Consider the following 136,347-nt stretch of genomic DNA (forward strand, 5'->3'; position numbering starts at 1 on the left):
GAGACGATCCTGGAAAGGAATTCAGGCTCACTTGTTAGAACATTGGCACCCCTTCTTGCCAGAAGAATTTATCACTCTATCTTGGTCTGCAGCTAAATGATGGGTTAGTGCTCATCTGAAAAAGTCTATTATGCAGGAGCTGACCTAATTAGGATAATACTGCCCACAGGCCTGCCCTGATCTCTTCCTGAGTCAAAGCAAACATTATACAAGGAATTATCACTCATAAAATTGAGTTATTCTTGAATTTTTATATTAGCCTTAGAGGACAATCTAGCACTGCTCCTGCTAATTGGACTAATTAACCTTGGTACTTAGAATTTGCACTTACACTGTATCTTGAACTGGTATTGATCCACACCTCAGATCATGCTGCTGAATATTTCTTTCTTACTGACAGATTGAAGTATTCTCTGCTCTAAAATTTCTCATTTTATGATCAGGTCACTGCCTCTTCTTTTATTGGCTCAGGGAATGCTGAGTTTTATTCTCTCACCAAAAAAATCACAACTGGCAAGAGCCTAAATGATAAGCTGCAAAAATCAAAAAGCCGGGCTAGTTCTTGGGAGCAAGGCCAAGGGAGATTACTATGGATCAATCAGACCTTTGGAAATTTTGCCTAAGGGGCACCATCATAACCAGCATTTCATATAAGCTGTCACGGGTGTATCATTACCTGTTGCTGTTTCAAAACTATTCTTGGTGGAAATTCCTCCCTATTTTCTGAACATTTAATACCAGTCCCTGCAGGAGATGCAAATCCCAGCAAAATCTCTTCCAGTGTAATCCTCTTCCTTTCCCACCCATAAGCAGTCTTGCATTACTGCACTTGTCCTCTACACCTGACTGTCATGAAATCTCTTTATGTTCCTTGTAAAAGAACCTTGGGAAGCAGCAAATCCTCTTGTTTATGAGAGACTCAGCTGTGTTCATCATCCATCCTGTGGGATCTACAATCAGCTTGATTTCCCCTACTTTTCTAAAGGTGGGGAAAATTCCATAAAGAAAACCATTTCCCTCTTCAGGAATTTGGGATAATGGATGCAAACACATCCACAAGTTGGGCAAGGACTGCAAATCCACACCATTAACAAGTTCAAATGGGTGGGTGTTGGCAAGGGGAAAACTACAGCAACTTTCAGTTGCCCCATCACCCTTAACTGTATGAACATCACCCTGACATTTTTGCAATTCCAGTTGCTCCATTGCTGATGATGTTCCTCCCTGATTTGGAAAAAGCTACTTATTCCAGGTTGGAGGCACCTCTTTGTCCGATCATATTCCACTTAACTGGACAATCTTCAAAGCCTTATGAACCTCTGACATCTTCAGGAACAATGTCCTCTTCTTCCTGCCATGAGCAGGGACACCTCCCACTATCTCAGGTTCCTCCAAGCACAGTCCAACCCAGCCTTGGACACTTCCAGGGATCCAGGGACAGCCACAGCTTCCCCTGGCAACCTGTACTGGGGCCTCACCACCCTCACAGGGAAGAATTCCTTCCCACTACCCCACCTAAACTTCTTTCAGTTTGAAGCCATTCCCCCTTGTTCTGTCACTCTATGCCCTTGCCAAGTCTCTTTCATGATCTGATCCTTCCCTTCTGATTCTTTGAGATGTCCTCCTCCCCTTCTGGTGTCTGAGTGCCACCCTGTGGCTATTCCAAAATGTTTAGGTTCCATTTTTAAGGCCAAAAGGTTTCCACTAGATGGCAAAGTTTGGGCTGGTGTTCTTCCAAGGTCGTGTAATTCAGTGTATTTCCTCAGCCTGGAAAACTCTCTGGAGAACTCTTCTCGAGCCTGGATAACTTCCAGGAAACTCAGCACATTCATACCTGGTTATGTTGAGTCAGGTCCCCTTTCACTCTTACTCTTCAGGATTGTGAATTTGCTCATCTGTGTTATTTTTCCTGGTTATCCAGGCATTCGGTTTATTGTATGGTGAATGTTCCCTCTTTATTGTAGCAGGGAAAACACAGGAGAAGCACATTCTGGAGAAAGAGGTTTATGACAGTTCTCTCTCTGTAGTTGTGGACAGCCATTTGTTCCACCTTTTACAGAGTGAAGACTCTTGCACAGATGTATTTTACTCTGATGACAGCACAAATTGGTAAGATAAGGAATTTTATTAATAGACTTTCCTCCATCCACAGTTGCAATATGAGGGAAAGAAATGGAGCAGGAAAAAACCAAGGTAAAACAATAACTAAGGCCCACTTTCTCTATGGTCTTAATCAACAAGTATTTGATTGCATGATGTATTGTTATTATATAACAATATCTTATTATAACAATAACAATATTATATATATTATACAGGTATGACAGTATTATTATTCCCATTACAATTCTATCCTGTGCTTAACAACACTCTTGGCCTGAGAAGATCTATTTCTTCCATTCTGTCAACACCTCATCCTCCTTTTGGATGTTGATTGGGAAAAAAATTCCTCAACATCAACCCATCCCTCCTGGATTCTAATCCACCAGTCCCTGGTGGACCAGGGTGATGGAGCATCCTCCTCAGTGATGTGGCAGGTGCTACATCCTGGCTTGGCATCTGTAACGTTGGGGCAGTAAACTAAAAGGCCCCAGGAAAGGCAGTAAGGTATTCAGTAAATCCCACAGGATTGGGATGTGTTTGGAAGGCACATCATCCAAGAGAGGGAGACCAGCAATGTTTTGGCTGAGGAGTGCCTGTGGATATGCAGCTGAATGGAAAGTTAAACACTTTTAAACAGCAATCTGACCCCCACCACCTTTCTAACTTAGATTTGTCTGCTGCTCAGGCAGGAATGCCTCACTTTCCATGGGCCAGGAGGCAGGAGTTCTCTCCTTTTAAAAAATCACCCAGAGGTCCAAAAAAGCCCAAAGCTTCAGGCACAAATCAAGAGTGATTATGATCACCCTTCACACAGAATCATTGTAGAATGATTTGGGTTGGAAGGGACCTTAAACCTCAGCTCATTCCACCCCTTGCCATGGTTTATTGTATTCCACTGAACTAGGCTGCTCCAAGCCTTGTCCAGCCTGATCTGGAATGCTTTCACTTCCTCTGTCACTCCTGTAGGGATCCTGGGTGTGGACAGGACAGATTTCTCTCTCTTCTGACTCAGTAATGGCTTCACAACACTCCAAAGTCTGGCACGGAGGAAACCCCTTGCAGATCCTCCTGGAATGTCACCAGTGGCCAAATAACCCAGAGGCTTCCAGAGATGTGGAGGGCAGCATTACCACAGAATACAGCCCATGGAAAAACCTCCACTTTCCTGTTTCCCTACCTCAATTAGAGCTCTAACTAGATCCTGTTCCTAGAGAGCTGTTGCCTGCACCTCCCCACCCACATATGTACAAATTGGTCTGGGAGCTCCCTATTACAAACAGGGATTTGAAAATACTGAACCTACACAATTCCTTAGAGCTTCCACATTTCCCTAATTCCCACATTCCTTGATTTCACACTGTCCCAACTTTCTTACTACACTCACAGTGAGAGCCACCCCAAAAAGCCTATGTTAGATAAGAAGCTTCCTTCCTATATACTCAATAAATGAAGGATCAGCAGATGGAAAGGAATCTGTTCCCAGTCCCAAAGCTGCACTCAGCTTGGTGGGACACAACCTCCTCCATCCAGCTTCTCCCCAGCACTCAGCACCAGAGAAGAGGAATGAAAGAAGCACAAGAAAAAAGTTAAGAGCACATATTACAAAAAAAAACAACAAAAAAAGAAAACCAACCAAAAAAAGGAAAAATCATATTAATTACATTCATCCATGGAATTAAGCAGCACCACCTCCCCAAATCTGGGTTAGCCAGCTCTCCTCAGTGCAGGATCTTCAGGGTGACCACCACAGGAGGCAGCAAGGCTGGGGAATTCCTCTGCAGGGACCCACTGCTGCTTACTTATGTAGATAAGCATCGAGCCAGAGCTCTCCTGAATCTTTCAAAGAGCTGCCAAGACAGAAACAAGGGAATGAACCCACGTTCCAACCAGAGTCTCATGGGGAGAAGTCTACAGGCGAAGCAAAGGAGATCATGAAGTGATTTGGGTCAGAAGGGACCTGTAGAGCTGCCCCTCCCTGTCTGTTCCCTCCCCTTTTTCCTCCACAGCCCCTGCCTTGGGAGCACGGCGGGTCAATACTCACTGCACGATGTCTGCGAAGGCTGTGAGCAGAGGCTTGCACTGGTACTCAATGCCATGCTTGGCACACAGGGACTTCACCAGAGGGGCCACCTTCCAGTAGTTGTGCCGTGGCATTGTAGGGAAAAGGCTGTGGGAAAAGGAGGTGCTGATTCAATGGCATCCCTCACCACCACATGGAATCCTGGCCCTGCTGCTGGGTTTAATTCTGGAAGTGCCCCAGCTCCCCTTGTGCCAAAGCCATGGGTGCTCTGCAATGTCCCTCTCGTGTCCCTTCAGTGCCTGTGCTGGGAATTCTCCCCCCTGTGCCATGCAGCTTAGATCTGAAGTGGTGCTCTGCCCCCACACAAAGAGCACAAAATGAACCCACATTATCTTTTGTTCCTGTCTCAGCTGATAGAGGGACCTTGAAGGCTCTTCAGCCCTGGTGTATCTAGCACTCCATGGAACTATTCCCAAGCCCTGTTTCCACTCACTGGTGCTCGATCTGGAAGTTCAGGTGGCCACTGAACCAGTCATTGAAGAAGGACTGATGAACATTGCAGGTTGCCTGGAGCTGAAAGAAAAAAACAGAAGTCCTGTTTTAAGTATTATTTTAGCAATGCCCTGTCTCAAACACAGGTTTTTCATCCCCCCAGGAATTCTGGCTGGACACAACAGCTTCAGGAGTTATTTCCAGCCAACACAAGCTGGCCAGGTTGAGATAGATGGATTTTACACACCCAGAACTGTCATATATCTCCATAAATAAGGTCTCACCTGGGTAGAGAACCAGTCCACATTCTTATCATAATCAATGTGCATGGGGATGTGATTCATTTGTGTGACCCAGACAAACCAGTTGCTTTCTATAAACCTGTCAAAAACAAAAAACCATCTCGGATCACACACCCATGATGTGACAAGTCAGTACAAAACACTTGTGCACACACCAGCTGGTTGTTGCCTGACAAAATAAATACCAGAAACACAAACAGATCAGACCTACACACACCTTCCACCTCCTGCAGCCTGACAAGAAATCACCCCTGTCCCACCGAAAGGATCAGGACAGAGAAGAACAGGGAGTGATGAGAAAAATAACCAGGGGGCTGGAGAGAAGCTGACACGAAGGATTGATACAAACTAGGCAGAGAAAACGTTGGAATTGTCAGTTGGATGATACCTGACTAGCAGGTGGAGCCCCAGGGTACCCTTCACACCCAGGAAGGGCAAGTAGGTGAGGTAGAATCGGATGTAGAAGGACAGCATCCAGGCCAGGTCCTGCAGTACAGGGGACAGGCAAAACTTCATTAGAAGGAAGAATTTCTGACTTCTGAATTTACCATCATTCCCTTTAAAATCTCCCATAACATCTTCTACTGATCAATTTTTCCTCCCCAGACTCATCACAAAGTAACCTGACACCATTCCCTGTGCTCAGGAATTATCCTGGTTCCATGAGCCCAGCAGAGGGCCAACACCAGACAGAACATGCTCTAAAGCACCACATTTTCCCCTGGATCTAAAGAGGAACTAAGCAGTGAGAAACCCTAAACCCAGAACACCAGAGAACATCTTTTATTCCCCAGAGGATCTTTCACAAAGAAAGGCTGTGGAAGATCCCCCTTTGGCAAACACCATTCCCAAATCTATACCCACATCCTTTGCTGCACACACACACACACCTCCCAGTAAATCTGGCACTGGAATTAATCCCTAAACCCAGGAGAAGCCCCCCTGGCCCCCGTGGAGCTGACTCACCACCCACTGCTTCCGCTGCACGGCGAAGTAGAAGATGTACCACTGGAAATAAAGGGGCACCAGCGCTGGGGGACCGACTGCAGGGACAAACAGAGCCATGAATTATCCCAGCAGGATGGGATGGAATGAGAAAACAAGGGGCAGAGTGACTGCTGGCCATGGAACTGCACAGGGGGAGGTTACTCACTGATGAAGAAGTACTTGTGCTGGTGGTTGTAAGGCATGAATTTCTTCTTTTGCACACCAAGCTGTTAAAATACACAAATTACTCAGGCCATGAAGACACCTGTGCACACACTCCTAAACTTCCAGGAGATGTTCTATCCAACCAAGCCAGCATCCACCATCCCCTGGAAGAGTTTTTACCCTGCAGAAGGGGCTGGGCAGTGCCTTGTACGCACACAGCGACCTGCACAGGAAGCTCTGCCCCTACAGAGGGCACAAGCTGCCTAAAAATGCTGAAATAGAAACCCACACAAACAGTTTGCTGACAAAGCAGAGCTTCAGAACTAAAGAACCCCAGGCTATGGTACTGTTATGATACTGTTAATGAGGATGGCAGTGCGTGGAACTCCCATCTCCTTGCAATTACTCTGGAAAACAGAGAAGTGAGCATCTAAGCATGAAACTGTGTCCACAAGAATGAGGATGAACAGATTATCTTCCCTCTGAGGCTGCTAATTTTTCAATGTTTGCTGTACAAACATAACAGATCAAGTCACTGGCTTCCTTAAGGAATGCCATATCACTGTACATGCTCAAATTAATTCCCAATAGCTCATCCCTTAATTTCAATACAAATCAGAGCATTTAAAAGTGACACTATGAATTTACATATCTTTTTTTTAAAGGACAGCAAATGCTAAAGCCACTCATTTAACTGCAGAGCTGTACCAGAAACAGAACTGGACTCCGGATGGCAACCACTGTGACACCCACTGCCAGGCTGAGACCATTGAAATAGCTTCTTTGATCAGGAATTGTAAAAGTTCCAGACAGCCCTGGCTTGTCATCTGCTGCTTCCCATCTGATCCCCAGATCACTACAATTAGTCACACTGATCTTGGCAAAAGAGAAAAACTTGTAGTTCTGATCTTCATAAAACTGAAATTCTTTCATCAAGGGCAATAGGAACTTGTAATTGTGGCAAATATTTCATTCTTATCTTCCAACACTGCAAAAATAACTTTGAGTGAAGCTTTAAGAATACAAAGGTCTCAGAATTACTGGAATATTACTGAGGAATATTAGGGAGTAGTGGAAGGCAAAGTAGCACCCCATATAAAATCATACTAATTAGTGTCCAAGTTCTCTGTAGCTTCCCAAATTTGAATCCCATTGCTGTCACTTCCCAGCTTCTCTCCGGTCTCACCTCCACAGAGAGGGTTTTCCCCAGAGCAAAAAACAAGGGGTGCATGTTGACATCGGGATCCTTCCGGAAGCAGTTGGGCTTGGCGTGGTGCTGGAAGTGGAGGTGATTCCACCAGCTGGCCGGGGCTCCCTGTGGGAATGGATGAGGAGAAAGTGCCCTACAGAAGGTGGATCTTCTGCCCTCGGTTCCCTCCTTACCCTGGGATTGGTTCTGGTGGCAGAGCAGGGCTCTGGCAGCCCCTGCCCACAGCCAGTGCTCACCTTGAGGTGGCCGATGACGAACTTGTGCACCCAGTGGTTCCACCTGGACTTGCTGAACACTGACAGGTGTCCAAAATCATGCTGCAGCCAGCCAGCCTGGGCCTGGAATGAAGAATACAACAGTGCTGCTGGGGAAAACGAGCTGCCAGGAGGGTCTGTGTATGAAAAGGGCTTTCTTCTCCCTCTCCCACGCTCCTCACAGCATATCCCTGGATAGCAAAAGCACTTCCACTGCCAGGGCCCAATCCCAGCTCTCCTTTTTCACTACACACCAGTGCACTCCAGACTCTGCCTAATGACTTTTAGTCCTGGACAGTTGTTTCCATGAGGAAGGGAAAAAAAGTCACGGGAAAAAAAAAACAGCCACAGAGCTGAGAACCAGCATTTATTCCCTCACAAAACTGCTCTGAAATCGGCAACAAAGTCTCCTTTAAGGAGCAGCTTGCTGCTGCCTCCTCCAAGTACTTGTAATTCCAAGGGGATCACTGGCCAGGCAGGAATAGCTGGGGCTTTGAGAGCTGCTCTGCCCTCTCCTCTAACTCCCTGCAAGTTCCCATGGGAACACAGTGGCTTGGCCCCTGCACACTGCCTCGGAGTTCTGGCACCGTGGAGCTCAGGAGCGGGGCACGGCTTTCATCGTGTGGGCAAGGCTGGAATAAGGAAGGCTTTGATGGAATACGGGGAGGAAAAAGCGAGGCAAACCCTGCTCTGCCACAGCAGCATGTGTAGTTTTGCCTTTTAGTGGAATCCAGAGAGAAGCAGGATTTGAGGAAGTCCATGATGATAAGATCTGTCCCCTCCTGATGGCAACAAGCCTCCAAGTCCCAAATTTGGCATTTTGGGGCTTATTTTGTGTAGTTGCTCACCTGGACAGTGCCCAGAAGCACAGCAGAGAAGAGGAAAGGCACCAAGGATGCTCCAAAATACCAGATGATGAGCCAGGCTGCAACATCCAGCATCAAGATGTGGCAGAGATAGAGGATGAAAAAGATGTGGTTGGGCTGGAGAAGCCCCATCCTCTCCACGGTGGCACGGAGCTCACGGAAATCCTCCACCAGCTTTTTCTGTGGGGAGACACAAAAGCATGCACTGGTCAGAAAACACCTCAGGAACATCAATAGCAGCATAGTTTTCCCTCTCAGGGATGAAAAGGGGGAAAGCTGAGGGTCACCTGGAGACAAATCTTTGCTAAAACTACAAATAATGATGTGAAATGAACCTTCAACAGTGATTCCAGGAGATCCTGTGATCTTATGTACAAGGAGTTCTGCCTGCCAGTCAGAAAAGTTAAACAGCACAATTTCAACCCCAAAAGCAAGTTTTTATGACACTCACGTTCTTGCTCGGCTCAAAGCTGGGCTGATCTGGTGCCAGTTCCCCAATCAGGAGAGGGTTCATGTACTTCCTTACCAGTGCCTTGTCAAGATGGAAAGCAATGAAAGGATCCTGAAATGCAGACAGAGGAACAGGAAGAAGAAAAACCATCATTCAGGTGGCAGCAAAACAAATCTATTCCATGATATGCTGGAGTATTCAAAAGATTCCTGTTGGGGAAACCAGTTACTTTTATTATTTAAATGTGGTGTCAATTTCCATGGCAACCAGGTGAAAAAAAACACTAGTGGCTTTTATCACTACAGATTCTGTCCCTATATTTAAATTACAAATCCTGTAGGCACACATGGCCCTTTGGCATCTAATTCCTGATCTCCTATTCACCTCCTTTTTGACATTTCCCTCCTGATGCCCAAATTAGCATATTTTTACAATCTCCCTAAACCTAAGGATGTGGGTTTTTTTAATTTTCTGGGACAATATTTGCTTGCTGGGCATCACTTTGTAAGATTCCTGCATCATTCATTGTTTATCACTATAATTACTAGGCCATCATTGTGGGCTTTAAAAAAAAAAAGTGCTTTTAAAAGATCTCTGGTCAGGAAAGGGGTTAAAAATCAGGCTTGTATTGCCAGCTCTGGGTCAGCTGTAGCATCCTCCCTGCTCACGGTCACTGAATAAAGAAGGGAAAAAGAGAGGGGAACCAACATTTGCATTTTCTCATTAGAAAAGGGGGAAAAATGGGGAGGAGTATGTGGGCAGAGCAGGGGAGGATGGTACCACACATTTAGACCAATCCTTTCCATCGAGGCTGTAAAACCTGGAGTGCAATCCCAGCTGGGGGTTAGGGGACGGCTGACTGCACCTTCTAGAAATCAGAGGAGTTCTTCCTTTACTTCCCATTTTTTCCTGGTTTTGTGGAGTCTTGTTCTTTTGATCCCCAGGGACAAAACCACGGGGAAATAAAACTTGGCAGGGGTTTCTGAGCGGTCAGCAGTTCAGCTGCAGCCGGCGGTGGCACTGATATCATCACCATCACCTAAAGAATGCAGCTGGCTGCAATCCCACCGTGCAGCCCTGCTCACTCCATGGGCTCACCCTTTTCTGCTCACAGAAACTCAGAATGTTCGGGTGAGAAAGGCCCCTCAAAACTCATCTCATTCGTCCCATCCACGGACACCGTGCAGGTTGCTCCAAGCTCCACCCAGCCAGGCCTGGAACGCTTCCAGGGATGGGGCTGCACCACTTGTCTGGGCAACCTGTGCCAGTGGCAGGGCTTTGAAAGCGCACATGTGCACTCTGCCCTCGCAAATGTTGCAAATTCAATTGTTATTTTTGGCTCTAAATGATATTCCTACCATGGGATCTTCACGTGGAGACCTCAAGTTCCAGCCTGGCCGAAACACAGTCCATCAACACCATCCTAGAGGTGGATTCCCACCCCATATCCACCCTTGGGTCCAAACACGCGCATTTGGAGAGATTCATGGAAAAGGAACAGGCAGACAAAGGAAGGAAACACCACTGGCAAAGCCACCCTACTCCAGCAGCATTTACTCCACTCTGCAACAGCCGCTGGCACTCAGACACGAGTGATTCATTCCTTTTTCGTGACTGAAATACGACTTTCAGTGATATTCTGCTCTAGTGCCATCTCTCGGGTTCGGGAAGTTGAGGAGGGCGAAGGCAAACAACAACTCTGTCACCGCGTGCGCCACACGGGTGGCAGCACCCGATACTGCTCGGCGTGCAAAAATTACCGAGGGGATTGGGTTATTTTTTATTCCCGGCTGCGGCTTTTCAGTCATTCCTCCAGCAGCGCTTCCTCGTAACAACAATCCCAAACAATTCCCGGCGGAGCGTGCGCTGTGTGTCCCCTTGCACACCGCTCCCCGCGTACCGTGTGTGCCACAGCCGAGGGTCCGGCCGTGCGACACGGGCTCCGTGCCTGCTCCCAGTCCCCGGGACCCTGCTCACAGCTCCAGGGATCCCGCTCCCAGCCCGAGGGACCCTGCTCCCAGCTCCCAGCCCCAGGGACCCTGCTCGGCGCTCATCCCTCCCGCAGCCCTCCCTGCCGGGGCCGCAGCCGGCCGCTCACCGTGGCGTCCTGCCCGGCGTAGTGGCTGATGACCCGGGAGCCGCCCGGGTGTCTCCGGCAGAAGTGGCTGATGTCGTACACCTTCCTGTCGATCACCAGCCAGCGCTCCTGCGGCGCCGGCCCCCGCCCGTTCCGCTGCCCGATCTCCTCCCAGGTGAAGCGCCGCATCTCCCCCCGCACGGGCTCCGAGCCCTCCATAGCCGGGATCGGCTCGCCCGGGCTCGGCTCGGCTCGGCTCGGCTCGGCCCGGCCCGGCCCCGCCTCCGCGGAGCCCCCACGCCCAGGCCGGTCCCCCCCGCCCACTGGGCTGCGCCCGCCGTGCGCCCGCCCCCGGGGCCGAGAGGGGCGGCCGGGATGCCGGGGCCCTCGGGGGTGGCGCAGGGACGGAAGGGAGCCCGCGCTGTCAGGGCTGGGATGGCTCCGGGAGCCATTTCGGAGAGCAGCGAGTCCCCCAGCACTGCCCAGCCCATCAGTCACTGAACCACGGCAGCGTTCGGGTTGGAAGGGAGCTCTGGGGATCATTCAGTTCAACCTGACCCTGCCAAGGATGGCAGGGCACTGGGACAGGCTGCGCAGGGACCGCAGGAAGGATGTGGAGTCCCTCTCTCTGGAGTCTCTAAACCCACCTGGATCCTGTGTCACCTGTCCAGAGGACCCTGCCATCCTCAATGTCAAGAATTTTCACGTTGAGGTGAAACTCCTGGAGTTTCAGTTTATAGCCTTTGCTCCTCGTCCTGTTGCTGGGCACCATGGAAACACGTTTCCAAATGCCACATATATGCGGTTTTTAAATCCCCCCAGCTGATTACACCACTGCCCCAACTGTCTGTTCCAGGGCTTGTCAACCCTTCACAGCAATTCTCCTTCATATCCAACTTAAACCTCCCCTGGCACACCTTGAGGCTGTTTCCTCTTGTGCTGTCACTTGTTACCTGGGGGAGACACCGACCCCCACCTGTCCCCACTGCCCTTCCAGGTGATGCCTAGAGAGGCTACCTGGAACAGAGGGCAGACAGAGTTAAAGGAATAAAGCAGGTATTTATTAAAAGGCCTCCAAAGGATACACCCTGGGCACAACAAGAACCTGGCCATGTCTCTACCCAAGATGCACCTAAGATGAAGGGATCATGAGTTTTCACACTTTTATAAGTTTTGGTCTATTTACATATTGGGGTTAATTGTCCAATTACAGCTTCAGGTTATGAAGTCCCATCCTCCCAGTTTGCTCTCCTCAATCCACTGTTTACACTGGGCTCAAAGCTGCAATGGTGTCCTTGGTTCTGGGGCTGGAAAAGGATTGTTTTGTCTAACTAAACTGTGAAGACAACTTGCTAACACTTTATGTGAAGTTCAGAGTTATATACTAATGCAGTGCAGAATCTGGAACATATGAAAGCTAAAACTCAATGCATCACAGGGAGTTTCCCTTCCTTACACTCAAGTTCCTTCTTTTGAACCACTTTTACAACCTGTTCCTCCTTATTTCTATGCTGATTGCGACAGATCTTCCCTACCCTTGATTTTACTTCCCCTTTCCAGAAGATCCTTCCCTCTCTTCCATCTGTTCTCCCTTCCAGCTGCCTCAGCCTTTCCTGTCCTGAGGCTCCTTTTGGCTGCTCATGCCTGGATATGCAGCCAGAGGGAGGGAAGGTGTTGCCACAGGTAAATCACATCAAAACCTTGCAGATGATTCTTCAGACAGCAGAATAATGCTGGAAGAGTGAATGATGCTAAAACAGACCAATCCCTCTGTGTGGGACCTCATCCATATGAGTTACAAATTAAAATTCCTCTCCCCACACTCATCTCCCTTTCCACAGCAGCAGCCTTCTCCCTGAACTCTCGTTATTGATCCCAGATTTCTTTGTTTCCATTCACACCTTCCAATCTGACCTAGTTACAGCAATTCCAGTTGAAGGTAACCATAGAAACAAAGAGCCACCAGGCTGCATCACCTGATGGCTACATCACATCTTGGAATTCTGTGCCTGCAAAACACTGGATGGACTGTTTTTATTTCCATCCCTTCAGCAATTCATGTTAATAAAGATTAATGGATGTTTAGTATCTTTTAAAACATAATTATATTCAGAACTGTGCAGTAATTATTTCAAATTATCTTTTTTTCCCATGATCAATTGCACAACAGAATATTTATCTTAAATGTAGTTGGTATTTATGATCTTTTATCATGAATACAGGGGGCATGCAGAGATCATTTTCTTTTTCCTATATTTGTTAAAAGCAAATAAATTCCATCTTCCTACACGAGTTAAACCTTTGGATACTTGCTTTGAGGGATCTTAACAGGCAAAAAGCACCACTAAACTTGATAAAATCCACTCTTGTTCCCTTCATGTGCTTCCTCTGGTTTCAGCAGCTATAAGGGCTGTTAATGCCTTATTAACACAAATTATACCGCAGCCCTTGGAATTTTCTTCCAAGCTCCTTCTGACATGAAATCCCTGGCTGTGATTGCTTTCCCCTCGGCAGATGATTCAAGACAAGCCATGGAGGCTCCTGGAATCACCAGCCCTAAGCAGGGAAGGTTTCTGTGTCCTGCCAGTTGCCAGCAGTGTTTGTTTGCCCTGCCCTTGCCCCACTCAGGATCTCAATGGGTGTCTCAGAGACAAGAACGGGACCTTTGTCATGAAAACTGCCAGGGAAAAAACAGCTGCTGTCATAGACTCACCAGCACTCTGCATCCAGCTGGGATTCCTGGCATCAATCCCTGCTGGAACACAATTCACCAGGTAAAATGAGTCCTTCTGTGCCCTGACTCCTTATTTTACCTTCACTGCTTCCACCTCTGTACCTGCTGTCAGCATCATGCTGTGACCCAGCTCCTCAGACTGCCAAAACCAACACCATGAACCAAACCCACTACCATGAACCACCAGAAATCCAAAGGGAGGGAAGAGATGCTCTTTGGTTCACTCCTCTGATCAGCCTGCAAATCTGGTGACTGAGAATTGCCAGAATTTGGAGAAAATATATTAAAATTCCTTATTTCACTACCATGACTTGACTGGAACATGCTTTAAAAATACCCAAGCGACCTGGGTGGTGAGGGATCACTAAAGATTCACTAAATATTTGGGCATCTGGTGACCAAAGCAGTAATCAGGGAAAGAGAGAGATGAGTTGAAAGGATTGCAGTCTGTCTTCTCTCCTTTTAGAGAAAATTAGTTACAATGATGGATGGTGAGGTCTGAAACCACAGGGAAAAAAAAAATAAAAGGAAAACAACAAATGCCGAAAAACAGTTTAAAAGGGCAGAGCCTAAAAGAAGACTCAGTTCTTGGCTTTGATTCAGGCTAAGAAAAGCTGAAGATTCCAGGCACAGGGGAATTGTGGTGGCATGATTTACAAGCTTCTGTCATCAGTGCAATTAAAACAGCCACGTTGATGAAGCAAATGCAGCCGGAAACCACTAATTTAGTCACCGTGTTACTACCAGGGAAGAGCTTGACAGCTCCCTGTAACACCATTCCTACACCAGGCTTGGGATCCACTGCAAGCATCTGTGTAACACCAGCAGAAGAGGAGAACTGGAAATATTGCCTTTATTCTTGCTGTACTATTGGGAATGAGCTGGAATACTGGAATAGGTTGGCCTAAATGAGTTAGTGGTGTACCCAGAACTCTTTGTTAGGGTTGCAAACACTTAATACCCACAATAAAGTCTTGATTTTCCATACCAACAGTATAACTTCATGGAATATTTGCTCAGTGCTCTGCTCTAATAACTCAACTGACTGATAAATGCAAAAGTGACTGTTTAGATGCAAAAAAGACTGAGATTGTGAGAAAGGAGAAGCACCCAGGAATTATTCTGTGTAAGGGAGGAGATAAAAATAAGCTTATTTTTTGTCCTTCAGGAGTCATAAATTCAGATTAGCAACTGAGGGAGTGAGGTGGTGATTGTTTAGAGTTCTACACTTTTGAAAGCAAAACCTGAGTAAGGAAAAAAAGGAAAGGATCTGATGATAATATGGGAATACCAGCAGGACTTTCACTAGAAATCATTACAAAACAGCATCAGAACAGAGCATTCATCTGCTTATTCCTGGCCTGGTGGAATTCCAGTGTCTGTTGCTGTCTGAGTGTGATTCCCTCCCCTGCTCCCCTGGCAGTTTGTGCCCTGACCCTGATAAACCCACGGGCAGCCCGAGATCCACTGCAGAATGTGGAATCCCTGCCAGCCATGGATCCCACACAATGGGGATTTCTGTTCCTTTGTTGGTTGTTTCCCTCTCAAAGTTCCTCAGCTCTCAGCCACTCTCCCAGGACTAGAGAAAAAGTGGAATATGTCAGAGTAAAAAAATATCAAGGAAATCTTTGGTAGCAGTTTGTTTTAAATGCATGGACTGCTACAGCATTCCCACCTAATCATTGGGTTCCCTCACCTCAGGCTCCAGCCCCCCATTCCCTGTCCAGCTGTTTCCCACTGTGTTAGAATTTATTATTCAATTTATTATTTATTTTTATGTTCAGAGCTTCTCAGCCTTTCCCCCTTGTGAAAGACAAAGAAAACCTGGGGTCCTTTCTCTCCTCACATGTATTTTTTTGGCAGAAAGGAAAAAGGTATCAAAAAGACTATTAAAGTATCAAAAAGTTTAAAGGTGCAGCTAAATCTGATTTTCACTGTGTTTTCCTCCCCAAACCCTCAGTTCCTGCCTTCTACCCCTTCAGAAAGCTCCTTTGTATCTTTCCCCTGTTCACTGCTCTTTCCTGCTGCCTCCTTCTCCCACCAAGCCAAGATGCCTTGGAGCCATCTGGCCTTACCAAGTGGTAGGCCTCATACTATAAACTGGTGGAAAAGGAGGATTTTCCGGCATCCATGAGGATTGCAGCACAGCTACAGGGCATTTCCATGTGTTGGTGCCAGTCTGCGTGCTGCTGTCAAAGTCTAGTCCTTTCTGAAAACCAAATTAAAATAAACTTATCAGACCTTGGCAAAAATAAACTTATCAGACCTTGCCTCCCACATAAAACTCCACAATGGGATGAGACAACAAACACAGAAAATGTTGTGGTTTTGCTACATTATTAAAGCGCTTTCCTCAGGGAAAAGGAATTTTCTTAACATTAAACCAATGCATGAGACAGTGTAAAGATACCTGAGCTACCAATTTTCCCTGCTTTTTCACCATTCCAGTCTACTCCAGTAAGAAATCCCTCACTGACTCATTAGCTGAAGAGCAGACATGCCACTTCTGCAAAAACTCTCCCACTTTTACATCCCCCCTTCCCAAACTTTGCTCCCTTTCACAATCCTCACCTTTTCTGCCCACATCTCGTGACTCTTTGGTTAAACTCAGGGCTTTTATGTCCCTCACACAAGCTCTTTGTGCTGCTAAAGCTACACCGGGCAGCGACCGCAGCCTTTCACCCACTTGGCCATAGAGCAGAGCCTGTTCTCCTCTCTGTGCTGGGGCTGGTTTGAGTCCCAGGAGCCAAAGAAAACTCGGAACAAGCCCTGCCTGAAGCCTGACAGCCTGGCTGGCTGTGCTGCAGGAGGCTGAGAGCAGCAGGGATTATTTCAGAAGCATCTTTCAATGGCTTGTCATTAAGTTATGGTGCAATTTTCCATGGGAAATATCCAGGTGGGGAGTTCTGGGAGCTGATTTTGATTCTTTGTCCATCTACAGGTAAATTCCAAAATGGAGCAACCTCCTTTTCAGCTTATTTCATAGAATCAACACAGAATCCAGGAATGGTTTGGGAGGGACCTTAAAGCTCATCCTATTCCTACCCCCTGCCGGGTTGGATGGGGCTTGAAGCACTTTCCACTGTCCCAGGTTGCTCCAAACCCCTCCAACCTGGCCTTGGAGACTTTCAGGGATAGGGCAGACACAGCTTCCCTGGGAAATCTGTGCCAGGGCCTCAGCACCCTTGCAGGGAAGGATTTCTTCCTGGGTTGTACATATGCAAGCGCATCTACAGGACTAAAATCCCCAAATTCAAAGAACTCAGTGAACTTTTCCCTCACCACAAGCAACAAGTTTCAGGTCCACCTTAATGTGGTGTCTGGCTGTAATTTAGTCTGATCCTTGTCACAGGGCTATTTTGAACCAAACTAAATAAAACTTGCATGTCTTAGCAAAACATTCCTGTCATTTCTGACTTTCCTCACCCCACACCACAGGCAAAGATTGTCTAACAGGCTGAAGCCATCCTGCAGCATTAACACCAGGCAGAAACAGAGGAAAGCTCTGACACGCCTTGGCACAAAGCTAAAGAGGAGAGATTTGGATAGGAAGAAATCCTTCCCTGTGGGGGTGGTGAGGCCCTGGCACAGATTTCCCAGAGAAGCTGTGGCTGCCCCATCCCTGGAAGTGTTCCAGGCCAGGTTGGATGGAGCTTGAAGAAACCTGGGATAGTGGAAGATTTCCCTGTCCGAGGGATTGGAACTGGATGAGCTTTAAGGTCCTTTCCCACTCAAATCCTTCTGTGATTCTATGGTTAACCCTGTGGGTTCCTTCCCCTGCTCTGCCACTACAGAAAGGATTAATAATCCTCCCACTTATTCATGCAAAATAATGACTGGAAAAGATTCCTATCACCAGGAAACTGGGGATCATACCTGCCCTGGAAAGTGGCCACAGGTCCTCTCAGAGGTAAGCAAAGCCTCAGGGAAAGAGGTCTGTGTTGTTTTTTTCCTTGCCACACCACACCTTGCATAACCTAACGCAGGAATTGTGTACAATAAGGTGCCCCACGGCAAGGAAAAGATGGCAAAGATGCCATTATCCCACCTGTCAATAAAAGCATGGCCTGGGGCAGCAGAGCTCAACCAGCTCTGCCTGTGCCACAGCAAAGCTGTGAAACCTGGCAGCCACCAGCGGCAGCCTGGCAAAAACAGAGCAAAACAATGAAGATTTCAGGCAGAACAGCAATAGCTCCTTTCTGAGCTCAGCAGGGAAGAGTGGGGTGAGAAGTCTGGGGGAGGGTAGGCAGAAAGAGGAGGAAAAAGCAGGGAAAAAAGGTATGAAAAAGAAGGGGGAAGGAAAAGGGTAAAAAAAGAGTAAAAATAGAAAAAATGTTTAAAAAGAGTAAAAATGGTAAAATAGTAAAAGGAGAGGGGAAGGAGGAGAAAAGCGTGGAAAGAGGGGAAGCAGGAAGAGGGGTGAAGGGAAAAAAGAGGGAAAAGGAGTGGAAAGGGAAAAGGCAGGAAGGGGAGAAGGAGAGGAGAAGGGAAGAAAAAGGGGGCAAGAGGAAGAAAAGGGGAAAGAGATGACGAAAGGGGGAAAGAGGGAAGAAAGGGAAACAGAATAAAGGGGGAAAGGTAGGAAAAGTAGGAAAGAGAAGAAGAAGGAAAAGGGGGATAAAGGGAGGGAAAAGAGACGAAAGGAGGGAAGTGGGAAAGGTGGGGAAGGGGAGGGAGAGAAAATGAAGGAAGGAAGAGAGGGCAGAAAAGGAAATGAAGAAAAAAAAAGAAAAGGAAAAAAACCGGCGGGTACAGCTCTTTACATCAGGAGCCAAAAAATCTCGAGGACACGAAGCTGGGAGCGGGAGGAGGAGGAGGAGGCGAGGGGCTGCCGTCCCCCGGCGGTCCCGGCCCGCAGCCGCTTCGAAAGATCGGTCCGGGCCAATGGGCGGGAGCGGGAGGGCGGCGGGACAGCCGGGATTGGCGCTGGGGCTCGGCTGATCCCGCCGGGAGAGCCCCGGCACCGGCGGGGGGGCGGCGGCCAGAGGGGCGGCGGGCCCGGCAGGGGAGGAGGAGCAGGAGGCTGAGTTTGGGGAGGGGGGCGATGCCGGGAGGGAGGAGAGTGTCTGGGAGAAAGGATGATGCCGGGAGAGGGAGGAGAATGCCCGGGGAGGGATGCCCGAGAGGGGGGTGCGAGGGGGCGTGTGGGTGGAAGGGGCCGAGCTTCCCTCCAAACACAGGGCTATGTGCGAGGATAAAGTGCATCAGTGCGGGGACAGCCAGCCTAGGGGGCACTTCCGAGCAGGCGGAGAGAAGCAGAAACAAAGAGAAGGGAGGACATGAGCGAAGGCGAGGGGAGGGAGCAGGGGATCAGCTGAGTCCAATCCCGCCAGGAAAGCTCTTCCCCTCCGGCACAGCCCCGAGAGGCGCAGGGACGGCTTCTCCCCCCTGCTCTCCCGCTCTGGTCAAGAAGACACAAAGAATCGAGCGGCCCCATGGGGAAAGGGGGTGAGCAAGGGGGGGACTCGGGGGAGCCGGCGGCGCAGATCCGCTTCTACACCTGGGAGGAGATCCAGAAGCACAACCTGAGGACGGACAAGTGGCTGGTGATAGAGCGAAAGGTTTATAATGTCACCAAGTGGGCAAAGAGGCACCCGGGGGGCCAGCGAGTCATCAGCCACTGCGCCGGCGAAGATGCCACGGTAAGGAGCGACCCCCGCGGCTCTCCCGGCTCCAGCATCATCCTCTGACAGCTCCTTCCCTCCCCGAGGGCAGCCAGCTGCTGCTGTCCCCTGTCCCCATCTCCCCAACACCTGCTGGACACCCGGCTCAGCCCTCCCGCTGCTCCCAGCTCGGTTCAAGCCGATGCAGGTCCCCCCACGATGGGTCGGTAGGGATTGCTCTGCTTAAATCCTGCTGGTTTGCCTTTGTCTCCTGCTTGTGTCGTGCCTGGAGCCCTGAATTCAGGAGCAAAGTGTCCCAAATGTCCCCTTTTCCAGGGGGAGCTTGTGACATGCAGAGTCACGCAGCCAAGCACAGGGAGGGTTAAACAGAGGCCAGGCTGTGTCTCAAAGTTGCTTCTGTGAGGAGGCTTTAAAACAAGGAGCTTTTTAGCATTTTTCCCCAGGAGCAAATTCTCTGGAGAATTTGGTTACAGGTTGCTACAGAAAAGAGGAAAAAAAAAAACAAACCAGCAAACCATTTGCTGCTGCTCCAGCTGCTCCTTCGCTGGGTTCAGCCACCTCTCAGGTTTCAGTCAAAGATAAGAAACCAAACAACAACAAAAAAAACCCCCAACCTTGAAACAGGAACAAATTAGAAATAAATTGTTTGTTGTCTGGGGTTTCCCTCAAAACCACCTTCCTCAGAAGTGCATCCAGAGAGCATGTTCTCCCTTCAGGGCGTGTTAATGAAATCCAAGCAGCCTCAGAGCTTGGAGAGCCCAAGCAGGAACAGGAACTGCTGGTCTCCCACGGCTCCCGACACCTTGGCAAGGAGGAGGCTCCATGTGCGACAAAATTTTTTGGCAGAACCTTCTCTTTCCATCAGCCCCCATTTCCCTGCGTCCAGTGGGTATTCTCCATTCTTTTCCTTTGAAGCACTGAGCTGCATTTTGGCCCTTCTGTCCCTTTGCAGTAAATCCTCTGAATGAGGATTTCTCCCTCAGAAAGATGGGCCACGTTTTGTTTTCAACTGCTTAAACCCAGAGCTGCTGAAACAGGAGGAGTTTGACTCCTATCCCCAAGAATTTAACTCCAGTATCTCCATTAGCAACCAAAAAACATCTGTTACTGCATAATCCTTGAAAGGAGGCTGAAACACAGGTTGATGGTTCCAGGATTGCTGGTTCTCCTCCCAGCAATACAGGTTACACTGCATCCCACTCTCCATGAAGGCATAGCCTTAAAAATGCTCTGAAATTGTTAAATCACCACTCTGAGCACTACATCGGGATTGGCATCAGTTTTGCAGCTTCCCTCTGGTGAACAACCATTTGCAGCCAGAAAACCCTCTCTCATTCAGGGGGAGAACCCTCTGTGGGTTTAGATTGGATTTTAGGAGGAAATCCTTCCCTGTGAGGATGCTGAGGCCCTGGCACAGGTTGTCCAAAGAAGCTGTGAATGCCTGCAAGTGTCCAAGTGTCCAAGGCCAGGCTGGGTGGGGTTTGGAGCAACCTGGTCCATGGAAGGTGTCCTTGCCCATGGCAGGGGAGTGGAATGGGATGATTTTTGAAGTCCCTTTCAGCACAAACTATTCCATGAGTCTCTGATTTTTTTAAACACAACATCTGAGTCTGGGCCAATCTGTTCTGGTGTCACCTCATGCACAGAACACAAAGGCAGGGACACTTTGCAGTGTCTCTGTCCCAGAAGTGTTCAGGGGTGTAAAAGAAAATCCTTGTCCTGACTCTGTAAACACTCCCAATGCTCAAGTACAGCTCATATCTCAATTACACAAAGCTTTTTTCTCACGAAAAGCAGCTGGAATAACTCCCATATCCCATAAAACACTTCGGCTTATTTGGTCAGTAGATCACAAAGTTGGGAGGTCAAGTGCCAACATCACACAGCATTTCCTAGGGATTATCTTTTCCCTTAAGCTTTTTATCTCCTGCAGTACAGAACTGAGAACAATTCCAAAATTCAGGAACTCTCTTATATTTGGGACCTATTAGTACAGGAGCTTAATAAGATAAACATAACAAAAATCCAATCCTTCCATCATTTGCAGGATCTCCAGGCAGTAAGCACCCAATCAGACCTCCAGACTTTTTTATTCCCAGCAGTTAAGAAGCATTAAAAAATATTGATTCAGTATTATTTTTTGTGTCACCCTCTCTCTTCCGCTTTTTTTTGTTTTCACCCAAAACTGCAGAGCCTTGCAGTAGATACAGTCTACTTCCCCCCTCATTCTGCTTTTCCTTCCTTTTTTACATCTTCTACAAATTGTTTCAGAGAGAGAAACAGGGAACCAGAGTCAACATTTCAGTGATCCATTTCTGGGTCAACTTCCCAGGTGACAAATTTCAATTGATTTTGGAGGACTTTGGGCCCGAGGTTGTTGTCTGGTATTTTTGAACTCCAGATGGAGGGCAGCTCCCAGAAGGGTCAGCTGGACACAGGGAGCACTTTCCAGCCTGCCCTTTGTCTTTAGAGCCAGGAGGGAAATATAAGTTGGTCACTACAACTGTTAGGCAATGGGACAAAGGTGGAAAGGCTGGAGCACAGTTCCCCTCACTCCTGTTTTTAATGATTTTTTTCCATACTCTCTTAGCACTTCATGGAACCAATCTTTCCTGTTCTCCCAGGTGAATTCCAAGAGCTGACTCCAGTTCTGTGCAGTGAGGAAAGGGCAAGGACAGAGTGAGGGTTTCTGATCTGGGTCAGCTTTCTGTCCCTGCTGCTGTCCTCGGGGTTAAAATTCCGGCTGTGCCATGTGAAAGGATCTGGCCAAGATCCCACTACGAGCTTCAGGCACCTGTGGGGTACAGGTGGACAGAAATATGTGGAAAGGGGAAGGAACAGAGAAAAAGAAGAGCCAGATAAACTCATGAATGCCAGGATCAAAAGGACTCCACAAATAAGGCATTATTCTTCTGAAAAGTCACCAGTTTTTCCTCAGCTGTTTTACAGCTGGAATCTCCAGGCCTGGCCAAAACACTCAGGAATATTTTTCATGTTTGCAGTCACATCCAGCTTCAGTGACCAGTCAGCCCCTCTCCTGACTTGCCTCCAGGAGCAGACTTTCCAAGGGTATTTATATCCTAGGAGGGATTTGCACAAATTCCCCTCTGCCTACCTTCTAAGGGAATTAACAGGATTTAAGTATTTAGTTGCTTAGAAAGAATTTCTCGAGGTGCCTTTCACCATATGGCTGGATGCCATCCCAGGTCTCACCATTCCCAGCACAGCAAATTCATCAGTGGAATTAATGTCCCAAAAAGTGAACCCAGAGCTGGAGGTCACCTGGCCCCCTTTTCCACAACTGCTGGGGGTGGGTGGGAATGACACAGTGAATAGGAAGCACATCTTACTCCTGGATCTCACTGAGTTCCTCCTGTTTCCACTCCAGGATGCATTCCAGGCCTTCCACATCAATCCCACCTTGGTGCAGAAGTTTCTCAAGCCCCTGCTTATTGGAGAACTCGCTCCAGGGGAGCCCAGCCAGGACCGAGACAAAAATGTGAGTATTAATTCCTCAGCTGGGGCTCAGGCTGCCTATTTCCACCATTCTTTCCCTCTTGGGAGGCTCTCCAGAGAGGGAGAGGAGTTCTCAGTGACTGAACATCTCCATGTAGAGTATTTTCATCCTATCATGGATTCAAATATGTGTGGAAAGAGGGGTGACACTTTTGGCTGTACAAATATTTTCTTTCCCACAGAGCCACCAAATGCCAATTTCTGGCAGCCCATTCCAGGCACCCAGGCTGGACTGAGCCCATCCTGAAGGGAAATGGGAACTGAGACAGGTGGAATGGGAAATGAGCACCAGCCCTGGTAACTGTGGTCCCTTCTTGCTGCTCCTTTGCTGGTGACCAAGCTGCAAAACACAAGTCCCCAGATGTCCCATTTTGGTGGCCTTGCTAAGGAGCAGCAGCCTCTGCCCATCCTCAGGGCAGCTCTGTATCCCTGCTCATCCATTATTCAGGCCCAGAGCGTGGCACAACTGGCTCTGCCCAGGAAACTCAATCCTGCCCCGTTGTTTGTGGCTGGCCATGATTGTGCTATATCTGTGTCACTCACAATACAGGGGACAATGCTGGCCCCCAGTGACCCAGGAATGCCCCTCATGGATGGTTGCACAGGAGCTGGCCCATGGATTGAATGGATGACGGGTGATAGTGGGTGCTCATTATCAGAGCTCTGGAATTAGGCACAATAGCACTGAATTCCCTCTTGCTCCAGCTTCTCCTTAGTGCTTAGGAAGCTCATTCAGACAAGAGCCATCAGGTGATGTGACACTCAACAGAGCTTGGATTACTCACTCTCCTGGCTCCAAGTCCAAAAGGTCAGGATGTGGGCTTAGACCAGCCAGGATGTTCATTCATAGGGATACAGGGCAAAAAGCTGGAATATAGAGCCAGGGAACTTGGCATGGAGCTCATCCTTCCTCCATCCACCCCACAACTCAGCCAGGCTCACTCCCCAGCCTCACCCTGCTCTTGCCTGTCCTGTTGCAGTCCCAGCTGGTGGAAGATTTCCGGACCCTGAGGAAGACAGCAGAGGACATGAACCTGTTCCAAGCCAGCCCCTTGTTCTTCTCCTGTTACCTGGGACACATCATTGTCATGGAAGTTTTGGCTTGGCTCATGATTTCCTACTTTGGGACCGGCTGGATCACAACCCTCATCCTTGCCTGCATCCTTACAACTTCCCAGGTGACAAAGAGAGATCTTCCTCACACTGACAATGTGCCCTCCATCTGCATTTCTTTCCTGCTTAGCTCTGATTCTCAATAGCTTCTTAACTATTTGATTTCTCCCTGTCCCAGGCCCAGGCAGGGTGGCTGCAACATGATTTTGGACACCTCTCTGTCTTCAAGAAGTCTTCCTGGAACCACATCGTCCACAAGTTTGTCATTGGACACCTGAAGGTAAAGGGAATTATGGAGCCAGGGAATTCTGGGGATGCATCACTTTGTCTGGGGCAGAGTAGGAAAGGGAGGCTCTCAACCTTCCCAGAGTGAGCAGAGGCACAAAATAAGTTGGTGACCATTGCCCATGGAGCGACCTGGGCTAGAGGAAGGTGTCCCTGCTCATGGCAGGGGGTTGGGACTGGATGAGCTTTAAAGTCCCTTCCAACTCAAAGCATTTCAGGATTTTCTGGGAAGACACAGTGACCTGTAACTCGCTCAGAGTGTGTTTATTCTGTGTTCTTTCAATATGGATGATCCTTAGGGATCCCTCTGCAAGCAGCAGTCTCATAGCAACCAACAACTCCACCACTCCCTGCTTGCTGCTCTTTCCAAAGCAAATCCCACAACTTGACTCTCACCACTTTAGTCCCTATAAATGATTGGGTACTCCCACCTTGGGAGCAGCTCTCCATGGATGAAAACTCCTCGTTCTCCTTGCCCAGGGTGCCTCTGCAAACTGGTGGAACCACCGTCACTTCCAGCACCACGCCAAGCCCAACATCTTCCAGAAGGACCCAGATGTGAACATGCTGCACATTTTTGTCCTGGGAGACACACAGCCTGTTGAGGTAAGGAAAAGTGGGGAAAACATGGAAAACTACTGTCCGAGAGGGCCCTGAGAGTGGTTGCGCAAATCCAGGAGTTGGCTCCCACTGTTAGACATGACTTACACAGGCAGGACTTCCAGGAATGCTAGAAAGGAAATGCTTAATCCAGGGATTTCGTCTGGCTACGTGGTCTGACAGCAGTTTGGAGCCAACCCTTGGGCTGAGGAGCAGCACTGACTACTAATTCCCAATCCATTTCCTGTGCTGAGAAAGTGTCTTGGGTTACCTCGGGAAAAATGATGCAAATGGGGCTGGAGAGAAAGCAAAAAGCCACTAAAGGCCACTTCATGCTGCTGGCTTGAGGTACCAACATGAGGGTGAATACAGTGTTCCTCAGTATTCCAGCAGGAGCATTTCAAAACTGACCTTCCATTTCCATAGCAAATATCTTCCAGCATCAAGTGATTTTAATTTTAGTTCTATCTACCCCTCCAGAGCCAAAACATTTACTGCCTGTTTATAAAAACCTACCCAAAACACTTAAATCATGGTGTTTTTAACAGTGGAACAAGGATTTCTAGTTTTAAAAACAAAACCCCAAGAACAGGGGCAAGCAGCAAAGACAACACAGGGAAATACAACATTAAAAATAGTTTCTCCGACAGATTTTGTATTATTGAGAAAGCAGACCATGGTTCTATTACTTAAAGGAAAACCTAAACATTTATGATAACAAGGAAAAACTGGATTTCCACCTCAAAATATCTGATATTAGGACAGAAACAGTCTATCCCAATATTCTCACATTGGTACAAAAATAATTTTCCAAATTATGCCAAGCACACAGCCTTGCAGAGCTCAGCCCAGAGAGAATAATGTGCCTGATTTATTGGTGTTACAAGCCTTTCCTTCCAAAAAATCAGACTTTATGCCTATCACATTCATATTAGTAAAGATGGAGGTGCTGGCAGCTCTTCTCAGAGACACAGGGATGGCAGAAGGTGAAGTGCATCAAAAATCCATCAAGTAAATAGAAACCATCTTTAAAAATTGAGTTTACACCTAACAGTGACAAAGTTAGGACATTTAATCACTCTGAATCTCTTCTTACCCACTTGTGGGAATTCAGTCAAAACTCCCTGGTCAATAAATTAAGAATTATTGCAGAGAATCTGCTTTTACCTGGGAATGTCCCAATCCCAGGCTGAGCTGTCTCTTTGTGTCCTGCAGTATGGCAAGAAGAAGCTGAAGTACCTGCCTTACAACCACCAGCACGAGTACTTCTTCCTCAGTGAGTATCCACCCTCCTCCCTTCCCTTTTCCTGGAATGCCACTTGTCCTTTCCAGCCCTCACTGTGTGAGCAGAGCAACTCCTCAAATCCCAACTCATCCCACCCTTCCTCAGGACCCTGTGCAGGTCCCAGAATCAGCTCAGGGATATCCAAGCACCTGGAACATTGCCTCATACAGCAAGGGAATGTAAAACAGCTGAGGCTGGGAATAACCTCCATGTGAGAGGCTCCATGGAAAAGCTGCATGTTCCCAGTTCCATGGAAGCAGTCCCTCATGTCACACACCTCCCCACCCCTCTGATGGCCAAACCATTTCCCTTTGCCTTGCAGTCTTCCCACCTCTGCTCATCCCTGTGTATTTCCAAATCCAAATCATCTCGACCATGATCAAGCGCAGGTTCTGGGCGGTGAGTGAAACATTCCCTCCATCCTTACGGGGTCTGGCTGGAAACTGGAGCAGAGAGGGAGGCCGGGGGCAGGCAGGAATTACTCAGTGTTCCAAACATCACCAGCAAGGACACATTATCCAAGATGGGCAAAGTGATGCCTGGTGGTTTCTCTGTCCCCCAGGACCTGGCCTGGGCCATCAGCTACTACCTGCGCTACTTCATCACCTACATCCCGTTCTACGGCGTCCTGGGATCCCTGTGTCTCCTCACGTTTGTCAGGTAGGGCATCCAGAGCATCCCTGCTGCTCTCCCATCCCCCCAGTGCTGTTTGAGCCTGGCCTCAGCTCTGCTGTGTCCCACTGCTTCACTTCCCTGTCAGCATCTCCGAGTTCCAGCTCCTCTGGCACTCTCCCTGCACCTTCCCCTGCCACGTGATGGTCCTGCCAGGATTCCCCTGCCTTTCCTCATTCCCTGTTCCCACACACTGCTGACCCCACTTTGGTCATGGCTGGACCCTCCCAGAGTGCCTCATCCCACCTTCTTTCCAGCAGATTGTAGAGGTAATTCTGTGCATGCTCCAAGTCCGAAATCAAGCTGAAAAACTTATCAGAACCAGCCCATTATTCCCAAAATATTTGAAGAAACTCAAAGTGCAAGAGAAAAAAAAAGCAAAACTGCAAAATTCTGCAAAAAACAGAATCATCTGCTTCTGCAGAAAACAAGCCTGGAACAAAGATGATTCCAGGCAATTCCTTGTCAACATCCATCCAAGTCTCTGCTGCTCCCTGCAAACCCCACTTTAATTACCTGATGTCCCCGTGTCTGATAGAAGTTCTCACGATTTTTCCTGGTTTTGCAGGTTTCTAGAGAGTCACTGGTTCGTGTGGGTCACCCAGATGAATCACATTCCAATGGAAATTGATTCTGAGAAGCACAGAGACTGGCTGAGCTCCCAGGTAACTGGGAGGGGAAAAAATCACCCCTGACTCACCCAAAATGGGATTTACTCAAAGAGTATGAGAGTTACCACCACCCCTTACTAGAATAGAGTTGTCCTGTCCATTACTTTTCCCATAAAGATGTTCATCCCAGAGCCAGCAGTGCTGGGGAAAGACATGGAATTCCAAAGGTCTGCAATTACTTTGACAATCAAAAGGTTACCTGCTCCTGTGGTGAGTGAAGCTGGATGTGACTGCAAATCCAAAAAACATTCCTGCATATTTTGGCCAGGCCTGTAGATCCCAGTAACAAAACAGCCGAGGAAAATATGTTGACTCTTCATTTCGGAGCCTGCCTTTGTCCTTTTGTTCTGGAAGATGAGTGATTGAGTTCTCTCTTTCCTCTTCTTTATTCTAGAACCATATTCTTGATATTTTAGAAGTTCTATCTCCCTGCAAATCCAAGTAAAATGTGTGAGGGAGGAACCCTATTAAAAATTTGGTTGAATTTTAAGAATATTAAGAAAAATATCTAATTTTAATGATCATTAATGGCAAGAATACCTAAGAAATAGTCTCAGAATATCACACTTAAGGCAAACTGAGCAATAACTACATGATGATGGGGAAGCTTTGTGTCCATGTTCCTCCTGTTTTCCACATTGGTACTGCTGTCAATCCTCTGAATTCCAATGGGAGAGGCTGAGATTTAGGAATCTGGGCTTGGGCTGCTACATCACCAGTTAGAGTTTGATTACCTGAGGCCCTGAGGAAAGATTAAAACTCCCCTTGCTACACCCAGCCACGGCAGGCTCTGCACTCCCAGAGCTCAGGGAAGAGGAATTTCACCCTGATTTTGGGATGAGCCACCCCTAACCCTCACAGCTCCCTCTCTCCCTGGCAGATGGCAGCAACCTGCAACATTGAGCAGTCCTTTTTCAACGACTGGTTCACCGGGCACCTGAACTTCCAGATTGAGCACCAGTGAGTACAGGGCTGGGATGGCACTGCCAGCTTGTCCCAGCCCAGGGGAGGGAATGATGGGCTGGAGAAGGATTGCATGCCCAGGAAATAGAGTTCCAGACTACACAGGCATGGAAGATGTGGCTGCCCCATCCCTGGAAGTGCTCAAGCCCAGGCTGGATGAGGCTTGGAGCAACCTGCATTAGTGGGTGACCCTGCCATGGTAGGGTAGGAACTGAATGAGTTTAAAGATGCCTTCCCACACAAACCATTCCATGATAGTGTGCTTCTCTTACAGCCATGACATTTTTCTCTCTTGCTTCAAAGCTTTCACTCTCACAGCCTTAATTTAGGGTTTAATTAGGAGTTGTTGTTATGCATCTACCAGTTGCAAAGGCTGTGGGCTCAAATCCCAAGCATCCACCTCAGAAAACTCCCCTCCCCCAAAGTATTCCAGTGTTTTATAGAGTGTGGGACTATGTAGGATGCTGGGTACCAGATTCCAGAAAAAATATGGAAAACAGGGCCATATGGACAGTCTGTTGCCAATGGCAACAGCAAATGTAAAAGAAATGGCTTTTAGGGTGAGGCTGGCTGGTTTGGGAGCCAGCTTAGGAAATCTCCATGGAAGAGCATAGGGCAAGGTGCCCCCACAATCCTTCTTTACCTGCTTCCACAGGTGAAAAAGCAGTTCACTGGGAATTCAGTTCAGCAAGAAACAATTATTGCCAGAGGAATGGTCGGCCATCTCTGAGGCTGTTCCCTCACTCCCACTGCCCTCTCATTGCAGTCATGTCCCTTCTTGCACAAACTGGCTTTCAGTGTGTCCTGAGCATGGCTTTGCTTTGAGGCAGGGCAGGAAATCAGTTTTCACCATCTCCTTGAGACAGAGGAGTGTAAAGCAGGGGTGTCTCTGTGCCTCCTTCCCTTGTTTGTGCAGCTTGAGGAGGAGGCACCAACGATGAGCCCCTGAGGATGCGGATCCTAATGCCCAGCCCTTGTCACTTGTCTCAAGAGTTTTCTCAGCTTTGTTTTCTCTCTCGTCTCCAGCCTGTTCCCAACAATGCCACGGCACAACTTCTGGAAGGTGAAGCCTTTGGTGAAGTCTTTATGTGCCAAGTATGGAGTCCACTATGAGGAGAAGCCTCTCGGGAAAGCGTTCGTAGACATTGTTGGGTAAGGCCCTCCTGAGCCCACTGCAGCTCATTTTTCAGGGACACATGATATTTTCTAGCACAGAGGATCCAGCACACAGCAGACCTTTCAGAAATTTGTGTTGTTGCTGTCAAAGTACCAAACACTTGACCTTTAGACAGGTACAAACCTGATTGTGGCATTTGGGGACATGGTGGCTCAGCAGTGCTGAGGTTGATTTTAGAGGGCTTTTCCAACCCTAATGATTCTGATTTTTATATAACCCTGCTCTGACAGCTGGTGGCTCCTGCTGTTGGGAGTTGCTAGCAGATCTCCTGCTGCAAAGTGAGATGAATCAAAGGGAAACTGGTCAGGTTACAGCCCCTGCTGTGTCCCCTGAGAGTTCTGCCAGCAGCAACAGGCAATTCCCTACAGGCAGGGCTGGAGAGGATCTAACAGTCCTTGTCAGCAGCCTCGGTGTTGATGTTGCTGTCTCAGTTCCTCTTAGGGGAATAATTCATGGCAGGGAACATGAGAAAGCTCTGCAGTTCAGGCACCTCCTGCACAAAGCAGGATTGAAGTGGGGTGCCCACAGTGGGCAGGAGAGCTGGCTCCAAACCTGCTTTTGTCCCCAAATCTGGTTAGGACAGGGCCACACGGCACCAAGGCACAGTGGAGTGAAGCCTGGAGGCTCCCAGGAGAACTTACAGCCCCTTCCAGTGCCTAAAAGGGCTCCAAAGGAGCTGGAGAGGGACTTTGGACATAGATCTGAAGTGACAGGAGCAGGGGAAATAGCTTCACACTGACAGAGGGTGGGTTCTGTGAGTGTGATCCTGTGATTGATATTAAATTCAGTAACAGCCTTCATTGCAGGAAAAACACAACAGAACCAAGATTCCCAAACTTCTCCTTTTCTTCCCACAGGTCCCTCAAGAAATCTGGAGATCTCTGGCTGGATGCTTATCTCCATAAGTGATCATGAATCTTTCTGGGGAGGTGTGAGTGACCGGGAGGGATAGGGGGGACGTGGGGGGGGATTCACACTTGTGTCTTTTACTCTCAGATCTCAGTCTAAATCCAGGGTTGGAGGGGAGTTCCTGTCTTGCCAGCTGCTTCTGGTGCAGGCCCTGTTCAATCCACACAGATTTAAAATGTGCTCCAGAGGGTGGAAAGCAAGGCCAGCAGTGCAAATGTTTAAAAAAGGGGCATTAACATCCGACCTTGACCTTCTTTTCACAAGATTTGCTCTCATTCTGCCTAAACCACACAAACCCTGATTCACACCTGGGAGTTTTTGGCCTCAGTGAATGTTTGTGATCCAAGGACACCCCAGTCAGCTCATGCCTCTTTCCCATGTTTGTGTGGAAGAGGAATCACATCCCACAGCACTGGCAGCTGCTCCCAGCCCTGTCCAGAGCCCAGCTCCCTCCTTTCCCTGCCTCCCCCCCTTCTCTAACTGTAGCATCCCTTTAGTGCAAGCTGTGACTTGGCCCTGCCCAGCTAACCCCTAACCACAGCAGGGTTAACACAGCCGTGTTTTTAGGGTCAGCCCCTCTTCCCAGGGGTCTGTAGAAGATTTCTGGGTTTAAACAGCAAAAGGTCTCCTTTAGGAGAGGGTCTGTTTTCTCTTTAATGAGCAGCAGGTCTGGCACAGCGTCAGTAAATCACACAAAAGACCAAAACAATCAAACCAGCAAAACGTGCTAATTGCTCCTCAGTGCTCCAGGGGAACCACAAACGGCCTTTTCACCATCCTGCCCTGCAGAAACCCAGAGTTCTGCCTGTCTGCACATGCCTGGCATGGCACCCAGCCTCTTCCTGCCTGCCCGAGGCCAGGAGCCATGGCACTGTTCACCCTTCCCTTGGGAACAATCGCAGGAGAAAAGGAGTTCTCCCTGCAAAAGGAGGAGCTGCTCAAATCCCAGCTGGAATCAGCCCTGCCCAGGCTGTGCTGCTGATCAGAGACCTTTGGAGAACCCTCTTACAACCTGTCTAAAACTCCATTTTCTGCCCACCACCTAATTACCAAAATTCACTAATGGCTTATCAGGAGATATGGTTGGACAGTTTCCAGGTGCTTCTGGAACAGGTGACCTGACCCCAAATAAATCCAGGGGTTCAGGTTCAGCTGCAACACAACAGAAGAGATATCTGGTTTAGGACAAAGGGCCATGGTTCCAAAAGCAGCCTCCAGCTCCAGCATCTGCCTCAGTGCTCCCTGGAAACACCAGGAGGGAGACTCTGGTAACTTTGCACGGCTCATTACTTCCCTCAGCTCTGAAACTGGATCCTCTCTGTCAAATCCTTGAATCCTAGCAGCATCCCACAGAATCAGCAAGGTGCTTCATCATGAATAGAGACAACTCTGGGACTGCGGCCAGCATTGCAAAAAAAAAAAATAAATGTATTCCCTCCACACCCTCTTTGGAGAATAAAATGAGATTTTATCTTTGCTTACCGTGGGGAATTCAGCATCTTGCAACTTCAGCAAGTAATGTTTAAGTTTGTAAAGGGCTTGTTCTGGGGGTCTTGCTCACCCAAGTGCTAGCAGGAATGTTTAGGGTGAAAAGCTACATAAGCAACATCCTTCTGGATGCTGTGATTTCCCAGGCAGGTAGTAAGGAGCTCTCCTTTGGCTAACCTCATCAGGACTGCCTTAATTTGTGCATCCCTTCCTTGAATGTACCTCACTGTGCTCCAGCAAGGATGACCACGAGCACAGTGGCATCAGCAGTGCAAGCTTTTAGATATCCAGCTGCTGCTTCTGACAGCCCTTGGGGCTTTTTGTCTTATTTCCAGAGCAGATGTTTTCCTCCTTAGCCCTGCCACCTTCATCTCTTCTCACTTTTCTTGGGAAGCTGTTTGGGTTGATCTTGGGGAAGTATCAGCTAATAGGCAAATGGGCATTTTTTCCCTAAAAAACTTATTATTTTTTCAGGCAAAGCCTCTCTGGCTCATATAGCTTTTTCCTCTCCTTCCAAAAAAATCCCAGTTTTCTCTCTTGGAATTTGAGCTGTTTTCTATGTGCCTTGATTCCTTGTTGACACTCCGTCCCTGCAAGTGTTTCAGCCCAGGCTGGATGAGGTTTAGAGCAGCCTGGTCTAGGGAAGGTGTCCCTGTCCATGGCAGGAGGGTGGAATTGGATGATCTTTATTGCCCCTTCCAACCCAAACCATTCCAGGATTCTACAAGCTCTCCCCTCTTTAACTGGAGCAGGTCAAAGAGCCCTGGAAGTCTGGATCAATCTGCTTTGTTATCATTGTTCTCCAAGTGAAATTAGGCTTATCTGGAGATATTCCAGAAGTTTCAGTAAGACTGGAAATGTAGATGGATATAAACTTCCCATGAGCTTTGTCTCCAACAAGGCAGCAATGAGTGAGACATGAGCAGATTAAAATCTGCCATCAAAATGACTGAAACACAGAATTTTCAGCACAGCTTTGCCCAGCTTTCTGAGGACTCTTAACTAACCAGTTTCTCTGAAAATAATGAGGTGAAATCTTGTTCACTGTCTCACTTGATAAAGGTCATTCATTTGCACTGTAATGAGACACAAACATGGAAAAAAAAAAAACAACCCCTAAGCCAGTATGAGGTGCTGGGAGCCTGCCAGGGTTTATTGAACCCAGCTACACACACGGGAGCTGGAAACACAGAGCTGGTTTCAGGGCAGAGAATCAAACAACAGCCAGGGAAGGACTGGATTTGTTTTCCTCACTCAATGTGGGGGACTGGAGTAGGAGCTGGAGGACCAGGATGATTGAGGATGCCAGAGAAAAGCACAAACTGCAGCAAAGAGAAGCCTCTGGGTGTGTTTTGGGAAGAGAATGAGAGATGGGAGAAGTTTGGGAAGGTCAGGGGTTGGGGAGGGATGCATGAGAGTTGGAGAAAAATTACTGAGGGATGAAGGTGGAGAAATTTGGAATCAGGTGTCCCATGATCTCCCAGCACGGCTGGAATCTGCCTGGAGGGCTGTGCTGGACACAGGGCAGGACAGGGCAGAGCTGGGGCTCAGAGGGGCTGGCAGGGACAGGTGACATCCACAGGCACCTCGGAGTGAGCTGGGTCTGACACTGAGCCCCCCTCCCACAGCCCTGGGAGCAGGGACTCACTGCCCCCAGCTCCCAGGCAGAGGCACAGTGGGAATTAGGGGACTTTCCTTGGAGTTTTCCCTCCAAGCACAGATTTGAGGAGTCTAGCTCCCAGTTGCTCACTGAAATAGGGCTTGGGAGGCTTGTCAGGACCCGTGTCCTGTCACCATCATTCCCTGCTGCAGGGGCTGAGCTCTCTGGCTGGATTTGAGGTCTTCATTAGGGCAAAGACATCCTTTTCCTCAGTAGATGCCTTCCCAAGAAAGCCTTCCTAACAAAGCCCTAACATTTCCAATGTTAAAACAACAAACCCACATTCCTATAGGGCAGCTCCTGGTTATTCTTAATTCTTTGAAAAAAAAAATCCAGTAACTCAAAAAGAGCATTTTTTTTCCTTGTGTATTCTACCACTCAATAAAATCATAACTATTTGTTGACCATACAGATGTTTTATGTTTTTTTTCCAGAGCTACTGGTGCTCAAGGAATGTGTTCCCTCTTGGAGTTCTTTCTGCCATACAAACCCACAAGCAGGTGGCATGGAGATGCCAACTGAGCAAGTCAGGACACTTCTAGGGTGGGAATGTCACCATCCAGGTTTTGCTCTGAGATTAAAAACATGTTCAAATTCATAATTGTAAAGAGTCGGGTAGGATTTGACATAAAGGGTGATGACATAAAGGGTGATTCAAGCTCCGGTTTCAGATTTAGCCTTGTAACTGTTTTTTTTTTAGCAGTTCAAAATCAGATCCCAAGCCAAGAACGCTGTGGAAGCAAACTAAAAAAGGAGCTGGGATCAGACTTGCTTATTATGGCTTCCCTTGGTTTTCCTGGGGATTTTTATGGAGGAGCTGTTAGCCAGCTAAAAAATCCTTTTTCCACTTCACACGGTGAAATTAGTGTTATTACTTTGATACCCTTGACTTTAATAGCACAGATGGATTTCTTTATTAGCCTCCACAATCTCAGGATCAATACTGCTGCTTCCCCTCATCCTGGGAACAAACACCAAAGGAAAGGAGATTTTCCTATCAAAGATTTGCCTGGCCAAACTCGGCCTTCAGACTGTCTGAGGAAACAGCTGAGAACAAAGTTGTTGTGAAAACTTCACAGAAGCATATTACAATTTTCTTAAAGTCCATTTTGTGCCCATTCATGGCTCATCTTGGGGTGAGCCACCTTGCAGGAGCTTTTCCAACCCACAGCTCCATCCAATGCTCTGGTGGGTTTTGGGTCGACACCAGCGGAGGATTTTAGATCAAAACTGTCTTGAGGTCAGCCCAGAGGCTTTGACAGAGCTGGTTCTGGCAGATGAACCCATTGAAACCTGTCCCATCAGGTGAAGGGGCAGACAGAGGGAACTCACAGGCTCTCCAGGGTCAGGAGACAGAGTGATGGCCAGATTATCCTTATCTGCCCCCTAAAACCAACACTGGAGCTTGCCAGAGTCCAAAGGAATTGCTCCATAGGCAAACTCATCCTGCCCAAAATCAGGTGCCACGAGGTGTCACAGAACTCCAAGCAGAAAATGACCCCATTTTTAGGGCTTTTATTTCATCCCAGAATAAACAGGCTCCCCGAATGCAAACACAGGTGGCTCTTACACAAAAATTAACTGTTACAAATCGATACTGTTTTGAACAATATTGCCTTTAAAAAAAATCATGTTTTACTTACTCTGCAGGGGCACAGTTCTAGAGGTTTCAGGAAGCTTCTTCACAACATAATTTGTGTGTGGCATCAGCATGGGGAGAAACAACTTCATGGTGTTCAGATGTACAGTTTTTATCCCCTCCAAGCTGGCCTTGAACACTTCCAGGGATGGGACAGCCACATTTATGAGCTTCCTTCTTGCAACAGGTTTTTAAAACTGTTAAAAAAACCCCCCAAAAATTAAAATAACAACAAAAAAACAACAACAAGCTCAGCCTCTGAAAAAAACCCTCTATTTTTTTTCCAGTGTTTGTGCTGGGTTATATCATGTTATCATATATATATTTTATTGAAAAATTAGCCTAAATTCCTCAACCATCACATAGAAACACTTCCATACTGAGTCCTCCCAACATCATCCCTCTGTCCTCGATTTCTACAGGACAGGGCATTGCTGGAGCTGCTGTAAGGTGAATATGCTGTTCATATTTCCAGCCACACACATATCCATTTGGAAACTACAATGTAAAGAGTATGAAGGGAATAATCCAGAATTCCAGAGTGAGCCAGGAGGTGAATAATTACCCCACAGCAGAACATAAAATACAATAATTATAAGTCATATAAATAAATAATTATATAAAATAAAAATAAAGATGTTATCTACCCTCCACAGAGGTTGGAGAGTACAAATGTAAGTTTCACTGGGGTGAATGATGGTGTGTTCTAAAATACCCTGTGTCAGAACTTTTCCACCTTCTGCCAACTTCTGAGGTTTGAAGGTCAAGCCCAGGCTGCTCAGGTCAAGGGAGGCTCAGCAGAAATTCAAGAAAGGAGTGGGAAAATGCCAAGCAGAAGGATCCTCACCTGGAAGCACCACCTTTGCCTGCAGCATCCTCCCTAGCAAAGTTAGGTAACTCCCCAGCTCCTTGGCCAGGTGCTGGCTGTGGGGATCACAATGAGAGGATTAATCACAGTAATTGCCTGTGATGGCACCCATCCTCCTCAGAATGGGTGTGGCTGGTTCACTTGGCTGATTAATTTAATTGGCCTCAATTAGCCTGGCCTTCATTTAGCAGCAGATACTTTTTCTATAAAATATAGAAGCCATATTATACTTTCTCTGTGTGTTTTGTTCCCTTATTGCTGATAGAAGCCTAATAAAACCTGAAAGTTTGGGTTCTGAGCTGAAGATGTTGCTGGTTTCTCAGCTGGGGCCAGTTCCTGGTCCAGCATCTCCAGGTAAATTACTCAGAGCTGAAATTATCACCCTTTGCAAGTCCACAAACCTTTAGGGCACGCTTACAACCCCAAATGGAGCAAAGCAGCACAGCCTGTGCTTCACCATCACCCCGGGGAGGGGGAAATAAAGTGTGACCAGAAATCAAAGCACTGCTGCCAATTCCAATTCCATGCCTTGCTCATTCTTGTCTCCCCATCATGCTGGAGCTCACTGAGTCTAAAACTGAACACCTGATTTGGTGAAGGCATGCGAGTGAAACGGAATCCAACAGCACTAGAGGGCAAGGAATGGTGAAGGCACAGTGTTCCAGCAGCATTCCAGCACCATGACTCCTCCACATCCCTGCAGAAAATCAACAGCTCCACAGTAACAGGATGTCTGGGCTTGAATGGTGCAGCAGGAGCTTCTGGGCAAGTCAGGAGCTGGATGATCTTTAGAGATCCCTTCAAGCCCAAACCATTCCCCAGGAATGGTTTTGTCTGCATAAAATAAAGAATTAAAACCAAAAAGACATTGAGCCTGCTCTGTCCTGTGATGCACAAATGAATCAAACACAAAACAGCAGACAGAGATTAAGAAGTAATTTCCTTTCTGCAATGTCTCTCTATTAAAGGTCTCTATTGAAATATTTAATAAATGGTTTCAGAGAAGCTCTCCTGGATGTGGTGGTGTTGGCACAGGGATGAGTCCCACAGGCTACAGTAAGAGAGGGTTTAACTCATTTGTGTATTTAGAACGTGTAAAGCCAGGCTTTTAAAACCAGCACAGTGAGGAGAAAGTAGCAATGCCCAACTGCTGACAACAGAAAAATGGTTTTTTGGGTTTTCCCAGTTCAGTTGGTTCAGGCACTACTCAAATACAGTCCATGAGGTCTTCTCCACATACACATCATTCCAGTGTGAAATTAATCATTTTGGAATCCAATTTCCCTCTTCTATTGAGGACTAACATCTGCCAGAGCTGCCAAGATTTTGGGGTGGTTGCAAAACTTTCCTTGTCCAAAAGCCCCATGGGACCATCAGACACTGCTCCAGCTCTCCTGAGACGTTATTTATCACTGCCCTCAGTTTGATGGAAAGTTGGATTGTTGCTTCCCTCCTTCCTCCTGGTTCTGCCAGACGGCTCAGGTGGCCTAACAAAGGTGAAGGTCACCAAAGGCAAAGGACAAGTCACCTCTGTCCAGGTGCTGATGCAAAAAGAGCAAAGGTGTCACTGAGCTGTGACCCGCTTAAGTGTCCTTTGGCATGAAGCACCTTAAATTGACTCTAAGGTGATTAACAGAGCAGAATTAGCACAGTGAGCCAGGGGAATTAAGGGCAGGGAGCTGTCCTTGAGCCAATCCCACGGCTACATCTGCCAGAGGGAAGCCTGCAGCCCCAGAACCAGAGAGGGAGCAGAAACCAGGAGCATTAGCATAGTTAAAGGCTCAGGATGTTCTGTGTGCCCACACAGATATCCCTGGAAGCTCTGTGAGCAGCACAGGACTGAGAACTGAGATTTCCACTGCAGAACTTCCTGGGGAACACCTCCACCTTCAGCTTCCTTCTCCCAGTTCCCCTCTCAGTCCCAAGGGGAGCTGTTTTGGGATTCTACTCCTGCACAAATGGCTTTTCAATCACTGGAGTCACTTTTAAATAACTATGTTTGTATCAGTGACTCAGCTTTTCCTGTGCAGCTGTTTTCTGCTACAAGGGGAATAATTTCAAGATTAAGTTAACAAAACTAAAGGAGTGCCTCTTCTTTCCTAAACCTTCCTTGCTGTCCCTCTGCTCCATCACTCCAGCCAGTGCTATCTCATCTCCTGAGCCAGGACACCACTGGCAGCTCAGATTTATCACAGAATCCCAGAATGGTTTGGGTTGGGAGGGATCTCAAAGCCATCATTCCAAACCCCTGCCATGGGCAGGGACACCTTCCACTGTCCCAGGTTGCTCCAAGCCCCATCCAACCTGGCTTTGGACACCTCCAGGCATCCAGGGGCAGCCACAACTTCTCTGGACAACCTGTACCAGGGGTTCCTCACCCTTGCAGGGATTTCTCCCTATATCTCACCCAAATCTACCCTCCTTCATCTTAAGGCCATTCCAAAGCCATTTTCCCTTCTTCCCCTCACATCCAGCCCACAACCAGACATTTTCTCTATGTTCCCTTTCCATCCTAATCCACTCCCAAAGGAGGTGAAACATTCTCTGGAAGTTATATAAACCAGCACAAAGTCCAGCTGCCTTCTCAGTCTGGCTGAAGTCAACTTTCCAGCTCAGCCCAGTGAGCCTTGCACAAACATGGGAATATTGACATGACAAACAGCAAATCTGACCCCTTGGCTCCCAGCACCAGTGGCACCAGAGGGATTTGCTCCTATTAGGAACAGGTTGCCTTGGCAGAGCTGGCCAGCCCCAGCCACGGGTGCCACGTGCACACTGAGAGTTGTGCCAGGACATCTGACTCTCCTGGCAGGGCCACACTCCCTGAATGTCCAACATGACTGGAATTTCCCCGTGGCTGGCCCAGTGCTGCCTGTTCTGCAGGGAATCCTCTCTGCTTTGATGGACTCATCCTACAGGAAGCTCAGGAAAGCATGGAAAGTCCTGACTTTTCCGAGGCCAGCTGCTTATCTTCTCTCTTGTCTTTGATTGCACCTGGAGCAAATAATAATAAAAAAAAATTGAAATCTTTCATTTGTTGGTTCCTGGGAACAGGAACCATCCATCTCTGTGTGTGGGGACAGCCTGACCAGCTGCACAAAGACAGCCTGATTTACAGCCCTCAGCAAAGCTGGAGTAATTCCACAGGCAGGGAAAGGAAACAGCCAGCAGACACAGGGAACTGCCAGGAGCAACCAAATCTCTCTGGTCTAAATCCCAGTTTCTCAAATCCACAAATGCTTAGAAGCACCTCATTGTGCATAGCACTCACCTCCACCATCATCCAAATATCCCTTTTCTCTCCCAAACTTGAGGGAAACGGATGGAAACAAAATCAAGCAAGTCAAACACATCTGTAAAAGCAGATTTTTGAACTCCCATCCCTTTGAAGCTCTTTATTTCAGCCCAGGACACTCTGGCAGACCCTTTGTGGGGGAAAATAGGTGCAAGGAAGATTGCAGGAGGTACTAGAGCACTCAGAGACTCTGTTCAAACCCTGGTTTATTCATGAGGGAAAAAAGCAGGAAAGTTTTGGTGGAAAAGGCTGGGAATAGGGGACATGATGAATTCTCATACCTTAGAAGCTTAGGAGCTAATGTCACAGGGAAGTTTCTGACACAATCCCTGCTGACATTGCACCCAAAGACCCAGACACAGGAAAGCATTCCCAGTGTCTCGCCTGACCATCCCTTACAGAAATCCAAATCCTTCCTTTCCTTTTTACTCTCCAGCTGCCCAATTCCCTTTCCCAGCAGCGCAGGGCAGCTGCAGGAATGTTTTCCTGTCAAGAGGCTGCAGGGAGGGTCAGGAGGGGGTGGGACCTGGAGATGCTCCATTCTCCCAGGGAGGGAATGAGGGAGGGCAGTCCCTGCCTGGGCTGCCTGTGCCCTCTCGTGGCTGCCTGACTGTGCTGCACAACCAGATCCTTGCATGGCTTTTTAATTGAAAATGAAATTAAATCCCTTTCTGCACACAGCTCTCCCACTGTCACCTCCCAGAGGGGATGAGATCTTCCATGTTAACATGCAGAGCCGAGCAGGGAGGAGAGCAAAAGGTTTTAGTGAAACCAGAGCAACCCAAAAGCTCTGCCTGCTGAGAGGAGAAGGGGGAGACTGATGAGGAAAGAGGAAGGAAGAAGATCCCCCAATTACCCAGCACCCATGCAGTGCTTCCAGCCAGCAAATTAAAGGAGACACAACTGAGCAGGAGATGCCTCAGCTTCCCTCAGGAAGAACAGGAACCTGTTCTGATGAATAAAAGCACCCCAAACTCCATCCTGTATTATTTTCTCTTGAACCCCAAGCACCCCAATCCTCCAACTCCAATCAGGCTTGTAGAGGTTAATAGCAAATGTTTATTTTCCTTTATGAAAGAGCAGGGTGCAACCATCCCACTGCTAACGGAGTGACTTCATTTTCCTTCACAAATTGTTCTCTCCTTTGTTTGAAATGCAAGACAACCTCAGACAAGGCATTGCTCCAGTTCCTTTGGTCTCAAAGTGCTTTTCAACGTGACACCAAGGGGGAAAAAATATCCCACAAACCAAAACATCTCCTAGCCAGAGAGATCATCTCATTCCCAGCGCTGCAATGTTCGTGCAGTGTAGCAGCTCACGGCACAGGAAGACATAGAGAGATAGAAAGGATGGGGGAAGAGATTCAGGGAGAAATTCCAGGGGTGGAATTCACCTGAGCTGAAATCCACAGCTGGGGAAACCAGAGCTGTGTTATTTCTCTCTCCCCTAGACAAAATCCAGCAGCTCAGTGGAAGAAAATCGAGTTCCTCCTGTAATGTCCTTCAGGAGCTGAGGATGGGCACCAGCTTGCTGAGGGTGGCAGAGGGACAGGGTGACAACCCTGTCAGAAGTGGAAACCCCAGAGTGGGTGATGGCTGAGCTGATTCCAGAGTCACTGAAAAAAGGGCTAAATTAGCTACAAAATACTGTCATGGCTTTAATAAACCTGGGTTTGGGCTCAGGACGTGTCAGGCCTGTGCATTCCTACAGCTCCAGTGACATCCCTCCCTCCCAGCACATTTTGGGGCAGGCAGGAACCTCAGCCACATTCCTCATGGGCACACAAAGAGGTCTCAGATTCCCTCACCAGGGATGGCAGCCAAGAAAGTGTCATGATTCCCAGTGGACAGGCATCTTCAGCTCTGATATAACACGGGGAAGGAATCTCTGGGCTTTGGGAATGCCCAGCCTGGGCACATCCCTTCTGGAGACACAAAGAACCCAACCTGGGGCAGGGGTTCTGCCTGAAGAGTGGGAACAGGACTGCCCAAAGCTCCCTCAAGAGCAGGAACAGCTCCAAGACTTGGACTTGTTTGTGGGTGATGTTTGTGTTTAGGAGCACCATGGGGGACTTCACATCAGGGACTGCCACAGGGTGCTGCCTTGGACAACTCCAGCAGATTCCCTAGTCCAGGGGAAAAAATCCTGCAGCCTGCTGGGAGTTAGGAATTTTCCCTGCTCCCTTTCTTCTGCTGGAGGCCCCAGGTGCACAGCTCCAGCCATTCCCCAGCCTGCATAACCCAGTGCCAAACATCCAGCTAAAAACAGGAACAAATCCCTCTTTGTGACTCTGCTGGCAACAAGCTTCTCTTGCAGGCTCCTTGAAAAGGAACAAGGAAGTACTTGGAAACAAACTGTTCAAGATTATTGTGCTCTGCTGGCATTTTCAGGGCTGCTGTGGTCAGCAGGACCTCAGGGACAGCACCTCCTCCATCCCAAAAAAACAAGTGGAACAGACAGCCAGCATCTGTCCTGACAGAGTGGCTCACAAGAAAGGTCCAGAATTCCCACCCTGCACAGGCCTGGCCTCAGGTTATGCCAAAGCAGGCTGCATATAAAAACAAAAGGTTTAAAAAATGGATGTACACTGCATATAGGAGACTCCAGAGTCCATGGATGGCCATCCTGGAGCAGCCAGGGCCAGCCCAGCTCCAGGGGCAGCGTGGCAGCTGCATTCCAGTCACACTTGGAGGAGTGGGACAGCTGAAGGTGGAACTCATGCCTCTTGCTCCTTGCTCCAGGCAGAGGGAAGGTGGGAGGGAGCTGGACAGGCACTGCACTCCAAGCCCTTCCTCCAGGAGCAGTTTCCTCCAGGCTCAGGGCTCTGCTCACATCTCGCTGGGATAAAATCCAAGTTTGGCCAGAGACATCTCCCTGCGGAGCCGCATGATCTCCCAGTACATCAGCTCCACTGCAAAGCACAACAGGGGCAGAGAAGGGGGAAAAACCACCAAAAAGTCAGTAAGGAGGGCAGAACTGCCACCAGCTCCTACTCTGCTGTGCTCCCAGCATTCCCAGAGGGGAAGGAAGCAGGACAGGCCCATCAGGTCACCCCTTACCAGCTCCACCCTAAGCAAAGCTCCCAGGAAGCTGATAAGGAAGAAAGAGATGCTCCCCTCATGCCTCTCTTTTGTAATTTATCTGCTTCTCCAAGACACCCCCAGCCAACCCCACTCCTGTCACTCCAAACAGCTCCTCCCAATTCCTCCCAGTTGCCTCCACAGAGAGCATCCCCCTGGAGCCAGCTCTTACCATCCTGCCTCACCAGGCCTTGCTGGATATAGCGGATGTAGGTGAAGAAGTTGCACACTGCTGTGATCTGGGTGACAGAGAGAAAGAGGGGAAAAAATAAAGAAACAAAGATTTGAGACATTACTTTGGTGTAAGTGATGAAAATGAGTCAAACTCATGCACAGAAAACAAATTTTGTGATATCAGCTCAGGAAAGAATTAACTTGTAAAATCCTCCTCTGAACAAGAGCCCCAACAGCAACATTAACAAATGATCCACCTTCTCCCTCCACAGAAAGGACAGTTTGTTCCCATAGCCAGGCACAGATCTGGACTGGAACAGTAACAGCCTCCAAAGAGCAGAAAATCATTGTGTTTTACAAAGGGGAATTAAATAATAACAATAGAGCCAAACAATCAAAGCTCTGTACTGAATGAAATCATGCCAAGTGAACACACTGAAGGTTATCTGTAAGCAGAAGGAAGAGCTGGATCTGCCCCCTAACCACCAACTAAGAGCTACCTCAACCTCAGGAACAACCTCAATCCCACAGTTTTTCCTCAATTCCAGAGCTGACCCTCAGGAACTCACCCACTGCAGGGCATGGAATGATGTTGGAAGGTCAAGGCACCCTAAGAAGGACTCACCCTGGCCCTGCAGGAAGGGGAAATGTAGTAGTAATTCCCAGAATCCCCCAGCATGATCCGGTGCTTGCAGGTCCTGGGGAGGCCGCTCAGAGCACATTTCCTGCAGGTAAAGGGAACAGCATTTCAGCAATCCAGTGGCACAGCACAGATCCAGCAATTCAGCCACCTGGAGAGATGGAAGTGAGAGATCAGAAGCCACCCCTGTGTCAGGCAGTGCGAAGAAGGAAAAAAAATCCCCTTTGGCTGATATTCTTCTGCTCCTGGAAATATTCCATAAATGGCAAGTTTAGGAGATTTTAGATGAAAGCACCTTTTCCCTGACACAGAGCCCCAGAGGAAACCACAGGAAATATTAAAGAAGTGAGGCTGGAGCAGAGCCTCAATGTCCCCTGGTCTCTGCACATGTCCCCCACATTCCAGGGCAGGCTCAGGTGTATCAGCTTTCCTGGTGAGATGTAAACAGGCTGGCTGGACACCAGAGCTGCCCTCAAAACAGGTAAATCCAGCATTTGAGCAGGATTTGCACATACTCAAAGAACTCAAAACAAGCCAACCCCTCCTTGGGCTGACAGGAAAGGAGCTTGGCTTCCCAATTTTGAGATTTCAGAGAGTGAAAACAGCCTTTTCCATACAATAATCTGCAAGGGGTGCAGCATTCCTTTATTTTCTTCCCTTTTCTCCTGCTACTTGCAAGGCAGATGATTCCCATCATCACTTAAAGCCATAAAGGAGAATTTACAAGTGCACAGTTATCACCCTGTTCCTCAGGGACTCAGTAGGAAGAGGAACATCACTCCCAAACTGCAAAAAACCTTCTCTAGGGAGCCACAGGGGGTGACAGCAGAGGGGAGCAGATGTTTCAGAGAGCTCCTGAGCTTGTCCCTAGACTTGTTTTCCACTGCTCTCAAGGCAAACATTAGCCAAGAGTGGAAGCACGGGTTCCAAGTGTCCAGATGCAAGGAGAAGTAATCATTTACCAAATATTAACACAACCTAAGGAGACTGAATTCCCAAAAGGTGCAGGGTGACCAAAAACTTTGTAAACAAGATACCTGTAAGGAGCCACATATTTGAGTATTGCAACATTCTGGAAAAGAGTGACTCTTGCTTGATTGGTACCACTTGGTGTAAAACCACAGCTATCACAATCAAACAAACGAAAATAGCCATAAAAATCAGTGTTTTGCATCTGGGGAAAAAGGGAACAAATTCCTTTTGGGTCTTTTATTGCCAATGGGCTCCTTCCCTTCCTGCCTGGGTGGAACTGAGACAGAGTTAAAGAGTTAGGTCAGCTCAGCAAAAACCTCCAAGTTGTCACATGGTGCTGAGTTAGTGACTTGTTAATGCTCCAGAGACCTTTGATCACTGGCTGAACAATAAATATTTCACTTACGTTACGATTTGTGACCGGAAGCCACTGTGAAGACAAAAAATAAATTTAAAAAATCAAAAGGAAACTGGTAAACACAGGATGGGTTGTTTGGGGAATAATTTGCAGGAAAAGTGGTAGGAAACCTGCATGTCCCTTCTGTCACAGGGACATCTCAGAAGGTAAGAAAGGACTTCAATTTAATATCTGAATAAAATCCCTCCTCTGTTTGGAGTATCACATCACTCCCGCTAGTGGGAGGTGGCCCCAAGCTGCCTGTCACATCACTCCGTGACAGGGGACAAACCAGCAGCAAGGAGGGGACAAGGCAGGGAGACATGGTCCTTACTTGGGGCCACCACACTCTTCTGCTGCCACCTTCCCCACAGGGACAGCCTGGAAAGCCACGGGCTCGATGGTGAGGGTGTTCTGCTCCACTGCCACTCGCACCAGCTCCGACAGCTGCAGCAGAACAAGGGAGAGCAGGAATGAATTCCAGGAAGGGAACACTCCAGAGCTGCCAGCTGCTCCTGCTTCTCCAGCACTCACCTCCTGCTTGGTGAAGTCCAGACAAGGTCCTACATCTTCTCGGTAAATTCTGTCCAGGAAGGAGCAGGATTTGTCCAAAGTTGGAGATTCCTTCCAGGCCTGGAACTCGGCAAATAAAATGGAGTCGACCTGCAGCAAGTGTCCAAGAGGAGCAGGAAGAGGGAGGAATACCGTGTCATAAAGCACCTGATACTATGCAGGAAACCCATGAAACATCTGCTCTGCAGCTGGAGAGGCTCAGACATCATGGAAGTATCTGAGGGGAGCTGCCTGGCTCCAAGGATCTCTTGTGTCCCACACAGCAGCAGTTCTGTGCCACAGTGACACGGCCACCCTGGGCTGTGTGTGCCAGAAGCCTGCAGGCATCTCTCTATCCCATTTTCCTCCAGGTGGCTTTTCCTCCTTCCAGTGGCTGCAAGAAAGCCACCACACAACCACCGAATAGACAAAGTGCACATTCAACTCGTGGCAGGAATGATGAGGGGCAAGAGGAGACTCTGTGGGATCTGTCATTTAAATCCCAGATGGATCACTGGGCAAAGCACCAACCTGACTGACAAAGCAGCTCCTACAAGCCCAACAAAAGTTTCTGAAAGGAAAAAATAAAACTAAGCTGAGCAACACAAAGAACATGAGTGAATGCAGCTGGAAAAGTCCAGATTCCAGCACATCCCCTCGTGCCATGGAGACTGCTCAGCTGGGACCAGCAACAGCTTCAGAGCCACAGGATGGAAAAAAAAATGGAGAAAGAGCAAAATGAAAGGAAAAAAAATGGAGATTAGCATAAAAGGAAGCTGGAACTGAAAGGCTGGAAGCGTGAGAGGCAGGTGGGTCCCACCCATTCCCAAAGGTTGGTTACCTGCCGTGAGGAAGAGAAGGAGGAAGCATCTGCTCCCAAGGCCTGCCAGCCTGGCTCATAGGTGATGTGGATAGCCTTCCCAGGGAGGATGCAAAGGAGCAGGGAGAGGAGAGCAGGGAAACCAGACTTGGAGGGCAGAGGGAAAGACAGACAGTGAAGGAAGAGGTTTAGAGAGACAGGCAAAGAGGGAGGTAAAAACATGAGATACAGAGAAAGGCTCAAGTCCTGCCCTGCAGGAACTGAGCATGGTCCTCATGGCACCACAGGGCCACAGGCCACATCTTTAGACTTCAGCTTGAGGTGCAGAAAGGGAACAGAAATTACCATTTTTAGGCCCAATTTAAGATCTTTCCCATAGAGCACCAACTCTCTGAATGCCAGGTTCCCTTTTATCACTTCTCCCATAAGGATTCTGAAGGACAAAAAACCATCCCATCCTTGATATAGAACATTGGCAACTCTGGAGGCTGAGCCCTGAGATTTGAAACCACAGGAGATCTGCACCCTATGGAAGTGGCTTCCATGAAGAAATGACAGATCCAAATCTTTAACAAGCCTTTGTGTTCCCTCAACAATTCTTCACAACACAGGTCCGTAGTTCCCAAAAAATCACCTATGAGACATATTCCTGCAGCACATTTTTCTTCAGTTTCATTTTTCCTGACCAAGTGCTTCCTATTTGCTTCCCAGGACAGCTGTGTCCACATCTGGCTAGTGGAACTGCCTTCTACTCAGCAACTCTCCACATCTGCTCACAGCACTGGCACCCCCTAGATCTGCCCCTCAGTGACGCCTCAACTGCTTCCTGTCCCGACAAAGAGGAAACCCCCACAAAAGGAAGCCCTCCAGTGCCTACCTCAGCACAAATTTAGGGAACAGGGCACAAACAGCTGCTCAGTGAGACAACAGAGCTCTGTGAGAAGCCCAGAGCTCCCAGAGCGGCAGCTCCGAGGCCAACGCAGGTGATGTCCCTGACCCACCTTTCTGCATTCTGGGCTGACAGGCTCTGGAGCCACATTCTGGCTGGCAGATGTCACCATGGCACTGCTGGTGCTCTTGTTCCACCTGTGGCCCTTCCTGAAGCCAGCTTTGGATGCTCAGGATGTCCCTGACCCACCTCTCTGCACTCCTGCTGGATGTCCCACACCCACCTCTGCCCTCCTGGCTGGATGTCCCACACCCACCTCTCTGCACTCCTGCTGGATGTCCCACACCCACCTCTCTGCACTCCTGGCTGGATGTCCCACACCACCTCTCTGCCCTCCTGGCTGGATGTCCCATACCCACCTCTGCCCTCCTGGCTGGATGTCCCACACCCACCTCTCTGCACTCACGGCTGACAGGCTCTGGAGCCACGTTCTGGCTGGCAGCTGACACCATGGCACTGCTGGTGCTCTTGTTCCTCCCGTGGCCCTTCCTGAAGCCACCTTTGGAAGGGCTCTGCAGCTGAGGGTGCAGCTCCCGGTTCGGGGAGGACGGTGTGGATGTGATCACCAGCGTCTTCAGGGCTGTCACCTCTGCCTGCAGCATGTCAATCTGGGGACACAAGCAAGAGTCACCCTTGGCACCTGCTGGGCTCCAGTTTGCTGCATCCCATCAAACATTGAAGCCACAGGGAAGCAGCTAAAAGCCCAGCCATGAAGCCGCTTCCCATCCTCCCAGTGCCACCATCATCCAGAACTTTAAACAGCAGCTGTTTGGGAATCTACCCCTTCTGTCGCAGGCTCTTCTCAGAACTAATGATTCCAAAGAAATTTCTCTCTCCTCAAGATGGAGCCATTTGAGCAGCCCTGTGGTGCAGCCATGTCAGGAAATTCCAACTCCCCAGGTTCCTGCTCTATCCTTCCATCCCAGGGCTGCAACAATTGAACTCATTATTTCTCTGTGGATCCATTTCCCTAGAGAGAGCAGGATCAGCAGGAGACTGCAATGCAAGGATATCTGTGAGGCCTTTTCCCACTCACTCAAGTGTCTGCCAGAAAGGGACCACAGCATCTCACAGAGATGAAGCTGCACTTCACTCTGCTCAGCCAACAAACAGCCCCGTGGCCAGGCTGGGCAGAGATATCACCACACCAACCCCAAAAATGAAGTCACAGAGAGTCACTCACCTTGCCCCGAGCCTCCCTGAGCTGTTTCTCTGCTGCAGCCTGTTTGGTGTTGGCTTCTCTCACCATCTTGTGGGCTTCCTGCACCAGAGAGAGTTTTAATCCACCTGCCGCACCCCAGCTCACACAGCCAACAAGGCAGGCCCCAGGTTTGCCACATCACATGTTCCAGGCAAGGGGACAGACATCCCTGCCACATCCAGAGGGTTTGTTCCTTCAGCTGTGCAGAGCCTGCCCTCAGAATTTCCCAGAGAATGCTCCCAGTGCCAGAGCCTGGAGTGCATCCCCTTTCCAGGAGTGTAGCTGGCTAAGTTAAGGAGTTTAGCTGGCCAAGGTCATCTCTCACTGATAGGGGCTGCTGAGAAGAATGCCAGAAGCAAGGACCTGCCTTTCTTTGCCCTTGGGAATTGCTTTGACATTAGAACCCCCTGTTCCACACCACAGCTGTGCCTGCCCCTGTCCCAAGAGCTGTGACTCCAGCCTCACCTCAGCCTGGTTCCTGCAGTCACTGCAGCCTTGCTGGGTGATCCCTGCACTGGCGCCTGACCCTGACTGCTGCCTGTGGCTCTGATCCTGATCCACACTCATTGCTCAGTGTTGGTGAGGGCACTGCTCCTGCCTGCCTTGTTACTGCACTTTGCTCCTGCTCCCCTTTTGGAGCAGCTGGTCCCACTGCCCCAGGCATGGCTGTCACCCAGCAGGAGCTGGAACTCACGTGAGGGCCAAATGGTGCAAACTGGCTTAGAAGCTTTGCCCACAGGAAGAGGGGAGCAGGATGCAGCCCAGCTGGGGCCTCCCTGCAGTCTGGAAACAGCATCTGGCCATGGCCACCAAAGGAAGGGGACATCCCTTGGCTACATGATCTCCAAGATCACCCTGTGCTCAGGCAGCCAAAATTTTGGGAGGGAGTGCTTCCTTGGCTCTCACAGCCCTGCATTTCAAAGGTACAGATGGGCTCTGGCTTTCCTCATTATCGAGACAGATCCAGACATTAGAGCTGCTGGTGAACAGGATTTTGCCAGGATACAGCTTGGCAAGAATCCCATTACAACAAAAAACCACCAAAACAAAACCAAAAACCAGCAAGCCTTCTGGACCCTCATTGGAGCAGAGTGGATGAGGACATCCAGCATGTTCCCACCCCCAGCAAGGGCTGGGATGAGCCAGGGAATCATCTCTATTACAGAGGAGCTGCTCAGACTGCAGAGCAGCCATGGAGAGGGACAGGGAGCTATGCTTGGCTCCAGCTCCAGGCATTCCCACGTTTTGGAACCATAACTACTTTGCTCTTTATGCTACCCCACAGCTCCTAGAAGGAGAAGGAAATCCAGGTAAAGGCTCCACCTGCACCACTGACCAGCTCTGCTTCTCCAAATGGGAAAGAACAACAAGGGAGAGGAGGAAATTGTGAGAGGAGAGCTGGAAGTCCAGGGAAAGCCTGTCTTAAAGGAGCTGGATGCAAGCTTAGCTTAAGAAATGATGGGAAAGGAAGAGGGTGGTACCTCAAACAGGCTGGCTGTTAATTCCTCCAGCTCCTGCTCCAGCTGTTCCCTGACTTTTGACAATCTCTCACATTCTTTGTCCTTGAGCTTCAGCTCCTGTTGAGGAAATGGAAAGGGATAGGAACGCTGATGTCCTTCCCCAGCCTGTCAATCACAGCCCTTCCTCCCCACCCCAGCACCTGATCCATGACCCAAGATTCCTGCCACCACCTCCAGGAAAGTCCCCTCTGCTCCAACCTGTGCCACCCTCCCCAGGAGGTCCCCAAAACCCTGGGGCTCACCTTCTGTGCTTTGTGCAGCTCATCCCTCAGGAACTCTGAGCCCTTTTCCCGGATCTCCACCGAGGAGCTGCGCAGCCGGGACACGTTGAGCTGCTCCGTGGACTGGGCTTCATGCACACCTCCAGCATCCTGGCATCCACCCTCTGGCTCCTCCTTGTCACCTTTGGATGGCATCAGGGGCTTCCAGTGTCCCACAGCGGGTGGATTCTGGCTCTCTTCCTCCAAACTGACCTGGCTGGGGGTAACAGCACAGGGAAAATGAGCATGGGGGTGATCCAGAACCTTCCTCCAACACTCACAACACATCCAGTCCTGGGCACAGGCAGTGGGAATGAGGCAGGGAGGGTGATGGGGAAGAATTTGGGCAGCAACAGCTGCGCCTGTTCCTCTGCCCTGCAACCCTATGGAAGCGCTTTACCCTTCTGGCAGGGTGTCTTTATTAACTCAGGATAATAACCAGGAGAATGAAGGATAGCTCCTCCAGAGATCCCATTCTCACCTGCTGTCCAAGAAAAACATCCTTCAGATAGATTTTTAGGATTCCAGATAACACCCAGCAGACCTAAGGTCAGACTTCCCTACTGAAGTAGGGAAGCAAAAAAAAAAAAAAAAAAAAAAAAAGGGCAAAAAAAGGCAATACAGCTTTCCCATTCTTAATACAAAGAGCCCAATTCCCTCTGCTGCCAACCCAGCCTTCCTCTACCCCCTGCATCTGCTTCAGAAGGAAAATATCTATTTTAACCAATTTTTAACCTATTTTCCCACCAATTTCCCACCAAAATGCCCCACAGAGCTGTCTAAACCAGTGTATTTTCCACAAGCTGAGTCGAAGCCCTATTTTTTAGTTTCAGTAGCCAGCAAGCAGAAACACCCTAGAAAGAAGAAACCAAAAGAGTGACCCAGGACATTGCACCCCAGTGCTCAGCAGGGCTCTGTCAACTCCCAAATTAACACAGAGTCTGGAGAAGTTTTAGGAATGGAAAACATCACTGGAGTGCCTGCATGCAGGGCACTGCTGTCACTGTGGTGTTTGCATTTTGCCTCTTCCTCACTGAACTCTCCCCATGGAATCTCCCTCCGTTTGAAGGCAGGGGCAGTGTGTCCAAGCCCTCCCCACATGGAAGCTTTCTGCCCTGCCCAGACACAGACACTGCCCTGCTGATTAACCTGCTGCTGCTTATCTCTGGCTCACAAGCTCTGGCTGAGCTCTGGTGCCCTTCTCTTCGTGCACCTCCTCCCACACTTCTGGACACTGCTCCTCACCCACCACCTCCTCCTGCAGAGCAGCCATCACCTCTTTTTGCTCAGGCTCACTTTTTCCTCTTCCCTTTGCCCCATCTCTGTGTTCTCCTCTCCTGCATTCCTGCCAGGCCATGCTCTTTCCCCTTGCTCTGACTCCATACAGGCTCAGCTAATCTCCTCAGTCCAGAGTGTTCTATCACCTTTTCCACTCTAATTTCTCCCTTTCTGTGCCCCCCAAGCTGTCCAAGACCAACAGCTTGCCACAGCCACCTTCCAAAGAGGGAACAAAGCTGCAGGTTCCAGCTGAATCAGCTCAGGTGTCATAGGAAAGCATGTGGAAAAGCACACGTGGAGAACTCTCAGAACACTGGGAAGAATTCACACCAGAAAGGAGCAAGAAAACCAGAGCACGGAGGATAAAAATAATAAATAAAAGAAGCAGCAAGGAAAAGGGACATTTCACCAGCCTACTGATATAAATACACTTAATCTAACCCACAGGAAGGAAAAATAATGTTGTTCCTTTATGACTCTCTAATTCTCAGCTGAAAGTTGCCTCAGGAGACAGATATTTCAGCGTATTTCCACACGCTACAGAAGAAAACTGGAGGATATGGAGGAATTAAACAGTCCCACCCACACTCTGTAATGCCAAAAACATATCCTGGAAACTCATCTACAACAGAATAGCTCATTCTTTCTCCACACCATGCAAACAGAATCCCTATGGAAGCTTTGGCTATGCTGGTTCTGCTCAGTGTCCAGGCGGGGCTCTGAAATCCTATCCCAGAGACCAAAGGACCACCAGAAACACTTCCTCTCTTGCTGACTGGTAGCTGTCTTTCCAGGAAAAATGGATCATATCCTAAGAGTCACGCACTGACACAAGAAATGCAAATCTACACACACACAAAAAAAAATTTCCCAACACCCCATAACCTTCTAAAGTTGGTTTCTGTAGAAAAAGCAAAAAAATGTGCAGGATCTGCACATTTTCCAGCGGGCCCCACATGTTTCCTGCAGCGCTGATCCGACGGGGTTGTTTCCTGTGCAAGCAGCCTCCAGCTCTCTCCAGGTTAAACTCTTACCCCAGGTTTGGGAGCAGGGCCTGACTTTTCCATCCCCAGTGGGGATGGATGCCTGACCTGCATCGCCATGGACCGGCATCAGTCCAGAGTGGCTCATCATCCCAAGTGTGCTCAGCATCATCCCTCAAATGTTTGGCAGAGCATCTGGCAGTGGTTTATTCTATTTTTATGTTATTATATTATAGCAGAACACACGTTGGTGTTTCTTGTCTTCTCCTTAGCAATGAAACGTCAAGTTCTGTATCTGGGGATGCTGCTGCCTCCGTATTCTATCTCCTTACTTGGCTTCCACACAACTTCTTCCCTGTGAGAGTGATGGAACAGATTTCCCAGAGAAGCCGTGGCTGCCCCATCCCTGGAAGTGTCCACGCCACGTTGGACAAGCTTGGAGCAACCTGGTCTAATGGAAGGTGTCCCTGCCCGCGGCAGGAGAAGATAAACTTCAAGACCCCCTTCCAACACAAACCATTCCCGGACTCTACGGAGGCACACAGCCCCGGCACACGGACGCCACTCCTTCCCCGTGCAGACCCGCACCTACCCCCGCAACATCGCTGGGTCCCGCTGCTGCCGATGCTGCTCACGGCGGAGGCGCGCCCGCCACAGCCCCCATGGCCGGGGCAGCCGCACCGGGAGCTGTGTCTGGAGGAGAAGCCGGAGCCAGAAGCGGAGACGCGCCCGGAGAAGCCGCAGCCGGACCGGGAGTCGTGCCCGAAGGGACCCGACCCGGACCCGCCACCGGATCCGTGCCCGGAGGAGCCGAGTCAGGAGGGATCAGGACCCGAGGCTCCGGGGGATCGGTGCCCGGAGGAGCCGCAGCCGAGCCAGGAGGGATCAGACCCGGAGGCTCCGGCGGATCCGTGACCGGAGGAGCCGCAGCCGAGCCAGGAGGGATCAGACCCGGAGGCTCTGGCGGATCCGTGCCCGGAGGACCCAGAACGGGACCGGTTCCCGGAGGCTCCGGAGCCGATCCCGGGCAGCCGCGGCCCCGCCGCCCACGTGATGCGGCGCGGCTGCGCCCTGAGCGCCGCCGGCCCGGGGGGTCCCTGCGGGCGCGGGCGGGACGGGCTGAGCCGGCAGCCAGCGGCGTTTGTCACCCATGGACTCACCGCGGGACAGGGAGGACGTGCAAGGAAATGTCCGACCAATGTCCCTCCGCTCCGCTCTTCGTGCCCGGCTCGGAATCGCTGGCTGGCTTCCTCCGCCTCCTTCCCGACAGCGGGCTGGGGAATGGGGGCTGCTGTCTGTGCTGCTCCTTCTTCCTCAAGAGGAGGATGCCTCACACTCCGCCCCTGCTCCAGCGTGGGGTTCCTCCCACGTGAGAAGTCCTCCTTCTTCAAGGAGCTCTTCATGCACTGCCCTAGCGTGGGTCCCTTCCACAGGGTCAGGAATAGGCAGCTCCAGCGCGGGCTCCTCTCTCTCCACATGTCCTGCCAGGACCCTGCTCCAGCACAGGCTCCCTGTGGGGCCACAGCCTCCGCTCCAGCGTGGGCTCCTCCATGGGCTGCCGGTGAACCTCTGCTTCCCTACAGCCCCCCGCTACCAAAACGGTGCCATACAAAGCCAATACAGAGGGGAAACATAGGATGTAAACGCAGGAAGGTGGAAGGATGGGGGAAATCTGGCTGGGGGGAAATCGGCTGCTGGTCCAGGGTTTTTATACTTCAAGTGGAGCACTGGGCTCAGAACCCAACGGCCAAACCACTTCTGCTGTCACCCTTGTTCCACAGTGGATCCCATTGCCACCTGTGGATTGACAGCACTGGAATTTTGAACCAAAACCTGCTGCTGCTCTCAGAGGACATTTCCCATCATATCCTACCTTGCCATTGCCCTGGGCTTCCCTCCAGGCAGCTGTACTCCTTTGGAGCCTTCACACACAGCGACAGCTCCCTCCCTGCTCTCAGCTTGTCCATCCTCTGCCTCTGGGACAGACCCAACACCGGAGGCAGGAGAGTCAGACATGGTGATCCTGGTGTCCACTGCAGGATTTTGCTGTGGATACCGCACAGGGAGCAATCCTCTGTCCCAGCATCTCCTGGGTGTCTGTGTCACCTTCAGCCCTGCCCTGCCTCATGGCCGGGATCCGTGGGGACAGCACAGGCCAAGCCCATGCTCTGAAGTCTGGGAACGGAGTGTCCGGGATGTTTGTGTCTCTGGCTGCAACCTTTGCTATCTTCAGAGAACTTTTGGGAGGAGGGGAAAGATCTTCAGCTCTGCAAAGCACACCAGATGTAATTAGTCTTTGTAATTATTAACTCCCAAGGCTTGGCCAGCAGCAACAGAGGGTCCTCAGATTAGAAAGGTAGAAGTGCTTCCAGGAACCAACAAAGGCAGGAAGGATGAGAGCTGACAGTGCTGACAGGAAGCTTTGAGAGGGATGTGCTGAATCCCAACCACTTGAAAAAGTAACTTGTCATAAGGGGGAGAGTAGCATGTGCTCCCTTCTTCTTCCCAGAAGAGAAGCAGGCAAGGAAAAAGGGGAAAGTGGAAATAAAAGGAAGGGAAATGACAGGGAAGGAAAGGGGAAGAAAAAGAAAAAGCCAGACAGATGCTGGGAAGGGAAGGAAGAACAGGCATTATCTTTGAGTTTGGAAAGCAAAATCTGACTTGCTGACACCCCTTACCCAGCAAACTCAAACCAGATGGTATTGCCATGGAAAGGAGAACAAATGGCCTGAAACTCCAGGCTCCATCCAGCCCCTCCTGGCTGGCTCCTTAGCTGTGCCACATGTTTGCTCAGCTGGCTGCAAGGGCTGCAGCAAGGCTCCTCTGGGGTCTCTGATTTCCAGCACCAGCACGTTTGATCCTCCCTTTGGCACCTAATCCCCACCACAATTCCTAAGGCAAGAGACAAGGGACCTCATTTTCCTGCTATATGCACTGAACTGTGCAACATCAGAGGCAAAGTGAGAGATTTGTCACCATGCAAGCCCCTAAAAGCAAAATGCAAAGGGTCAGATGGAACTTGGCACAGGCACCCTCAGCTCTCAGGGCAGCAAGAATTAGTGAGGAATTCTGCAGCATGAGGGGAACAAGCCTGGGGGTCCTCACAAAAGCACTGCAGGGTCACTGCATCCTCTTCAAACATTTCTGGCCAGTCAAACCTCTGACTAAATCCTGTCCATGAAAAACAGTATCTCCCTAGACACTTTCCAGTTCATTTAAAAAAAAAATTACATCACATTTCAAGGAAGAATGTAGTTTGCAGAGACACCTCTGATGCCAGCTGCCTCTGTGTCTATCCCAGCCCTGAAATTGGAGAAGGAAAAGGGATTTCACCAAGCTTTGGGACCCGCTGTCCCTAAAAGCACTTACTGTTCTCTGGGAGAGAGCAAGGAGGGCACTGTGCCTTTCCCAGCCAGCTGCTGCAAACTCAGCACTGAGAGAGGCCCTTTGGCATTCCCAAAGCAGGGATTCAACTCCCAGCACAGCAATTCAATCTCTACATCTTCAGCATGGAGAAAACAAGGATGATTCCAGGGCTCTGAGGCTGAGGATGGATGTCAGCACCTCTTTGCCTCCTGCTCTGCTGAGCAGGGCAGGCTTTCAGACCATGCTCCTCCTCAGGTTCTGAGGCCACGGGAGATGTGGAAAGAGATCCAAGCAGCTCTGCCACGCTGGTAGCCCCTCAGTTATTTACTTTAATATTAAATTCCACACATTTTTCCTACTGTCCCTGGGGCAGCTGTGGAGCACACGAGCTGCCAGCAGAGTTGCTCTCAGAGGAGGGCAGCAGAGGCCCCCAGATGCCAGCACATCCCTCCACAAACAGCAGGACACTCAGGGGGTTGTTTTTCCACATCCCCAGGAGCAGCCAAACTGCTCCCAACAGCTGCAGCAAATGTCTCACCTGCTGAAGTATTTTGGTCTCCCTGCTGTGTGTGGGGATGAGGGTTCAGGCACTAAGACCCTCGAGATCTATCTCAGCCTGCCTGTTCAGCAATTCCAGCCCTGGAGGTGGATGGACTACAATGCCTCCAGAGAAGGTCCCTTGCTCTCATGTCCCTTCACAGAGCACTGATCCCACGTTTTAAACCATGCTCTCTTTGCCACTGGCAGCAATTCCCAGACTGCACCAGAAATCCCACATCAGGCAGATGCCAGGCAGCACCTGCTCCAGAGGAGCAGTGAGGTAACCCACTCCGCTGGTCAAGGACCAGTCACAGAAGGGAGAAAACTACAGCTGGGACAAAATGATCCCAACTACTGATGTTAAATGTCAAAGACAAAGCACAGGAGAAAGTTGGTTATTACAGGAGCCTGGGTCTCCAGCTGCTCTTACCTGCAAGGATCAGAGCTGTGCTCCCTCTCCAGTGTCCCACAGCTGCCTAAACGATGGAAGACCAGTTAATTAAGAAAAGATTTTGATTCAGAGTCTTATGGAAGGGGAATGTCCTTAAGACCTGAGCAGAAGCACTGAGGAGGTGGTAGAAGGGAAGGACAGTCACAATTGGGAAGGAGCAGAAAAGGGACTAAGAACCCTGGGAAGAAAGAGGGAAGGAGTTCCCTGGCTTGGTGGAAGTTTGAGGGCAAGGCAAGGACCAATGTTTCCCAGGATGTCATGCAAGGAAGCACAGTGACAGCTCTCAAGCACTGCTGGAAAAGAGCAAAAGAAAGCAAACACATGGAAAGAGTCTCAGAAAACCAGTAGCAGAGTGGAAATCCCCATCATCCAAACCACAACCAGAGAGGTGGCAAACTCATCCAGGACAGTGAGGGATGAGGGGAAACAGCCTGTGAGAGCCAGGCAGAGCATGGACCAGGTGTTTCACTGACCTAGGGAAGAGAGGGCAGCCCCCAAGAGCACCATGGTGGAAAATTCCAGCCCTGCATAATCTCCTGGGGTTCCTGTAAGATTGTGACACGGAGAGAGGGACCAAACAGGAAAGAATTAGAGGAAAAATGCCTCTCTTCTGGCAGCCACCATGGCTGTGCCAGGAGTTAGCAGCAGCGGAGCAGCCAGCCCTGCCTCCCCCTCCTCCGGCCGCCTCTATAAACACGCAGGGCTTACTCAGAAGATTAGGAGGGAACAGGGCAAAAGACAACAGAGTCTCTTTTGTAATGAGGAGGGATTACGGCATCAAGTGACCGGCTGCAGCTCCCAAGTGGGTCTCAGGCTCCTTAGCACACCGTGTTGGTCAGGTCCAATCCCCCTATGAGCCAAGGGGGCACGAGGATGCAGGCGGTGGCCTCGGCCACAAAGGACCCAGCGGGGACACGTGCAGGACCAAAGCTCCCCAGCCTCCAGCACAGCTCAGGAGCCCATGACTGTGAGTATCTGGTCCTCCTAACAACAGCAGGAGGATCACTCTTTCCTGCAGAGATCCATCTTCCTGCTTATCCATGACCTCCTCTGGCTCCATCCCTCTGCTCTGTCTGCTTGTTGTCCGTCTCTGCAATACCTGCTAGGATCTGTTTGTGGTGGGTGATGCACCTGATGTCCCAGAATCTTGCTTGCTGTGGGCTCCCACAACTGAATTCCAGGTCAGTCGACTTCCAGGTGTGTTGGTTAGTCCAGAGAGATGAGCAGGGGATGCAGGCAGTGGCAGGCAACAGCTCCCTGGGTGGGCTCTTCCAGCCCATCCTGACTCCGGTGTGCCAGTGAGCCACCTCCCATGGACCTCAGCCACTAACGGAATGTGCCAGCTGCCCAGTGACATCCCAGGCAGCCCAGCACAGGCTCGCAGGTGGGCAGGGAGGTGCCTTACCCATCCAAGGCTGGAGGGAAAAGCCCTGGGAAAAGCCCCATAAACCACACAGGAGCAGAACAGAGTAGAGGTGGGTGACATCCATTATTTACATGGCAAAGAGCTGGAGTTTTCCTTCTTTGGTAAAAAAGGGAATCTGAATTTGAATTACGCAACAAAGAATCTCCCTGAGTGCTTTCGAGCCCTAAAGCCCAGAGAAGAGATGCAGCTTTGTGTAAGGGGCCCCAAAAATACATGGGGTTTTGGGCATGCTTTTCTCTTCTGGGCAGCCTGTGGGTTCAACTTCTGGGGCAGTTATAGCCTACTGTTCCAAGTCCTATACCCAGAAATCCATATGGAATGGACACGAGGATTTACTGAAAAGGGCATTTGTGCAGCTGGGGACAAGGACAGCTCTGCTCCTCTGTATCACCCTTAAGAGAGGACTCAGGGACCTAAGTTACGACAGGGAAACCCAAAGGAGGAGTAGCACCAAAAAGCCAAACCCAGGAAAAAGATGTTGCTTGGCTGAAATAGCCAAAAATCCAGACTTTGCTGGTTTTCTTCACAGCAGCAGCTCACTGGGACCTGAGTTGTCCCCACCTAAATGTAAATCTTTCACTGGGATGCTTAAATGAGAAACAAATGAGGAACGTGGGCCCAAACTTACCTGCCTACAGCTGCTTCAGGGTGTGACCTGTCCTTTGAAGTGCTTCTTCATCCCCATCATTCAGGGAAGAGCCCAAGGCCCCATAATCATTAACATTATTACCTCTGTTAAATAGCAATGCCTGGTGACATGTTAGGACTCAGAAATACCAATAGTTCACACTGGATAATTATTTCTAACCCAAGAAATCATTCACCAATCTGCCTGGCATGGATATCACTGGTGTCTTGTTGTTTGTTGGGGTGTTTTTAAAGTAAATTCAGGTTTATGCAACTATGAGCCTGACTATCACTTGATTATAAAGAATTATTTATGCAAGTTCGACTAGAAATGAAATGGGGATGCTGCATGTCTGGGGAGCACTTCAGGAGCCTGAATGCCTATTTTTCAGCCACTGTGATTTATTATGCAACATATGGTTGAAGGAGAGGGGAGGTGGAGCTGCTGGAATTTGGGCCCTATGAGCCTGGCTGAACTCCATCCCACAGATCTCCAACAGGGAAGGCTGCTCTGCCTACATGACTAGGACCAGCAGAGCACAGATAGCTCTCCTTGCTGGGATACCTTCATCTGGATCAGTCCCAAGAAATTTTTCTGGGGTTTTTCCTTTCCTTTGGGTTGGGTTTTTTTTTTTTTTCCCAGCAGTATTTCAGGAAGATGCTTCCCAGCAAGTAGGTTTACAGAAACATATTTGGAATAAAAACTATATTAAGAAAATTACTGGGCTAAGCATAAACTTTGCAGTTTGTGACCCTGAGATTAATCTTACCACAAGTGTTCTGTGGAAGGGGCTGGCTCATGAGGTTTGGCCTCTTCAGCCAACCAGCCCCACTTGAATGCTGACAAAAATCAAACACTAAAAACAAAGGGATCCACCAGAAAATACATCCTTGGTCACTATAACCAGCTCAAGGACAGAGAAAAGATGGCAAACCCATCAAATTAATTGCCTGCTGTCAATTTCCTCCTGGTTTTCTGTGCTGCTGCCTACATCTTACCCAGCTTTTGCTCTCAGCTCATTCTGTTTTCTCCTCCCTTTCCATCTTGCTTGGTGGGAAATGTGGGATGTCCCCGTGTCTCCTCCTGCTCAAGCTCCAAGCCCTGCTTGTCGTGTGCCTGCACAGGAGCTGTGATGACAGTGACCTACACCAACCGCGTGGCTGATGCCCGCCTGGGCACCTTCTCCCAGCTCCTGCTCCAATGGAAGGGCAGCATCTACAAACTGCTCTACTCAGAGTTCCTCATCTTCATCTCGCTCTACTTCACCATCAGCCTTGTCTACAGGTGAGCAACTTCACGCCCACAGCCTGGCCTGGGGCAGGACATGGGAGAAACACAGGCTTGGGGCAGGGATCCTGCTGGGCAGGCACTTGCCAGACTCTGCTCACAGGAGGGAAGGGGAGGGGGGAAAGGAGAGGGAGAGCGGCTTCTGTTTGTCCCTTTTAGGCTGATCCTGAGCGAGAGCCAAAGGCTGATGTTCGAGAAGCTGGCGCTGTACTGCAACAGCTACGCCGAGCTAATCCCCGTGTCCTTCGTGCTGGGTAAGGAGCTGACTGGAGTCCAGCAGGGAGGGGAATGGGACAGCATTTCTTCTCCTTGGTTCGGCAGAGCAGGCCTTTGTAAAACTCCTCAAGTGGGAGGAGTGTCCCATATCTGTGAGTGTTCCCCAGCACAGGAGGACAAGCTCCAAGTGGCACCAGATATGCCCAGGGAATCTGTGGCTGCCTCACCCCTGGAAGTTTTCAAGGCCACACTGGGTGGAGCTCTGAGCAACCTGGTCTGGTGGAAGATGTCCCTGTCCAGAGTAGGGGGTTGGAATGAGATCTTTAAGGTTGCTTCATAGAATCAGAACAGTTTAGGTTGGAAGGGAAATATGAAATCCAGCCTCCTTTGAGCATGGAGGACTGAATTCCCCTCTAGACATTGCTGCACCCCTCCCTGTGGGAGCAAAAGAAGAGATCAGACAGAGTGGGAGGAAGAAGCCCTTTTCAGATGCCTCACTCTCTCAGCTCCTCTCTAGGTTTCTATGTGGCCCTGGTGGTGTCCCGCTGGTGGGCCCAGTATGAGAGCATCCCATGGCCAGACCGGATCATGAACCTGGTGTCCTGCAATGTGGATGGGGAGGACGAGTACGGGAGGCTCCTGCGCCGCACCCTGATGCGCTACAGCAACCTGGTCAGCGTGCTGATCCTGCGCTCCGTCAGCACTGCTGTCTACAAGCGCTTCCCCAGCATGGAGCACGTCGTGAGGGCAGGTCAGCACTGCTCCTTGCTGCTCCTCCAGGGGCAGGGGGCCCTGGGAAAGCTTCTGTGGAAATGGGGTGGTGCTGTTCCCTCAGGGCAGGTGGGAATTTGAGCCCCAAGTCTCCAAGCTTAACTGCAGGGCACACTGCATCTTCTTGGGAAATGCTCCTCGAGGTGCAGCAGAGTTCCCAGTCCAGCCACATTGTCTGGGTGCCCTTGGCAATCCACAGAGATGTGATATAGTTAAGCCTCCTAAAAAGAAAAGGCACTTCAGGGACACAAATTATCCCATTCTCAACAAGTATCTATGGACACCAGGCAGCTGCACCTCCAGCAGTGCTTTATCTCCCTGATGGGCTCTTATCTGATGTGCTGCAGACATCAAAAGTGAAATCCCATTATCTCACCTCCATGACTCAATGTTTTAACAGGGAGACTTGTCCTTCTGCATGTCTCCCCAGATTCTGAGTTTTTACTGGGATTTTTAGGGAGAGCCAAGGCATCCCACCTGAGATTCAGATGTTTTCATTCCAGACCAGATCAGTTCCTTCTGCCCTCTATGTCCATCCCTCTCCCAGCTGCTCTTTCCCATTCAGGTCTCATGACACCAGAAGAGCACAAGAAGTTTGAGAGCTTGAATTCCCCCCACAACAAGTTCTGGATTCCGTGCGTGTGGTTCTCCAACCTGGCTGTGAAGGCAAGGAATGATGGGAGGATCAGGGACAGCGTGCTGCTTCAAGGCATCCTGAATGTGAGTGACAGAGGGGACAGGCAGGGCTTTGAGATATTGGAGAACAGGGGGCACCTGTGAAACAAGTCCTTGACACATTCCAGAACAACCAATGCCAGTGGAGGATCCAGATGGAAAGCCACAAGGAAGAATATATCTGAAGTCTAGGGGAAGTCAAAAACATCCTCAACAACCGAGGTCCCGTAGAAAACATTGCTATTAAAAACTCTTAGATAGTTTTGGGCAACAGGCCATGCTCCATGGGCAAGACCTGGCAACAATCCCTGCCCAGCTGCACAGAAAAAGGCTCTGGAGCAGCTCATCCTTCTTGGTATTCATGTGCAGAGAAAGTCATGTGGTTTCTGCTGCCTGGAGCAGGATTCATCTCCCCAGAGAGAGAGAAACTTCCCTCTGGGATATTTATCTATAGACAGGAGAGAGAAATGGATGCTTCCTGAGGGCATTCTTGGCCTCACCTGTTGGCTGCTCATTTTGGGAGGAGAAACTCTGCTGTGAAGTGAGCTAGGAGGGATCTTGGGCGTAGGGGGAGACACCCAGGCAGCAGGGAATTCCTCCAAGGATGAGACTGAGTCCCCCTTCCGGAGAAGGTATAAGGAGAAAGGAAAGGGCTGGAGCAATGGAGGACAGGGGTGCTGGAGAGGCTCTGCAAGGAGATGGGAAGTTATCCTGACGTGCCATTCCCTTTTCCCTGCTGCAGGAGCTCAACACCTTGCGCAGCCAGTGTGGGAAACTCTATGGATACGACTGGATCAGCATCCCCCTGGTCTACACCCAGGTGAGAAGGGAATCCCCACACCCACTACTCCACCACTGCCCATGCACATACGCACTTACACCCACACCTGGAATGGTTTGGGTTGGAAGGGACCATAAAGCTCATCCAGGGACACCTTCCACTATCCCAGGTTGCTCCAAGCCCTGTCCAACCTGGCCTTGGGTCCTTCCAGGGCTGGGGCAGCCACAGCTTCTCTGGAAAACCTATGCCAGGGACTCACACCTTCTTAGTAAAGAATTCCTTCCTCTTATCTAATCTAAACCTGCCCTCTATCAGTTTAAAACCATTGTTCCTTGTGCTGTCACTATCTGCCTGTGTAAAAAGTCCCTCTCCTTCCTTTCCATAAGCTCCTTTAAGGTACTGGAAGGCCACAGCCTCCCCAGAACCTCATCTGCAGGCTGCACAGCCCCAGCTCTCTCAGCCTATCTTTGTAGAAGTGCTTCATAACTGACCCACCATGAAAAATGCAGGTTACTCTTGAATCCCTCACCCCACCTGCAGACATCATCTCTCCTCCATTGGTCCCTCAGCACACACCCAGCCCAGCCTAACTCAGACACATCCACCTCTCCAGAAATAACCTCTATCCATGGCTAACAAATCCCCACAGATCCACAGAAAACAGAAACAGTCCCTGCAGCACCTTGCAGGGATCACATCCCGGGCAAGATCCCAGGAGGTTGTGCCAGGCGTGTACTCAGCTGTTTATCAGCCCAGGCAGACACTTTGGCACCACCTTGCTCCTTTGTCTCCTACAATCCAACTGCTCAGATAACAGGGATGCCCTTCACCATGAAACAGGAGCTGTTGCTGCTGCTCTGACACTGCCAGAAGTTAATGGGGAACATGTAAAGTGTATTCCTGTTTTGAACCCACCATTTATTTCAAGGGACCACGTGAGAGTCTTGGTTACTTTTAACTTGAAAAGGGGAAGTTTCCAGTCCTGTGGTGACATGGAAAGCACAAAGCTCAGCATTGCCTGAAATCTAGGCAGGCAAATATTAATAAAAGCTCAGCATGAGGAGAAGGAAGGAAGGAGCAAATAGCAATGCCAGGGTTCCCTTCCTGGACTGGGAAGCAGCCTGCCAGCACGGACTGAGCCATGAGACAGCTTCCAGCCCACTCAGGATGTCACGTGCTTGTTGCTGCCACTGGCCTGTGACACCTGCACAGATACCAGTCCAGGGACAGCACACAGTGTAGGTAAAAGCTGCAGGGAAAAGGGAATGTCTGTAGCTTTCTGTAGGGAAATGAATCCTCCTCCAAAAAGCCTGTCAGAACTGAATCCAAGGATTCCCAGAGGCTACAGAGCTTGGCCTTGGAGCTGTGTGGGGTGGAACTGAAGGGAGATGCTGGGAACTCATGCTGCCCTGGTGTGTCCCTTGGCATCCTTCCCAGGTGGTGACCGTGGCTGTTTACAGCTTCTTCCTGGCCTGTCTGATTGGGAGGCAGTTCCTGGATCCAGAGAAAGCATACCCTGGCCATGAGCTGGATCTCTTTGTGCCCGTCTTTACATTTTTGCAATTCTTCTTCTATGCTGGCTGGTTAAAGGTAAGTCCCAGAAAGCACGGCTGGAGCTGGAATCTGACCCAGCCAAGGGTTTTTCCCAGTGTGAGCTCACCAGGAACCCTGCTGTGTTCTTTGATCTATGGGCAATAACAGGAAGCCAAGAGGGGCTGAGAAGTGCCAGGACTTTCTAATTTTCTAACTGTCTCATTCTGGACACCAGCTGCACTTTTCCTAGGCTTTGGTCCTGACTAGAGGGAAAAAAGGTGCTCCTTAAGTTGCAGGAGGGTTGTGTGAGCAGGGGGGAGTTATTACAAATTCTAATGTCTCTCAGCCTCTGGAATGCTTCCACTTTTAAGCCACTCCCTTTTGGGAAGAAAAACATGGCTTAGAATTCAAGGGACATCACACCTGACTTGTCCCTGCAGGGAAAGGGGCAGGGATGACAATGGTGACCTTTGCTGTGTGCTCTCCACATGCAGGTGGCTGAGCAGCTCATCAACCCTTTTGGGGAGGACGACGATGACTTTGAAGCCAACTGGCTCATTGACAGGAACCTGCAGGTAAAGGGAAAATTTGCCAGTTGAGCCTTGCCTGAAGAGGAACATCAAGGCAGGACAGTGACCAAGTTCTCCTGCAACACCTCTGCCTCCAATGGGAGAGATCCTCCCAATCTACAGCAGGGAATTTGGGGCTTCTGGCATGTCTTTGTACACAGAGGCTGCCTGCAGCTTCAGTCCATGCTCTGGCACATGAGATAGATTAAAGCTGCTTGTTTCAGGCCTCAGCTGCCTTTGAATGACACATCATTCCTGCCCCTCCTTGCTTTCCTACCCTGAGTCCATCTGAAACTGCCTCCTCTGCTTTCTGCCATGCAATAACTATGTACCTCCCCACCCTTCTGTCCTAGTGAGTCTGTTGCTTTCTTGTTTCCTTCAGCACCATTCTCCTTCCAATTAATCAAATCTCAGTGTGACAAACAACCAAAATGACAGGAAACCACAGCAACCCCAGCCACTTGCCTGGTTTCCGTGCTGCACCGCTTCCTCCAGCTCCGTGCTCCTTCGTCCCTTGGTAACAGGCACACAAAATGCTCCTCACTCACCCTGTGTGACATTCCTGCTGTCCCCCGCAGGTCTCCCTCATGGCAGTGGATGAGATGCACCAGGATTTACCCATTCTGGAGAAGGATCTGTACTGGAACGAGCCTGACCCCCAGCCACCCTACACTGCTGCCACCGCTGAGTACAAGCGCCCGTCCTTCCTGGGCTCCACTTTTGACATCAGGTGAGTGCAGGAACAAAGCGTCACAACACCTGGATCAAGTCTGTAGGACATTACACTTGAGGAGCTTTTAGGCTCATCCACAACAGCAAACATTCTCTGTGGAAAAGGATAAATCTAACCTCTTTTCCTCACTCACCTGTATGATGAGCATCCCTGTTTTGACGGGGCTAGTGGCAATACAGAGAGAGGCTTGCCACTGGCAGCTGCATTCTCAGTGCTCCAGCCTCTCCAGGAGATGCCCCCCTCCCCTCTGTGGCTCCTTAACAGTCCACTTTGCTTTCCCAGCATGCAGAAGGAAGAGATGGAGTTCCAGCCCCTGGAGCAGATTAAAGAGAACGAGGAGGCCAACCACTCCACTCCCTTGTTGGGACACCTGGGCCGCCTCCTGGGTGTCCAGTCCCCAAACTTCTCCAGGTCCTCTTCTCGGATGAACCTGCTGCGCCGGCGAGGAGATCCCACATCGCCCTTCTCCCATTATACCTACCAGGACATGGGGAAGGCTGGAAGCCCTTGTGGCATCAATCAGCCAAGGGGAGACTCCCAGGAGCAGTGGGACAGTGAAGAGGGAAAGCTAAGGGAGTTTGATGCTTTCATGTCTACCCCCTTTTACGAGAGGCCTGGGTTCTACAGCGCTCCACAGACACCCATCAGCTCCATCCCCATGATTTTCCCTTCCCGGCGCCCAGGGCGCAAGAAGCCACCGGCACTCTCCAGCATTGCCGCGTGCTCCACTTCCCTTCGGGATGTCATTGTCAACGCCTCCCCTTCCAGGGCCAGTGATGTAGACAAGAGTCAGAGCTCCCTGGGCTCTGCTGCAAAGGAAACCTTTGTTTGGCCAACAGAGCGGAGTAAGGGCCCTGACTCCGTGGCCGTGACAGTAGAAGAAGGAAAGAGCAGCTCCAGGGAAGCTGCCACCACGGGAAGTCCAGGAGCGCAGTCCACAGCATCCAACAGCCCCAAATTCCCCTTCCTGCCAGAGCCCCCCGAGCATGAGAAGCACAGCAGCTTCAAAAGCCTGAAGAGCTCCAAAGCCTCACGCCCACCCTGGCTAAACCTGGAGAGCACAGCCTCAGCCACTCCCAATTCAGAGCATTCCAGTGCCTTTCACACCCCCAGCAACAAAACCCCTGGAGGCAGCGCCTCCCTCTGCTTCTCCTTCACTCCCGTCACCTCTCCAGCGCTGGAAAGGTCCCACAAGGGCAACCTGGGCCCTGAGGCTCACAGCCTGAGTTTGGAAGATGCAGCCAGTGCTCCAGAGCAGCACCCAGAGGTTTCCAGGAACATGAGAGACACTGGGAATGGAAACACCAACCCTCCAGCACCCAAAGAGCCCAGGAGAGCAGAGAGTCCGTCCCCCAACGACTCTGGAATCTCCCTAGCTGAGGGTGACTATGTGGGGCTGATGGAGGTGATCCTGGAGGCCAGTGAAAGCCCAGGGGAGGAGCAGATGGACCAGTACAGCTAAAGGGGAATCCATGGATCCATGGGATACCTGCCTTATCCTGGCACTCACCCAACACAGAGGTGCTGGACATGCTGCTGGAGCTCAGCCTGGGCCGAAACCAGCACTAAGGACACACTGCTCCTGGCCTCAGCTACAGCAGCAGGCACAACTCGTGTTGCAAGAACAAAAGCACCAAAAAACCCAACCTGTAGCAAAAGAACAAGACTAAGTATCGTGCTAAATAGTGCAGGTGCCAGCCTGACCAGCCAGCTGTACCCCAGAACAGGAGCACAGTTAATGTGGCTACTTCTCTCCTCACAGCAAGAATGAGAGCTTGAGTCCTTTCTCAGGCAGGACTTGCACTCCTAACAAGATAGTCCAGGGAAAAGTAAGGGACTGAATAAAGTCCCATCACTTGTGATGCAGACCCACAGTGCTTCTTCCAGTCCTGTCTGGCAAGTACTTTCCAGTACTGGGATAAGGCAAGGTAAGGCCTTGCCAGCACAGGCAGCAGCACCATCTGCCCAGCACATTGCTTCCTTCTGAAGTTCCACATCTCCCACCAGGAATTTGACAGTGCTCAGAGAAAGCTGGATGGCAGCAGACAACACTCAGCTGATATTTACTGCCCACTCTCAGAAAATAAAAAGTGAGGCTCAAGCCCAGGACCTTGGTTTCGTTTCCTCATTTTAGTTCCCTGCAAGGAATTAAAAGAAACCACAGAGATTTTCCCACTTCTGCCTTCGGCAGCAGCTGCAAAGCCCCCATGTCACACAACAAATTTACCTCCCACTGCTTTCACTACAGCTGCCTACTCTCCCTCCAAACTAAACAGGAAAAGCCAGCTGGAACCAAGTCACTTTATTGGCTGGAGGGCAGTACATAAAACACGAACAGAACAGGGGATATTTGGTACAGAGTATGGAACTGTTTAGCTAAGTAACTGAAGCTGCATGCATGGCTGGACAGTAAGTAGGAGTCCCACTGAAACCCAGAGCATGGCTCCTGGCAGGGCTTCAGCTGTGGCACTCCCCGAGGGTGTGCTTGTCGAAGAGATACTCTGCCATGCCGTATTTGGGGGCCCCCATCTTCCGCAGGTTGGTCACGTGGTCACCCAGCTCCTTGATGGCTTTCACCTGCTCATCCAGGTAATGGGTCTCAATGAAGTCACACAACTGAAAGGGAGACCAGAGGTTTAAATTCAGGCCTGAAACCCTACTGAGGCTCTTGAAGGGGAGGATGCAGAATTTTCAAGCTGAGAGGAAGCAGCCTCTAGTTTTGTTGCAGAACAAGATCAAAGTGAGCCAGGCTTAGGTAGGCTCATTTGCTCCAGAACCCTGCAGAGCCAGGCAGCTCAGGAAGCCTCTCCTCTTCCTCATGGCAGGAAGCATGAGCCAAGCTCCTGAACAGATCTGAGACACCCCCACTGCACAGCAAACCCACAGCAGTGAGGATTTACTAATCCTCAGTCCCTCTAACTTAGGCAGGACACTGCCAAGAGTGCCTGGATTCTCACATGTATTAATCTCTTCCTGCTATTAAGCAACTGCAATACAGCCTTGCAAAAAACTTCCATCTGAGAAGAATTCCGTGTTTTCAGACACTGTTCTGAAACACTAGGGCTTTTAATATTCCAAAGCAACTCTGGAATTTTGTGGCAAGAAAGCCCTTGTGACAAAAAGCCTTAAAAAGATGGAGCTCAACTCCCTCAGAAATGGTCTCCATAGAGACTGTTCACAGACACTCCAGAGGGAATAAAGCAGGTCCCTGCCACTTTAAAAATGCTGCTGGAAGGACAGCAGCAACCCCACCAAAGGGTTCTGGAAAGGCTGCACCCCTGGTTCACACCTGTTTTCACCTTTAACAACACCAGGGACACACAGCTCAGCCCCAAAGCCACACAAATAACAGGCACATCCTTGGACAGCCCCACTGATCCTCAGCATGTACTCACGTGGGGGTCGTTCTTCTCGGTGGCCAGTTTGTGCAGCTCCAGCAGTGATTGGTTCACATTCTTCTCCAGGTGCAGGGCACACTCCATGGCAGTCAGGCCATTCTCCCAGTCATCACGGTCTGGCTTCTGAAAGGGGAAAGCACAGCACATGTTTGCTGTAAGAACCTACAGACCAGCAGGGTGGAGAGCCTTTAGGTCATTCTCTGTTTAGACCAAGTTTAGGCATTTATGCAAAGTCAAAAGTTTGAAGTGCACCCTCAGAACAGAACTGAGCAAACCATTAAAATCCCACTTCTCAAAACAGTGCACAGGGCACATCTGCTCTGTGTTAAGTTTAATGATGGTGATGAACCAGTTGCCTTCTGGCTCTGCTCTCACCATACAGCAAACAACCTGGGGCTCAGCACCCTCTCCACACACAACAAGTACTTCTTAATTAGTCAATCAGCACAAATAATCAAATTGCTCCACATCTCAAATTACTGTGCCTCTCCAGCATCAGCTGCTGCTCCTTCTGGGGAGGACCCAGAGAGGAGCCCCAGAAGGAGTGCCCAGCTCACCTTGACGTCCTGCAGGAAGATGCGCCCGCCCCTCTGGTTCTGCAGCTTCATCAGCTTCTCAGCGTGCTCCCGCTCCTCGTGGGACTGATGCAGGAAGTACTTGGCAAAGTTTTTCAGGGCCACATCATCCCGGTCAAAATAGTAGGACTGAAAAATAAGAGTTCACAGACTCTAAACCTCTGCTTCAGGATGGCTGCATTCCAAGCCCAGGCCAGAAAGGCAGTGTGGAACAATTCCCCCCTTAGTATCATTTGATTTTTTTCCAACTAGGATTAAATTTTAACCTGTACTCCTACCAAGGACACAAATAAAGAGTGTTTGTGTCCTTGGCTCAGTTCCAAAAACACGAAAACAAAAAAATCTGAAACCCCGGAGATATCTGTTCTGAGCACCATTAAACTGCAGCCTTGAAAAGTCTTTTTCACGGAGAAATCGTCCCTTTGTTTGCCTGAGCTTGTTTACAATGACCACATTGCAGGTCAGGGTCATGACTTGCAACATCAGGTACGGGTGAGCCAAGAACTTATACGTACTCCTGCAATAAAGTTCTCTTGCTTCACTAGGCTTTCCAGGGATTAGACTAAGGAATACACTTTCTACTTTTTTGTGGGGGAAAAAAGGTGACATTTAAAATACAAGAGAAATTGAACTACAGTATGAATTTAACAGCAACTAAATTATGAATTAAGCTATTTTTCTGAAAGTAAAAAAAAAAAAAAAACTAACAGCAATTACAAGCCGTGACATAGCTTGTTTATTCCGTGGTCATTACCAGGATTTAAGTTCTGTATGAACTGCCAATTATTTACCAACCTACTACAAAACTCTCTGCTCTAAGACCAGCGGCCTGGAGGTTCAAGGCAAAGCACCGGCGCTTGTGTACCACTATCGCCCACCAACAGAAGCTCTAAACAGGGCTCAGAACCACATTAACACAGACAAAAAAGCTACAAAATACGTAGCACAACACGGCACAGTGTCGTCCCTAATAAGTCTCAATGTCCCAGCACGCCCACAGCAGCAGGATTGCTGCACAGAGGTCAGGGAACAGCTATAATGGGCGCCGCGGGCCGAAGGAGACATGGAAACACAAGGCCCGAGGAAACCATGGATTCCTACCGATTCCTGGAGGAAAACCCGAGCCTGGGAGGCGAGCACGCCTGCGGGAAGGGTGCCAGGAGCCTCCTTAGGCACCTCCCGCTACCCGGCCCGGCCCCAAGGGCAGAGGCGCTGAGCGCGACTGATAACAGAGCCGCCAAGGGCAACGGCGGCGGGGCCGCGGAGCAGGCGAGATAAAAGCGCCTCACCTACACCCAAGGGGCGGCCCAGACGGGCCCGAACGCAGCAGGGGGGAGGAGGAGGTGGAGAAGAGGAGGAGGAGGAGCTGTGCGCGCAGGCACCGCCCGGCACCCGGGAACCCCCCGCAGAGCAGAGCCCTCGCGTTGCCTCTTTATCCCTCGCAGAACCCTTCCCTCAGCCCGCCGCGCCCTTACCATGCTGAGGTACACGTAGGACGCGTAGAGCTCCAGGTTGATCTGGCGGTTGACGGCGGCCTCGCAGTCCTGATGGTAGTTCTGGCGCACCTGAGAGGGGGGCGCTGCCATGGCTGCTACGGTGGGTGTTGCTGTGACTGTGTAGACGGCGGTGTAAGGGGGGTGGCGGCGGGCCCGAGCGCGGCCGGTTCCGTCCAAGCACTGTTGACGCAGGAACCCGCTTCGCTCCGCCGCCGACGCGCTGTGAGGGGAGCCCGCCCGCCGGCGCGGTTTTTATACCGCCGCGCTCCAGGCCACGCCCCCACGAAGGCGCGGGGCGTCCCGGCGCCCTTCTGCTGGCCCGGCGTGACTCAGCACCCGCCCTGGCCACGCCCACATCGGGGCGGGGCCTGACCCCCGCGCGCCGCCGTTTCCCGCCGCGCGCGCGCCGTCCATCCCGGAATAGCCCCTGTTGGGAAACCCCCCCAAAACCGCCGGGCCCGGCCATTTCCCCTGGAGCGCGCTGCCCGGCCTGCTGCCCTGCCCTGTCCCACGTCCCGCATCCCTCGGACACCGGGGCTTGCTGCCAGTGCCTGAGCCCCCGCTCTGTGAGATGGAAAAGTTCATAAAATCCAAGTTAAGCCCAGAAACTGAGGGCCACATGTCCAAAGCTGAACCTGTTGGTAATGAGATGAGTATTTCAGCCGCTTTTACTGCTATCGCAGTCATTCGATGTGTGTGCCATCATTTATTTTCAATAAATTCTTCAGTCGTTCAATTCAATCATTAATTTAGAATAAGCACTCGAGTCTTTTAGTATCTGCCTTCTTAAATTTTAACCAGATTACAAGGGAATAGAAAATGCTTAAACTGAGATCATCCCAGAGCACTGAACACCCCAATCTTGGCTTTTCCCAAGCCAACCTTCAACCCTGGTTTTTCCCAAGCTAATGTTCCTGCTGAAATCCACCAGAAATACAATTTACTGAGCTTGTAAACTCAGAATAAATAAATTTTCCTCTACGTACTGCGCCTGCAAACTCAGATAAATATTTTTTCTGTATGTACTCAGACCATAAACTCAGATTAAATAATTGTTTTCCTCTCACCAGTTCTTTCTACACTTCTTTATCTGGTCTTTGACCCTTCCCGGCACTGTGGGATGTCCCACGCGTGACTGCACCAGTGCCTGTGTGTGGGTAAAGGGCAGCACCAGAGCATTTTCCAGACACTCCAAATGCCCTGGAGGGAACAGGGAGCCTCGGCCTCCCTTTGTTTCAGGGTTTTCTGCTGCTCCTGTCGGTTAACCATCACAAGTAATTAAGATCTATAAGATAACGTGGCTCATACCTATGCTTCGGCAGGCTGCCAGGTACATTGCAAATCTCCTGTTCTCCTCCCACATAAAAGCTTATGTAAAAAAAAAAAAAAAAAAAAAAAAAAAAAAAAAAAAAAAGTAGCTGCTGGGCAGACTTTTTTTAAATTATTTTTTTCTTTATTTCTGTGTTCACAGTGGAGTGTCTTCACAACAGGAACATTAAACAAACTCCATAATTGCAAAGTTTGTAATATTTCTTCTGCAGCTCGGACAGTCTGTGCCACTCGTGATTCCACGTCAGTAGCATTAGGGAAGTCCCAAATTCTGCTTTCTGGAGTTGCACAATGGACATTGTGTTTGATGACAGCAGATTTACATGGTCAGGAGAGGAAACACGAGGTTGCACAGCCATGGAGGTCATGTCTTGGTAACCAAGGTGAAGAATTCACCACTCTGCTCTCATACAGGATTCAGCCATTCCCAGATCTTTCCTGTCCCAAATTACTGTTTTAATTTCGACTCTACTTCATATTGTTTCCTCATCACTGGGTTTAGGCCTCCTTTTATCTTGTGCTGCTCTTAGTGAAAATGCATTTGTAATGAAATCCCTGAATGATTTGGGTTGGAAGGGACCTTAAACATCACCCTGCTCCACCCTGCCACGTGCAGGGACAGCTTCCACTGTTCCAGGTTGCTCCAAGCCCTGCCTTGGACACTTCAAGGGATCCAGGTGCAGCCAGAGCTTCTCTGGGAAAGCTGTGCCAGGGCCTCACCACCTTTGCAGGGAAGAATTCCCTCCTAAATGTGAAAGTCACTGTGGAAACCCAGAGCACCAGGAATATTTCTGTGTCTGCTCTGGGGTGTCCTGACCCCTAGGGCATCACTGACTTTCACCCTCATTCATGGAGAAAGTTTCCCAGACTTCAAGATAGACTAGAATCCACAAAAGTGTGCAAGAGATTATAGAGAGCAGTGTAGGTGTATCACTTGGTGAGAAATTTAGGTTTTGGGATTTTTAGTGTGTTGTGGATGGAAGCAAGATGGACGACACAGGGTGTTATCCTGGGCTGCTTCTTCATGCTTCTTCCTTCTTCTTCATGGGTTTGGGTGACATTTTGTAATTGGGCAAAAAAGTCTGCATTGCGAACTCTTTGGGATCAGTTACTGGGTTAGAAGGGAAAATAATCTAATGTCAGTTCTTAATTAGATAGTTCAGTCTTAAAATACCTTGTAACAAAAAATTGTTAGCCATTTTGTGCCTTCTAATAAAAAGCTGCTGAACTCACAGTAGTGAAACTGTTTTACTAAAAATAAATAATAAACACTTGAGTCCAAACACAAATTACTATCTCAAGTGCCTTCAATCCAGACCCAAAAAACCCAATGCCTAATACCTCCACAGTCACTCGATGGAAAGCTCAGCCTGAGTGAGGTGATGCTTCTAGCAGGCTTCTTCCCAAGAATGCCTGTAAAGTTCTTTAAAAAAAATTTCTTTACTACTTAGGGAGAAATTCTTCCCTTATTTTAGTACCTTTTTACCCCTCAGCATTCCCAGCTGCCCAGGGCCTGCCCCATCCTCTTGGTTTGAATTCATGTCCCTCTCAGCTGCTTTTTTGGCCTGAAGTAGAGGCATGTTCATGCTGCCCACAGGCAAAAACAATGTATTGTCTGCCTACACAAGCTTCAAATTGTTGAAGACAATCCCTGTTTTCCCTTGGATGATATCCCATCAGGAACAATGGAGCAAGCTCTCGTGTTGTTTACAGTTTAGCTACTGTACACAGGGCACAGACCCCAAAATCCACCCAGTTAGAGATAGTAACGTTTGTTTTAAGCATGCAAAAATAATCAGAGCTTCTTTGGTGAGTGTCTGCACATGATACAGAAGGTTATTAGGTCAGAGATCAAGATGTACCCAAAGGGAAAGTTTCCATGCCTCCTACCCCCACTTAATATCATTTATCCTGACTCTGCCCGTGCCCTTCTCGTGCATGACCTTCCCAAAGGGGCAGAAAACAAGACTCCTAAACAAATCCTGGACAGTATTTGCCCAAATTCTGAGACAGATTTTTGCTGATACAGTCCCTGAGCAAAAGCCTTGGCATGTGGCTTAGGCATCCAGTTAGACCTTCAGGGAGAGGGCTGCCTTGGTGTGAGCAGAGAGCCAGAATGCCCAGGAATGCATTAATTTTATTTCTCACCTGTAGAAATGGTTCACCTCTAGCTTTAAAACACTTGATTTTGCCATGTTGGTTTAACGGCCAGAATAATAACAAATCTCAGTTAAAAATCAACAACTGTTCCAATTCCAGCCAGCAAGAAAATGCTGAATGTGCCTCAAATGTAAAATAAACAAAAATACAGTAACCTTTTTTTTTTTATTTTCCCCAAAGCTCAAAGTCCTGTAAATAAGAGAAGTTGCATCCAGTCAAATATTTGTTATGGAGAACCTCCATTCCATCCACAAACTTCAGTGTCTTTCAGCTTCCAGGCTTTATGCAAACACAAAAGCAACTCTAAACTTGGCTCCAAGGTTGATCATGCGTCTGGAAATTTGACACTGGTCTCAACTGTGAGTTTTGAAAGCTGTTTACTAAAAACATCTGGGCTCCACTTGCTCTGGGAGTTTAATTGAAAACTCCTTCTTGTTGCTCCTTGGGCAAAACATCCGTGAAAACTTTTCTGTTTGTTTCTTGTAGGTGCCCGAATTTTTCCAAGTGAGAAACCCGGGATTTAGGCAACAAGTTTTCACTGAGTACTTACAGCACAGAATGCAAATGGCTGGGGTACACAGAGCTGCTGCCTCCTGGAAACACTCTCCAAAGGGAGACAGACAAAGGATGTTTGAAGTTCTGCCGGGAAATTTGCTTTGGAGACCGAAAACAAAGCTATTTTTATGCCAGAAAAAAGTCCAAACAGAATAATCTGTAGCTTTGTACTACAAGATTTTATAGACGAGGATTATAAAACCTTCTTTAGACAGACAAACTTCTTCTAAGTTGTGACACAGGACTTTTTTCTCTCTCTGGAGTATTTTTACACACAGTCTAAACAAAATGCTGTAGGAGATTGCAATTCTAATTTGCCCAGAACACCCTTTCATTTATTTTTATTTCTTTTACAAGCCTTGTAAAAATACACTTAGAGCCAAGAGAGTGAGGAAGAACAATGTTAATAATACAGTAATTCTGTCAGCACAGCCAGATCTGGTGAATTTACTTGGATGTCTCAGCCCTTTTTAAACTAATTTTCAGACTGACTCCACTATCTGTGAGGGAAAAACTCCATCCCTGATTCCAAAGGCAGCCTGTGCCCCAGGTGCATGTACAGGAGCTTTCACAACATGGATTTGCCCAGCTGCAAAAGCCACAATAAGTTTGATGTTGACATTCCACCACAGGCCACCATCTACAATATTTGCTCTACTGTCATGATCCTCCCATAGTGCCATCCACCTTTCTTCCCCTCCCTCTCTCAGATTCACAGGGTTAAAAGCAAGGGGGGTAGGGATCATTCCTGTCCCCTGTTTCTGTTGTATTGAACTTTTTCTTCAAATATTGTAGAAAAACTGCAAATAGACCACCCATCCAAAGTCAACAAAAAGGGGGAAATTTCTCAATACACCACAAAAATCCCCTCCTTCTGAGCATGAATTTTCCTGGAAAATGCTGGTGAGTGTTGAAGCCCTCATGGATCACCAGGCAGCTTTGATTCTAGATACACAGGTGAAATATTCTTTTTTTAAAAGAAGTTTTACTTGGAAATCAAAGAAACAAACAGGTTTGTCCCCCCTGAGGCCATCAGGTAATTTAGTGAGGATGCACAAAGGTGTTCCTTGGATTTAGTGCAGCACTGAGTTTAAGCAGACACTAAATCTCTCAGAGGAGGCTGCTTTTATATTCAGCCACCCAAAAAGGGACGAGCAGAAAATGCTTTCAAGCATGAGGAGAAGAAACAAGCTTTTACAAGGAGCTGGCAGTTAAAGGACATGCAGCAGCCTGATAAAACACCACAAAAACAAGCAGTGGCCCATGGCTGATCTCTGTTGGGCAGGATGGGCGGGGGGCACCCCCAAAACTGCTGAGCAGGTCTCTCCAGGAACTCATTCCATGGCTCATTCAGAAGAACTGAAGGGATTCAATCCATGTAGAGGAATGTTCTCAGCAGAAGAGGGGCACAGGGAGAGTTTTCTCTGGGAAAGACTGGTGTGCTGGGAGGGGACACTGTAAACACTGCCATGGTTCATGCTGAGGTGCAGCCACAACTCCACGGGTTCCACACCCACATCCACCTTTACTGCTGGGTGCAACTTCCTCCTAAGCCATGTTCAGGCCCTTGGAATCAAAGGAAAAATACTGAAAAGCAGCTCAAGGGGTTCAAGTTGGGCCTAAAAACATGGTACTGCTTGTGGAGCAGCGAGGCAGTGCTGAAGTGTGGGGTGCTGTCCTGGACACAGCTCCTTCCTCAAGGTGGGGGAGAGATCCAGCAGGGCTGTCCCTGCACACTGATCAAACTGGGGGGGAAAATGCAAGAAAATTGCACAGAGAGAGAGAAATAAACCAGGGGAAATCATCTCTGCTGGGGCAAGAAATGGCTGTAACACTTGAAATGGGGTTGGCCTTCAGGACCGTGTTGAAGCTGTTGTGTTCAGCTCAGCAGATGTTGGGCCGTGCCCACAGATATCAGCGTCCCAGCAGGCCATAAAGCAGGGACAGAGAGGCCACCCACTCGGTGGGACAGGGAGATAAGGGGTCAGGACAGCCCCAGGAGCCCCCAGCAATCCCACAGGGCTGTTTCAGACACTGCTGGGCTGGGCAGAACCCTGAACCTGGGCAGAGCACCCTGGCCTTTGTGGTCAGAGTCCTGGTAAGGCTGTGGAGGCAAAGGCCTCAGAGTCCCCTGAGCCAGAAGAATGCTCTGCCTGGCCTGAGGAATCTTCCACCCACTTGCTTGCTCAGTCATGCATGGCCACAAACCTGTCTAAATAGGCAGCGATGACCAAGACTGAAACTCAAATCAGGAACTTTCCAGTCTGACAAGTAAAAACAAACAAGATTTCCGCTCCACACGTACTTAGCACAGGCCAGGCCCTTCTTTGCCCGCTGTTTGGTGCTCCTGGCTCCTTCTAAAAGTGTCTGAGAAGGGACACAACTCACAGCAGGCTCAGAGGAAAGAAGATGAAACACTCCCACAGCCAAAAAGGCTGCATTCATCACACAAACACCCCCACACCTCGTGTGTCTCTTTTCCCTGTCTCCAGCCGCCCTGCTGACCCCTTAGAGTGTCCCTGCAGGCCATGAACTTAGCAGAAAACAGCATTTTGGACCAGTTTCTTTTGGCCACTGGATGGGTCTGAAAGCTCCAGGGTTAGAGACACATGGAGGAGCTCAGTGACTCGAGGGCAAAGGGCGATCACAGAGAATTTCCCCAAAATGCCAGGACCACAAGGGGCAGGGAGGATGTTCACTCAGGCCCAGAAGGAAAAGTTCTCTGACAAAGCATGTCTCCAGTCAGGAGGTACAGGTTGAGCAATGGGCTGACACCAGCTGAAACAACAGCCTGGGAGGGAGCAGAGGGATGCAAAACCACGAGGATGTCTCTGAGGTCACCATGGAAAACAGTCTCTGACTAAGAAGAAGAAAGAAGCCAGAATTGCAGCATTGTTACTTCATCCAGGGAACTTTGTTCAATCAAGACCAGCAGGCTCAGCATGACCACACAAAAAAAAGTTACCAGGCTTGTATTGGAATTCCTGCCTGTATCCCTGCCTCAGGCAGGTTTAACTAGCAGTGGACTCTGCCTGGAAAAGGCAATTCCCACTTTATTCCTTGCCTGTGTTTACTGTGATCTACTCTGGAGTCACCAGTCTCTACCTCCCTCCACATAAATGAAAGCATTTCAAAAGGAGCAGGGAGGTTGTCAGCCTTGAACAGGAGAAAACATCCAGAGTTTTCTGCTGGAAACCCTTCTCCTTCAAATCATCAGCCTTGCTGTGGTGAAAAATGTTGTTACCACAAAATTCCTCAGCTGGGAAGGGTTCAATCCCTTCTTGCTGGATTCCAGAGGCCAGGAAAGCAGCTCAATTCGGAGAAAGGAGCATTCCCTGAATTTATTTCAGGAAAGATTTATTCACAATTATATTATATATAATATTATATATTCATAATTTTAATTAATAATAATAATAATTCAGTTATTTCAACCTAAACTGTCACACAGCCACTTCACATGCTTACAGTGACAAGGATGGGAACACAGCTGGGAATTGCAGAGATTGGAAGGGGACTGAGCATCTGTGTTTTTACAGGAATCTGTGTTTTTCACCAGAATCTGGGTTTTTTCCAGAATCTGTGTTTTTACCAGAATCTGTGTTTTTCCAGCCACGTCCAGCGTGAGAAGCACCAGTGCAGAGAGGCTGAGGAATAGGAAGAGAAAGTGACACCACCATTGCTTTACATCAGCTGGAAACTTTCTCTTCTTCTTCCAGGTCCTTCAGGAGTGGCTTTTTCCAGAAGTAATTGGGAGAAGACAATTCTACTCCTTTCCCCATATCACCCTCCACCAAAACCAGGCAGATCTCTCTGTTTCAGGCAGTTCCTGCTTTCCTGTCAGGTGGGAGGATGAGGATTGAGCAACAGCACCTCCAAAAGCAACCAAACCTCGAGGGTGAGAAATTGGGAAGTGGGTGGGATCTCTTCCCAACCTTCACATGACTTTTATTCATCCTCCTCCTTGGGAATGAGGTAACATTCCATTTGCAGACAACAGGCTTTGCCTGGTATCTACAAGAACCAAACTAAGAACGTCATGATACATTTAAAAAGCATCTTTATTTTACCTAAAAAAAACCTGTGTTATACCATAAATCAGGAAATGAATGAAAGGTTAATCAGCTGTAATTTCAGTTCAGTTGCTCTGTGAGGGATGCTGTCCTTTACAGAAAAGAATTTTGTTAACATTCCCATTGTGTTCCAGCACTAAGATTACAGCCAACAAACAGGGCACTGTTGGAAGCTGGTCACTGAAGAAGCTCCCAGCACCCTTCCAAGTGATATTTCCCACCTCACGTGCCTGCCAGAGGCTGCCTGGGAAGGGAGGAATCTCCCAGCTGTGTCCCAGAGCTCCTCATGCCCACCTGATCTGGGAGGGGAAGGGAAAGGAACGGGAGAGGGGAGGGAAGTGACCGAGAGAAATAGGGATGTGAGGGAAAATCCTGGGCCCAGGGTGTCAGGAGACAAGCAAAGAGCTGGAGAAGGGGTGGAGGGAGAAACGAAAGGCATCTGGAACCATGTGCCTTTTCCAGGCAGGGAAGAGGAGAGGAGAGGGGAGGGAAGAGGAGAGGGAAGGGGAGGTGAGGGAAGGGAAGGGAAGGGAAGGGAAGGGAAGGGAAGGGAAGGGAAGGGAAGGGAAGGGAAGGGAAGGGAAGGGAAGGGAAGGGAAGGGAAGGGAAGGGAAGGGAAGCATCGCAGCACCTGGCGCCGTTCCCAACCACCAGACTCAGCACGAGGTTTTTTCAGGTAGCCCGGGCGAGGCCCGTGGCACGGGATCGGGGGGCAGCCGGGTTGTTTCGGTTTATCCCTGGTTATCCCGGACTGTCCCGGGTTATTCGGGTTTATCCCGGGGGTCCCGGCCCGGCCGAGCCGCCACGTGAGGGCGCCCGCGCTGCGCTGCCCCCCTCCCCCGCGGGCCAATCAGCGCGCTCCGCTGCCCCGGGGCACGCCGGGAGTTGTAGTCCCAGCGGCTCGACGGCGGAACGGTGTCTACCAGCGGCTTTTCCGCGGTTCGGTGGGGCGGCTCCGCCTCTGTTGTCTCCTCACGGACACTCGGGGACCTGCCGGGTGGTTTCCGCCATCCCGCAGCGCTGCCTTGGTGCCATGTCGGTGTCGCGTGGGGATGACGTCAGGGGGAGGCCCGAGCGGGTGTCATGGCCGTGGGGGAAGTGTTCTCTCCCAAACCCCATCAGGCGGGGGAGTGAGGGAGGGCAGTGCCCGGGGCTGTGTAAACAGGAAAGCACATTGAGATAATCCCAGTGGAACTGTGCCAAACATAAAATGTTGCAACAGAAGAGTCAAGTTGCATCCTAAGTTTTATAAGGAACATACCCACAACTTTTTGTTCCTCTGAGAAATCATCATTTCCAGTGTTTATAAAAGTCCTGATTATCACAGTGTCACAGACTGCTTTGGGTTGGCAGGGACCTTGTGAAAAACGCCAATTACTTGGTTTTTTTAAAAAAAGTTTAATAGTAATAAAATGGTTATAAAAATAGTAGTATAATTAGAGTAATAAGAATTTGGACAATTAGGATTAGGACAATACGAGACAATAAAAACAAAGGGATACGGAGAGGCCAGGTACCTCTTTGTGGGCAAAATAAGTCTGAAAAAGGACACACGTTAACAGAGGATTAACCCTTAAAGCAATAACCTGTTGCATATTCATACATCTCATACATGATGCATAAATTCCATTCAAACAAAGGATTCGGTCCTGTCAGTGTCAACTTCCTCTTCTTAACCCTGACGGTATCTTCAGAGCTGAGCAAGGTGGGAAGAAGTTTGTTTCTTCTGATAATGGAGCAATAAATTCTCTTTCTCTGAAAGATTTAGGTGTCCTGTGGCTGCTATCTGTTGCAAGTACCTCATTCCTCTCTTAAAAAAATATCCCATATATATAGTTTCTATTTTAACATTATGTTATAACCTCAAACTATATTTAACACACCACTTAAGAAAATTAATACAGCATAACTTTCTAACATAACACATATAATATTCATTTAATATTTGTGAAAAGCCAATCATAAAATACACATTTTTCACAACCTTAAAAACCATCACATTCATGGGCAGACACACTTTCCACTATCGCAGGTTGCTCCAAGCCCCATCCAGCCTGGCCTTGGACGCTGCCAGGGATGGGGCAGCCACAGCTCCCATGGAAATCCATTCCAGGGCCTTGCCACCCACCCGCACAGGGAAGAGTTTCCTCCCCCAATATTCCATCTAAACCCACCTCCTGTCAGTTTGAAGCCATTACCACTTGTCCTGCCACTCCCTGTCCAAAGTCCCTGTCCAGCTCTCCCTGAGCCCTTTTTGTCACTGGAAGGCTCCAAGGTCTCTCTGGAACCTTCCCTTCTTCAGGCTGGACATTCCCATAACCACCTAAAAGCAATTTGTAACACAATTAAGCAGAAATAAAAATTAATTAGTTGTGAGAGGGGAAACCAGGGCTTGTGGTCTACATGCAAAAAGAGAAAATGGAAAAATATGTGGAAGTGGTGAAATTGTCAAGAGAGCAGGATGAGAACAGGCATGAAAGATGTTTGGTGACAGCAGAACTAGTTTCCCTGTACAAAAGCTTTTACTTTTCCAAGTTTAAAATTAAATGTTGCATCTGATTCTGGGATTTCTCACAAATATTTGGTGTGTTTACTTTCCTGAGGCTGATTAATTTTGTAGTAATTAATGGATAGCAAGCCATGAGAATTCTTTTTAAATATTCAAAGCCAAATATCTTTAGATTTTCCAAGCAATTCCCCTCACACTTATTTTTTACCTGAAACTTGAATTTGAATTTGATTCATTCTGCTAAGAAAGGAATTCTGGGTATCATTTTAACTTTACAAGAAAAAGCACATAATTTAACTCTAACTTTGCAAAAGCTAATACACATTTCTGCTGATGCCAGGATAAATTCTAGGCAGGACAGAGAAAGGAAGCCTGGATGAGCAGTATAAATTCCAAAATATTAGGTGGTTACCCTTGAGTGAGATAACACAAAACTGTCTAAAATGGGATTAATAAACAATCAGATTTTTACCACCCCCAAAGGAATAAATTTCTCCCCAATATCTAATCTAATCCTTCCCTCCTTCATCTTAAAGCCATTTAAAGCCAAGTGTTTAAAGGGTGGCCACAGAGAGGACAAAGTCTCTTCACAAGGAGCCTTGATTTTATGAATCAATTTTTTGTATAAGAATTAAAACCAGGGAAGAATGGGAGGTGAAAATAGCACTGACACACCAAATGCAACTTTTTTTTGATTCCCAAAATCCTGGGAATTGTAAAGCCAGCACTGTAGCCCAGTTTGAACTTCACAAGTGGATGCTATTTTTAGAGGAGAAAAATAAATCATTCACATTCTCTTTTATGTTGCATATTTTCATATCTGGCAGCACCATACAAAAAAAATCAGAGGGGAAAATCTGCTCTGGTTTCATTGCAAGTAATAAAATCCACACATAAATAATATAGTTGGATTTGCTTAAGGAAAAAGAAAGCTTGGTTTTGGGGTTTTTTTGGTTGGTGGTTTTTTTTTTTTTTTTTTTTTTGAAGGCTCATCAAGAATTTAAGGAATTCTTTATCTTTAGGAATAGATAAATGAAAATGGTCTCTCACTAGTTATGTGATTAGCAAATAATAGGTAAAATCTGATTTTCAGTGGCGAAAGCAAAGTGTAAGTGCACAGAGGATCACTTATATGGGAACTTCATTGACAGTATTTTTCCTCGATTTACTTGGTGCTGTCTGTACTCCCACCCCCATTCCAGCAGGGCAGCTCCACTTCTAGGAATGTAAGAGGATCTCTGTGCTCATGAGTATTGATTTCCAAGAGCAGCCAAAAACACACACTCGGGGAAAAGAAGAGCAGAAACTGGGTGAGTATATTATGGTGTATTATGATCCTGCCCTGCTAAATTTTTCCAGTGGTGCCAAAGAAAATCACAGCTGTCTCCTTCCAGTGTCAGAGGTTACTGGGCATGAGGAAAATGAAGGAGGATGTCTCGGTTTTGAGGAATAGTTAGGGATTAGCACCTCAATTTGTGAAGGGGTGATACAGCTGATGATAAAGAATGAACCTCTAATGGACACTTCCCACCAGACCAGGCTGCTCCAAGGCCCATCCAGCCTGGCCTGGAACACTTCCAGGGATGAGGCAGCCACAGCTCTTCTGGGGAAGAAGGAGAAAAGAAGGAACAAATTCCTTGCCAAATTACCGAAAGGCTCAATCCCAGCTTTTGCTGTGAGCCTTGTTTGGTCCACTGGCAGCAAGCAGCTCCTTAGGGTGGATCTTTTTGGGAACACATGGCTGGGGTGGGTGGAGAGGGAGGGAACTGTAGCAGAATTAGACTTGATAATCCAACCTTTCCACCTTCACAAGCCAGGAGAGGCATCAAAATCTCCCGTCTGGACACACATTGGAAATCAGGCTCTAGTTTGATACTTTGGAATTCAGATGCCTCTTTTAAAAGGCATCCAGGGTTTGGAATTGCACGTGGGCTGATGTCCATCCTTAGGCATCTCTCCACACAGCTACATTTAGATTCCATCACCTCTGGAAAGAGGAGCATTCTCCAATCCTGCAGGCAGCAGCCACCCAAGGCCCTTCATCTTTAACAAGCCCTTTTGGGCATCCTGAAGGAGCCTCTAATGTTCTTAAAACTTTCTTAGGAAGCTCCTGGTAGACCTCCCTCATCCTTCTAACCAGTCCTCAGGGACAATTTCACAGGCACTGAGGAGAAGGAAATTTTCCTCCTTTTTAAAGAAAATGAAAACTTCCAAAGCAGTTCAGTTGTCCCAACTTCTCCACACCTTGGTTGGAGGATTCATGGCTTGTCCAACACCTCTCCAGTCCTCCACTTGGTTGGTGCAGAAGTTATGGCAGGAATTTGAAGGATAATTATTGATCCTTCATCATTATCCTTCTCCAGCTGCACCAGCAGCTTCCCCTGGCCAACAACTTGTGGTTGGCAGAAGTCTCTCAGAACCTTCTGGAAGTGTCTGGGACATCCCAAGGGGGCCATCAACAGCCTGGAACAGATTCCAGGTTCCAGGGGTTCTAGTCAGGAGTAAAGTTGTGCATAAAGACAAATCCAAGTCCTGTGCCCTGGTTGTGCTACCATGCGGCCATTCTTTGTTCCAGCTCCTGGAAGAGCTGGAACAAGGATTTTTTTTTCCTTCATAAATATCCTGCTCACAGTTGTAATCTTGTTCACAGTGATGAATTTTCTTGCATTTCAAACACTTTAAGGCAACAATTAATAAAAAGTCTCATTACAGAGTGAAAGTATTTAAAAATTCAAAGGCACTTGTAGTTAAATAAAAGAGATTTTATTAAACCTATTTGATCATAAACTTTGGGGGTCAATCAAGTGAGAATAATCTCATCTTTTTAACAGATTATTTATTACTTCTCTACAAAGAAGAGAGGTGGTGAAGAGAGGGATGAGCAGCAGGAAGCAGCATCACCTCTCTTTCCATTAGGATTTGATGTAGCAAGGAGAAAAAAATGGGAAAAAGGAAAAATGTAGTGGCAAACATGGCTTCAGAGATGGAACTCTGGCAATTCCAGCAAACAACAGACACACAACAAGGAAAGAGGAGAGCAATTTCAGGGCTGATCCATCAAACATAATTTAATATATTTGGAGTTTAATTTTGAAAGGGATTTAAACTGCTTTCATAGGGTATATCTAAGTGTGCCTGAGTACCAATTCCCAGAATTTCTGCCCTAAAATATGCATCCAACACCTGCCTGCTCTCACCTCAGCTTTCTCAGTGCTCAGTGGAGAACAGCATTCCCAGCCGGACTCTTCTCCTGTGAAGACGACCTGAAGCTGTGCCATGCAATTCTGGAAGTATACAGCTCTCCCTTGTAACTGCAGAGGGAGCCAAAAGAAGGAGTTTTCAGCCCAGAAAATGAATTTGGATTCCAACATTTAATTTTTAGATGTCAGAGTTAGAGAGGATCAGTCACAAACAGTGGTTTCTACCCAGCTGATGATGGAGACTGAGCGAGGTTTTCTTGTCTTGTTAAAGCCCTTCTCACCTGGCTGATCACTCTTTTTAGGGCACATTTTACGTCTTTGTTCCTGAGGCTGTAGATGATGGGATTTAAGAGCGGGGTGAGCATTCCATAGAGCATGGACACAACCCTGTCCCACTGTGGGGAATAGGTGGAGGAAGGGCGGACGTAGGTGTAGATGGTGGTCCCATAAAAAAGACAAACTACAGCCAGGTGAGAACCACAAGTGGAGAAAGCCTTGTGCCAGATCCCAGGGGACTTCCTGGCCAGGATTTCCAGGAGGATACAGATGTAAGAGACCACAGTGACCACGCAGGCGCCACTCCCCAGCACCCCGGCCACCACCAGGATCACCAACTCCGTGCTGTGGGTGGACGAGCAGGAGAGGGCCAGCACGGGAGGAAAGTCACAGTAATACTGCTGGATTCTGTTAGGACCACAGAAAGAGAGTGTGAAAACCAGAGAGGTGTGCAGCAGGGAGTTCAGAAGCCCTGTTGCCCAGGTGCCCAGGGCCAGCTGAGCACACAGCTTCGTGCTCACAATGCTGGGGTACCTCAGGGGGTGGCACACAGCCACGTAGCGGTCGTAGGCCATCACAGCCAGGAGGAAAATCTCTGTGCCCACCACAGCAATGAGGGAAAAGTGCTGGAACAGGCAGCCAGAGAAAGAAATCTCTTTGTGCTCCAGCAGCAAGGCCCCCAGCATCTTGGGCACGGTGATGGTGGGACATAAGAGATCCAGCAGGGATAAGTTGCCGAGGAAGAAGTACATGGGGCTGTGCAGGTGGGAGTCAGTGCTGATGGCAATGAGGAGAGTGATGTTGCCTGCCATGGTGGCCAAATAAATGAGCAGAAACAGCACAAAGAGAAGCAAACGGATTTCTGGAGCATCAGAGAGGCCCACGAAAACAAACTCGGATACTGCTGAGAGGTTGACCCTCTGCATCTTACCTCTCATTGTGGGAACGAGCAGAGGTTTCCCTGGAATAAAGAAGGTGTAACTTAATCACAATTTCATCCCCATTTTAAAGATTGTGAGGTTTTTTTTGGTCTGTTTTGAAGTTCAAAACTGTTTCTAAGCATTGGACTCAAAATCTCAATTTTGCCCACATATTCCTAATGCAAAAAGCGAATTGTAGGTATTAAACCTCACAATGATTAAATCAAAATGTTAGGTTTTGCAAGTTGCCACCTCAGTCTGAAGAGCTGGAAGTGGAAGTTACCTTCTCTGTGGCATCCAGCTTGGACACAGCTCCGGGCAACACAAAGGGGCTGTCAAGCTTCTCTGAGCAAGGGAATTCCTTTCAACATAAAATACTTAGTATTAATAATACCACAAAAAGGGTCTAGATTAGTAACAGAAGCTAAAACTTTTTAAGGGAGTAATGCTGTCAGAAAATAATTAAATCTCTCATAATCAGCGGATAGATGCATGTTAGGGTTTTTTTTCAGGTTTTGGATGAGGTTTGGAGCAACCTGTTCTAGTGGAAGGTGTCCCTGCCCATGGCAGGGGTTTGGAATCAGCTTTAAGGAGCTTTCCAACCCAAACTATTCTATGATTCTATAATAAAAAAAGTTATAATTTGGCATCCCATTAAAGACCCCCAGTTTTCTATAAATTTTACCCTACAGACTTCCATAATAGCATTAGTACTTCTAGCATCTATCTGGACCTTCCTCCCATCCCAGTTCCCCAGTTCAAAGAAGTCTAAATGTGGCATTAAAGGATCTTGCCGTTTACCCCACACTGCTCCATGGAATGTAGCTCAGTATTTACAGTAAGGATTTACATACCAGCCCTAGAGGAGGGAAAGCAATGTTCAGTCCAAACACCTCCTCTTTGGAGACTTTGGGATTAATTCTGAGATGGTGGGAATATTGTACCACATTCCCATTTCTAAGATATGCAGAGATAAATAGATTGATGAAATATTTCATCTGGCCAGGCTCCACTGTGGTCTCATGTTCTCCCAGAAGCTTGAGAGGGAGCAAAGTCAGGGCTTAAACTATGTAAGAAATAGTTAACTCAGCAGAAATAAAAGGGATATCACTTGTTCATTAAATGTGGAGCTCATTCAGGTGAAATAGCACAGAAACAACACAGAAATACTCACTGCTGCACAGAATTAATTACAGGTGATTTATAGTTGTCTGTAGCTCCAGGAAACAAAACATCCTTTTTCTTCTTTCTACATGTGACATAAAAATGATTTCACTCCTAAGGAAGAGATGAATCCCAACAAAGCAGCATTGGAATATTCACACAGACACCTGCCAGCACTGGCACAAGGACTGGCTTGGCTGCATCAGTCAGCACCTCTCTTCTCTAATGAGGTTTTATAAATATGAGGGAGCGTCTGGGGACAAGTGTGTCTGGCAGTTTTTTTGGCTGTTCCGTTAATTGCATGTATGAGGGGTTTTTCAGAATATTGCCCGAAAGGGGCTGGAAATCTAAGGATCCAAAATTACCAGCAGTACTTTGAAGAGCTTATAAAAATTCCCTTCTGGTCCCATTAAGAATCCATGTGTGATTTACGGGAGTGCCACTCCCCATGTGATGTCCAGGACTGTTCCTATTCCAGCAATACCTGACCATAAATTCTGCACTGTTCACGTGAAGGACTCTTGCTGTCCAGCATTCTTCCAGCCTGTTTGCTATGTTTGCAAACTCCTGGAAAGTTAAAGATTCTGCATCTTACATGGGCAAACAGTGATAAGACCAGAGGGAATGGTTTTAAACTAAAAGATGAGGGATTTAGATTGGATATTAGGAAGAAATTCTTCCCTGTGAGGGTGGTGAGGCCCTGGCACAGGCCCTGGCCCAGGGAAGCTGTGGATGCCCCTGGATCCCTGGAAGTGTCCAAGGCCAGCTTGGATGGGGCTTGGAGCAGCCTGGGAGAGTGGAAGGTGTCCCTGCCCATGGCAGGGGGTGGAACAACATGAACTGTAAGGTCCATTTCAACCCAGTCCATTCCAGGACTGTGTAAACTGGAATTCCCCAGGGGTCCTACAGCACAGGCCTCACCTGCCATGGGAGTGCAGAGCTATGGCTAGAATAAATCCCCATGGCCCAGCCCTTTCCCTGTGAGCTGAAGTTATCCCAAGGAACATCAGGCATCACACTTCCCATGGAGTTTTGCAATAAAGAATTTCATAATAAACCCAGATGCCAGAAAGAGATACAGCAAAGAAATCCATTCCTCACCTCTCCCTTCCAAGCCAAACAATTCTGTGATTCTGTTCCCCTCATAAATCTTAAATGTTTCTTTTGGAGTAGGATGCATTGGCCTCATTCGGTTGCCAGTCACCCAGGCTCTCAACTCCACATTTAAGTTGCTTATTTGCAGGGATAATCTTAGCTGGCTTATTTAGAAGTAGAAGCACAGGATAGTTTTGGAGGTAAGTGTTCTGCCTCAGGGTAAATACATAAAAATTATATTGCATTATATTTTATTATAAAAATTCATTAAAAACCCCCTCAAAACAAAAACAACAAAAATATCTCTATTTGCAGAATCCAGTTGTGGACTAATTGATGATATGCTGGATTAGACTCCTCTTGCCCAATCCTCCCTGCCATCCCCAATGTTACACAACCAAAACTGATTTGATTTTTGTCCATTCTGTGACTACCCAGCTTTGTCATTGTTTGAGATTTCCACCTAGGAATGCTTATGATGAGCCCAGACTAATTAGAGTCTGTTGAAAATGCTCCCTTTTCTCTGATGTCCATTTGTGTTTCAGTCTTATAGTTTTTAAATAAAATTGATTAGCCTGAGATCTCCTCAGGCTTCTTGGGATTTAACAAAAGCATTGTAGAGATCCTGCCAGTTCTCAAAGGATTTTTTTTTTTTACCTTTGAGGCTATTTTTCACTGTCCTCTAGGTGAAGGCAATAAATTTGAGGATGAGCTCACAGAGCCGATAATTTCCAGTAGAGAAAGAACTCAGGATTTTAATGGTGCGCAGTGGAGCCAATTTACACATAGCTGCCAAAGCTGCACCTTTGCAATTTGTCAGGCACCAACTTTTTAACAACATCTTCTGAGGCCTTGTTAAAGTCGTGGCAAGATGTTTCCAGGGGAGAAAAATCAATTATATTAAATTGTTTGTCTTCATAGAATAGTTTGGGTTGGAAGGGACTTTTAAGCTCATCCCATTCCAACCCCTTGCAATGGGCAGGGACATATTCTACTGGATCAGATTGCTCCAAGCCACTTGAAATCCCAGCTCCCAAAAATATGGAATTTTTATTTATTTTATCAAAATTGGAGCAGTTCTTTCAAATTAGTTCACTGTTGATGCCCCCAGTTTATACCTGGTGAACAAATTGACACCAGCAAAATAACTGGACCACCGCTCCAATTTGCCTTGCATTGATTTATACATAAAATATTAATAGAAGCTTTATTGGAATGTTAAAAAAAATATCACAGTGATACATTTTTTTTCTCAATTGAAATTTACCCTAATTGACCTAAAGAAATTTTAATTCTTCAACATTTTTCTCTAATACTAAAAAAGAAAAGCTCCCTTCCAGCCCAAACCATTCTGTGATGATCCTGAGTAGAAATTCACTATTAAAAAGAAATCTCATTTGCACAAGGATGGGAGATGTTTGGAAATCTCTTTTAACCAGGAAGATCAATGACTCACTGATGCTTCTGATCCTCCTATTCCTACAGGTGTGGGAGTGAGGGCTAATTTAAGACAGTGAGGAGAGACAGGAAATGTGGAAATCCTTTCACTTCCTGTGCAGCAATTTAAATTGGATATTAGGAAAAATTCCTTCATGGGAAGGGTTTTCCAGCCCTGGAATGGACTGCCCAGGGCAGTGGTAGAGTGGCTAATCCTGAAGGGATTTAAAAGCTGTGTGGATGTGGCACTTGGGGACATGGGTTAGTGGTGGCCTGAGTAGACCTGCGGCATGTTGGACTTGATGATCTTAGAGGGCTTTTCCCATCTCAGTGATTCCATGATTTTATTTAGGTGGGATGAATCCAATCCTAAATAATTTTAAAACAATGAAATTGATGGTGTTCCTCTCATGAAAACCACTGAATTTCTATCCCTGATGGATTTGGTGATGTAACTGCTGCCCTCACAGAGGCAGTTTGGGTTGGAAGGGACCTTACAGACAATCCCATTCCACCCCCCTGCCATTGGGAGGGACACCATCCACGATCCCTGATATCCCACATTGCTCCAAGCCCCATCCAAGCTGGCCTGGAACATTTCTAGGGACAGGGCAGCCATGGCAAACCCATGCCAGACCACCACAGGGAAGAATTTCTTCCCAATATCCCATCTAAACACAGCCTGTGCCAGTGTGAAGCCATTCCATCTTGTCCTGCCTCCATGCAGGACACTCTTTGTCTCTGGAGTCCATCTCCACTCCTCCTCCTTCCTCTATATATTGTGCCTTATATGATTTAAATAGCTCACTTCTGTGAGAGAATTATGACTAAAAATATTCTTATATGTCTAAAGGAAACCCTACAAGCAGAATCTGCACTGTCTCTATCTTCCAGTGTTAGTGGGTGAACTGGGGACACTTAGTGCATGTGCCTCTGCCATCTGCTGTCACAGCACAGGAAAAGCATGTTAGAGAGGGAGACAAGCCTCACCCTGGATTCATTCATTTATTTGAAAATTATGATCTCACACGAGTGAAAGTGTTTAGGAAGTTTGGGGTTTTCAGCATGGATTTTTAATATGAAGAGTAATATGTGTATAGAAATGTATTTGTACATAATTGGAAGTCTGTGGGCTTTAGCCACCGAGTCATTATTGTGTAGGAGTAGAGCAGGAACGTGACTCCAGGTGTAACTCTGGGTGTAACTCCAGGGTCCTGCCAACCCAGCCTGTGTCAGAAGGTTCGGCAATACCTCCAGAGTCTCCACATGGATTCCTTCACCTCGCTGCTCCTCAGGGTGTAGATGAGGGGGTTCATCATGGGTGACAAGATGGTGTAGATGACAGAGACGTACTTGCTGGTGGGCAAGGTCCCAGCGGGCCGCAGGTAGGTGAAGATGCAGGGCACGAAGAGCAGGGTGATGGCCATCACGTGTGAGGCACACGTGGACAGAGCCTTCCAGTTCCCCTGGGAGATGCGGGCCCGGACCTTGGCCAGGATGAGGGCGTAGGAGGCCACCAGCACCAGGAAGCAGCCCAGGGAGATGAGGCCGCTGTTGGAGGCCATGAGCCACTCGGTGAGGGCGGTGTCGGCGCAGGCCAGGCGGATGACGGGCGGCATGTCACAGAAGTAGCTGTGGATGGTGTTGGGGCCGCAGAAGGGCAGCTGCAGCATGAGCACAGTCTGGACAAAGGAGTGGATAAAGCCCCCGGCCCAGCAGGCCGCGACCAGTGCCCAGCAGGCCCTGCGGGCCATGATGGCCGTGTAGTGCAGGGGCCTGCAGATGGCCGTGTAGCGGTCGAACGCCATCACCGTCAGGAGGAACATCTCTGAGGAGCCCACAAAGTGCAGGAAAAACAGCTGGGCCATGCAGCCCTCAAAGGCAATGGCCTTGTGCCCTGAGAGCAGGGCCACCAGCACCCTGGGGGTAGTGACAGAGGTGCAGCAGATATCGATGAAGGAAAGATTGCAGAGGAGGAAGTACATGGGTGAGGAGAGCTTGGGGTCAGTCCTGACTGTCACGATGATGAGGAGGTTGCCCAGCAAGACCATGATGTAGGCCAGGAGGAAGAACATGAAGAAGAGGAGTTGCAGCTCCCGAGTGTCGGAGAGCCCCAGGAGGATGAATTCAGTCACCCGGGAGGAGTTGTCCTGTGCCATCGCTGCAGCTCAGGCTGCCATGGCACAGGTCGGGGGGTGGCCAGGAAGGAAAGGGAATGTGCAACAGCTCCAAGGCTCATGGATGGTGTGAGCAGGATGCATTTGCTGCTGCAAAAAGCACAGTGTCATGTCACAAATGACAGAAAGCACAGTTTTTACTCACCCCCTATTCTGCCCCTACTCAGGTGTAGCCCGCCCTTCCACACTGACCTTCTCCCCTGAACTCACTCTGACCACTATTTTCCTGCATCATATTTGGTGTGCTCACATTCTGTGAGGGAGAAATCACTGAATTAAAGTATTGTTAAAGTTGGAAAAGCTCCCATTTAGTCCAATTCTCCACCCAACACTGCCAAGCCCTCCACTAAACCATGTCTCCAAGTGCTACATCCATACTGCTTTTAAATCCCTTCAGGAATGCTGATTCCAGCACATCCTGCTGTCAGATAACAAGAGCCATGAATGCTGGGAAAATGCTGTGCTGTCCTTTTGCCTGCTGGAAATTTGAAGTGACTACAAGCAAATGCTGCCATTCTCAGGCATGAGCTGTTCCGTGTTCTGATCCTAATGACACTCCTCTAAACTAAGGAAAGGGCTCTCCCGTTAACTTATTCAGACTAAAACTGGGAATACGTGCACAGAAACCGGATCTGGGAAATCCCTCACTGGAGAAACTGGGATTTCTAACACAGCAGAAGGTTCAAAACCCTGCATGGCTTCTCTACCTTTACAGTTTTAAAATTAATTTTGCAAGTTTTGCAGTAAACAAATACATTCACTGTCCTGTGGAGGTTACAGTGGTAAGCAGCAGAGGAATGCACTTGTCCATTTAAAATCCCTCCAGGAAATTCCTTTACTGCTTATTTCTGCTGAGGAGTTTATATCTGAGCAAGCAGGAGCCTACAAGTAAGAAACCAGATATTTATGATAGTATAAGCATTGAATAAAGCTGCCTTAAAAGATCTAAAAGGCCAAATCATTAGACAGGGGACATTAACAGGACACAGACATTGTCCTCTGGTATGTTGAATATCCACTGTATTTCTTCTGCTGTCTTTTTGGGACAATTTCAGTTTAAAGCAAATGCTTCCCTGAAGGAGTGGCAGTGAAATCCAAGCCAGAATATGTCACGGACATGTGTAATAACAAGCTCTGGTTATTTAGCTGAGGAGGGTGGTAGAAATAATACCCAGGTCCTGGCTGTGGTGTGAAACACCCCATAATTACACCTGTGGTGACACTAGACTGCTGACAGAGATGTTTCTGATTTACTTACAAACACCCACAAATCCACCCTTACAGCATTCTCACGCAGAACACCAGGATCACTAGTGTGTGATATTCCTGAAAGTGCTCAAGACCAAGCTGGACAGGGCTTGGAGCAACCAGAGCAATCCCCTTGTTGTAGGGGATCAGAACAAGATGAGCTTTAAGGTGCCTCCCAGCCCAAACCATTCTGGGATTCTAAATCTGCAACTGATTTTTTAATGTTTTTTTATTCTAAGTCATAAAATAGATCTCCCAAAAGTCACTCACCAGCAATGCTGCTTTGCAAAGGCAGGATTTCAGTGGGCCCCGAGCAAAACAAAGGAACAATCCCAGAACACTTCCACAGAGCTCACTTGCTGTCGCTCCTCTGACGACCTCCCCAGACCACTTCAGGGGGTTCCACCAGAACCTCTCAGTTCCATCAGAAACTCTCTGCAAGGTGCTGCTTGGAAGTTATGGAAGCAGCTCTGTATCTCTGCCAACTCTAAGCCCCGAAAAGAACAGCTCAACCTTCTGTACTTCCCATTATGCAAAAAAAAAAAACAACAAACCCCAAACCTACCAAATCAAAAAGCAAACTCCAGGTGCATCTTCAAGTGCAATTATTCCTTTAGCAGAAATAGTTCAGGTACATCACACCACAAGGCACAAGGCTATCAGGAGTAATGAGATCTCAGAGGCAAAGGGAGTTTTGTCAGAAATCATCAGTGGCAAGGGACTAAATTGTTCCTTGGGTAGTTATTACGTTAATCCCTGGAGAGAGACATCAGATAAAGATGTCTCTTACTTAGGACATTATATAAATTCATGTAAATGGATACAAATTTTGCTTTCTGTCCTAAGCCTGTCTGTCTCATCTACAATCTTATTTCTTACTAACTTACACATTGACAGCACAAAGCAAAAATATCACTGATGTTATCCCTTAGACACCTGACTTAGAACTTTAAAACAAGAAGTGACTCAGGAAATCATTGAAAGAAATGCACAAAGATTTGTGGTGAGCCTTCCTTGCTCAGCAAGTATTTTTACTGACACAATAAAGCGCAGAAGCAACTTTTGAGCTCAAGTATGAAATTCTTGTCAGAATTCTTTGCCAAGTGTAGAGGAGCCTGACACAGTTTCCAGTGACACCTTCCACAAGCTACGGGTGAATATTTGCTCAGAATCACCCAGAAGTGAGACCTCTAAAAAGCCCCACTGTTGCTCACCTCCAAAGCGTTTAAAAATACATTCATTTTTTTTTCTGCTGTCTTGGGCAGAGACAGGTGAAGTAGATAGAATTATAGGAGAATGATGGAATTGCAGAATAGCTGTTTGGGGCAGACGGCACTTTAAAGACCATTTCATTCCAAACCTCTACCAAGGGCAGGGATACCTTCCACTATCCCTGATATCCTACACTGCTCCATGCCCCATTCAACCTGGCCTGTAGCATTTCTAGGGACAGGACTGCCATGGGGAACCCATGCCAGACCACCACAGGGAAGAATTTCTTCCCAATATCCCATCTAAACACAGCCTGTGCCAGTGTGAAGCCATTCCCTCTTGTCCAACCTACATTCAGGACACTCTTTGTCTCTGGAGTCCATCTCCACTCCTCCTCCTTCCTCTATATATTGTGCCTTATATGATTTAAGTAGCTCACTTCTGTGAGAGAATTATGACTAAAAATATTCTTATATGTCTAAAGGAAACCCTACAAGCAGAATCGGCAATGTCTCTATCCTCCAGTGTTAGTGGGTGAACTGGGGACACTTAGTGCATGTGCCTCTGCCATCTGCTGTCACAGCACTGGAAAAGCATGTTAGAGAGGGAGACAAGCCTCACCCTGGATTCATTCATTTATTTGAAAATTATGACCTCACACGAGTGAAAGTGTTTAGGAAGTTTGGGGTTTTCAGCATGGATTTTTAATATGAAGAGTAATATGTGTATAGAAATGTATTTGTACATAATTGGAAGTCTGTGGGCTTTAGCCACCGAGTCATTATTGTGTAGGAGTAGAGCAGGAACGTGACTCCAGGTGTAACTCTGGGTGTAACTCCAGGGTCCTGCCAACCCAGCCTGTGTCAGAAGGTTCTGCAATGCCTCCAGAGTCTCCACATGGATTCCTTCACCTCGCTGCTCCTCAGGGTGTAGATGAGGGGGTTCATCATGGGTGACAAGATGGTGTAGATGACAGAGACGTACTTGCTGGTGGGCAAGGTCCCAGCGGGCCGCAGGTAGGTAAAGATGCAGGGCACGAATAGCAGGGTGATGGCCATCACGTGTGAGGCACATGTGGACAGAGCCTTCCAGTTCCCCTGGGAGACGCGGGCCCGGACCTTGGCCAGGATGAGGGCGTAGGAGGCCACCAGCACCAGGAAGCAGCCCAGGGAGATGAGGCCGCTGTTGGAGGCCATGAGCCACTCGGTGAGGGCGGTGTCGGTGCAGGCCAGGCGGATGACGGGCGGCACGTCACAGAAGTAGCTGTGGATGGTGTTGGGGCCGCAGAAGGGCAGCTGCAGCATGAGCACAGTCTGGACAAAGGAGTGGATAAAGCCCCCGGCCCAGCAGGCCGCGACCAGTGCCCAGCAGGCCCTGCGGGCCATGATGGCCGTGTAGTGCAGGGGCCTGCAGATGGCCGTGTAGCGGTCGAACGCCATCACCGTCAGGAGGAACATCTCTGAGGAGCCCACAAAGTGCAGGAAAAACAGCTGGGCCATGCAGCCCTCAAAGGCAATGGCCTTGTGCCCTGAGAGCAGGGCCACCAACACCCTGGGGGCAGTAATAGAAGTGTAGCAGATATCGATGAAAGACAGATTGCAGAGGAGGAAGTACATGGGTGAGGAGAGCTTGGGGTCAGTCCTGACTGTCACGATGATGAGGAGGTTGCCCAGCAAGACCATGATGTAGGCCAGGAGGAAGAACATGAAGAAGAGGAGTTGCAGCTCCCGGGTGTCGGAGAGCCCCAGGAGGATGAATTCAGCCACCCGGGAGGAGTTGTCCTGTGCCATCACTGCAGCTCAGGCTGCCATGGCACAGGTCGGGGGGTGGCCAGGAAGGAAAGGGAATGTGCAACAGCTCCAAGGCTCATGGATGGTGTGAGCAGGATGCATTTGCTGCTGCAAAAAGCACAGTGTCATGTCACAAATGAGAGTCAGCAGAGTTTGCACTCACCCCCTATTCTGCCCCTACTCAGGTCTCCTGCCTACCCTTCCACACTGACCTTCTCCCCTGAACTCACTCTGACCACTATTTTCCTGCATCATGGTGGGTGTGCTCGCATTCTGTGAAAGAGAAATCACGGAATTATAGAATTGATAAAGTTGGAAAAGCCCCCATTGTGTCCAATTCTCCCCCGACCACTGCCAAGCCCTCCACTAAACCATGTCCCCATGTGCTACACCCATACTGCTTTTAAATCCCTTCAGAAATGTTGATTCTAGCACATACTGCTGTCAGATAACAAGATCCATGAATGCTGGAACATTGCTGTGCTGTCCTTTTGCCTGCTGGAAATTTGTAGTGACTACAAGGAAATGCTGCCATTTTCTGGCATGAGCTGTTCCATGTTCTGATCCTAATGACACTCCTCTAAACTAAGGAAAGGGCCCTCCAGTTAGTTTAGCCTCTCTGAAACTGGGAATACGTGCACAGAAACCGGATCTGGGAAGTCCCTCACTGGAGAAACTGGGATTTCTAACACAGCAGAAGGTTCAAAACCCTGCTTGGTTTCTCTACCTTTACAGTTTTAAAATTAATTTTTCAAGTTTTCAGTAGACAACTACACTCACTGTTCTGTGGAGGTTGCAGTGGGAGCAGCAGAGGAATTCGCTTGTCCATTTAAAATCCCTCCAAGAAATTCCTTCACTGCTCATTTCGGCTGAGGAGTTTATATCTGAGCAAGCACGAGTCAACAAGTAAGAAACCAGATATTTATGATGCTAACAGCATTGAATAAAGCTGCCTTAAAAGATCTAAAAGGCCAAATCATTAGACAGGGGACATTAACAGGACACAGACATTGTCCTCTGGTATGTTGAATATCCACTGTATTTCTTCTGCTGTCTTTTTGGGACAATTTCAGTTTAAAGCCAATGCTTCCCTGAAGGAGTGGCAGTGAAATCCAAGCCAGAATATGTCATGGACATGTGTAATAACAAGCTCTGGTTATTTAGCTGAGGAGGGCGGTAGAAATAATACCCAGGTCCTGGCTGTGGTGTGAAACACCCCATAAATACACCTGTGGTGACACTAGACTACTGACAGAGATGTTTCTGCTTTATTGACAAACACCCACAAATCCAGCCTTACAGCATTCCCATGCAGAACACCAGGATCACAAGTGTGTGATATTCCTGAAAGTGCTCAAGACCAAGCTGGACAGGGCTTGGAGCAACCAGAGCAATCCCCTTGTTGCAGGGGATCAGAACAAGATGAGCTTTAAGGTGCCTTCCAGCCCAAACCATTCTGGGATTTTAAATCTGCAACTGATTTTTTAATGTTTTTTTATTCTAAGTCATAAAATAGATCTCCCAAAAGTCACTCACCAGCAATGCTGCTTTGCAAAGGCAGGATTTCAGTGGGCCCCGAGCAAAACAAAGGAACAATCCCAGAAAACTTCCACAGAGCTCACTTGCTGTCGCTCCTCTGACGACCTCCCCAGACCACTTCAGGGGGTTCCACCAGAACCTCTCAGTTCCATCAGAAACTCTCTGCAAGGTGCTGCTTGGAAGTTATGGAAGCAGCTCTGTATCTCTGTTAACTCTAAGCCCTGAAAAGAACAGCCCAACCTTCTGTACTTCTCATTATGCAAAAAAAAAAACCCCAAAAACCCCCAACCAATCAAAAAAGCAACCTCCAGGAGTACCTTCAGGTGCAATTATTCCTTTAGCAGAAATAGTTCAGGTACATCACACCACAAGGCACAAGGCTATCAGGAGTAATGAGATCTCAGAGGCAAAGGGAGTTTTGTCAGAAATCATCAGTGGCAAGGGACTAAATTGTTCCTTGGGTAGTTATTACTTTAATCCCTGGAGAGAGACATCGGATAAAGATGTCTCTTACTTAGGACATTTATATAAATTCATGTAAATGGATACAAATTTTGCTTTCTGTCCTAAGCCTGTCTGTCTCATCTACAATCTTATTTCTTACTAACTTACATGTTGACAGCACAAAGCAAAATATCACTGATGTCATCCCTCAGACACCTGATTTAAAACTTTAAAACAAGAAGTAGGTTGGAAATCATTTCAAAAAATGCACAAAGATTTGTGGTGAGCCTTCCTTGCTCAGCAGGTATTTTTACTGACACAGTAAAATGCAGGAGGAACTTTTGAGCTCAAGTATGAAATTCTTGTCAGAATTCTTTGCAAAGTGTAGAGGAGCCCGACACAGTTTCCAGTGACACCTTCCATAAGCTATGGGTGAATATTTCCTCAGAATCACCCAGAAGTGAGACCTCCAAAAGACCCCACTGTTTTTCATCTCTATAACATTTTAAACTACATTTATTTTATTTCCTGGTCTCTTGGGCAGAGACAGGTGAAGTAGATAGAATTATAGGAGAATGATGGATTATAGAATAGCTGTTCGGGTTGGAAGGGACTTAAAAAACCATCTCATCCCAAACCTCTGCCATGGGCAAGGACACCTTCCACCAGACCCAGTTTCCTCAGGGCCCATCCAGCCTGACATGGAACAGGGCAGAAAAGATTTGCTGAAGTGGGAGACTAAGGAGAGAAGTTTCCCTTCCTGTTCCTTCATCAGGAAACCACCCAATTAGCTCTTGGTATCACGGGGTTTTTTGGTTTTTTTGTTTCTTATGGGGTGCTCCATCTGGACAATATTTTCAGTATTTTTAAGAGTATTTAAGCCCTGATGTTGCAGCTGCTCAGGAGGCCTTGGCATGGGCCTTTGCTCGTTGACAAGGAATAGGAAGGGAATGCCAGAGTTCCCAATGTCTTTTCCACCATAAAAATAACTTCTAGTGCCTTTCTAATTCCAGGAGGATTAGACCAATAGGCAGTTTTTCTTTGAAAGGCCCATTTTGGGGCATTGTCACAGAAGAAATTACAGCAAAACCTGCTTGATTTTCTCCGATTTTTTGGGAACATGATCACAGCTCTACCCCTTCCCATTTTCACTTCCTAATTTCCTCCTGCATAATTTCCTCATGGGTCCCTTCACCTCCCCATCCCAGAGGGTGTAGATGAGGAGGTTGAACATGGGTGTGATGAGGAGGTTGAACATGGGTGTGATGAGCATTTAGAACGCGGCCACACTCCTGTCCTCAGACAAGCCACCGGATGGGCAAATGTAAACAAACGTGCTGGGCCCAAGGCACAGGATTACCACAGTGATGTTGGACCTGCACGTGGACAGGGCCTTGTGCCATCTCACCAGCCTTGTGCCACCTCAGGGAAGCCAGGATGCCCATGTAGGACATGACCAGGACGAGGAGGCAGCTCAGGGATATCACCCCGCTGTTGGCCACTGCGGCCAGGCCCTTGGCGTGTGTGTTGGTGTGGGCCAGGGGGAGCAGGGGGTCGACATCACAGAAATAGTGGATGACTTTATTGGGGCCATATAAAGGGAGCAGGGAAGGGTGGGAAAGGTCTCGAGGGTGGAATGCAGGAAGACCCCCACCCAGAGGATCCCCACCATGCAGCCGCAGACTGTGGGACGTGAGCGCAGGGTAGCACAGGGGCTGGCAGACGGCCATGCAACGGTTGTAGGCCATGCCTGTCAGGATGAAAACCTCTGTGCAGCCAAACAAAATGAAGCCCCAAAGAGCTGCCCTATGCAACCTGCAAAGGAGATGGTGTTATTTTCCACCAGGAAGCCAGAAATCATTTGGGGAGCTGTGACAGAGGAGTAACAATAACTTACAAAGGAAAGGTGGCAGGGGAAGAAGTACATGGGGGAGTTCAGGCGCCGGCTGCTCGTCACAGTGACAACTGTGAGATTTCCTGCCACCGTGAGTGTGTAGAAAAGCAGGAACACCACAAAATACATTTTTTGCATCCCTTGGTTCTCTGAGAGGCCCAGGAGGATTAATTCCTTCATGGTGCTGGAGTTTTCCGTGCCAGTCTAGTGGGCAATGTGCAGTGCAGAGCCTGGAAATGTGGAAGGATAAAGACAAAATGATTAATCAGTTTTTTCATTCTTAAAATTTAATTCTTTATCAGAAGTGCATTCTCTCTAAGAAATACATAAGTTTAGAATTAAGTTTATCAAATTCTTTTAAAATTTGTTTCGGTTTTTGTTTGTTTTTTCATTGTTCTTCCCCCTCTACATATTTAATTTGCCTTATATATGACACAGCCATAGAATCATAGACTCCTGGAATCGTTTGGGTTGGAAAGGACCTTAGAGACCATCTAGTTCCAACTCCACTTCCATGGGCAGGGATGCCACTCACTGGATCCGTTTGGGATTGGATCAATCTGATCCAGGCTCCGATTTTATGATTTTAAGATAGAGCAAGATCAGAAAGTCCTGTAGAGGCAAAAAACTGATCAAGCACCCACAGGAAATGCTGAAATGTAGAAAAAACAAAATTTTCAAACTTGAAAAAGTGAAGCCTAAAGAGGAAGTTGGGAAAGTTTCTGACTTCTCCTGTGCTTGCACTTTTACTGACAGGAGGTAAAACATACTCAAGAAAGGGGATAAAAGGGAGATCTTACCTTTAAAATTAGCTTTTCAGCCACTGACCAGAGGTACATGATATAGTGTAATCAGTTGGGATATGAAATAAATACAATGTGGATTGTTATAATTAAAAAGAAAATAATAAGGAATTGCACCATCCTCTTATTTGCAAGGGTTTTCACCTAAAATCTCGGGTGGTTAATTGAAGAAGAATTCAATAACCTGATTTAGGACTGCAAAATCAGTTCTGCACATGGTTACAGCCAAAGAGAGCCAGAGATGGTTGACAATTTCAGGGGAAATTTCTTTTTGTATTTTCACCTTTTTCAAGAGGAAGGGCAGGGGGGAAAAAGAGGAAAGGAAATCAGGAAAAGGAAAGAAAAGAGGAAAGGGAAAAGATTCTGGAAAACTTATCTTCTCTGTGCTTGGAGATCTAATTTTTGTGTAAGAGCTGTAAGATTTTATGTCCCCAACATCTCCTTTTCCTGGTAGAGGTTTTAAAGAACATAGAACAGCTTCTGAAAAGCTTCTAACACTTGCTTAGGAGGTGCCTTTTTTAATCCCACCTCATTTAATTCCTTGCTTTCCTTTATCACCAAGTGTATCCTGGCTTTTCCTGCCCATGTTAGAGCTGCTTGGAGGGAGCATGAGCGCTGAAGAGTGTACTCACAGCCCAGCAAGCAGAGATAAAAAAACTGTTTAAGTAACTTTCCTCAAACCTCTCCAAGGAAATCTCCCTCTTCCAGGGCTTAATTCCCTGTTTACACAGACCTACTCCACCCTCTCTAAGGAAATCTCCCAGCTCAAGGGCTCTTGGGGCTGGAGGAGGGAGGTGTGAATGCTCAGGGGTGGGAAGGAGAAGAAATTAATCCCATCCTTCCAGGGGAAGTTTAGATTGGATTTTAGGAAAAATTTCTTCACTCAGAGGGTGGTGCAGCCCTGGCACAGTTTACCAAGAGCAGTGGGGCAGTCACCATCAGTCTGGAGGGATTTAAAACCTGTGGATGTGGCACTTAGGGACACACAGTAGTGGTGGCACTGCTGGGAAGTGCTTGGACTCGATGGCCTTGGAGGGCTTCTCCAACCTTAACAATTCCATGATTCTTGGAAATAACAGCCAGTAGATTAGCTGAATATTAAACTGGGCAAGCATGTGATGTGCCTGGTCAAGTTAACATTCCCAGACTCTGACATTAATCCATGCTTTGTTATTACAGCGACCTGAGGAGGTCACTTGGGGAGAGAAGGACGAGAATCTTGTTTCTTGATCAGAAGGCTGGATTTATTGATATATGATATATAATACATTATAACTATACTAATAGGAATAAAGAGAGAAGTTGCAGAGGCTGCCAAGCTAAGCTAAGAATAGAAAGAATCTAAAAACAAGAGAATTCTCTGTCCCTGTGTTCCAGAGAGCTTGCCCTGTGATTGGCTCTTAATGGTACACATGGAACACGAACCAATCACAGGTGCATCCTATTGCATTTCACACCAGCTGATAACAATTGTTTACATTCTCCTCTGGGGCCTCTGCTTCCCAGAAGATGCAGAATCCCAAAGAAAGGATTTCTGTGAAAAAATGTCTGCGACACTTTGTGTGTTTCCCAAACCTTAGATCCACAGCTTAGGCTTTATGGCACTGTGAGTAATAATAAAATTGTGAGGATTTTTAAATCATTGTGTATCCCAATAAAGCTCCACAAGCCCTCATGAAAAAAATAAATAATCTGAAAGGTTTCTAGTAGTAAGTATAAGTAGAGAAGAGAGTGGCTTGGGTCACTTCTTGATGACCCTCCAAGTCCCTATTTTCCATGAAAATTCATCACTGGTAGCCCAGGGAGTAAGGCCTTTTGCAAGAACTTGCAATGTTTCAGCAAAGGTTAGTAAAGTAGAGTAAGCTAAAAAAAAATCCTTATTTTACAAATTGGGAAACTAAGGGAGGGGAGGAAGTCAGCTCTTGTACATCTGTGAAAGTCAGCTGAGTTGAGCCAGTCCAGGCTTTCCTCTGCAAAGAAATGGACCTAGTCACCTAATCAGTAAGAGGAAATGGCTTTAAATGACAGAAGGTGGATTTAGATAGGATATTGGGAATAAATTCTTCCCTGCGAGGGTGCTGAGGCCCTGGCACAGGTTGCCCAGAGAAGCTGTGGCTGCCCCATCCCTGGAAGTGTTCCAGGACAGTTTGGAGCACTCTGGGATAGTGGAAGGTGTCCCTGCCCATGGCTGGGGGTGGAACTGGATGACCTTTAAATTCCCTTCCAACTCAAACCATACCAGAATTTGATGAATTTGTGTATTACTGCAATTCCATCTCATCACTGCTCTGAAGTATACTGTGTATTTTCAGCTTGAGATTTAGGTGCATCAATAAATAGTTTCATCCACTGCCCATCCCTCTGTTTGTTTTGCTGACATTTACTGAAATTCAGAATGGTTCAATAACAACAAAGGCATTTTGAATGTCTCCCAACATGGAATGCCAGCAATCCATGCAGAGAAAATGGAAAACCTCAAATTAATGAGGAGATTAAATCCTGCTCTGGATAAAAATAGTCTTTTAATTTAGATATAATTTTGTGCCATAGCCTGGAGTCCTGGCCAGGTTAATGAGGGTTGCCAGTAACCACTATAGGAAATAGGATTGGGTAAGAAAGTAAAAACAGTCTTATACAATCTTTGGGAAAGGAAGAGGAAGAACAGATGACAACAGAAGCTGAAGATGTACAAATGCATTTCTGACCTGCTAAGCAAATTTGGGCTGGATCTGCCCGTTCCTGTGCCCACTGACACACATGGCAGTGATTTGGGTGGTGTCCCACTCCTGTCCCTTTACTTCCCTGGCCCAAGGGACTAAGGGACAAAATAGTTCCCTGTAAGGATGTCAGGAAAGGAGAAAGGTGTTTTCTCTGTTTCCACGCCCTTTGGATTGGGGTGGCTCATGGACATGGAGTGTGCATGGACAGGATTGGGATGTTGTGGGTGGGTGGTGGTGGGTTCTGTCTGCTTAGGAGACACAAGGTGAGGAAGAACCTGAAGCTCTGTTCGGGGGGAAGCTGTGAAACTGGAAGTGAAAGGCATGGGGCTGGAGGGATTTTGTGAAATCTGAAGTGGCTGAGGTGTTGAAGGACTGTGCCGAAAGCCTGTGGGGTGTGAAGGTGCACTGAAAGAGCTCCTGACCCCAGAGCTCCATGCTGAGGGCAGCATAAGCAGGGTTTGGGCATCTGGAACTGCTGAGATGGAAAGCTTGGGGGCAAGGTTGGACGAAGCAGTAGAGATCCCGTAAGGTGCTGAACTGTGCTGGGAGAGGACCCACTGTGGTCGCAGGTGTGTGACAACTGGGCAGGGACAGGAAGGAATGAGAAATACTGAGGGAGGTTGTGAAACCTCCACCAAAGATGTTATGGGAGAAAAAATTTCTCTACCTGAGCAGCACTAAAATCTCATCTTCAGGGGCTGTGAAACCAGGGCATCTCAGGGCCTCAAGTAGGACACAACACCAGTGCAAAGTCTGTATGGACAGTTCTTGCAGGAATGGCTGAAGAAGGGAGAAGTAGGAAAAAAAAATAATGTTTCCGTGACACTGCAAAGAGGGGAGGGGGAAGTGGTTCAAATCTGAGTGATCATACCCGCACAGGGGAGGTGTTTCCCCCATGAGTGATTGGCTGCCTGGAGGGTCACGCTGAAAACACCATGGCTTTTTAAACAGTGCTGCCCAGCCCAGCACTGCAGCATGACACAAGGACTCGAGCTGCCCCCCATATCACACCATCCAGGGGACAACATTGCCAGGCACAGGCGCTGAAATTCCCAGGAACGCAAAAAAGGTGAGAAATTCTGATGCGAGTCTTTGACGTTGCACTCTGATGGGTTGTCAGACTTTGGGGAAGGGAGGAGAAACAAAAACAATGGAGGAAAAAAGATCAAAAATTTACTTCCTTTGCTGGACAGAAATTTGCTGTAGGTCAGGAATTGATGATAATAATTTTCAATATAAGGAGAGCTTCATTCCAGGAACTTTTGTCCCTGTACAAGTGCTCTTGAACTGCTCTAAATGTACCTCTGTAATATAAAAATCATTACTCAGATACCTGGCATTACAACACCAGAACTTTCTGTCCACTGTCTGAGACACCTTTGTGGGGTCAGGGTTGTTCTGCCTCAGGAACTACAGGCAGGATTTGCAGGCAAATCACATGGAGGATGTTTAATCTCAAGGGAGAAAAAGATCACCTGGACTCAGGCTGCTGCTGTTTGAGGACAGTTTTCACTTATTAGTTACATAAGGAAGTGGGATCATGTCTTGAATGTGTCTTGGAAACAGGAATTCAGTCTTTCCAAGGGACTATGATAAATAAATGAGAACCATGAGTGACTTTTGCAGTGTTCTTCTCCATAGTCTACAGAAGCAAGATAAGGATCTCATCACTTCTATTGCAGCAGAAGGCAAAACTGTCGATGTTTTCTCATTTACCCATTGCAGCCATTTCTGTTCCTGGCAGTCTTTATGCACATACAGCACCTTCCAGTGCCTAAAGGTGCTCCAAGACAGCTGGAGAGGGACTTTGGAGAAGGGCCTGGAGTGACAGGACAAGGGAGAATTATTTTGAACTGGAAGACGGTGGATTTGAATTAGGTCTTGGGAGGAAATTCTTCCCTGTGAGGGTAGTGAGGCACAGGTTGCCCAGAGGAGCTGTGGCTGCCTTATTCCTGCAAGTGTCCAAGGCCAGGTTGGCAGGGATTTGGAGCAACCTGGTCTGTGGAAGGTATCCCTGGCTGTGGCAGGAGGTTGGAACAAGATGAGCTTCAAGATCCCTCCCAACCCAAACCATTCCATGATTCCATGACATGATCAATGGCACAAAGCCATTTAACATTGGGAATTATCACCTATCATCCCTTGAATCCCCAGTGGGGAGAGATGCACCTGTGGAGGCGTCAGTGGGCTGAGACAGAACTTAGGTGACACTTAAATGTTCACACTCTCTTCAGATCAAGTGAAAATTTGGTTGCACAGAAGCCAGGAAACCACTTAACCACCGGGCCTTCCTCTGTTCTCCCAGCAGAAAAGCTGCACAGAACTCGAGACTGTTTCTGCTAATTTCTGCAAAAATGTTATCATTTGTGGCCACCCCTGGAGCAGGCTGTGAGGGAAGAACAGCCATAGGGCTGCTCTCTACAGTGTTCATGCTAGAAGTGCTCAAGGTGCTACAAGAGCTGAGGATGGGGCCATCCAGCTCTGCAGTGCCAGAAGTTCCCTGGTTTCAATCAAGGAAATCATAGAATCCTCAAATAATTTGGGCTGAAAGGGACCTTAAAGCCCATCCAGTCCCACCCCCTGCCATGGGCAGGGACACATTCCACTAGCCCAGGTTGCTCCAAGCCCCATCCAACTTGGCCTTGAAATTCCCTGCACCACACACTTCTTTTCCCTCTGTCCATGAGGTCAGTGTGCCTGGGGTGCTGGAATGGAACAGCAGCGATTCAGTCTGTCACGTTCTGGGTGCTTTTGGAAGTCTGTCTCCATGTGTGCTGCTGCGACGCAAAAAGAGAACAGAGGATTCATGCTGGCTACATGGTTCAGTGATTCACATCTTCCCAGAAAACCTCATTTTTTGTTCCTATCCTCTTTTTAACTTCTCTGCCTTCCATGTCCAAAATAACAGCTGGTTAGGAGACAGCAGAAGAGCCAGTGTATTTGTTCTCATCAGACCATAAAAAAGGTGTTAAACCCATTTTTTTCACCCCCAAGATTTTGAATCAGATCTTAGTACCACGGGGAAGGAAATAATGACAACTCATGGAGTGGTGTGGAAAAGCTATCAGAGCCACAGCTCCCATGTCCTGTGAGGACAAGATAATCTGTGGTTTCTTACATGTGGTTCTTGCAGTTTCTGAGGGAGAAGCTGAGGGCTCTGCCAAACCAAAATGTTTATTTGTTACTGTACATGGGACCAAGGAGAACCACATCAAATGGCACCATATTAAAACAGAAATCACTCATTAATATAAAAAACTACCAATTGTTCTCATGGAATCACAGAATTCCTGAGTGGTTTGGGCTGGAAGGGACCTTAAAGATCATCCAGTTCCAATCCCCTGCAATGGGCAGAAACACCTTCCACTATCCCAGTTTGCTCCAGCCTGGCTTTGGACACCTCCACAGATGGGGCAGCCACAGTTTCTCTAGGTAACCTGTGCCAGAGCTTCACCACCCTCACAAGGAAGAATTTATTCCCAGTCTCCCATCTAAACCCACACTCTGTCAGTGTGAAGCCTTCACCCTTTATCCTGTTACTCCAGGCTCTTGGTCCCTTCCAAACCAATTTATTTTGAAGTTCCATGAGATCAAGTTCTAGCTACAAAGCCTTGGAACAAACAAAGGAACCCCTCTAGAAAAGTCACCCTGGAGTTTCCACCTCTCCTCTCTCTGCTCCCAGGTCCGAATCACCCATCATGAGACCCTCAACCACACCAATGGTCCTTCCAACCACAGCCATCCATGCTCCTGGGACCAACCACAGCGGGGCTGTGGGACAACCCCAGCCATCCTACACTGTCCTCAAGTTCATGGAGAGCTTCTGCCTGCTGAGTGCTGCCTGTGGGATGGTGGGGAACAGCCTGGTCCTGTGGTACCTGGGCTTCCGCATCCGCAGGAACCACTTCACCGTCTACATCCTGAACCTGGCGGCTGCCGACTTCGGGTACCTGCTGTGCATCGCCGTGGAGACCGTGCAGTACCTGATGCAGTTCAACGTGGGGGTGCAGTTTGGGATCTTCCTCTTCCTGGATCTCTTCATGTATGGCACAGGCCTGTACCTGCTGACGGCCATCAGCATTGAGCGCTGCCTGTCCGTGCTGTCCCCCATCTGGTGCCGGACACACCGCCCGAAGCACCTGTCTGCCGTGGTGTCTGGCCTGCTCTGGGCCCTGTCCCTGCTCCTGAACACTCTGGGATATGTCCTGTGCACCGTTCGCCCCTCTCCCAGGGCCTGCCAGCGCCTGCTCATCGCCATCGGAGCCTTGGATTTCCTCGTCTGCGCACCCCTCATGCTGCTCTTCAGCCTCACCCTCTTCCTGCGGGTCAAGTGCAGCTCCCAGCCCTTCCAAACAGGCCGGCTCTTCACTGTCATCATGCTCACCATCCTCTTCTTCCTCATTTTTGCCGTGCCCCTCAGTGTCCTCATCCTCCTGGACTTCCTGGGCCTCAAGTTCCTGTATTCCCCAGAGATTGGCTTTGTGCTGTCCTGCGTCAACAGCACACTCAACCCCATCATTTACTTCCTGGTGGGAAGCTACAGGGATCGGAAATTCCGGCTCACCCTCAGGTTGGCATTCCAGAGGGCCTTCCAAGACTCAGCGGATGACAGAGACGAGCGGGAAACGCGGGACACGATAACCATGTCCTCCTAAAATCCTGCCTGGAATGTCTTGGCAGAACTGAAGGACTCTGAGGTACTGGGGAAGGTTCATCTCACCTGACCCTCAGTACCCTCTTTGTAGACATTTTAGGTCATAATTTTAAGTCCTCATTATTTTAAGACCCCCCCTTTGGGTCATTATTTTAAGTGCCCCATATGGCACATAAGCACCTGGAGCACAGAATTTACCTGACCTGTATTTAAGACACATTAAAAGTTCCTGTTTCTTTCTTCCAGTGACTTTTAAATAATATCCATTTGATAAGACTGAAATGTCTTGGTGTCTGAATTTCATCAAAGAAATCTTGCTCAGGATAAATCCTTGTCATTCAAAAGCTCATAAATTCTGTGTTGCTTTTTACTCAGATCTCTGAAAAGAAGATCAGTACCAACAATCCTCCTGTTGGAAGCAGGCATAAAATTCCTGAAGGAGAATGCATCTACCCCTCTTCACTTAGAATTCCCATCCCATGTCAGAGCACACACACAGCCTTTGGTGGCTCACAGAGCCACTCTGGGTCTCCTAATGTGAACATTTCAAGGACTGAAAAGATTCACATCCAAGTCCATTTCTTCTCTGAACCAGGGATTTTTCCACACCACGGAGCAGGAGAGGGCTCCCACTCCTTCCAATTCGCTTTAAAAATTTATTCATTGAGTTTCATCCTCGCTTGTCCTGTATTTCAAAGAAATATGTGACTGGAGATGAGTATTTTATATCATCATATTGTTGCATGTTATTTTAATTTCCTCCAGCCTTTGACAGAGTCTCTGTATTTATCTACAGCATGCATTGGGTTGTAATTTCTTCCTTTAAAAGGACACATCAGAATCCATGGCTTTAAAATCTTCTTTACAATTAGAAATAAATCTAAGGATAGTGGGGAAAATACAGGAAACAGAACAAGGTAAATAAATACCATGATTTTCAACAAATTATTTTCTAAACCAAATCCTTTGAGGGGTAAAATGGGATTATTTGTGCTATCAGACTACCTAGCATTTATAAGTCAATGAGGGTAATATTGTTTGTAAAACCTCACAAATTCATGTTCAAAATGTGATCTTTTTGATATCTCAAATGTTTTTATCATTGGGAAAACAAAATATTTTTGTATTATTAAAAAGACCAGAATTCTCTTTTTTGTTGTTTTTTCCCTCCTAAAGGGATAAAAAGTCTATTTAAAGTTGTTGTTGTTGTTGTTGTTGTTGCTATCTGATTTATCAGCTGATAAAAACACACACAATGTAAACTCAGATAAATATTTTTTTTTTTAATTTAAGGCACAGGAAGAACCTTCCACTAAGTGTCTACTGAAAAAGGACAGAAAAGCCAAGTTTATTTTATAACAGCTACATCCAGATGGTTTTTGGTATAACACTGCTGTGCTTAGGTGAATAACTTTTCCTCCAATGATTCCAGAGGGAGCAGGACCAGCCCCTGTGTGACTGACCCAAATATTTATGGGGATTTAGCACACCAGGGATATCCTTCTTTATCTGTCCTCTCCAAGCAAATCCTTTGCCATTCTCAATCTTTATTTTTTACTTTCTACCATGCTTTCTTTTTTTTTTTTTCTGTTTCTCTCCCATTCATTCTCTTGCTTAGTTTCCTTTTTTACTTTGTTGGATTTTTCCCTTTTTTTTCTCTCTCTCCCCTTTTCTCCCTTTCCCCTTTCTCTCTTTTTTCTCTCCCTTTTCCCCAAATTGTAATTTTCACCCATCTCTTAGACCCTTCCATCCCAAATCTCACCAAGCCAACACCCCTTGCTCTGCCCATTTTTGCAAACTTTGCCCATTCAACAGAGTTTATTCCCTATGGATGGGGCAGCGAGGGCAGTTCCATGGAGAATAAACCCAGCTGGGGAACTGGACTGAGCCTGGCTACGCTGCTTGGAGTGCCCTTGTCTCCATACTTCTGGCTGTCTCTGAGGTGCCACATGTGCAGAAGTGCCTCACAGAGCTGTCACCTGCACCACAGTGTCCCCAGCCCCGTGGCTCCCCTCGTCACTCCCGCCTTTCTCCTCAAACACCCTCCGCAGAGCCACTCTGACCGAGCGCTGGAAGCGGCGCCGCCGGCAGCTCCCCACCAGCACGTAAATCACCGGGTTGAGGGAGCAGTTCAGCAGTGCCAGGAACAAAGAGGGGTCTTCTGGGAATAAATCACCGGAATCTGGGAGATTGATGAAAACCTCCATGCAGAAAGGGATGCCAAAGGCAAAGAACAGCAGGACGTTGAGCACGATGGCCACAAAGAGCTTCCCTGGCTGCCGCCTCCGGGAGCCACAGCGCAGCTTGAGGAACAGGAACAGGTTGGAAACCAACATCATGAGGGAAAAAACCACGGAAATGGCCAGGGCTACACCTGCAATGACGGTCCCAGAGTCCTCAGTGTAGGTGGAGGTGAGGTAGAGGGAGGAAACAAAAGCCCCTGCCAGGGCCCAGAGGGCCCCGCTGACGGCGGCCGAGAGGTGCCGGGGGCGGTGGCAGCGGTACCAGACGGGGCACAGGACGGAGACGCAGCGCTCCACGCTGAGGGCTGCCAGCAGCCCCAGGCTGCTCAGGTCAAACACGTGGCACGGGAACCCAAGGACAAACACAAAGCGCTGATAGTGGTGAATAAAAGGAAACAAAGATGTGCAGAATGCTGCTAAGGACAGAAAAGCCAACAGAAGCAGGAGAAACAGGAGGAGCAGGGAGAAGTCTGCAACAGCCAGATTTAGGATGTAGACAGTGAAAGGGCTCTGCTGTGTGTGCAAGCCCAGAAACCACAAGACCACCCCATTCCCTGCCAGCCCACAGAGGGAGATCCCCAGGCACACCCCTGCAAAGGCAATCAGGCTGGAGGGAATGCTGGAGCATTCAGATCTGATATATTCCTCCCAGTCCAGAGATCCATAAAGTGTATTGTTCAGGGTGAGGTTTGTTGTGCTGTTCTCCTCCATGGTGAACGATCCTGCTCCCAGCACCTGCCTTCTCCCTTTCCCACCACCTCCTAGGGAGAGATGGGGAACCAGAGGGAAATAAGGGACATCAGCACTCCCAGCATTTCCCAACTGCCCACACAGCCCCACGCCAGCCCCAGGAAGAACCCCCACACCTGCAGTGCCCAGGACTGGCTCCCAGCCCTCCAGCCCTGACTCTAGACAGGAATCTCCCACCAGACCATCCCTGAACTCCTACCTCCGTAGGAACAGCACTGACACAGCAGCACCAGGAGAAAGGATTTGGGATGGCTGCTGGAACCACTGGCTGTGCTTCAGTCTCGTGCCTCGTGCCTGGGTGCAGCCCTTGGCCCAGAGATCATACCCCACGGTCAGAGCTCCCCTCACAATCTCCCCACATCAGTGACAGCTTCCCCTCACATGTCCAGGGATACAGATCTTATCAGGAGGAGGTGGCCATGTCACTGCCTTCCTCTCCTCCCCCCAGTTCTTCATGAAGAGCTGCTCATCTGTTATGATCCAATTACTGCAGCACTCAGACTTTTGAATTTTAATCATTTACTGGATCTAAAGCAATGAAAATAAGAGGACAGCACAGATAATATTATGTCCCTTCAGGTGCTGGGAACCCTGGGTCAAAACCCTCCTCTGTTGAGGGCAGATCCTGTCCATGGAAGGGGTACTCCACTACGATCTGTTCAGCTGTTACTGGGTTTTCTGAACCCCTCAGTAATTCCAGACCTCATTAGATGCCAACAGAGCCCCTGAGCAGCAGCCACGGGGATGGACACTGTCCTTGTGTCCACTTGCTGTGGGAAATCACCAGTGCCCAGACACGGGACTGCACGAGGGCTTTGCCCACAGCCTCTAATCCCATCCTGTCTAATCCCAATCATCAGCCTCATCACCCCTGCGGGGCATGTGTCTCCTCAGAGATTAGGTTTGTGGGGTACATGGTGTTGCCAAAGTGCTCTTATCTCCAAGTGGTTCCTGCCACACAACCTCTGCCTTTCACAGCACGGGAACTGGCATTTATCTTCTGCCCCTCTTTCATGTGTTTTCCATCTCCTTTGGAGTTGTATCCTGTGCTTGCCATCCCCAGAACTGATGGGTGTGTTAATGCACAAGGTCCATGTGCTCTCCAGGGGTCCAGCCTGGAGCTTCAGGGTTTGGAGCTGGAGGAAGACTTGAAACAAGGACAGAACTTAGGCTCACCATCCATCCATGAGAGGGAGATGGAAGAAGGTGCCACCCCTGCAAGTTTCTCCCAGAAGGAAGTTGGAAGACGTCATTGAGCATGATTTACATGTCACGAGAGACAACTGAGCAACTTGAGCTGTGGCATGTCTTCACACCAGTGATTTCTCACCCCTAAAGGTCTCTGGCTCATCTCTCTCACCCCTCTGCCATCCTCCATCCCTGGGAAAGATTGATATCCCCTTCTGCATTGACAGATGGATCACCTGGCACACGCAGTGAAAGGCAGAAGCCCCTTGCATGGTGGGATAACATTGGAGGGTGGCAGAGGAAGGGGGTGATGTGGCCACCTCCTCCTGATAAGATCTGTGTCCCTGGACATGTGAGGGGAAGCTGTCACTGATGTGGGGAAATTGTGAGGGGAGCTCTGACCGTGGGGTATGATCTCTGGGCCAAGGGCTGCACCCAGGCACGAGGCACGAGACTGAAGCACAGCCAGTGGTTCCAGCAGCCATCCCAAATCCTTTCTCCTGGTGCTGCTGTGTCAGTGCTGTTCCTACCGGAGGTAGGAGTCGAGGGATGGCGTGGTGGGAGATTCCTGTCTAGAGTCAGGGCTGGAGGGCTGGGAGCCAGTCCTGGGCACTGCAGGTGTGGGGGTTCTTCCTGGGGCTGGCGTGGGGCTGTGTGGGCAGTTGGGAAATGCTGGGAGTGCTGATGTCCCTTATTTCCCTCTGGTTCCCCATCTCTCCCTAGGAGGTGGTGGGAAAGGGAGAAGGCAGGTGCTGGGAGCAGGATCGTTCACCATGGAGGAGAACAGCACAACAAACCTCACCCTGAACAATACACTTTATGGATCTCTGGACTGGGAGGAATATATCAGATCTGAATGCTCCAGCATTCCCTCCAGCCTGATTGCCTTTGCAGGGGTGTGCCTGGGGATCTCCCTCTGTGGGCTGGCAGGGAATGGGGTGGTCTTGTGGTTTCTGGGCTTGCACACACAGCAGAGCCCTTTCACTGTCTACATCCTAAATCTGGCTGTTGCAGACTTCTCCCTGCTCCTCCTGTTTCTCCTGCTTCTGTTGGCTTTTCTGTCCTTAGCAGCATTCTGCACATCTTTGTTTCCTTTTATTCACCACTATCAGCGCTTTGTGTTTGTCCTTGGGTTCCCGTGCCACGTGTTTGACCTGAGCAGCCTGGGGCTGCTGGCAGCCCTCAGCGTGGAGCGCTGCGTCTCCGTCCTGTGCCCCGTCTGGTACCGCTGCCACCGCCCCCGGCACCTCTCGGCCGCCGTCAGCGGGGCCCTCTGGGCCCTGGCAGGGGCTTTTGTTTCCTCCCTCTACCTCACCTGCACCTACACTGAGGACTCTGGGACCGTCATTGCAGGTGTAGCCCTGGCCATTTCCGTGGTTTTTTCCCTCATGATGTTGGTTTCCAACCTGTTCCTGTTCCTCAAGCTGCGCTGTGGCTCCCGGAGGCGGCAGCCAGGGAAGCTCTTTGTGGCCATCGTGCTCAACGTCCTGCTGTTCTTTGCCTTTGGCATCCCTTTCTGCATGGAGGTTTTCATCAATCTCCCAGATTCCGGTGATTTATTCCCAGAAGACCCCTCTTTGTTCCTGGCACTGCTGAACTGCTCCCTCAACCCGGTGATTTACGTGCTGGTGGGGAGCTGCCGGCGGCGCCGCTTCCAGCGCTCGGTCAGAGTGGCTCTGCGGAGGGTGTTTGAGGAGAAAGGCGGGAGTGACGAGGGGAGCCACGGGGCTGGGGACACCGTGGTGCAGGTGACAGCTCTGTGAGGCACTTCTGCACATGTGGCACCTCAGAGACAGCCAGAAGTATTGGAGCACATGGCTCTGAGCTCAGTCCTGTTCCTGTATTCCCCATGGAATGACCCTCATTGCCTTGGCCTCAAGGAATAAACTCTCATGTACTGATATTTTTAATTTTGTTGCTACCCCGAAATCATGTTTGGATTATTTCTTTTTGGTTTTTTTCAATGTGGTAACTCCTGGCCCAGATTTTACTAAATAAACAACATCAGGGATTTGCTGCAGAGCTTGTCCCTGGGAATCTGCATCAGAAACTGACTCATTTCCTTAGTTTTTCCCATTCTAAAGCCTCTGGATTTTCTGTGAGGAGGGCAGGTACCTGTCTCACACCAGAGCTCTTCCTAAGGCTAGTGCCTACAATGTCTGCAATGAGCCATCTTTTGACAGTTCCAAGAAGCACCCCATTCCGTCTAGGAAAAGTAGTTTGTGTCAGGTTCCTCATAGCCGCACTAATCCTGAAATCTTTTCTGTGAACAGGCTCAAATCTCCACCTTGCATTGCACAGGTGGATTTTTAGGACTCATCAGGAATAAACCTATGATTTCTGCTTCTAATCTAATTTCACCACTTATATACCACAATTTCAGTGGTACTTCTCCTGCACCAGGCAGTTTCCAAGAGGATTAATGTAATAGTAAATATTGTGAATGAGCTGGAGCTCAGGCACACAACCTCTGTTGTGATGATTTAGGATGTCAGCAATGGCATTTCTTCTGAGAAGAGGCAAATCCATGCTGCTAGCCTGGCTTTAATCATTAGAAAGTTGCAGGTTTCATCTGAGTCACCTTCTACACTCCCCTGGCAGTCAGACAGCAGCCTACAGTGAATTCCAAGGAATTCCTAGAAAGCTGAGGTGAGATGATTCCCACCCAGGCTGACATGTGGCTCAGGGATCTGGGATACTCCTCCTGGAAACTGGCATGTGTGGGGGCCCTGGGGTCAGAACTGCCACCTCTCTTTCTGCCGACACCATGTTTGTGTCCCCAGCTGTGGAATCTCACCAGACCAGTCCTATCAAGGGCAAACACTTCATGATCCAGGAGCTGGCAGAGCTCCAGAAGAGTTGGAGGGACTTTGGACAAGGGCGTGGAGTGACAGGAAAAGGGGGAATGGCTTCCCACTGACAGAGGGTGGGGTTGTGGGAAGAAATCCTTCCCTGTGAGAGGGCTGAGGCCCTGGCACAGGTTGCTCAGTGGGGTGGGGTCAGGTAAAAACAAACACAAGGGCTCCCAAGCCTGAGGAGGAAGAAGATGAGCCCTAATGAAGGGCTGGAAAGGGGATCACAGCACTGCAAAATCTTGTCCCTGATAGCTTTCATTGCATCATCAGGGGTATTGGCAGTAATCAGGGTGGGCTCCAAGTGCTACTGATGTGGCTGCAAGCAACTGAGTGCTGTCCTTCCTTTGGGCTCTGTAAGCCTGTGGAAGGATGACAAAAATGGGAATTCTTGTCTCAGTTGTGGTGCCTCGGGCCGAGGTTTTGAGAAAGATGTCAGAAAACTTCCCAGAATGGGAGATGTTTCTGAGAAGCAGACAGGTGCTTCAACAGCACTGCCAGCACAGACAGCACTCCAGTGCAACCAGTGCTACCTGTATCCCTCTGCTGCTGGAGGGAGAGTGACCCCTCAGGGAAGAGAAACAAGGAGTGGTAGAAACCTGCTGAGAGAGGGAAAGCAGTCAGAGAATGGGACACTGCAGGGAGGGAATGTTTCTAATCAGAAGTAAATGGGGAGCCATTTGCAAAATATTTCATTTGGAGCTTTTGGCAAAAGCCAATTCCTTTGTGTCAAAGAAAACACATTCGAGATTAATAACTATGAGGGAGTGGAGCTCTGACGTAGACAAAGTTGCAAAGAACTTCCAACTGCCCTATGACCCCACCAAGCCTTGCAAGCAGCACTGCCAGAGGGAACACAGATCAGCTGAGGAGACAGGAATGGGGAGCTCCTGGTGACCTGGGCACTTTCTCCTTCATGTCCCTGACCTGCCAGGAGCCGCTTTAGGACATGGATCCCAAAGGAGCAAGAGGGACCAGGAAGCGCGGCTGATCTGCACAGAGCCCTTTGCCTGCTGCTGCCCCACAGGGAACAGGTCAGTGGAATGTTTGCCTTCCTCCCTACCCCACCTTCCTCTCCTGCAGCAGCTGCTCTGTTCCTGCCACCCTCTCCCGGTGACCACAGTGCCTCACCCAGGCCCCCATCCTCTGCCCTGTGCTTCCCCTCTGCATCTTGTGCTGAACATCCCAATCCTTCCATTTCCTTCTCCCAAACCAAAATTTCCACCACCCTCCTCCTCTCCCCTTCTTCCCACTGAATCCTTCCCACTGCAGGGAGCTGCTCAGGAGCCACATGGTCCATCCCTGGATTCTCCAAGCACTCACTGCCCATCCACTCTGACCACAGCCAGGGGCCACATCCCACTGCCTGCCCAGCGTCCATCCATGGAGGTGAGCACCGTGTCCCCATCTCCTGCCTCACCCACTGAAGGCGATGATCTGTGTGAGACAGATGTCACCAGCACTGCCACCCACAGTGTGACACTGCTCATCTGCTCTGTGGGCTGGCTGGGAACGGGGCTGTCATCGGCCTCCTCAACCTGAAAAGTGTCAACTATGGCATCTTTGACCTGGCTCTTGCCGACTTCCTCTTCCTTCTCCTTACAGTCCCTTCCACCTTCCTCTTCCTGGTGGAGGACAGGTCCTGCTCTCCTATTGTGCCCATGCTGTACCTGCGTTTCCTTCTGCAGCTGTCAGTGGTCTCCTACTACTGGGGGCTGTTCCGGCTGACAGCCCACAGCCTAGGTAAGGACGTGGCCTCACTCTGCAAGCTCTGCTGCTGCTGCCAACTTCCCGAGCGCCTGATGTGGGTGGTGTGGAGAGCCAAATACTGGGTCTTTTTCGCTCTTTTCACTATCATTCCTGCAGTGACATTCTTGTGCCCATCACACGAGCAGGAGCACTGCCGGGCAGCTCTCATCTCCATGTACACCATCATCCTGCTCCTCTTTGTTGCACCCGTGGTGATTTACCGCACAATCGTCCTCATTAAGGCCCAGCAACGCTCCCAGCAGCAGCAGCCCAAGAGGCGCAACATTGTTGTCTTCATCACTGTGCTCTTCACTCTCCTTCTCATCATCTGCAATTTCCTGCAGGAGCTCGGTTACATCACTGTGTCCTCCCAGGTTGTTTTCCTGCTCACCTGCATCCACAGCACCATCAAACCCTTCATCTACTTCTTGGCAGGGAGGTGCAGGAGGCCCTGCTCTGTGCAGTCCCTCCAGCTCACCCTCAACAGTGTCTTTGAGGAGCAGAAAGATAAAACTGCATGCGGAAATGATGCCCCCAGCCTGTTGATCCATTCCTGCTCTGCTGAAGGACCCCAGGAGAGTGGCTGAGGGTTTCCTTGATTCACCTGATGAATAAATGTCCACAGGATCACCCTTCCTGTTTTGGTGTATTCCTGTAGGAGAACGGAGCAGGAGCATTGCCTTGAGTGATTTTTGTGGGGTGCTCTGCAGGGAGCACATTGCAGCATGGCTTTCCTGCTCCCTCCTGGATCCACATGGCTCCAAGCAGTGCAGCTGGGCTCAGTGCTGTTCCCCAGCTCTATTCCCCATGCAATGACCCTCATGGCCTCGGCCCCAGGGAATGAACTCCATCTCCTTTGGCTCAGCAGATGACTTTCATGGTGTTTTCAGGGAGCTCTTGCCTGCAAAGAATGGGACACCTTAATCCCTAGGGACACACCCAGCACGGGGTTGTGGTGATTTCCCAAATCTCTGCGGGGCAGGAGAGGGGTTGGGATCACAGGGAGCATCCTTCCCCTCCTGTCTTTTTTAAGCTTTGTAGTTTTTCTAATACGAGTACTGTGTTCATGTTGAGAGTTGGAATGACTCTTGTGAGCAGTCGAAGCCCGAGGCACTGCACAAGCTCCAGGAGGGAGGGAGGGAGGGAGGGAGGAGGAGCTGTGTTGGAAAAGCGGAATGTGTCTGAATGTGGGGGTTGGATTCGCGGGGGAGGGTGGGGGGGTTACCAAGCGGGCACAAAGCCTGTTTCTGTTTTGGGCAGTGTGCCTCTGGCCGTGCCTCTGGCTGTGAGTGAGCACTGCGCACTGTTACTTTTATCTTGTCCCTTGTTGTAGTTCAATAAATTTTTAAAATTTTAAGAAGTGAGGCATTTTTTCTCATCAACAAAGAAAAAGAGCACTTAATTCGTAGGGAAAATGAATAAAAATCAACAACTCCAAGGCTGTGAAACTGTGTGGAAGCCAAAGATGCAAAACCATTTCTGATTGCCCAAGCCTTGCCGAGTGCACCTAGCCTTGCGAAACAACACCAGGACAGGGCACACAGAGAGGAGCCCGCAGGAGGAGAATGGGGAACTCCTGGTGACCTGGGCACTTTCTCCTTCATGTCCCTGACCTGGCAGGAGCCGCTTTAGGACATGGATCCCAAAGGAGCAAGAGGGACCAGGAAGCGCCGCTGATCTGCACAGACCCCACAGGGAACAGGTCAGTGGAATGTTTGCCTTCCTCCCTACCCCACCTTCCTCTCCTCCAGCAGGTTCTCTGCTCCTGCCACCCTCTCCCGGTGATTGCAGGGCCCTCCTCAGGTCATCCATCCTCTGCTCTGCACTTCCCTTCCACATTCCCTGCAGAACAGCCCAACCCTCCCAACTCCCTCTCACACCCCTCCATTCCCACTGCCCTCCTCCCCTGCACATCTCATTCCTCCCCACTGAATCCTTCCCACTGCAGGGAGCTGCTGAGGAGCCACATGGTCCATCCCTGGATTCTCCAAGCACTGACTGCCCAGCCACTCTCACCACAGCCAGGGGCCACATCCCACTGCCTGCCCAGCATCCATCCATGGAGGTGAGCACCGTGTTCCCATCTGCTGCCTCACCCACTGAAGGAGATGGTCTGTGTGAGACAGATGTCACCAATGTGGCCATACACAGTGTGACACTGCTCATCTGCCTGTGTGGGCTGGTTGGGAATGGAGCTGTCATTGGCCTCCTCACCCTGAAAATCCCCAACTCTGGCTTTTTTGACCTGGCTGTTGCCAATTTCCTCTTCCTCCTCTTTGCAGTCCCCTCCACCCTCCTCTTCCTGGTGGAGGACGTGTCCCGGTCTCCTATTGTGCCCATGCTGTACATGCGTTTCTTTCTGCAGCTGTCAGTGGTCTCCTACTACTGGGGCTGTTCTGACTGATGCTCAACAGCAATGTTCTGTATGTGTACAAGCTCTGAAAGCTCTACTGGCACTACGACCTTCCTGAGAGGCTGGTGTAGGTGGCAGAGAGTGTGCAATACTGTGCCTTCCTTGCTCTCTTTGCTGACATTCCTGCAGTGACATTCCTGTGCCCATCACACCAGCAGGAGCACTGCCGTGTTCCTCTCATCTCCACGTACACCCTCATCCTGCTCCTCTTTGTTGCACCTCTGCTTGTTTCCAGCACAGTCGATTTCATTAAGGCCAAGTGGGGCTCCAGGCAGCAGCAGCCCAAGAAGCGCGACACCATTATCGTCATCACTGTGCTCCTCACTCTCCTCCTCAGGTTTTGCAATTTCCTGCAGGAGCTCGGCTACATCGATGTGCCCTCCCAGGTTGCTTTCCTACTCGCCTGCATCAACAGCAGCATCAAACCCTTCATCTACTTCTTGATAGGGAGGTGCACAAGACCCTGCTGTGTAGGGTTGCTCAAGCTCTCCCTCCAGAGCGTCTTTGAGGAGCCAAAAGAAAAAACTGGCCACAGCGATGATCATGCCATGGGCACAGTGTTCTGAGCCTTTTGATCCCTCCCACTGCTCTGCTGAAGGATTTTAACACAGAGGCCGAAGGTTTCCTTGATTCACCTGATGAATAAATATCCACAGGATCACCCTCCCTGTGGTGCTATATTCCTGCAGGAGAAGGGAGCAGGAGCATTGGCTTGGGTGATTTTTGTGGGATGCTCTGCAGGGAGCACATTGCAGCATGGCTTTCCTCCTCCCTCCTGGATCCACATGGCTCCAAGCAGTGCAGCTGGGCTCAGTGCTGCTCCCCAGCTCTATTCCCCATGCAATGACCCTCATGGCCTCGGCCCCAGGGAATGAACTCCATCTCCTTTGGCTCAGCAGATGAGTTCCATGGTGTTTTCAGGGAGCTCTTGCCTGCAAAGAATGGGACACCTTAATCCCTGGGGCCACACCCATCATGGAGTGGCAGAGATTTCCCCAATCCCTGCAGGGCTGGTGCCTCTGGATGGCAGGAGAGGTGTTGGGATCACAGGGAGCATCCTTCCCCTTCTGTCCAGCAGAGCCAGCCCTGCATTCCCAGCTGATGGGAAGGGACACCAGGTAGGGCTGCAGAGCTGGGGAGGGACAGCAACATTCCCTTATCCTTTCAGTGGGAATTTGTCACATTCTTCAATTCCAGAATTGAATCCTTCTGAGGAAAGTGCAGGGTCAATAGTGAACTCCACTGATCCTTTGTGCCTCTACCCAGAAAGTATGTGGAATATGGAAATTCCCATCACCAGATGCTTGGACCATTTAATTGCACAGAAATTAGGGGGTTATGCTGCTCTTCTGCAGAATGGGGCCATCCATCCTCTGGTTCCCCAGCATCAGTGTCCAGGGAAGCCCCTGAGCACCTCCATCCCGAACCTGGCCACCCTTAGGAGGAGCTGCACAGCCACTCTGCACAGCAGCTTCAGCCACTGTCCAGCCTCTCCTGATCTTTGTCATTCTGTAACTACCCCTCAATGTGTGATGGATTTCTGGTTTTTGTTTCTTTCCACTGTGGTAGTCCCACCCTCTGAATTTGTTGAATAAACAACAACCAGGCTTCACTGCAGAGCCTGAGCCTTCTAAACAGTGTCCAAAATGGTTCATTTCCTTCTTTTATCCCATTCTAAAGCCTCTGGCTGGTCTGGGAGCAGGGCAGGTCTCTCTCTCATACCAGAGCCCTTCCTAAGGCACGTGCCTGCAATGCTTGGGATGATGTTGGCAGTGCCAAGAGCTCCTGATTCCTGCTGGGAGAGACCTGGGCAGCAGCCACATCTCTTGCTCAGGGGGAAGTTGTCCCTCCTTTTCTCACTGCCTTAAATCCAGGGGAAACCAACGTGCCACTGCTTCTGGAAAGGGAAGTGAGAGTGAAAGCCATGGGGGGTGAGTTAGGCTTTGGAGACACATGTGAGGTTGAACATATAAGGAGCATGTATTAACAGAGGTGGTAATAATTAACAGAAAAGACAGACTCTGACATCTGAGAGGATTTTTCTCTCCCTGACTCCAATTTCCTGTCCATTGGAAAGACAAAAGTTTCCAAGGAATAACCTCTTGTCCATGGAAGAACAACTCAGCCAGGGCATCCCTCCCAAGGCAATTTCCCCTGATGCACACAGCACCAGCCTGACAGAGCTCAAGGAGCATTTGGACAATGCTCTCAGGCACAGGCTGGGATTGTTGAGATGTCCTGGGCAGGGTGAGGAGTTCAACTCCATGGTGCTTGTGGCTCCCTTCCAACTCTGGATATTTTATGGTTCTATTTTATGCTGACTATCTTGAATGATGATTCTACCTGATGAGGACTCCCCTGTGTTGTCCCTATGCCCTGGCTCTGGCACAAAAGCCTCAAAAGCCCTCTGGAAGGCAACACTACCAGAGGAAGTGAATTCCTTTGCACAGCTCCCAGCCAGGCAGTCAATCAGAGGGAGGGCACAGCTCTGGGCACAGGTGAGCAGGAGAGAGGGGCTGGGGGCAAAGACAGAGAAGTCAAACGCCCTCAGCAAGAGCCAGTGCCCAAAATCAGCAGTGAGGAAGGGGAAGGAGATGACAGGAGCAGCAGGAGCAGGGCACAGAGCTTCCCTGGCAGCTGTTTCCATGAGCAGCACAGGAGCCTGGCCAGCAGGGCCAGAGCAGAACAGGGCAGGCTGAGCACTGAGAAGGGGCAGCTCAGCACCAAGGCCATGGGCACCAAAGGGCAGCAATGGAGGGTGGCAGTGAGCAGCAAGGAGAGCAGCCAGAGCAGGGCACACAGGAGCACCGGGAAGCACTGGGAGCAGGGGCAGGGCCAGCAGGACACGGGAGGACAAACAGAGCTGTGACAGCACTGAGGGCTGTCAGAGAGGAGACAGCAGCAGTGAAAGCCAAGAGGATGGGGACCTTCAGCCCAGCTGTCACAGCCCACGAGCCCAGCTGGTGGCAGAAGCTCTCTGGGACAGAAAATATCCCCGGGTGATGGTGATGGAGAGCAGGAAGGTGGAGCCAGCCATGGCCAGGCTGAACACACAGGGGATGATGGGGTTCCTGTGGATGCAGAAGCTGAGGAGCCAGAGCACAGCCCCATTCCCACCATCCCACACAGGCACAGCAGCAGCAGCAGCAGCGGGACAGGCACTTTGCTCCACTGCCTGCTGTCACACTGGCTCCAGTTGTCGTGGCTCTCCTCATTCCAGCTCCCCTGGGATGCCTTCCCACCGGGCTGGCTCCAGCAGGCAGGGCTGGCTCCCTCCATGCCAGGGGACAAAGTGCTCATGGGGACACCTCTGCTGCTTCTCCTGCCCTCACACAGCTGCAGGGGTGACAAACAGACACATCAGAGCAATGCTGCTGTCCCCCAAACGTGGCTTTTCCCATCTTTTCCCACCCACAGCTTCCATGTGGAGCAGCACAGGGAGGGGTGAGGGACAGGACAGATGGCAAGGAGGATGTGGGAGCCTGGCACAAAAGCCAGGGAGATACCTCCTTCCTGGCTGTGGAAATGACAGAGCACAAGCAGGAAAACAATTGGAGAAGGAGAGGATTGCCCATGGAGATATCAGAGAGCAAATGGCTTTGGGATGGATCTGAGCTGGAGTCTCAGGTGTCAGTTGATATCACTGAGCTGCTGGATTCCTTCAGCAGGATACTTCTTTCAATGTTCCATCCCTTTGCCTACAGTGTTTCCAGCTTTGCATTCCCTACAGGCCTCAGTTTTGCCCCCAAAATCAATAACCAGGTTCCCCCCAATGAGGGGGCCCTGGTGAAGGTGGAAGAGAAGAGTCTGAGCTGGTTTCCTCTGGCAGCCTGGAGAACTTGCCCGCAGTGCCCTGCCCTCAGCTGCCAGGCTCCAGCTGCTGTCCCTGGGCCGGGATCTGCAGGAGGTTCCCTGGAATGGTCCCTTGGGAAAGGGGAGCGCAGCCCGCGGGCTGAGCCCGAGCAGCGTCCGGCGCGGGCTCTGTCCCAGCTCCTGCCACAGCCCCTGCTCTCCGTGCTGCCTCGTGTTCTCCAGGGCTCTCACACACAGGCAGCTGCCTCAGAGCCTGCCACGGGCTCAGGGCTCTGCTCCTCAGCTGCTCTTCACTCTGCCCGGCAAATGAGCAACGGGAGAGAGCCTCAGCAACCACACCTGTGCCCAGAGCACTTGGGCTCCATCTCAGCTTCTATTCCATTTTATAGCAACCTCAATCCAGAACTCTTATCTTTTGAACAGCCTGAACTTGCCCCCTCTCATTCTTGAGTTGGATCCTCAGGACCCTGCACTACAAATGTGCTGTTAAACTTTGATTTCTGATTCAAATGTAATTTTGCCATGTGTATGCCACAATTTCAGAGGTGCTTTACCTTTACCAGGCAGTTTTAAGAAGATTCATGCAATAATAAATTATGTGTGTGAGCTGGAGCACAGGCACACAGCACAGGGATGATTTAGGATGTCAGCAATGGCATTTCTTCTGAGAAGAGCCAAATCCATGCTCCTCTCTTGGCTTTAATCTTTAGAAAGTTGCAGGTTTCATCTGAGACATCCTCTACACTCCATTAGGAGTCAGACAGATGCTTACAGTGAATTCCAAGGTATTCCTAGAGAGCTGAGGTGAGATGATTCCTACCCAGGCTGACATGTGCCTCAGGGATCTGGGTTGCTGCTGCTGGAAACTGCTGGCCCTGGGACCAGAACTGTCACCTCCCATCCCTGCTGACACCGTGTTTGTGTCCCCAGCTATGGAATCTCACATCCCCTCACCACCCCAATCTTTTCAAGGGCAAACACTTCATGATCCAGGAGCTGATGGGGCTCTAGAACCAGTGTACAGGCATTTTGGACAAGGGCATGAAGTGACAGGACAAGGGGGAATGGCTTCCCACTGACAGAGGGTGGGGTCAGATTGGATATTGGGAAGAAATCCTTCCCTGTGAGGGTGGTGAGGCCCTGGCACAGGCTGCCCAGAGAGGCTGTGGCTGTCCCTGGATCCCTGAAAGTCCCCAAGGCCAGGCTGGATGGGGTTTGGAGCAATCTGGTATAGTGGCAGTTGTCTCTGTTTGCAAAGGGACAGTCTGGGATCAGGTGTCACAAACGACCCCGAGTGTTCCCAGGACTGAGGAGGAGCAGGAGCAGCTCTGGTGAAGGGCTGGCAGGGAGTTCACAGCACCCTGGTCCCTGATAGCTTTCATTGCATCATCAAGGGGATTGGCAGTAATTAGGGTGGGCTCCAAGTGCTGATAGCCTGGCTGCAAGCAACTGAGTGCTGTCCTTCCCTAGGGCTCTGTGAGCCTGGGGTAGAATGCAAAAATGGGAATTCTTGCCTCAGTTTTGCTTCTTTGAGCACAGGGGTAGTTTTGGCAATGGTTCTGAAGCTCTTCCAAGAATGGGAGCAGTTTCTGACAAGCAGCCAGACTCTTCACCAGCACTGCCAGCACTGCCAGTAGCATTCCAGTGCCACCAGCACCACCAGCATCCCTCTTCTCATGGAGGGACAATGACACCTCAGGGAAGAGAAATAAGGAATGGTAGAGAGAAGGCAGTTGGAGAATGGGTCATTCTGCAGGGAAGGAGTGTTTCCAATCAGAAGAAAATGAGGAGCCATTTGCAAAGTTCTTCATGTGGACTTTTGACAAAAGCCAATTCCTTTGGGGCCAAGAAAAAAATATCAAGATAAATAACTATGAGGGAGTGGAGCTCTGACGTAGGTGAAGTTGTAAAACAACTTCCACCTGCCCTATGATCCCTCCAAACCTTGGGGAGCAACTCCAGGGCAGGGCACAGAGAGGAGCAAGCTGGACGGGAATGGGGAGCTCCTGGTGACCTGGGCACATTCTCCTTCATGTCCCTGACTTGGCAGGACATGGATCCCAAAGGAGCAAGAGGGACCAGGAAGCGCTGCTGATCTGCACAGAGCCCTTTGCCTGCTGCTGCCCCCCAGGGAACAGGTCAGTGGAATGTTTGCCTTCCTCCCTACCCCACCTTCCTCTCCTGCAGCAACTGCTCTGTTCCTGCCACCCTCTCTGGGTGACTGCAGTACCAGCTCCAGCTCCCCCCTCCTCTGCCCTGTGCCCGAATAGCCCAACCCTCCCTCTCTCACCCTACATGTTCCACTGTCCTCCTCCCCTGCACATCTCACTCCTCCCCACTGAATCCTTCCCACTGCAGGGAGCTGCTGAGGATCCACCTGGTCCATCCCTGGATTCTCCAAGCACTGACTGCCCATCCACTCTGACCACAGCCAGGGGCCACATCCCACTGCATGCCCAGCATCCATCCATGGAGGTGACCACCGTGTCCCCATCTCCTGCCTCACCCACTGAAGGAGATGATCTGTGTGAGACCGATGTCACCAGTGTGGCCATACACAGTGTGACACTGCTCATCTGCCTCTGTGGGCTGGCTGGGAATGGGGCTGTGCTCTGGCTCCTTGGCTCCCGCTGTTTGTCCAGGAACAGCACCATCATTTACATCCTCATGCTGACTCTTCTGGACTTCCTCTTCCTCCTCATTCTGTTGCCCTCCCCTCTGCTCTTCCTGCTGGGCAATGTGTCCTGCTCTATCATCATGCCCTTGCAGTATGTGTGGTTTCTTTTCAGGGCGCCACTGGTGTCACACACCTTTTGTCTGTACACACTGACATGCATCAGCATCCTGTGGTGCCGCTCCATCCGCTGCCCGCTCTGGCTCTGCTGCCACCGTCCCCAACACCTGTCATGGGTGGTGCTTGCCCTGCTCATAACTTTCATCACTGTCTTTGCCACCATGATTTCTCTGTGTTTTGTCCAGCTATCTGAGCAATGCTGGGTGTCTCTCGTCTCTGTGCATGCCTTCAACCTTCTCCTCTGTGTTCCCGTCGTGCTCATTTCCAGCACAATCTTCTTCATTAAGGTCAAGCCTGGCTCCCATCAGCAGCAACCCAAGAGACTCAACATTGTCATCTGCCTCATTGTGCTCTTCACTCTGCCCCTCAGCCTCTGGAATTTACTGCAGTACCTCGGCTACACCATTGTGTCCTCTCAGGTTGTTTTCCTGCTCGCCTGCATCCACAGCACCATCAAACCCTTCATCTACTTCCTGGTGGGGAGGTGCTGGAGGCCCTGCTCTGTGGGGTCCTTCCGGCTCTCCCTCCAGAGGGTCTTTGAGGAGACAGACACTGCCCACAGCCATGATCCTGCCATGGACACAGTGCTCTGAGTCTGTTGAATCTTCCCGCTGCACTACTGAGGGACTCTGGGACTGTGGCTGAGGGACTGCTTAATTCACCTGATGAATAAATATCTAAAGTGTCACCCTCCCTGTGCTGGTGCATCACCCAACCCCTTTCCAATGAGAGCAAGGACGGATTTGTCTTCACAAACAAGCTGTGGGTCTGCTGGTAGATACAACTAGCGCTGGGAAATAAAAGAAACAATGGGAAGGATTCCACTGATTGATGAATGGAAGAAGATATTTCCATTTGCAAAGAAACTTCAGGTATGCTGATAAATGAAATTAGACATCAAAACGTGAAAGAAAGAATGGGGAAGAAAAACCCCTAAATTGTGTAAGATTTAAAAATTGAAAGGGTCGGTTATACATTAGAGGGAAATCTTTAGTGTAAGGTGTACTGGGGAGTCTGTACCTCTCAAGTACCTGAGCCAGTGGGGAAAGAGAGAATGGAAATGCAGCCAGGAAATTAGAACAAAAAGGGAGGCTGTGCCCTCACAAAAACTGGAGAGATCCCAGGGGAATGCCTCATAGCCTCTACCTTTACTCAAATAAAGTCAAAGGACTCCTCAGTCTCCTGTTTGGACATAAACCTCTGATGTTTGTGGATTAATTTTCCTAAAATCAGGCTGCACTGGGATCTCAGAAAGGCTCCTTAGGCCTCAGCCTTGAGGAGCAGCCCCTGGGCTCAGCTCCTGTGGCGCTGATCAGAAACACCCTCTGCTCCCAGCAACTGCTGCTGTCCAACCACCTCCTGGGCTTTTATCAACAGCCTTGGAAATTCTTGTACTGCCCTGGATGCCACAGCACCCCTGCTCTGCCACTGTCCCAGGAAGCTGCCAGCCGCAAGTGTGGCCAGGCTGAGCCATTGCTGTGAGTGCCGCCCATGCCTTGGGGCCCTGTGAGCAGCGGCCCCAAAGGAGAGCCTTGGAGCTCTGCTGGGCCCAGCAGCGCTGAGCAGAAGCTCCCTGGCACTGGGGCCTCTCCCAGCTGGGATCTCTCCCGGCTGCTGCCCTGGGCTGATCCCCGAACGCCGACGGCTCCTGGGCCCATCCCGCCAGGGCTCCAGGCCCAGCCCTTGGCCCAGGGAGGAGATGCAAAGGGATCCGCAGGGAGCATTTCACTGCCTGCCAGGGCAATTGCTCACAGGCACCTTGCACTCACTCTGCCTGGCTGGCTGGCTGTGTGCACACACGTCTGCATCTGCTGGGGCAAATGTGGCAGAAATGCTGCTCTCTCGGCTGTGTTAGTACCTGAGACATCTCACTGGGGCAAGCCTGGAAGGAAGTATCAGGCATAAATAAGGTTAAATGATGCTAAGTGATATACCTCAGCTGAATTGTTCAGTTTAAGGTGGAACTGAATTACTGTTAAGTTTGAGTGCTCTACAGAATTCAGGCCATTTGCCTTTTAATCCTTATCCTTACTGTCCTTTTGTCACCTGCCCTTGCACTCACACAAACACACACACACAGGGACAGAACTTTGTTGTGCTGCTGCTTATTATTAAACCTGGTTTTTACTGATATCCTTGCTGGTGGTTTTGTGCCTTCAGAAATTCTTCCTCTGCCCTGGCTTTGGCCTCTCCCTCAGCAGGCTCAGATGGTGCAGCTCCAAGGGGAGGAGCAGTCCGTGCTCCTCAGCACAGCCACCCCCTTCCAGGAGCAGGATGACATCTGTCTTTGTCACCATTGTGTCCACGGGGCATCAGCCCCCTCCCTGTGGCTTCTCTGAGGTCTCTGAGCTGGGGCTGTTCAGCCTGGAGAAGGGAAGGCTTCAGGGAGACCTTAGAGCCCCTTCCAGGGCCTGAAGAGGCTCCAAGAACAGCAGAGGTGCCTTGGACAAAGGCCTGAAGTGACAGGACAAGGGGGGAATGGCTTCCCACTGCCAGAGAACAGGGTTAGGGGGAATATTGGGAAGAAATTCTTCCCTGTCAGGGGAGGAGAGGCCCTGGCACAGGTTCCCAGAGATGCTCTGGCCTCCCCATCCCTGGAGGTGTTCCAGGCCAGGCTGGATGGGGTTTGAAGCAGCCCGGTCTAGTGGAAGGTGTCCCTGCTTGCAAAGGGTGAAATCAGGAAAAAACAACCACAAGTATTCCCAAGGTTGAGGAGGAGGAGGAGGATGAGCTCTGGTGAAGGGCTGCAAGGGGCACCACAACACCCCAACATCTGGTGACCAATAACTTTTATTGCATCATCAAGGGTACTGTCAGTAAGAAATGTGGGCTCTGATACTGATAACCTGCTGCGAGCCTGTCGTGGTTTGGCACTGGCCAAACGCCAGGCACCCATGAAAGCCGTTCACTCACCTTCTCCTGCTCTCAGCTGGGCAGAGGAGAGGGAAACAAAAATTAACAGAGGGCGCTCATGAGTTGAGATGAGGACTGGGAGAAAAAAACACTCCAAGAATAGAAAGAAAAAGTTTCAAGTGTAATGCTGTTAAGATACTTTTTTTAAAAGAGAGGAATGAGGTACTTTCACTGAGATAGTAATCGCAGGACACCTAATTCTTTCTGTGAAAACGAATTTATTTCTTCCTTTAACAGGAGAAACAAACTTCTTCTGGCCTCACTCAGTCCTGAAGATGCCATCAGGATTATGAGGGAACAGTTGACGATGACCAGACAGAATCCTTTGTTTGAATGGAATTTATGCACCATATATGAGATGTATGAATATGCAACAGACAGGAGGCACCAGGAAGGATCTGGATGGTGCTGATCCCAAATGTCCTGATGGGAGAGCAGCAGAGCCTGACGGGCAGAGCTTCAACATGGGGAATGACCATGGGTTGGGTTGGGTTGGCTTGGGTTGGGATGGGATGGGATGGGATGGGATGGATTGGGTTTGGATGGGATGGGATGGGATGGGTTGGGTTGGGATGGGATGGGATGGGATGGGTTGGGTTGGGATGGGATGAAATGGGTTGGGAAGGGATGGGATGGGATGGCATGGCATGGGATGGCATGGGATGGCATGGCGTGGCTTGGCATGGCGTGGCTTGGCATGGCGTGGCATGGCGTGGCATGAGGAGTGGAGATGGGAATCGGGAGTGATACCAAAATCAGCCAGAATAAACTTTGCAACAGAATAGGAAGCATTAGGAAGCAGAGGACACACAGATGGATATCTCCATATTTGTGTTTGGGGAGAGACTTTACAAGAGGGGTTTTATCCATCATAACCACAGAGAGTCATTAAAGTGTCTTTCTTATCTAATACATAAACATCACTTTCCTAGGACTCATTTCCATGAATCTATCTCCTTCTCCAAGTCCTTTCCTGGGCCTGGAGGATCATTTAGAGGGATCTCTGGTGGTCTCATTCACTGAGTGCTGAGATATTAAAGGCGACCTTGCCTTGGACTTTTCCTTTGGCCATGTGCTCTTGCTGCTTGTTACAGAACTTGCCCCAAAATCTCTGCAGGCCTCCAAATCTATTTCTGCACTAGCTCCAGCCACATTTATCATCCTGTGTGATCCTGAAGAGCACATTGGAGCTGGGCTTTCCTCCTCCCTCCTGGGTCCAAGAACCCTATGGCCAGGAGGAGCAGGGACACTGCCGGGGGTCCCTGGTGGATCAGGGGAAGATCGAGGGTGTTCGGGGGGGGAACGGGGTCCCAGGGGCATCTGGGGTATTGGAGTCTGTTTTGGAGTGGCCAGGAGAGGGTCAGAGTGGGTTGGAGGGGGTCTGGAAGCCGTGAAAATCTCCACACTGGAGGAGAGCAGAGCCTGACAGACCACGCTCAGAGTAGGGGAACAGCTCTGTCTGGGAAACCTGTGGGATGTGATAGGATGGGGTGGGGATGGAGAGTGGGGGCAGAGATGAGGATGGTAAGGGGTTAGAACAAAGAAGCAGCTCAGCTGTGCTTCCTTAGGCCCAGGGAATCTTTTTGCAAGTATCATGGAGCTATTTCTAGACTGGGAGTTATTTCTGAGAAACACCCAGCTGCCTCAGCAGCACTGCCAGCATTCCAGTGCCACCAGCAGCTCCAGCATTCTGTTGCTGCTGGAGGGAGGATGACCTGTCAAGGAAGAGAAATGAGGAATGGTAGAAACCTATTGTGAGAGGGAAGGCAGTTGCAGAATGCACCTTGAGCTGGGAAGGACTGTTTCTTATCAGAAAAAATTGCACAGCCATTAAAAAATCCACCTCCTTTGTGGCAAAGGAAAAAAAAATCAAGATCAGTAACACTAAGCTGTGGAACTCTGACACAGCCAAAGTTGTAAAACCAATTCCGATTGCCCTGTGACCCCACTGAGTCTTGGAGAGCAGCAACAGGACAGGGCAGAGAGGGATAGGAGTGGGGAGCTCCTGGTGATGTGGAGACTTCTTCTGCATGGTTCTGACCTAGGAGAAGCCACTTTAGGACATGGATCCCAAAGGAGCAAGAGGGACCAGGAAGCGCCGCTGATCTGCACAGAGCCCTTTGCCTGCTGCTGCCCCACAGGGAACAGGTCAGTGGAATGTTTGCCTTCCTCCCCACCCCACCTTCCTCTCCTGCAGCAGCTGCTCTGTTCCTGCCACCCTCTCCCGGTGACTGCAGGGCCCTCCCAGCTCTCCCATCCTCTGCCCTGTGCATCCCCTCTATATCTTGACCCTGAGTTCAGCTGAAATAATTTTTTAACACAATGGGAAGCATTTGGAAGCAGGAATTCCTGCCCTCTCCCAGTGCCTGTAGTGCCCTGCCCAGCCCTGTGCCTGAACAACCCAAAGCTCCCACCTCCCTCTCACACCCCACAATTTCCACTGCCCTCCTCCCCTACACATCTCACTCCTCCCCACTGAATCCTTCCCACTGCAGGGAGCTGCTGAGGAGCAACACGGTCCATCCCTGGATTATCCAAGCACTCACTGCCCATCCACTCTGACCACAGCCAGGGGCCACATCCCACTGCCTGCCCAGCATCCATCCATGGAGGTGACCACAGTGTCCCCATCTGCTGCCTCACCCACTGAAGGAGATGATCTGTGTGGGACAGATGTCACTGATGTGGCCATACACACTGTGACCCTACTCATCTGCCTCTGTGGGCTGGCTGGGAACGGGGCTGTCATCGGCCTCCTCAACCTTAAAATCCCCAACTATCGCTTCTTTGTCCTGGCTGTCACTGATTTCCTCTTCCTTCTCCTCACAGTCCCATCCACCCTCCTTTTCCTGGTGGAGGATGTGTCCTGCTCTCCTGTCATGCCCCTGCTGTACCTGAGTTTCCTTTTCCAGCTCTCAGTGGTCTCCTACTACTGGGCGCTGTTATGGCTGATGCCCAGGAGACCTGTTGTATATATGGACAAGCTCTGCAAGTTCTGCTGTCACTGTAACCTTCTTCTACGCCTGACTTGGGTGGTGGAAAGTGTCCAATACTGGGCCTTCTTTGCTCTCTTTGCTGTCATCCCCACAGTGACATTCCTGTGCCCGTCAGATGAGCAGGAGCTCTGCCGGGCAGCTCTCATCTCCATGTACATCATCATGCTGCTCCTCTTTGTTATACCCATGCTCATTTCAATCACAGTTGATTTCATTAATTCCAAGGTGGGCTCCCAGCAGCAGCAGCCCAAAAGGCGCGACATTGTTATCCTCATCACTGCGCTCTTCACTCTCCTCCTCAGCCTCTGCAATTTCCTGCAGCACCTCAGTTACATCGTTGTGTCATCAGAGGTTTTTTTCCTGCTCGCCTGCATCCACAGCAGCATCAAACCCTTCATCTACTTCTTCTTGGGGAGGTGCTGCAGGCCCTGCTCCATGGGGTCCCTCCGGCTCTCCCTCCAGAGGGTCTTTGAGGAGCAGAAAAAGAAATTGCATAGAGAAATGATCCTGCCATGAACACGGGGATCTGAGCCTGTTTATTCCTCCCACTGCTCTGCTGAGTGACCCTAGGACAGTGACTGAGGGATTCCTTGAGTCACCTGATCAATCAATATCCACAGCATCACCCTCCTCGCCATGTTGTATTCCTGCAGGAGGAGGGAGCAGGGGCATTGGCTTGGGTGATTTTTGTGGGATGCTCTGCAGGGAGAACATTGCAGCATGGCTTTCCTGCTCCCTCCTGGATCCACATGGCTCCAAGCAGTGCAGCTGGGCTCAGTGCTGTTCCCCAGCTCTATTCCCCATGCAATGACCCTCATGGCCTCGGCCCCAGGGAATGAACTCCATCTCCTTTGGCTCAGCAGATGAGTTCCATGGTGTTTTCAGGGAGCTCTTGCCTGCAAAGAATGGGACACCTTCATCCCTGGGGACACACCCAGCACAGGGTGGCAGTGATTTCCCAAATCCCTGCAGGGCTGGTGCCTCTGGATGGCAGGAGAGGTGTTGGCATCACAGGGAGCATCCTTCCCCTTCTGTCCAGCAGAGCCGGCCCTGCATTCCCAGCTGATGGGAAGGGACACAAGGTAGGGCTGCAGAGCTGGGGAGGGACAGCAACATTCCCTTATCCTTTCAGTGGGAATTTGTCACATTCTTCAATTCCAGAATTGAATCCTTCAGACGAAACTGCAGGGTCGATAGCAAACTCCACTGAACTCCTGTGCCTGTGTCCATAAAGTACACAGAATATGGAAATTCCCATCGCCAGATGCTTGGACCATTTAATTGCACAGAAATTAGGGGGTTATGCTGCTCTTCTGCAGAATGGGGCCATCCATCCTCTGGTTCCCCAGCATCAGTGTCCAGGGAAGCCCTTGAGCACCTCCATCCTGAACCTGGCCACCCTCAGGAGGAGCTGCACAGCCACTCTGCACAGCAGCTCCAGCCACAGTCCAGCCTCTCCTGATCTTTGTCATTCTGTAACTACCCCCAATCAGATTTGGATTCATGATTTTTGTTTCTTTCCACTGTGGTAGTCCCAACCTCTGAATTTGTTGAATAAACAAAATCCCGGCTTCACTGCAGGGCCTGTCCCTGTTAAACAGTGTCCAAAATGGCTCATTTCCTTCTTTTATCCCATTCTAAAGCCTCTGGCTGGTCTGGGAGCAGGGCAGGTCCCTGTCCCATACCAGAGCCCTTCCTAAGGCACGTGCCTGCAATGCTTGGGATGATGTTGGCAGTGCCAAGAGCTCCTGATTCCTCCTGGCACAGACCTGGGCAGCAGCCACATCTCTTGCTCAGGGAGAAGTTGTCCCTCCTTTTCCCACTGCCTTAAATCCAGGAAAAACCAATGTGCCACTGCTTCGGCAAAGGGAGTGAGAGTGAAAGCCATGGGTGTTGAGTCAGGCTTTGGAGACACACGTGAGGTTAAACAGCTAAGGAGCATTTATTACAGATGTGTTAATAATTAACAGAAGAGACTTTGACATCTGGGAGGGTTTTTCTCTCCCTGACTCCCGTTTTTCTGCCCACTGGACACCAGAAACTTTCCATGGTGCAGCCTCCTGTCCAGGGAAGAACAGCTCAGCCAGGGGGTTTCTCCCAAGGCAAGTACAGAAGGACAATGATCCTCCAATGTACTTTTTCTGCTTCCCAGCACATGTCTTGTCTCCAATGTGATCCAAACCACTTCCTACACGAGCTTCCTTTCAAATGAGCAAGACTTCAAAGCAAAAGCTTTCCTGGTTGTCCCTGCCCATGGAAGAAGGAGAGATGGAATGAGATGATCTCTACTGTTCCTTCCAACTTGTCCTGGGATGACTTTATGAGCTGAATTGTGTTCCCATTCATCTGTTTAGACCAGAAATAGGTTTTGCACATTTCAGACTGGTTCTTGAGCAAAGAGGGGCAGAGCAGATGCAGCAGTTTGTTTTCAGAAGCTGCACTCACTCCTCCCCATTCTGCTCCCAGACCGTGCTGTCTGCAGCACAGACATGCAGCACAGAGCTCTCCTTTGCTTTTGGGTTTTTTCAGCTGGCTGAGGCAGAGAAGTTTCATGGACTGTGGTTTTCCTTTTGCTTGGAACTGTTCAAACCTGCTCTGGACTGAAAACCCAGAAGAGCACCAGGAGCTCAAACCTGTGGCCCACCGGGGCCTGGGACGCGGCATTTTCCAGCACCAGAGGGACTGATAAGGGACTGAGTGAGCCAAACTACACTCCACAACAAGGACTGTCTGAATTTGCCAACTCTTCAGAATAGCAAGAGATTTTATTCTTTAATATTGTTTTCATTTGTTATGCTTGTCAATATTTTCCTTATTAAATAAACAGTTTTTTCCACTTTTTTCTAAGCAAATCTTTTCCTGAAACAGCTGGGAGGGAGAGGCTGCTTGAATTTATTTTCTAGAGGCATCCCATTTGAAGGTTTCCCCCAAATTTTCCCTAAAGCAGGACACAACCCAAACCATTCCATGAGGATTCCTTGTGGCACCCACAACAGCCCCAGGCAGGAGTTCCCCTTCTGCACACAGCACCAGCCTGACAAAGCTCAAGGAGCATTTGGACAATGCTCTCAGGCACAGGATGGGATTGTTGGGATGTCCTGTGCAGGGCCAGGAGCTCAACTCCCAGATGCTTGTAGGTCCCTTCCAGCTCTGGATATTTTATTGTTCTATTTTATGCTGAGTATCTTGCATGATGATTCCACTTGATGATGACTCCCCTGTGTTGTCCCTATGCCCTGGCTCTGGCACAAAAGCCTCAAAAGCCCTCTGCAAGGCAACACTACCAGAGGGGGTGAATTCCTTTGCACAGCTCCCAGCCAGGCAGTCAATCAGAGGGAGGGCACTGCTCTGGGCACAGGTGAGATGGAGAGAGGTGCTGGGGGCAAAGACAGAGAAGGCAAACGCCCTCAGCAAGAGCCAGTGCCCAAAATCAGCAATGGAGAAGGGGAAGGAGATGACAGGAGCAGCAGGAGCAGGGCACAGAGCTTCCCTGGCAGCTGTTTCCATGAGCAGCACAGGAGCCTGGCCAGCAGGGCCAGAGCAGAACAGGTCAGGCTGAGCACTGAGAAGGGGCAGCTCAGCACCAAGGCCATGGGCACCAAAGGGCAGCAATGGAGGGTGGCAGTGAGCAGGAAGGAGAGCAGCCAGAGCAGGGCACACAGGAGCACCGGGAAGCACTGGGAGCAGGGGCAGGGCCAGCAGGACACGGGAGGACAAACAGAGCTGTGACAGCACTGAGGGCTGTCAGAGAGGAGACAGCAGCAGTGAAAGCCAAGAGGATGGGGACCTTCAGCCCAGCTGTCACAGCCCACGAGCCCAGCTGGTGGCAGAAGCTCTCTGGGACAGAAAATATCCCCAGGGTGATGGTGATGGAGAGCAGGAAGGTGGAGCCAGCCATGGCCAGGCTGAGCACACAGGGGGTGATGGGGTTCCTGTGGATGATGAAGCTGAGGAGCCAGAGCACAGCCCCATTCCCACCATCCCACACAGGCACAGCAGCAGCAGCAGCAGCGGGACAGGCACTTTGCTCCACAGCCTGTTGTCACACTGGCTCCAGTTGTCGTGGCTCTCCTCATTCCAGCTCCCCTGGGATGCCTTCCCACCGGGCTGGCTCCAGCAGGCAGGGCTGGCTCCCTCCATGCCAGGGGACAAAGTGCTCATGGGGACACCTCTGCTGCTTCTCCTGTCCTCACACAGCTGCAGGGGTGACAAACAGACACACCAGAGCAACGCTGCTGTCCCCCAAACGTGGCTTTTCCCATCTTTTCCCACCCACAGCTTCCATGTGGAGCAGCACAGGGAGGGGTGAGGGACAGGACAGATGGCAAGGAGGATGTGGGAGCCTGGTCCTGTGTGCCTGGCACAAAAGCCAGGGAGATACCTCCTTCCTGGCTGTGGACATGACACAGCTGGAGCAGGAAGACAACTGGAGAAGGAGAGGATTGCCCATGGAGATATCCGAGAGCAAATGGCTTTGGGATGGATCTGACCTGGACTCTCAGGTGTCAGTTGATATCACTGAGATGCTGGATTCCTTCAGCAGGACACTCGTTTCAATATTCCCTCCATTTTCCCACACTATTTATAGCTCTTAATCCTCTAGAGACCTCAGTTCTGCCCCCAAAATCAATCACCAGGTTCCACCCAATGAGGGGGCCCTGATGAAGGTGGAAGAGAAGAGTCTGAGCTGGTTTCCTCTGGCAGCCTGGTGAACTTGCCCGCAGTGCCCTGCCCTCAGCT

At 49.3% G+C, this 136,347-nt stretch overlaps 16 protein-coding genes, 1 long non-coding RNA gene and 1 pseudogene across 21 annotated transcripts; 8 read left to right on the top strand and 10 right to left on the bottom strand.

Moving 5' to 3' along the window:
- Positions 1-2,106: 2,106 nt before the first annotated feature.
- Positions 2,107-11,177, bottom strand: LOC134419218 (acyl-CoA (8-3)-desaturase-like). The gene is made up of 12 exons (XM_063158238.1): positions 10,949-11,177; positions 8,851-8,961; positions 8,382-8,579; positions 7,516-7,617; positions 7,256-7,384; positions 6,071-6,131; positions 5,884-5,960; positions 5,306-5,403; positions 4,900-4,996; positions 4,617-4,696; positions 4,145-4,270; positions 2,107-3,950 (listed from the first exon to the last, which is right to left on the bottom strand). Exons 1-12 carry the CDS (start codon positions 11,144-11,146, stop codon positions 3,899-3,901), a joined length of 1,329 nt encoding a protein of 442 aa, XP_063014308.1. The 5' UTR covers positions 11,147-11,177; the 3' UTR covers positions 2,107-3,898.
- Positions 11,178-18,848: 7,671 nt separating this feature from the next.
- LOC134419217 (acyl-CoA 6-desaturase-like) lies at positions 18,849-34,033 on the top strand. The gene is made up of 12 exons (XM_063158236.1): positions 18,849-19,303; positions 22,674-22,784; positions 23,782-23,979; positions 24,093-24,194; positions 24,680-24,805; positions 26,015-26,075; positions 26,407-26,483; positions 26,647-26,744; positions 27,325-27,421; positions 28,308-28,387; positions 29,417-29,542; positions 30,425-34,033. The coding sequence occupies exons 1-12, from the start codon at positions 19,097-19,099 to the stop codon at positions 30,474-30,476; spliced, it is 1,335 nt and encodes a 444-aa protein (XP_063014306.1). The 5' UTR covers positions 18,849-19,096; the 3' UTR covers positions 30,477-34,033.
- A 6,429-nt stretch (positions 34,034-40,462) lies between these two features.
- On the bottom strand, positions 40,463-54,536 carry RAB3IL1 (RAB3A interacting protein like 1). 5 transcript variants are annotated; one of them, XM_063158232.1, is made up of 12 exons: positions 52,845-53,282; positions 49,974-50,208; positions 49,693-49,788; positions 48,194-48,271; positions 47,403-47,618; positions 46,083-46,208; positions 45,224-45,352; positions 45,024-45,136; positions 44,699-44,722; positions 43,306-43,405; positions 42,679-42,745; positions 40,463-42,337 (listed from the first exon to the last, which is right to left on the bottom strand). In XM_063158232.1, exons 1-12 carry the CDS (start codon positions 52,853-52,855, stop codon positions 42,255-42,257), a joined length of 1,278 nt encoding a protein of 425 aa, XP_063014302.1. In that variant the 5' UTR covers positions 52,856-53,282; the 3' UTR covers positions 40,463-42,254. The 5 variants fall into 5 exon arrangements, with proteins under 5 accessions (XP_063014302.1, XP_063014300.1, XP_063014301.1 ...); XM_063158230.1 differs by lacking the exon at positions 52,845-53,282 and adding an exon at positions 50,473-50,582; XM_063158231.1 differs by lacking the exons at positions 46,083-46,208; positions 52,845-53,282 and adding an exon at positions 54,126-54,536.
- A 5,259-nt stretch (positions 54,537-59,795) lies between these two features.
- Positions 59,796-67,334, top strand: LOC134419220 (bestrophin-1-like). Its single transcript, XM_063158240.1, has 9 exons — positions 59,796-59,947; positions 60,110-60,204; positions 60,684-60,917; positions 61,503-61,657; positions 62,355-62,432; positions 63,831-63,983; positions 64,421-64,501; positions 65,074-65,225; positions 65,511-67,334. The coding sequence occupies exons 1-9, from the start codon at positions 59,796-59,798 to the stop codon at positions 66,688-66,690; spliced, it is 2,280 nt and encodes a 759-aa protein (XP_063014310.1). The 3' UTR covers positions 66,691-67,334.
- Positions 60,918-65,547, bottom strand: LOC134419221 (uncharacterized). Its single transcript, XR_010028000.1, has 3 exons — positions 65,362-65,547; positions 65,044-65,280; positions 60,918-61,595 (listed from the first exon to the last, which is right to left on the bottom strand). It is a non-coding gene; the product is annotated as an uncharacterized LOC134419221 (long non-coding RNA).
- A 181-nt stretch (positions 67,335-67,515) lies between the features above and the next one.
- On the bottom strand, positions 67,516-70,929 carry LOC134419219 (ferritin heavy chain). Its single transcript, XM_063158239.1, has 4 exons — positions 70,677-70,929; positions 69,184-69,330; positions 68,624-68,749; positions 67,516-67,844 (listed from the first exon to the last, which is right to left on the bottom strand). The coding sequence occupies exons 1-4, from the start codon at positions 70,785-70,787 to the stop codon at positions 67,686-67,688; spliced, it is 543 nt and encodes a 180-aa protein (XP_063014309.1). The 5' UTR covers positions 70,788-70,929; the 3' UTR covers positions 67,516-67,685.
- Positions 70,930-84,744: 13,815 nt separating this feature from the next.
- On the bottom strand, positions 84,745-85,725 carry LOC134419894 (olfactory receptor 5V1-like). Its single transcript, XM_063159493.1, has one exon. It carries the CDS (start codon positions 85,723-85,725, stop codon positions 84,745-84,747), a length of 981 nt encoding a protein of 326 aa, XP_063015563.1.
- Positions 85,726-90,647: 4,922 nt separating this feature from the next.
- On the bottom strand, positions 90,648-91,595 carry LOC134419805 (olfactory receptor 4D5-like). Its single transcript, XM_063159410.1, has one exon. It carries the CDS (start codon positions 91,572-91,574, stop codon positions 90,648-90,650), a length of 927 nt encoding a protein of 308 aa, XP_063015480.1. The 5' UTR covers positions 91,575-91,595.
- A 3,320-nt stretch (positions 91,596-94,915) lies between these two features.
- LOC134419806 (olfactory receptor 4D5-like) lies at positions 94,916-95,863 on the bottom strand. The gene has a single exon (XM_063159411.1). It carries the CDS (start codon positions 95,840-95,842, stop codon positions 94,916-94,918), a length of 927 nt encoding a protein of 308 aa, XP_063015481.1. The 5' UTR covers positions 95,843-95,863.
- A 3,094-nt stretch (positions 95,864-98,957) lies between these two features.
- LOC134419895 (olfactory receptor 4S1-like) lies at positions 98,958-100,558 on the bottom strand. Its single transcript, XM_063159496.1, is given in 6 exon segments — positions 98,958-99,201; positions 99,248-99,435; positions 99,438-99,513; positions 99,515-99,606; positions 99,609-99,923; positions 100,520-100,558. Coding segments are annotated over 6 exon segments (954 nt in total).
- A 3,648-nt stretch (positions 100,559-104,206) lies between these two features.
- LOC134419807 (proto-oncogene Mas-like) lies at positions 104,207-108,002 on the top strand. Its single transcript, XM_063159412.1, has 2 exons — positions 104,207-104,311; positions 106,925-108,002. The coding sequence occupies exon 2, from the start codon at positions 106,941-106,943 to the stop codon at positions 107,895-107,897; it is 957 nt and encodes a 318-aa protein (XP_063015482.1). The 5' UTR covers positions 104,207-104,311; positions 106,925-106,940; the 3' UTR covers positions 107,898-108,002.
- A 1,858-nt stretch (positions 108,003-109,860) lies between these two features.
- On the bottom strand, positions 109,861-110,891 carry LOC134419896 (mas-related G-protein coupled receptor member H-like). Its single transcript, XM_063159497.1, has 2 exons — positions 110,504-110,891; positions 109,861-110,464 (listed from the first exon to the last, which is right to left on the bottom strand). The coding sequence occupies exons 1-2, from the start codon at positions 110,848-110,850 to the stop codon at positions 109,861-109,863; spliced, it is 951 nt and encodes a 316-aa protein (XP_063015567.1). The 5' UTR covers positions 110,851-110,891.
- Positions 110,892-112,809: 1,918 nt separating this feature from the next.
- Positions 112,810-113,840, top strand: LOC134419897 (mas-related G-protein coupled receptor member X1-like). The gene is made up of 2 exons (XM_063159498.1): positions 112,810-113,197; positions 113,237-113,840. Exons 1-2 carry the CDS (start codon positions 112,851-112,853, stop codon positions 113,838-113,840), a joined length of 951 nt encoding a protein of 316 aa, XP_063015568.1. The 5' UTR covers positions 112,810-112,850.
- A 2,364-nt stretch (positions 113,841-116,204) lies between these two features.
- Positions 116,205-117,265, top strand: LOC134419898 (mas-related G-protein coupled receptor member H-like). Its single transcript, XM_063159499.1, is given in 2 exon segments — positions 116,205-116,421; positions 116,424-117,265. Coding segments are annotated over 2 exon segments (951 nt in total). The 5' UTR covers positions 116,205-116,312.
- A 1,364-nt stretch (positions 117,266-118,629) lies between these two features.
- Positions 118,630-119,657, top strand: LOC134419899 (mas-related G-protein coupled receptor member H-like; annotated as a pseudogene).
- A 5,631-nt stretch (positions 119,658-125,288) lies between these two features.
- On the top strand, positions 125,289-126,291 carry LOC134419223 (mas-related G-protein coupled receptor member D-like). Its single transcript, XM_063158242.1, has one exon. It carries the CDS (start codon positions 125,374-125,376, stop codon positions 126,289-126,291), a length of 918 nt encoding a protein of 305 aa, XP_063014312.1. The 5' UTR covers positions 125,289-125,373.
- A 4,926-nt stretch (positions 126,292-131,217) lies between these two features.
- Positions 131,218-134,396, top strand: LOC134419222 (mas-related G-protein coupled receptor member H-like). Its single transcript, XM_063158241.1, has 2 exons — positions 131,218-132,085; positions 134,215-134,396. The coding sequence occupies exons 1-2, from the start codon at positions 131,218-131,220 to the stop codon at positions 134,361-134,363; spliced, it is 1,017 nt and encodes a 338-aa protein (XP_063014311.1). The 3' UTR covers positions 134,364-134,396.
- Positions 134,397-135,113: 717 nt separating this feature from the next.
- Positions 135,114-135,747, bottom strand: LOC134419900 (mas-related G-protein coupled receptor member D-like; the record flags this gene model as incomplete). Its single annotated transcript, XM_063159500.1, is given in 3 exon segments — positions 135,114-135,313; positions 135,316-135,585; positions 135,588-135,747. Coding segments are annotated over 3 exon segments (630 nt in total), but the record flags the coding sequence as incomplete, so codon positions are not given.
- Between the last annotated feature and the right edge of the window lie 600 nt (positions 135,748-136,347).

This window comes from Melospiza melodia, chromosome 6 (assembly GCF_035770615.1).
Source record: "Melospiza melodia melodia isolate bMelMel2 chromosome 6, bMelMel2.pri, whole genome shotgun sequence".
NCBI lineage: Eukaryota > Metazoa > Chordata > Aves > Passeriformes > Passerellidae > Melospiza > Melospiza melodia.

Bases quoted from the DNA above. Each gene is read 5' to 3' on its own strand.
- LOC134419220 (XM_063158240.1), top strand. From the start codon at position 59,796: ATGACAGTGACCTACACCAACCGCGTGGCTGATGCCCGCCTGGGCACC. The intron at 61,658-62,354 runs GTGAGTGACAGA...TCCCTGCTGCAG, and splicing joins TGCTTCAAGGCATCCTGAAT to GAGCTCAACACCTTGCGCAG. The intron at 64,502-65,073 runs GTAAAGGGAAAA...TGTCCCCCGCAG, and splicing joins TCATTGACAGGAACCTGCAG to GTCTCCCTCATGGCAGTGGA.
- LOC134419219 (XM_063158239.1), bottom strand. From the start codon at position 70,787: ATGGCAGCGCCCCCCTCTCAGGTGCGCCAGAACTACCATCAGGACTGC. The intron at 68,750-69,183 runs GTGAGCTGGGCA...TTCCCCTTTCAG, and splicing joins TCTTCCTGCAGGACGTCAAG to AAGCCAGACCGTGATGACTG. The intron at 67,845-68,623 runs GTGAGTACATGC...TCTCCCTTTCAG, and splicing joins CCGAGAAGAACGACCCCCAC to TTGTGTGACTTCATTGAGAC.
- LOC134419896 (XM_063159497.1), bottom strand. From the start codon at position 110,850: ATGGAGGAGAACAGCACAACAAACCTCACCCTGAACAATACACTTTAT. The intron at 110,465-110,503 runs GTTTGTCCTTGG...GTTTGACCTGAG, and splicing joins CACCACTATCAGCGCTTTGT to CAGCCTGGGGCTGCTGGCAG.
- LOC134419217 (XM_063158236.1), top strand. From the start codon at position 19,097: ATGGGGAAAGGGGGTGAGCAAGGGGGGGACTCGGGGGAGCCGGCGGCG. The intron at 27,422-28,307 runs GTAACTGGGAGG...TCTCCCTGGCAG, and splicing joins GAGACTGGCTGAGCTCCCAG to ATGGCAGCAACCTGCAACAT. The intron at 28,388-29,416 runs GTGAGTACAGGG...TCTCGTCTCCAG, and splicing joins AACTTCCAGATTGAGCACCA to CCTGTTCCCAACAATGCCAC.
- LOC134419223 (XM_063158242.1), top strand. From the start codon at position 125,374: ATGGAGGTGACCACCGTGTCCCCATCTCCTGCCTCACCCACTGAAGGA.
- LOC134419894 (XM_063159493.1), bottom strand. From the start codon at position 85,725: ATGCAGAGGGTCAACCTCTCAGCAGTATCCGAGTTTGTTTTCGTGGGC.
- LOC134419807 (XM_063159412.1), top strand. From the start codon at position 106,941: ATGAGACCCTCAACCACACCAATGGTCCTTCCAACCACAGCCATCCAT.
- RAB3IL1 (XM_063158230.1), bottom strand. From the start codon at position 50,492: ATGTTTTTCTTGGACAGCAG. The intron at 47,619-48,193 runs GTGAGTGACTCT...TTGTGTCCCCAG, and splicing joins TCAGGGAGGCTCGGGGCAAG to ATTGACATGCTGCAGGCAGA. The intron at 43,406-44,698 runs GTAAGTGAAATA...CTTTACCTGCAG, and splicing joins TTCCGGTCACAAATCGTAAC to GAAATGTGCTCTGAGCGGCC.
- LOC134419805 (XM_063159410.1), bottom strand. From the start codon at position 91,574: ATGGCACAGGACAACTCCTCCCGGGTGACTGAATTCATCCTCCTGGGG.
- LOC134419897 (XM_063159498.1), top strand. From the start codon at position 112,851: ATGGAGGAGAACAGCACAACAAACCTCACCCTGAACAATACACTTTAT. The intron at 113,198-113,236 runs GTTTGTCCTTGG...GTTTGACCTGAG, and splicing joins CACCACTATCAGCGCTTTGT to CAGCCTGGGGCTGCTGGCAG.
- LOC134419218 (XM_063158238.1), bottom strand. From the start codon at position 11,146: ATGGAGGGCTCGGAGCCCGTGCGGGGGGAGATGCGGCGCTTCACCTGG. The intron at 8,962-10,948 runs GTGAGCGGCCGG...TCTGCATTTCAG, and splicing joins ACGCCGGGCAGGACGCCACG to GATCCTTTCATTGCTTTCCA. The intron at 3,951-4,144 runs GTGAGTATTGAC...CTGTCTTGGCAG, and splicing joins GCCTTCGCAGACATCGTGCA to CTCTTTGAAAGATTCAGGAG.
- LOC134419806 (XM_063159411.1), bottom strand. From the start codon at position 95,842: ATGGCACAGGACAACTCCTCCCGGGTGGCTGAATTCATCCTCCTGGGG.
- LOC134419222 (XM_063158241.1), top strand. From the start codon at position 131,218: ATGGAGGTGACCACAGTGTCCCCATCTGCTGCCTCACCCACTGAAGGA. The intron at 132,086-134,214 runs AGAAAAAGAAAT...CTGGACTGAAAA, and splicing joins CCAGAGGGTCTTTGAGGAGC to CCCAGAAGAGCACCAGGAGC.